The 135,132-nt window shown below is 35.4% G+C and overlaps 23 protein-coding genes across 23 annotated transcripts; 16 read left to right on the forward strand and 7 right to left on the reverse strand.

Moving 5' to 3' along the window:
* Positions 1 to 8: 8 nt before the first annotated feature.
* On the reverse strand, positions 9 to 1,749 carry BKA55DRAFT_744743 (general substrate transporter; the record flags this gene model as incomplete). Its single annotated transcript, XM_046201610.1, has 5 exons — positions 1,467 to 1,749; positions 1,080 to 1,405; positions 498 to 958; positions 70 to 442; positions 9 to 22 (listed from the first exon to the last, which is right to left on the reverse strand). Exons 1-5 carry the CDS (start codon positions 1,571 to 1,573, stop codon positions 9 to 11), a joined length of 1,281 nt encoding a protein of 426 aa, XP_046040823.1. The 5' UTR covers positions 1,574 to 1,749.
* Positions 1,750 to 6,463: 4,714 nt separating this feature from the next.
* Positions 6,464 to 7,085, reverse strand: BKA55DRAFT_600414 (endochitinase 42; the record flags this gene model as incomplete). Its single annotated transcript, XM_046196523.1, has 2 exons — positions 6,464 to 6,826; positions 7,065 to 7,085. 2 exons carry the CDS (start codon positions 7,083 to 7,085, stop codon positions 6,464 to 6,466), a joined length of 384 nt encoding a protein of 127 aa, XP_046040824.1.
* Positions 7,086 to 8,477: 1,392 nt separating this feature from the next.
* BKA55DRAFT_657962 (uncharacterized protein) lies at positions 8,478 to 9,392 on the forward strand. The gene is made up of 2 exons (XM_046197500.1): positions 8,478 to 8,856; positions 8,907 to 9,392. Exons 1-2 carry the CDS (start codon positions 8,574 to 8,576, stop codon positions 9,086 to 9,088), a joined length of 465 nt encoding a protein of 154 aa, XP_046040825.1. The 5' UTR covers positions 8,478 to 8,573; the 3' UTR covers positions 9,089 to 9,392.
* An 8,189-nt stretch (positions 9,393 to 17,581) lies between these two features.
* BKA55DRAFT_531027 (putative lipase/esterase) lies at positions 17,582 to 18,773 on the forward strand (the record flags this gene model as incomplete). Its single annotated transcript, XM_046189191.1, has 4 exons — positions 17,582 to 17,855; positions 17,933 to 18,361; positions 18,432 to 18,616; positions 18,666 to 18,773. 4 exons carry the CDS (start codon positions 17,582 to 17,584, stop codon positions 18,771 to 18,773), a joined length of 996 nt encoding a protein of 331 aa, XP_046040826.1.
* Positions 18,774 to 28,243: 9,470 nt separating this feature from the next.
* Positions 28,244 to 28,405, reverse strand: BKA55DRAFT_531044 (uncharacterized protein; the record flags this gene model as incomplete). The annotated part of the gene is made up of 1 exon (XM_046189194.1): positions 28,244 to 28,405. A coding segment is annotated over one exon (162 nt), but the record flags the coding sequence as incomplete, so codon positions are not given.
* Positions 28,406 to 38,252: 9,847 nt separating this feature from the next.
* Positions 38,253 to 39,016, forward strand: BKA55DRAFT_657966 (LITAF-like zinc ribbon domain-containing protein; the record flags this gene model as incomplete). Its single annotated transcript, XM_046197501.1, has 3 exons — positions 38,253 to 38,752; positions 38,809 to 38,902; positions 38,954 to 39,016. Exons 1-3 carry the CDS (start codon positions 38,559 to 38,561, stop codon positions 39,014 to 39,016), a joined length of 351 nt encoding a protein of 116 aa, XP_046040828.1. The 5' UTR covers positions 38,253 to 38,558.
* A 5,053-nt stretch (positions 39,017 to 44,069) lies between these two features.
* On the forward strand, positions 44,070 to 44,782 carry BKA55DRAFT_531041 (FAD dependent oxidoreductase; the record flags this gene model as incomplete). The annotated part of the gene is made up of 2 exons (XM_046189193.1): positions 44,070 to 44,453; positions 44,477 to 44,782. Coding segments are annotated over 2 exons (690 nt in total), but the record flags the coding sequence as incomplete, so codon positions are not given.
* An 874-nt stretch (positions 44,783 to 45,656) lies between these two features.
* Positions 45,657 to 45,930, forward strand: BKA55DRAFT_698699 (uncharacterized protein; the record flags this gene model as incomplete). The annotated part of the gene is made up of 2 exons (XM_046200541.1): positions 45,657 to 45,719; positions 45,778 to 45,930. The coding sequence occupies 2 exons, from the start codon at positions 45,657 to 45,659 to the stop codon at positions 45,928 to 45,930; spliced, it is 216 nt and encodes a 71-aa protein (XP_046040830.1).
* Positions 45,931 to 46,658: 728 nt separating this feature from the next.
* BKA55DRAFT_531030 (carboxylesterase family protein) lies at positions 46,659 to 48,502 on the forward strand (the record flags this gene model as incomplete). The annotated part of the gene is made up of 5 exons (XM_046189192.1): positions 46,659 to 47,056; positions 47,108 to 47,296; positions 47,344 to 47,424; positions 47,485 to 47,606; positions 47,679 to 48,502. The coding sequence occupies 5 exons, from the start codon at positions 46,659 to 46,661 to the stop codon at positions 48,500 to 48,502; spliced, it is 1,614 nt and encodes a 537-aa protein (XP_046040831.1).
* Positions 48,503 to 50,286: 1,784 nt separating this feature from the next.
* On the reverse strand, positions 50,287 to 51,409 carry BKA55DRAFT_531054 (uncharacterized protein; the record flags this gene model as incomplete). The annotated part of the gene is made up of 3 exons (XM_046189196.1): positions 50,287 to 50,845; positions 50,905 to 51,138; positions 51,198 to 51,409. The coding sequence occupies 3 exons, from the start codon at positions 51,407 to 51,409 to the stop codon at positions 50,287 to 50,289; spliced, it is 1,005 nt and encodes a 334-aa protein (XP_046040832.1).
* Positions 51,410 to 54,059: 2,650 nt separating this feature from the next.
* BKA55DRAFT_600420 (uncharacterized protein) lies at positions 54,060 to 55,406 on the forward strand (the record flags this gene model as incomplete). The annotated part of the gene is made up of 6 exons (XM_046196524.1): positions 54,060 to 54,135; positions 54,202 to 54,519; positions 54,565 to 54,734; positions 54,785 to 55,084; positions 55,136 to 55,276; positions 55,338 to 55,406. 6 exons carry the CDS (start codon positions 54,060 to 54,062, stop codon positions 55,404 to 55,406), a joined length of 1,074 nt encoding a protein of 357 aa, XP_046040833.1.
* A 327-nt stretch (positions 55,407 to 55,733) lies between these two features.
* BKA55DRAFT_587371 (Alpha/Beta hydrolase protein) lies at positions 55,734 to 57,176 on the forward strand. Its single transcript, XM_046194650.1, has one exon. The coding sequence runs from the start codon at positions 55,850 to 55,852 to the stop codon at positions 56,837 to 56,839; it is 990 nt and encodes a 329-aa protein (XP_046040834.1). The 5' UTR covers positions 55,734 to 55,849; the 3' UTR covers positions 56,840 to 57,176.
* Positions 57,177 to 59,540: 2,364 nt separating this feature from the next.
* On the forward strand, positions 59,541 to 61,400 carry BKA55DRAFT_587372 (fungal-specific transcription factor domain-containing protein). Its single transcript, XM_046194651.1, has one exon. The coding sequence runs from the start codon at positions 59,625 to 59,627 to the stop codon at positions 61,134 to 61,136; it is 1,512 nt and encodes a 503-aa protein (XP_046040835.1). The 5' UTR covers positions 59,541 to 59,624; the 3' UTR covers positions 61,137 to 61,400.
* Positions 61,401 to 71,922: 10,522 nt separating this feature from the next.
* BKA55DRAFT_722999 (uncharacterized protein) lies at positions 71,923 to 73,132 on the reverse strand (the record flags this gene model as incomplete). Its single annotated transcript, XM_046201041.1, has 6 exons — positions 71,923 to 72,031; positions 72,080 to 72,404; positions 72,455 to 72,461; positions 72,498 to 72,674; positions 72,728 to 72,953; positions 73,086 to 73,132. 6 exons carry the CDS (start codon positions 73,130 to 73,132, stop codon positions 71,923 to 71,925), a joined length of 891 nt encoding a protein of 296 aa, XP_046040836.1.
* A 732-nt stretch (positions 73,133 to 73,864) lies between these two features.
* BKA55DRAFT_531059 (dimeric dihydrodiol dehydrogenase) lies at positions 73,865 to 74,947 on the forward strand (the record flags this gene model as incomplete). Its single annotated transcript, XM_046189197.1, has 1 exon — positions 73,865 to 74,947. One exon carries the CDS (start codon positions 73,865 to 73,867, stop codon positions 74,945 to 74,947), a length of 1,083 nt encoding a protein of 360 aa, XP_046040837.1.
* A 470-nt stretch (positions 74,948 to 75,417) lies between these two features.
* BKA55DRAFT_681930 (uncharacterized protein) lies at positions 75,418 to 76,581 on the reverse strand. The gene is made up of 2 exons (XM_046198280.1): positions 76,483 to 76,581; positions 75,418 to 76,425 (listed from the first exon to the last, which is right to left on the reverse strand). The coding sequence occupies exon 2, from the start codon at positions 76,377 to 76,379 to the stop codon at positions 75,426 to 75,428; it is 954 nt and encodes a 317-aa protein (XP_046040838.1). The 5' UTR covers positions 76,380 to 76,425; positions 76,483 to 76,581; the 3' UTR covers positions 75,418 to 75,425.
* A 563-nt stretch (positions 76,582 to 77,144) lies between these two features.
* BKA55DRAFT_629226 (major facilitator superfamily domain-containing protein) lies at positions 77,145 to 78,916 on the forward strand. The gene is made up of 2 exons (XM_046196919.1): positions 77,145 to 78,337; positions 78,414 to 78,916. The coding sequence occupies exons 1-2, from the start codon at positions 77,235 to 77,237 to the stop codon at positions 78,703 to 78,705; spliced, it is 1,395 nt and encodes a 464-aa protein (XP_046040839.1). The 5' UTR covers positions 77,145 to 77,234; the 3' UTR covers positions 78,706 to 78,916.
* Positions 78,917 to 79,636: 720 nt separating this feature from the next.
* On the forward strand, positions 79,637 to 81,944 carry BKA55DRAFT_657984 (uncharacterized protein; the record flags this gene model as incomplete). Its single annotated transcript, XM_046197502.1, has 2 exons — positions 79,637 to 80,788; positions 80,850 to 81,944. The coding sequence occupies 2 exons, from the start codon at positions 79,637 to 79,639 to the stop codon at positions 81,942 to 81,944; spliced, it is 2,247 nt and encodes a 748-aa protein (XP_046040840.1).
* A 587-nt stretch (positions 81,945 to 82,531) lies between these two features.
* BKA55DRAFT_531061 (xylose isomerase-like protein) lies at positions 82,532 to 83,392 on the forward strand (the record flags this gene model as incomplete). Its single annotated transcript, XM_046189198.1, has 1 exon — positions 82,532 to 83,392. One exon carries the CDS (start codon positions 82,532 to 82,534, stop codon positions 83,390 to 83,392), a length of 861 nt encoding a protein of 286 aa, XP_046040841.1.
* A 1,769-nt stretch (positions 83,393 to 85,161) lies between these two features.
* Positions 85,162 to 85,977, reverse strand: BKA55DRAFT_291672 (uncharacterized protein). Its single transcript, XM_046185544.1, has 2 exons — positions 85,765 to 85,977; positions 85,162 to 85,710 (listed from the first exon to the last, which is right to left on the reverse strand). Exon 2 carries the CDS (start codon positions 85,706 to 85,708, stop codon positions 85,247 to 85,249), a length of 462 nt encoding a protein of 153 aa, XP_046040842.1. The 5' UTR covers positions 85,709 to 85,710; positions 85,765 to 85,977; the 3' UTR covers positions 85,162 to 85,246.
* Positions 85,978 to 88,050: 2,073 nt separating this feature from the next.
* Positions 88,051 to 89,350, forward strand: BKA55DRAFT_531050 (peptidase S8/S53 domain-containing protein; the record flags this gene model as incomplete). The annotated part of the gene is made up of 2 exons (XM_046189195.1): positions 88,051 to 88,347; positions 88,403 to 89,350. 2 exons carry the CDS (start codon positions 88,051 to 88,053, stop codon positions 89,348 to 89,350), a joined length of 1,245 nt encoding a protein of 414 aa, XP_046040843.1.
* A 35,856-nt stretch (positions 89,351 to 125,206) lies between these two features.
* Positions 125,207 to 130,655, forward strand: BKA55DRAFT_531015 (uncharacterized protein; the record flags this gene model as incomplete). Its single annotated transcript, XM_046189190.1, has 3 exons — positions 125,207 to 125,690; positions 125,809 to 129,511; positions 129,575 to 130,655. 3 exons carry the CDS (start codon positions 125,207 to 125,209, stop codon positions 130,653 to 130,655), a joined length of 5,268 nt encoding a protein of 1,755 aa, XP_046040844.1.
* Positions 130,656 to 130,903: 248 nt separating this feature from the next.
* BKA55DRAFT_698717 (uncharacterized protein) lies at positions 130,904 to 132,713 on the forward strand (the record flags this gene model as incomplete). The annotated part of the gene is made up of 2 exons (XM_046200542.1): positions 130,904 to 131,807; positions 131,866 to 132,713. The coding sequence occupies 2 exons, from the start codon at positions 130,904 to 130,906 to the stop codon at positions 132,711 to 132,713; spliced, it is 1,752 nt and encodes a 583-aa protein (XP_046040845.1).
* Positions 132,714 to 135,132: the final 2,419 nt, after the last annotated feature.

Below are 135,132 nucleotides of genomic sequence, written 5' to 3' on the forward strand. Positions count from 1 at the left end.
TCCGTGTATTATGGCGAAACAACTTACCAATAGCCCAGTTGAAGAGCCAGTTGGTCGCAGTGGTCATACTGAGAGACTTGGCACGGGTCTTGAGGGGGAAGATCTCGCCAGTGACGACCCAGGCCAGGGGACCCCAGGTAGACGCGAAGAAGAAGATATAGATACACACAAAAGCAACGGCAGCCTTTTGTCCGGCAAGACTCTTGACAAAGATGGTGCCGTCCCTGTTCTGGCCGGTGGAGAAGGTGCCCGTCATGGCCACGATGAATTGTGAGACACACATGCCGATGGCACCCCAGAATAGAAGAGGCCTCCGACCCCATTTGTCGATAGCGTACATTCCGGGAACAGTAGAAGCAACGTTGATTGCAGACGTGATCATGGAAATGGTGAAGCCGCTGGAAATACCCGAGTTTTGGAAGTACTTGGTTCCATAGTAGAACTGGAAGGTTGTTAGTCAATTCTAAAGCCGACAAAGGTTTATGAGGAAAAATTACAATGAAATTGATGCCGGTCAACTGCTGCAAAGCCTGAAGTGCACAGCCTGTGAACTGGCGCTTCAGAATAGGTGGTTTGAAGCAATCAAGATAGGAAGCCGTTCCGAGGCTCGTTTCGTAGTCGTGGTTTGCTTTAACCTCAGCAAGCTCGGCGTGGATTGCAGGATGATCGGGAGTAAGCCGGCGGATTCTAGCAAGAGCACGGGCAGCCTTCTCGGGTTTGTTCTTCTTGACAAGGAATCGAGGAGTCTCGGGGAGGATGAGCATGCCGCCGAAGAGGACGAGGGAGTAGGCGAATTGGACGGCGACGGGGATTCGGTAAGAACCAGTGTTGTTACGCTTGCCTGTAGCATTGTTTACAATGGCTGCGAGTAAAAGACCAATTGTAATGGCCCATTGGTATGCTCCGACGATGGCACCTCGAATCCACTTAGGTGCTGTCTCGGACTGGTAGAGGGGGACTAGGCAGCGTTAGGCTTAGACTCTCAAATGTCAATGATGATTAAAGAGAATAAATCGACTCAGTTGGGCTCTTTCTCGATTTATCGGGTTGGGTCGTTGTGCGGTAGGTGGAAGACTTACTGATAGCGGAGATCTGACCAACGCCCAAACCAGCAAAGAATCGGCCAGCCATGAACATAGGAATAGCAGTAGCAGCAGTCTGGAGAGCCACACCGAGGTTGAAAACCCAAGTGGCTATCATCAAACCTGGGCGACGACCGATGTGGTCTGTCATGAATGGGGACGACAGGGCGCCAAAGAAGGTGCCGGCAGAGAGAATGGAAACAATGGCTGATTCTTGCGATGTTGTGATATTAGGATTGCCTTTGGCGTCTGTGTAGCCAGTGCTGAAGAGACGCTGCCAGTAGGGCATGGCAAGAATACCGGCGATGGTACCGGTATCATAACTAAGGATGACGACGATTAGTTACACCTTTCTGCTGATGAGCTTGGAAGTAAGGGACATACCCATAGAGGATACCACCAAAGGCAACAAACATGCCAATGGCGATGGCAGGCCATGCTTTGCCTGCCTCCTCGGGCTTGGGAAGGGATGCCCTTCGAAAAGCATTCATCGTGATGATCAACGTCCCCAGATAAGAGTCAAACTTGTGTATGAACAAGAAAGAGAAAGCAAAGCCCAGCAATGTTTTCTGTGTGAGATGACCTGGTAACAAGCTCCGTTGCAAACGCGGGAGATTGTCTCTTTTTAAACACAAACACAGTCGATCAAACTAGTAAGCGAAGCTGTATGCAAACGGTCTGCACACAATAAACTCACCTCGCGCATCAAGCTGGCTAACATGAGGAGTGCACGGTTCCCAGCTATCCAAGGAACTACACGGCTTGGCCGAGTAAAGCCTAGAGGGGGGCTTTAGATGCGGAGCAGCACACCATGACCTTACAATGGCGAGCTGGTGATGAGCTACTGCAGTAATGGCAAGCTAGTCAGTGGGAAAAGCTGGGGTCGCCACTAATTTCTGGGGATTGAGCTTGGGGGACATGGTGGGGGGGGGAGGCCATGTGATTGGCCATGGGGGGAACAGAGATCGCCGGCAGGGTTGTATTTCTCGGGGCAACTCAACTCAACTCATCCATGTCGTCACAGCGGAGTTGACGAGGTCTGCCATCACACGCCTCGCCGCATATTGCCCGAGGGTGGTGCTGGACTAGAGCAATGGGTGGCTTTCTTTTTCGTTTGCTGATTTTTGTGAATGACATTGGAGAGAGCTGAGAGGTGGAGAGGGAATAGAGTGTGTACAAGCTTAAAGGACGCTTGCGTATGCTTTTGGCCGCTGGTCATGCTAAACTATCTGATGTCTTCCTGCAACACATGTTCAATATTACGTCAAGCATTCTGCAGACGACTTAGGCTTCTCCAGAAGACTCCATTTCCCCAAGTCTTGCTGTTCTCGTGCCCTGACATAAAATCATGATCCACAAGCGATATTTGGAGAGACGTCATTAATTGCCGGGATTAAAGTGGATCCTCTCCGAGCCAAGACCCGGGCCAGGCCGGCTCGGCGACGCAGGTGCCGAACTGTGCATTACTTTTTTTTGGCAAGTCTGTTTTCAAGTAACTCTACTCGCGATGCGATGAACATCTTTGCCACAACGACAAGCGCGAGATATTCAGCAGCACCAAAGAAGCATACTTTTGATCTCAAGAGTGATACTAACATTTCATGATAGTTTTTGCTCTCTTGTCTTTTTACAGGGCAAAGAGTCAGCAGGTGACAGTTCCCTAGTGGCACTCCAGGGGCGTTTCATTATAGCGCGCGCGAAAAGGCCATGAATGAGTCGGCCCTTTTGTGGGGGTGTTGCTTAATGATGACGGGTTCAATCAACATCCTAGCTCCAGCGGAAGAGAATCTCAAGATCCTGAGATATTATCATAAGTTTAGATAAATTAGATTATTTTATTTTATAAATCACTGTATAAATATTATAATATTATATAAGTTTTCCTTAGGTATGGGCGTTTTGCGTCTAATGTAAAATAGAAGGCAGGTAAAATTTGCCAATATCTTAATTTTCTTCATCCATGCACACGCTATGTTGGTAAATGGGCGCCTCGCCAACGTCTTCACGCAATGCGGCGTTATAAGGCTAGGTAGATGGCGTGACAGCTGCAGTTGAAGATGGAAAACCTTATCCATGGACCTAACCTTAACTTTGTGGTGTCGATGGTTCAACCACCTACGTAGGAAGCAGAGGGATGGTGTCGTAGATATACAGGCATGGTCGACAGCAAGCAGCTCAACTTTGATGATGTTATATACTATAAAAGCACCCGAAGCTCACAAAATCTATATTTTATGGAATGTCTACATATTAGCATACTCATCATCATGATCGTGGTACAGCAGTTTTGCTCCAACTCGACTGGTCAGCGGCTGATTCTCAGACAAACCAGTCAAATCCACCACATGATCGAGGCCCTTGCCCCCCGATTCCTCTGATGCTAACTCCATGGGGCCATCAAATCCCCCGCATCTTGGGGAGACCATTCTGTCGGTTGATGACCCTCAGTTTCCCCCAAACTTAAATCCCCACCCCCACCTCCAAATCCCCCAGTTGTCGGACCGGCAACCGCCGTTTAGCATAAAACACAGGTGGCGTACCGAAGCGGAGATATAGCCAATTGAAATGCGGTAAATGAGAAGTACCTAGCTGCACACCAAAGGTGGCTCGTGATAGAAGTACCCACAATCTCGGCTGTTACAAATCGATACACCACACACCACACTGCTCAGAGCAGTAGTGAGATTGATGCTTCCGTTTTCCCGTGATGTTACCACTTATTGATGCCAATTTCTTCCTTTTTTGGCGTTTCCTTCTGACTTGATGACCTTGACAAGCAAAGCTTTCCGAGTATTTCTTCCTATCTATGAATTTGTCAGCTTCAAAGGCGGTCCATTCGTCCCCAGTGAGTAGCCTTTGCCGTGAACTATTATCGTGATATTCCTTAAAGATCTCGTCAATAAGAAGGTATCGCCACTCTCTCTGACTTTGTATTGATCTCCATTTTGGCCGGCCGTGAAGCTGTAAGAAATACCTGTTAAGAAGGGTAACATCAAGAAGGAAGGACCAAGCTAATGAGTGCCAAGAGCCACGCCGGAAACGATGCTTATACCCAAGATAGGACCTAAGTTGGTCACTCCATCTACTCCATTCATCTCGTCGTTATAGAAAGCAGCCGCATAAGGAGTTAGGACCTTCTTCTCCTGCTCGTCACCAAAAAAACGCTGTATTGGCCGTGAAGAGGCTTGCTCGGTTGCCGGCATCTTCCTCTTCCTATCAACCATTCAGCTACGACTTTGCATGCTAGGTCGTAGAAAATGCTAGAGAAAAAAAAAACCACGCTATTGAACTATGGGGGGTAAGGTCGTAGAAAAAAGTGAGGGGGCAAGGTCAAAGACATTATAGTAAGTAAAATATATAAAAGTAGTATATATAGAAAGATAATAATAAAGTGAGTATTTTCCTACCATATAAATTGATTTTAAGCCAGATTGCAGTGTTGCGACGAATTTGAAGTTTGGTGAAATTTTTTTGATATGGTTGTAGAGATTGAGATTGTGTTATATGATTGGCTAGTCCGCACGGCCCGTGCATTTCGGTACATCGGATCAAGGTAGTGTCAGACATTACGTGTATTCGGTCCATTGATCCAGATTGGTATATTCATGTTGTGTTCTGTTTAATTCTGCCCCTTAGAGGTTTTACCATTTCGGTTGTAATCTTAAAATATCCCTGCTTGCACGTGAGACCCCAGCACCTGTTCAACACAATATTACAGTGGGTGTTGCTGACTAAGTGTACGGGCCTGTAACTGTACCGCCTAGATGGTGCCGTTTCCTGAGGCCGTGAAGATCATGCCTACCCTGCGACATTTTGACTGTGACTATTGAAATGGAAATGGGAAGAGCTACCCAAATTATACACAGTTATGAAAGCCGGAGAATGTTCAAGGGCTTTGCCACCGAGCGATCGTCCAACACCCACGACTTCCAACAATGATACAGTCTTCTGTTGGGATATGGGTATGCTTGCGGATGTAGGCCATAGTTAGTGCTTCGTTTTTGACCTTTTCTTCCCCCCACGGCCCGTATGATTTCCCGGGTAATGGAAAACGGATGATGACGCGTTGGTCGGAATGTCCACGCTTCACCTTGAGGCTAATATTAAACGAGCCCGCAAGCAGGCCGTCAAATTCACAAACTCCGTCCCAGCTTAGGCGCCTGTCAACAAAGGACACGACATCGTCGCTAGCATCGAGAAGTTTTCGAGCAAATAAGAGGGCCGCAGTCTCGGCATCTTTCTTCAAAATTTCGTCAAAGCATATCAAGAAGTAATAAGTTAATACTAAACTAAATGTAATATAGCTAGTATGGTACTAATGAGCTTTATTATTGAGCAGAATCTGAATAATCTTCTCGTGGCGATGTAATGATGCTAGCTGTAGGGCTGTTGCGCGCCTTCCTCTTTGTGCATCAGCATCGGCGCCTTCATCAAGAAGAAATTTGACAATATATATATGCCCTCCTGATGATGCTAGGCAAAGGACTATGTTTAATTTCGATTGAATTGTGCATTCGGACTTTATATCATGGGAAGTACACTGCCACTTGTGAGCACTGATGGCTTTCCTGACCGTGTTTAACCTTCCTTTCCTTACAGCCCAAAGTAGGGCAGCTAGGCTGTCGCTTTTCGCATCGCGGTAATATAAGATGTCGTCAATGATAGGGTGAATTTGCTTGCTAGTGCGAAGCAAAGTTACAAGTACTTTTAGGTCGAGGAAAGTAGCAATTATAAAGTAAAGTTCTGGCGGTAAGGCGCGAAGTAGCATAACAAGTCATTTGTAGACCCTGAGACTTAGAAGTGACAATGTATATGGCAGCAATAATCCACCCTCCTCTTCATTAGGTCAGGGTGGGACTGCCAAGTTGGAGGGATTGCAAATTGTATCGTTTGACAAGGTGGGGATAGAACAATTCTTTGCCCGAGGATCAACATTTTCCAAATGTGCCCAGAACATTAGTGGGGAAAGGTAAACAATGATTGATTTATAGGAGCTGCTTTTCGACAGGGCTTTATCTATGTATTCGATCGCTCGAATGCCCTCTAGATCATACCCTCTCTTCCATGCCGGAAGCAATGTTTCTGTATCTTGAATCAGGATAAATAAGTAAGTTTTCTGTCTGATCGAGATTTCCTAAAGATCTGAAGCTTATTCCTACCAGCAATTCTTATCCTCTCCTATCTCCTGATGCCTCCCAGAATATAGCCCTCCTAGGCCTCGCTGCTTCGAGTAGGACACCTTTTTCTGGATTGCTTCTGGAGTATTGTAAGAGCAGATGCCTCTGCCAGATGGATACTTGCGTAGTATACTTGCGCCTTCTCATCGTCTATGATCTCAGACCTTGTTTAGGTAAAGCTTTGTAGTCCCAGACCCCAGCCTCCTAGCTACCTAGCCCCTTGTTGGGAAGGCCTATGCCTGAGTGCGGTTCCCCTATGCCAGATGCACTGATGAAGGATCTTCCATACGCAGGCATGCCGAGGATGAGTTTGTGAGAAGGTACCCCGGCATCAAGGTAGGCTTTGACGGTATTATCAGTATTGAATGGAGTAGACTGGGGAAGATCTGTGTTTGCATAGAGGTTAGCGCTGTGACTAGCTATAGAACTCCAGGATCCGGCATAGTCGTAAGCCATAAGATTGATGTAATCGACTATACGACCAAGATCTGCGAGGCGTAGCTTGCTATAATGGCTCGAGCCTGCTGGAGCGGCGATGGTAAGCTGAAAGTGGTATCCTGGTACGTGCTTAGAAGCGTAGGCAAGGCGTAGTCAATAGGTATCTCATCCTTGATATCTACGCCTCGTAAACGCAGTCCGAAATGACCGAATACTCTATCCCGAGGATCTAAGCAGTGCCGAATACGAAAAAGTGATATCGCCGCTAGGTAATCGGCATCATGTAGCTATCCAGGCATAAGCATATCCATCAAGTGTTTTATATGAAGGGTCGCAGTGAATATTATTAAGCCGCTGTTAACCTCACTGGGAAAATCGAGGAAGCCATATGCACTACTATCGATAGGCCTCCGCGCAGACCAATAGCAAGAGTTCTTATAGTCTATCCAAGCTCTACAGGTTTTCCATACTGTCATTGCATCTATTAGACGGTTACCGCATTAAAATATAATATTTTTCACTAGTAGGAACTCCTACACTATCCAGACTCTTATCTACCAAGGCCTAGCGAAAAATCTAATAAGAAGGTCTTATAAAAATTTATCAATAGCATTAAGGCCTTAAACTGTTAGATAAGGTAAGAGAGATGGGTCGAAGTATATCGAGGTATTGTAAGCGGTTGCTTCTATATAATATAATCCTATTTTAGATGGGTCTAATGCGGTTAATAAGAAAGCAAGGATATATTCGGCATGTAAATAGATCTCTCCCATTAACATAACCTGAGAGGCGTATTTACGTAGATCTTATTATTTAATATATAAGGCATCAATCTAAAGTAGCTCATTAAATTAAGAGGCAAAGAGATAGTTAAGAACTTGATGAAGATTTCTAGTTGCTTGGATTATTTGACCCGATATATCGAGTGGCAGAGTATCATCCAAATGGCCCCAGACATATGATAAGGCGACAAAAGGCGGACAAGTTGGGTCGTTCAAAGAGACACGCCTGAAGGATATGCTCAGCGTTTCATCAGGCTATGATTAGTTAACTAGCTGAGGACTGGTAGATGAACAACGAGAAATCCTACCAAGCCACAATCCAAGCAAAGAAGTCGAATTCCGTCACCTTGCAGACTCATTATTGGAGAATTCGACCCCATCTGTCAGATATCGAGTAATGAAGAATGCAGCTCTAATTACGTGCATCCAGAAGCGCTAATTAAAACTTATTTCCCCTCAAAGACGAGATGGGGGGGATGATGACGGCATGGAAGTGGATCCTACTAGACTGCCAGGTTTGCCAGGGTCTTATGACATTTAATACGGCGTATCATTACCGGTATAACGTAAATTCCATGTTTACCATCGATGCTCCTGTTGTGCTTCTCAAGGGTTCTAATTAACACACTATAGCGGAGAAGACGGAACCAGACCTTTCGATCACGTAATCTTCGAGCGATGTGACGAGAAACAGGCCTACTGACCTCAATCTCTGTCTTTTTTTGATCCAACTCCACCCTAAATACCATTTAATTATGTACAACGTTACCATCGAGGATAATGCTCTCCCGCAGCTTCAAACCTCGACTCATGCGTTGATCAATTTGGCTACGACTAGTATATACGTGTATATCTTCTAATCCTATGCACTACAGTCAACAATCTGGTTGGACTGCTTATTCCGGTTTAGTCGCACAACGTCATGTTCAGTGTGCCGAAAGCCGAGCCTCATAAATAGCTCAAAGTAAGACCACTCTAGACTTTAACACCTATCGAATCCTGCTTTTTTTTTAATTGCTCATTCCCATCTTTCACTTCTTTAATCATACGCTGTTTTACATACCCATGCTCTTTCACCATGTATTAGGATCACAATGGCCTTCCGTATTCTCCTTATTCTTGCGACCTTTCCGCTCTTCTTAGCGGCTTCTTCTACTACCGCAGAAACTACCAGCGCAACTACCTCCACCGACCCTTCTGCCCTTCCTTCGGATATTTCTTCGCTGCCAGACTGCGGTATAAAGTGTCTCTCGACAGCCGGAAAGGAAATTGGCTGCGCCGGTACTGACCTAGAATGTATGTGCTCGCAAAGCGACGCGTTTGCAGACCATTTCGAGCAATGTCTGAAAAACGAGTGCACCATTAAAATATTCAAAAGTGAGTAAACAATAGATCTGCGAGGCGCCATCTGACGGTATTTGTACCAGACCTTTGGGACGTGCGCCAACAGATTTGCGATGCGGTGAAAGGTAGTTCTAATTCTGCTGCCTTGGCATCGGCTTCAGCTGTGATTGCGTCCGATACGTCCCAAGAGACGGGGAGCGGTTCCGAGCGTTTGACTCACGCGGGTATACTCGGTGCTATTGCCTGGGGAGCCCTGATTATGTAGAAACTTGGGTATCAAATGGAACTCAGAGAATTAGGCAAGTCAAAGGGCGGCAGTCTTTAATGGACTATTTATCAGCCTTGCTATGATACCTATAGCTTGCCCTTCCTACCATCCTCGCTCAACTTCAAAATCGTGCCAAGGTTCCCGCTCTCAATCGTCTCAAATAAACTCCCAAGTCCCTGCGCCTTATATTTCTCCTCTTCTCTATAAAAGAACTCCTCTGCCGTTTTAATTCTGCTAGGATAAATCTTATTTAAAAGCTTATAGTCCCTCTAAATAACTCTCTTATTTCTGCCTAAATACCTCTATATATTTTAGAAACTAGTAAAGTTCTATATAAGTATTATAATTACAGGGTTATTAGGGTTAGCATTATATCTAGCTAGTATAGATAACCTTACTAATATATACTTAAAGTCAGTTAATAAGGAAATATTAATAAACTAAGCAGGCTTTCTAGTAACCTTTTAAAACGCTTTAGCTAAATTATAATATATAATATAATTAATTACAACCTCTAGGTCTAATTTATTAGACCTTTCTAGGTAGTTAAAAAGCTATTAAGTATAGTACTTATAGTTATTAAGAGCAATATAAGGAATTGCTTTATTAATAAGAAGAATAACTTAGGTAATAACTCTATCTATAATTTAAGGCATTATAACTATCTATATAGATATAGCCATCTTAATATATAGGCCTATAGTAAAGAATATAATACCTATATTATAGCCCTTCCTCTGGCTTAATATCTACTTAGCTATTTAACCTTTACTATTATAATAGCTATAGCAGAACTTAGGATTATAATTACTCTTCTTATACCTATATTTTAAGTTTCTAAAGATAAAGAACTTAATCCTAGATTTAATTACTAATTTATATACCTAAACTATTTAATATATCTCTATCTTTTTACTAGTATTAAAACTATTAATATTAATAAAAGCGCCTTAATATTTAGTATAACCCTTTTGCAAATTATCTTTATTTATAAAAGAGCCTTTAATAAACTTAATATCGCCTAGCTTAGCTAACTGTTTTACTTGTTTAGAGTTGGGGTTACAGGTAAGCACTTATAGGCTGTAGGCTCTATCTTTGGTGAGGCCACGATAGACGGGGAGGCCTTGAGCTCCTGTAGCTCCGATAACAAAGATGCGGCGGGATATGATTAATTAATAAATTAAAAACTTATTTTAATATAGTTATGTTTAGGATTTGTGTCTTATAAAAGGGAAGACAAATTGTTAATCTATGCAGGAAATCTCGCCTATTGTAAATAGTGGCATGTATTGGCGTTTTATTATAATATTTCCTGACTAAGATTACAAAGTACGGATACTACTAGAGGTTTTATAATACATGTTCTGCCAAGATGCTCTTAATTATTATTCGTTCCAGTCTTGATTTGTGCGTTCTGATTAGTAATTAACAAATTATTGATTGCTAATCTTGAACTCGGTGCTTCCAGCACTAGCCCACCTATGTCTTAAAGCTCTTGACCTGCCAGACCTTCTCTTCATATTCCTGATTTGGAAATTTATTATGCAGTTGTTTTACAGTGGTGTAGCATGACATGTTTTGCAGATTAATTACTAGAGAACGCGTGGAAGGTAAGGTCTTGTTAAATAAAAGAGTTTAGTAATTAACTATTTAAGAGTAATTATATAATTAATTAATAGATAATCTGTCTAATTTGGATAATCTTCTTAATTTAAATTATATTAAAATTAAATGTAAAGTTAAAGGGCTTAGTGTAATACCTATATTTCTTAAATAGTCTTACCTAAACTATAATTAAGCCTAATTTATTATTATTATAATTAAGATGCAAAATCATTATATTTAAAGGCTTTGGATTATAAGGGTGTTATATATTATTTAAGTCAAAAGGCATATACCTTTAAACTATAAAGCTAAATGGCTTACTTTTATTTATTAAGCATTAAGGGTCACTTCCTTATTCTTAATCTTTAACTAGCAGAGATCCTCTTAATTACCATTCTCTTAAGGATAATTATAGTATGTAAAAAGATCCACAACAGTAGACCTATACTATTCAATGTGAGAACCTTACTTGGAATCCTAGTCCTATAGTCCAAAATTAATTGTTGTATAATTGATTTAATTTACCCCGCTTTATGGGGGGTAGACTTGAATTTCGAACAATTGACTAGCGTTAGGGTAGACTTAACTTTGATAGGGGGTTGACTTGGATTTCTTATTGGTGCTTAGGTATACTTTTAGGCAAGATAATACTTTAATAGCAGCGCGTTAAGTTCTGGCTCCAATTTATCAGCATCTGTCTCGACAAATGTGAGATCTAGCCAGCAATTATTGTTAATTCTTTTTAGAACTGATTCATGAGGCTATGGCGCTTAAGCCTATAACAGAGCTCGGTCCTTCTAACCCTATCTTAGCTGCGTGGCAGAATTACTAGCAATTCTATTTAAATTCCTATATTAAAAAAAAACACGCTAATAAATAAATATATAACTTTCTTACCTTATATATCTTTTATAATATGCCTTCTTTACCTTATTACTTAACTTTAAATTATATTTTAATTATAATAAAACCTTAAAGTATATTAGCTTAAATAGTTTAATCCTAACCCAACTTTAGCCTTAACCCTAAAAAGTTTATATAAATGCAAATAAATATAATTTATATCCTTAGACTTGTTATGGTAATTAGTAAAGTTATTATTGTCAGACATTACGTGTATTCGGTTCATTGACGTGAATTGGTGTATTCATGTTGTGTTCTGTTGAAATCTACCCCTTAGAGGTTTTACCATTTCGGCTGTAATCTTAAAGTATCCCTGCTTGCACGTGAGGCCCCAGCACCTGTTCAACACACCCCCCCAGACTGGCCATCGTGGCTCAGTCTGTGCAGTCCGTATTCCTATTGTCAGGTTGGCCATCCATCCGATCCCTTATTCGGCTCTTCCTCCATCGAGATGTTCCTCTGTTCTGACAAAGTCCTCCGCAGTGAGTTCCTTGGTCCTTCTCTCTTGAATCCTGTCCTTGATATCCACTAGGCCAACCTGTGTGACGAACTTCTGGAACTGCTGAGCGGGTAATGCCTTCATGAGGCCGTCTGCAATCATCTTGGTGGTGGGAGTATGCCGGACTGAGATCCGGTTAGCGAGTGCTTCCTGGCGTAGCCAGTGGTTATGGATGTCGACGTGTCGAAGTTTGGTCTGCAGGAGCGCCACGTCGGAATTAATAAGCCGAATGGTTTGCGCGTTATCGCACTGAATGATGATGCTTCTGTTGTCAAGGGTCACGCCGAGCTCGGTGATTAATCTGGAGATGAACATGGACTCCTTCGCAGCCTGCGCAAGTGCCAGCAACTCCGCCTCTGTTGTAGAGGTAGTCACGGTGTCCTGCTTGTTGGCGCGCCATCCAATAGTCCCTCCAAATAGCTTCATCACGTAGGCTTGCGAGCTCTTCCGATCGATTGTGTTGTCGGCAAAGGAAGCGTCACTGTACACATCAAAAGTGTCTGTTCCGCCGAGTTGTAGTGCGTGTGCCCTGGTGTTTTGCAGATACCGCAATAGGTGGTCCAAGGCCTCATGGTGATCGTCGCTCGGGTTCATATTGAATCGACAAAGTCGAGAAACAGCAAAGGCAATATCGGGTCGAGTGATTACTGCCAGGTAGAGCACTGATCCGGTCTTGTGTTGATACTGCTGTATTGACGCTGTTGATGCGCGCTCTTCGTTCGGAAGAAGTTCTTTCGTGGTTATTGGAGTGAGGGAAGGCTTTCCCCCTTGAATCCTAAAATGACTAGTGATCTTATCCACGAATGACGATTGCGACAGCCAAATCAGACGTTGGTTTCGGTCGCGAATAATCTCAATTCCAAGAAACCACTGTAGCGTATCTCCTCCAGAGAGTTGGTACTTTTCTCGAAGCTTGCCTATCATCCATTCGACCGATCTTTGATTGGTCTTCTCGTAGGCAACAATGAGGTCGTCCACATAGAAGAATATCAATATTCCTCCTTTCGAGAGACAGCATGGCTCGTGAGGTACAGACTTGAACCCAATGTTCGTAAGGGTGGTGGTTAGTTCCTTTTGCCAAAGTAATGGTGACTGGCGCAAGCCGTATAGTGCTTTCTGAAGCTTGAGAATCAGGCCAGGCTTTCGGTAGCCTCCGGGCATCCGCATGTAGACGTCCTGCTTCAGTTCAGCATTGACAAAGGCGTTGACGACATTATACTGGAGAAGTTCTAAATTAAAGTGAGCAGCTATAGCCATGAGTGTTCGGAAAGATCTGCCGGCAAGTGTGGATGCATAGGTATCCTCGTGTGTCGACTTTGCCTGTTGATCGCCTCGTACAACGAGCCGGGCCTTGCACTTGGTGAACCATCCGTGCTTGTCGAACTTGTACACATAAACCCACATGCAGTCCAGGAGTTCCTTGCCTGCTGCTTCTTCTCTCTGAACCTCACGCCAGGAGCGCATTTCTTTATGGCTTTCAAGATGAGTCTTTTCTGCCTCGCGGAATAGGTCACCTAGTGGATGGTTCTTGAGGTCTTTATGCCTTTTTGGCAATATTGGCATGTCTCGCCGGTGTATTCGGCGTTGGCCGTCACCTAAATCTGTCAGCTTTGCAGATTGTGTTTTGCGATTGGGAGAATCCATCAGCTTAGTAGATTCCCCCCGACTTCCCGTAGACTGAGGTTCTCCGCTATCAGGGTGGCAGCTGGCCGAGCTCGCCTGCTTCTCAAGCTTCCGCTTACTCACCACCTTGCCATTCCAGGTCCCTTTCACAGATGCGAGTCGTCCGGCATTAAATGCGGCCTCCCAGTAACTGCTCGGAGTTGAAATGACACGAGGGGCTCCATTTGCGCCGTCTCGTCCCAGGGAAGTGCCAGCGCTAGGTGGGACATGCACCATCTTGGCAGCTCGTAACTGAGGGGGGTTTTCCCCCTCCTTCCTCACGGGAGGTTCTCTGATAGTAGCGACCAGAAGGGCAGCAGGCCGTAGAGGGCAAGTCTCCGGGGTCAGGTAGGGAGTGAATCGAGCGGTCGTGTAGGGGTGATCAGTCCCGTCAGGCTCTTCTCGATTGCGATCTCCTACGACTAGTGTCCTGCCAGTCTCACCCTGCGTAATCGTGGGATCACGTTCAAACCCTCTATGTGGATAACTTGCAGCCTCCCGCTCAAACGCTAGTCCTTCAGGCAAGGCGCTTAATTCCTCGTCTTCTTCTTGGGTAGAAGCATCCAGATTGATGCTAGATCCCTGTGGGACCTCAGCATCAGTGAGATGCTGAATAAGTTCTTCCTCGTTTAGTTCTTTTAAATCATCCTTGAGGTGTTGGACATCCCCAGAGAACGTCTCCTTCTCGTTGAAGATCACGTCTCTAGTGGAGATGACCTTTTTGGTTAACGGATTCCAGACTCTGTAGATGTTTGTCGAGTTATACCCGACCAGGTATCCTATCCACCCTCGGGGATTGAGTCGTTGTCGCCGATTCTTCTTTTTCAAAGCATCGGTCGTCATCGCGAAGGCTTTACAGCCATACACGCGTAGGTGTGTTTGATCGGGCTTACGCTCCGTGACAACCACGCCGTCCCTAAAGGCAAAGTAAGTGTAGAAATGCTCATATGGCGTCTTCCAATTGTAGATATACTTGGGTGTCCTATTGTATAGGTATACGGCAGCACGCCAGATCTCAACCCAAAGGAACGAAGGCAGCTTTGCTCCGATTCTCATCGCGCGAGCTTTCTCCTTGATCACACCCCCCGAGCGCTCTGCGCCGCCATTTTGACTTTGGGCATATGGCGCGGAGGGCTCTAGGCGCATCCCGTTTTTGATACTGAGGAAGTCACTTACCTGGTGACTATCCGGGATCTCGTTATCACACTCGATGACTTCGGGTCTATACTGGAGTTGTCGCTCTAGTGTTCTGAGTAGATGCTCAAGTGCACCGATAAGCGTTGGTGCAGTTCGATCGGGAAGATAATAGTCCCAGATATAGCCAGAGTAACGGTCGGTGACCAGCATAGCTGAAGTGTAGCCTGGATCCCCACTCATGTCGTGGAAATCAATAGCGAGTCGGATTCCAGCCTTCTCGGGTGGAACTCGTCTTTGTCGACGGACTTGGCGCTTCACCTTCGCCATTCCACAAGCATCACACTCAACCGTGGAGATCCCTCTGATCTTCACCCCCCGAGATTGGCCCACGAGGTGCTTGAGTGCTTCAGGCCCTGGGTGTCCAAGTCGAAGGTGCCAAAAGGTTTCGTCTCCACTGCGAGGAGGGCGTTTAGTCCACGAATCATACTGTTTCCGTTTGGCTAGGAATGCCGCTGCCGTTGTTGATTTGTCGATGTGCTCCAGTACGTACTGGTCGAAATGATCCGTCAATGTGCAGAGGATTGAATCATCTTTCCTGCGGATTTGGTTGTTGTTCCCTTTGGTATCCCAATAGTAGCCCCTTTTCCGCAACTGGCGGTATGACACAATATTGCATGCAAAGTTTATGCAATGAGCTACATCTCGCAATCTGAGAAGAGAGGGTCCTTGAGGTCCTTGAACGCGAATATCCACGTTCCCGTACCTATGAATGGCCACTGGTGACTCCCCTGCGTAGACGAAGTCTCCAGACGGTGCCGGTCGGTAGTTGAGGAACCTGCATACTTCATTAAAGATATGGATTGTCGATCCAGAGTCAAGGATGGCAGAATGTCTGAGAGGGTAGGGGGCACAGTTGAAGGCTGCGATAAAGTTGTGCATCACTAGGTAGGTTGCCTTGACGTGTGCCATACCCCGCCCGAGTCACTCGTCCTGAGTGGTTCTGTCTCTACTTTTGGACAATCGTTTGACTTCCTCCACCAAACCAGTATCGTTCTTGAGACGGTCATTTATTAATCGTTGTATCGCTTGGTTAGGCTCCCATCCTTCGGCTTTCTGGGCTGGGAATAAGTACCAGCAGCCTTTCCAGTCATGGAAACCTAAACATCCTCGACAAGTAGGGCCATCCGGGTTCGGATTGACGGTCGTCTCTGCTCGTTTTCGTTTTGTTGATACTCCTCTTCCGCCGCCTCGTGCTCTACGCCCACGGCCTTGGCCTCGCGTATCTCGATGTGCATAGGATGTTTCGTCCGTCGCCCAATCAGAGGCGTCTCCTTGGACTTCAATAGTGTCATTATCGCGGTCTGTGATTGCAGGTCTGTCGTTCCTGGATGCAGCGCCGTATGTGGCCGCGAATGCGCCTCTCTTGATTCCTGACGGCCTTCCGCTAGCGTTGGCCATTTTGGCTTCGTATCGAATGTCGGCAGCGACCTCTCGATAGTTGAGGGAATTATTGAGGATTTGAGGGCGTCGGTGTTGTCGGAAAGTAGATGCCCAGCTGGGGAGGACGTGATACATTGCTCGGTTCAGGTCTTCCGCCCAGCATTGCGCGTCGAGGGCATCAGGGACTTTCTTGCTGATCGCTTCGGCCATGGTCGTCTCCCACTCCGTGACCCACTCGTTGAGTTTGTTGATCTTCGGGGCTGTATGTACGGCTTTGTGGTACTTGTCGCGCGCTTCGGGTCGAAGGCGTTCGTTGTATACCACTCCAGATCTTCGTAGCTCCTGATACCACTTGTCCAATCGGTCTCCCGTGACGCAGGATGTTTTCTGATACGTGGCCGAGACCGTCTTGAGGACAAACTCGACCAGCTTCTGCTCCTGTTTCTTCGTCTCTCTATACGCCGTTTCTTTCAGAGAGTAGATCCTGATATCATGCTCGTATTCCGCTCTTCCTTCAGACGTCAACTCTCCGATTCGCCGGGGCGGTACGTAATCTGAGCCGGGCGTCATTGTGCCACTATCGGGATCGTCTGGATCTGCTTGTCTGGGGTAGTCTCGGATTTCTGGAAGTTCTGGTCGCTGAGGCCATCGGATACGATCGGTCGGATCAATATACTGCCACAGGTCGTAGGCGTGCGCCAGTTTCTTGAATTCGTTGGACCAGGAGTCCCAATCCTCCGGAGACGCGTAGCTAATGGTCCTCTCGGCGTGTTTGGCCGACATGGTGATAGAATGAACCGAAGGTCGTATGCATTTGGGTGCGCGGGTCGCTGAGATGCAATTGAGACTCTTAATTGTCAGACATTACGTGTATTCGGTTCATTGACGTGAATTGGTGTATTCATGTTGTGTTCTGTTGAAATCTACCCCTTAGAGGTTTTACCATTTCGGCTGTAATCTTAAAGTATCCCTGCTTGCACGTGAGGCCCCAGCACCTGTTCAACAATTATAGGATTAGTGCTAATTGTAAAGCCTTAGTTCTCATTGTCCTATGTCAGATCGTCTATGGTTAGATAAATATGTTGGGTACACGTGACGTAGTCGCAAGGGTCCATTAACACGAGGAATACGATATGGTGCTGCCTACAGACTGCCGAGCATATTCCTGCAAATAAATATCTCATCTGTTTCGACTGCTTCCTGTAATTACAAACATTAGTGCAACCCAAGCAAAGACTGTCAAGATGCATCCCCTTCATCCTGAGTGGACCGCATTTGTTACACAGAACCCGAACATCACCCATGACGACGACCAACGCAATGGAGATTTTCTTTCCTCTGTAGATGGCCATAAACTTGCCACTCAGGTACTGACGACCGACACCACTATTCCATGTCGAGATGATTACCAGATACCTGTTCGAATCTATATGGCAAAGGAGACTCAACCTTCACGCGGCGTCGTCATTTTCTTTCACTCCGGCGCCTTTAGGCACGGCTCTCTTGAGACAGAAGACGGTACGTGACCAAGCTACAAAAATCCAGGTTGGTGGATTGTTAAGTGCAAAAATAGCTAATGATGGAACGGTCTGCAGTCTCATGCCGGTACATGGCCCTGGGTGGTCCCATCACGGTAATCAGCGTCGAGTATCGACTCTGCCCGGCATATCCGTACCCTATCCCGATCAACGATGGGTGGGATGCGTTCCAGTATATTGTCACTGCACTTCCCAGCCTAGTGCCGAGGCATACCGAGACAGTGAATTTAGTCATCAGCGGAACTTCCTCAGGCGGGCAGCTTGCAGCAATCGTCTCGCAACGAGCCCGGGACTGGTTCAAAGCGGTGGAAAATGCAGCCATCCCTGTAAAGATAACGTTGAGCGGAGTCTTGCTCAGGGCCCCAGTGACTGTTCGTGGAACAAATGCAGCATTCATACCTCCCCGGTTCAGAGACATGCATCATTCGTGGTCTGTAGACTTCGAGACACCCGGCCTCGATAGGCCTGATATGGAGCAAAGCCATGGTACGTTTTCTTCTTCTTCCGTATTTGTCCGTTGCATTTCCATGTAGGCGTTAACCCTGACTTCGTCCAGATGTACTTGGAGTACCACCCGAGGACAGAAGCCGCCCTGACGCCTACCCGCTATGGGGCGATTTCAATGGTTTACCAAGGACATATATCCAGATCTGTGATGTAGATATTCTGCGTGATGACGCGGTGTGCTACTCGCGCGGCTTACAAGAGGTTGGAGTGGACGTACACGAGTCACTTTACAAGGTGAGCGGACGGTTCTCAGCTTGTAGAAGTTTCTAACAAAAAGAACAAGGGCCTTCCGCATATTTTCTGGATATATGGTCACCATCTGGATGTTTCCAAGAAGGCGCAAGAAGACTGCGTGCAGGGGTTGAAATGGCTCCTAGGACTCAGTGGATGACAACACAATTTGACAGTTGGATGCCATTTAAGAATTATATCCCTACTGTGTTGAACGATGCGTTTCAAAGACTTTTTTGTTTTTTTAACTGATCAAGTTTGTCCGTGTTATTATCTCCTGAGCGCGCGTAAGGCTCCAAAACCCCTTGAACAGGTCCTGGGGTGTCACGTGCAAGCACGGATACTTCAACATTATGCACCGACATAGTCGAACGTTTAAAGGGCAGAAAACCAAACTGTGCACAACCTTCCCAGCTTTATGCGCCCCTACAATAACCGTCACCTATTTTACCTAATACCCCTCTAGACGTCTTTTTTATTTATTTATTATTAGGGTTAGGATAGGGTTAGTATTAACTATCTAAGCTATCTTTGCCTTAGTATTTTTCTCTAATTAAGATCTAGCTTATAAGATAGAAAAGTAAAGATTTTCTAAAATATAAGGAAATAAGAGATAAGTATAAAGAAAAAAAAAAAGGCAAATAAGAGATATATTATAACCCTTGCGGTTATATTATATATGCCTTATAAAAAATCTCTACTTTACTTACTAATTATATTAAGACTAAAGAATTCCTTTTTAATTCCTTATCTTTAATTAACTATAATAAGATTAAAATATTAAAATATTAGTTTAAGATTAAAAAAATAATATCTTAATCCTTATAAGAAAGTACTATTAAATACCTTATAATTAGTAATATATAAAATATACTTATTTATACTTTTATAAATTTAAGCTTACTAGTTATTAATATAACTTCTTTATATTAATTAAGCCTAATATATATTAAATTTATTATTAAGAAATATTATGCTTTAATAATACTTAATATATACCTTATATTATTTATTAATAATAAACTTAATATAACTTAGTTTAATATATTTAAACTTAACTATTATATATTAATAGCTTTTATTTAAATTATATTATATAATACTAAGTAATATAAATATAATATCTATTAATATTAACCCTATCTAGTAATAAAATGTAATTACTAACCCTTAGAGATAGCAAGTTATAACCCCTATATACCTTATACCTATTTTACTAACTAATAAGGGGGACAGCATACTGCAATATCTAAGATAGAAGCGGGGTAATTGCGGGGTTTTGTAGAAGAAATATATTAAGTTTTATATAAGTTTAGTTACCTGAAGTTAAAGACCTGAAGTTGTGACTAAATTTGGCATTAGTAGTAAAAAGAGAATTAAATAAGTTATAAGACAGATTACGTAACTAAATGAGCAAATTAGCTATAATATTAATGCACTATTAATATAAACAGGGGTTAGGTATATAATATAATATAGTATTAAAAGGTATTAAAATTAATATTAAGGTTATATAAATTAAAATTATAAAACTAAAGAAGTAAGTAAAATAACTTTTAAATTATATTAAGGAAATTAATAAGGAAATAAAAAAGAATTAAAGGCTTTATTAAGAGTATATTAAGTATATAAGTTTATTTATTATAATTAATAAAGATTTTAGAAAAATCCTTAAATTATATTAGCCTAACTTATATAATAAAGGTTTTAATAAACTCTAAGGATTCCTAATTAGCTTATAAAGTTATTACTTATATTACCTTATATAATTTATTATAAATATATTAAAAATATAATATATAATAAGAGTTCTTATAAATAGGGCTCTATAATAGTTTAAACTTATTTTATAAGATTATAATATTAAGCTATATTATAAATAAAAGGAAATAAACTAGTATGTTTATAATAAATATAAGATTTTAAGAAAGAATTATAATATACTTTTAGTATAATAAATAAGAAATAAATAGTAAAAATAAAGATTTAATAACTTAAATAAAAAGGATTTATAGCTATATATTATATTAAATACTACTATTAAGTATTTAAACTTAATTAAAATAAAGAAGCTTATATAATATAAATTTACCTAGGATTAAAGGATAAAATTAAAGATAAAAAAGAAATAATAATATATCTTATAAAATAAAAATAAAACTAATAATATTAAGAATAACTTAATAAGATAATAATAATTAATAAAAACCTTATAATATAACTAAAGTTAAGTATTATAATTATAACTAGTTTAAATATATTATTAATAAATATCCTTAATTAAGAAAGCTTAAAAACCTTAATTTAAGTAAGTAAATACTAAAAGTAATTTATAAATAACACCCTTAAACTGCTATATAAACCTAAATCCTAAGAATAATATAAAGCCTATATAATATGATAGCCTTATATAAAGGCATTATATTAAAATATAGCTAATACCTATATCTAAATAGTTTAATTTAAAAACTATATAAGGAGTTTTTAAAAAAAGAAGATATAAGGGTAAGAAATATACCTTAAATTCTAATATTATATAAGATAAAGGTAAATAAATATTAAAAAAAATAATGAAAAAAAGAAAGAAACTATATTTATTATTATAAAAGAAAAAAAAAAAAAAAATAAAGAAAATAAAATAAACAAAGATACTTAATATAATAAAAAAAGAAAAAAAAGGCCTTTTTAATATAAGGAAATAACTTAATATATTTAAAGTAATTAATATTATTTTAACTTAAATAACTATTTAAAAAAAGAAAGAAGTAATTAAAAAGAAATATAAAGTAAAAGATAGAATTTATATATATTATTAATAATATTCTTAAAGTATAAAATACAAAAGAAAAGTAACTTAAAATACTATATAATATTTTTATAAAAAAGATAAATAAATTAAAACTAAGTAAAAATAACCTTATAAACTACTATTTAATAAATATAATAATAAAATATCCCTTATTTATATTAATAATATACTAATATTATACCTAATTTACTTATTTAATTATATAATCTATTTTATTACTTATTTAATTCTCTTTTTATTACTAATATTAAATTTAATTATAACTTTAGGTCTTTAACTTTAGGTAATTAAACTTATATAAAACTTAATATATTTCTTTTATTTTCTTATAAAACCCTATAAGTACCCTGCTTTTATTTTAGATATTATATTACTAGCTATTAATTAGCTTTATAGCCTTTATTAACTTTACTAACTATTTCTTTATATTATTAAGTTAATATTTATATAAGTTTTTAATTAAAGCCCTTAATTTAAGGATTTTAATAAATCTCTTAATATTTATTTTTATAAGCTATTTTATTATAAAAAATTACTTTAACCTTTATAATAATTTAATTTCCTTTTTAAAATAGCCTTTAAAGATTATTAACTCTTTATAATAATAATATATAAATAAGAGGACCTTATAACTTAAAGTAACTTACTTAATAAAGATAATATTATTCTTTTTATTTTAAGTCTTTTTAATCTTTATTAATATAATATAAAGCTTATTTTTATATTTATAATCTTTAAAAGCTATTATAAAATAAAAGATTAGGTTAGGTATTTTAATATAAAAGGCCTTATTAAGTAATTATAGGCTTTTTTAAATAGTAGGTATTATAATAATATAACTATAATGCTATTAGTAGTTATAGTTAGAAGTTTAGTTAAATAATTTATTATATAATAGATAATTAAAGCGTGGTATATAATAGAGGTTAATAAAAGACCTTTTAGGTAGGTTATAAGAAGAAGGTTAGGGCTAGCTAATAAGTAAATAAGGCTTTTTAGCTAGTATATATATAGCTAGGTTTAGGCTATAATTAAAGTAGTTAATTATAGTAATTTAACTTAATAAAGCTTTATTAGTTATAAAGATAATAAATATTTAAATTATATTAAATTTTAAAAATACTTAAATATACCTTTTAAGGCTAACTTAAAAACTTATAAAAAAAATTAAAAATAAAAAATAAAAAAATAAAAAAATAAAAAAATAAAAAAATAAAAAAATAAAAAAATAAAAAAATAAAAAATAAAAAAATAAAAAAATAAAAAAATAAAAAATAAAAAAATAAAAAAATAAAAAATAAAAAAATAAAAAAATAAAAAAATAAAAAATAAAAAAATAAAAAAATAAAAAAATAAAAAAATATTAATTTTAAAATATAATATTTATAAAGTAAAATATAAAAATAAAAGGTATTATCTTAAAAAGACTTTTATTTAATTAAATACCTAAAAGTAAAAGATATAATATAAAGTGCTTTAAAAATAATTTAAAAAATAAAGAAATATACCTTTACTTAATTATATAAGGATTACTTACTTTAATAAAGGTTTAAAAAGTTATATTCTTTAATATATTTTTTATTATTTTTTTAAGTTTATAAGTTAGCTTTAAAAGGTATATTTAAGTATTTCTAAAGTTTAATATAATTTAAATATTTATTACCCTTATAGCTAATAAAGCTATATTAAGTTAAATTATTATAATTAGCTACTTTAATTATAGCTTAAACCTAGCTATATATATATTAGTTAAAAAGCTTTATTTACTTATTAGCTAGCCTTAACCTTCTTTTTATAACTTACTTAAAAGGATATTATATTTTAATTATTTATTATATAATAAGTTATTTAATTTAACTTTTTATTTTAATTATAATTATTAATAGTATTATAGCTATATTATTATAATATTTATTTAAAAAAGCTTATTATTACTTATTAAGGCCTTTTATATTAAAATACCTAATTTAATTCTTTATTTTATAATAGCTTTTAAAGATTATAAATATAAAAATAAGCTTTATATTATAATAATAAAAATTAAAAAAACTAAAAATAAAAAAAATATTATTATTTTATTAAATAAACTACTTTAAGTTATAAATTCTTTTTATTTATATATTATTATTATAAAAAGCTAATAATGTCTAAAAGTTATTTTAAAAAAGAAATTAAGCTATTTTAAAAGCTAAAGTAATCCTTTATAATAAGAAGGCTTATAAAGGCAAGTAATAAAGGATTTATTAAAGACCTTAAATTAAAGGCTATTAAAAACCTATATAGATATTAGCTTAATAATATAAAGAAATAGTTAATATAATTAATAAAGGTTATAAAGCTAATTAATAGCTAGTAAAGATAAGGGGGATAATATATTATAATATTTCTCTTATATATATTAATAATATACTAATATTATAGCTAATTTACTTTTTTAGTTATATAGCCTATCTTATAACTTATTTCATTCTCTTTTTACTACTAATGCCAAATTTATAACTTTAGGTCTTTAACTTTAAGTAACCTAAACTTATATAAAACTTAATATATTTTTTCTTTATAAAACCTTATAATTACCCTACTTATATCTTAAATATTATAATATAATATCCCCTATCTTTACTAAGTATTAATTAGCTTTATAGCCTTTATTAGCTTTATTAACTATTTCTTTATATTATTAAGCTATTATTTATAAAGGTTCTTAACTAGAGTCCTTAATTTAAGGTCCTTAATAAATCCCTTATTACTTACCTTTATAGGCCTTCTTATTATAAAGGATTATTCTAGCTTTTATAATAGCTTAATCTCCTCCTTAAGGTAGCCTTTAAAGATTATTAGCTTTTTATAATAAAATATATAATAAGAAGACCTTATAGCCTAAAGTAACTTACTTAATAAAGGTAATATTATCTTCCTTATTTTAAGTCTTTTTAATCTTTATTATTATAATATAGAGCTTATCCTTATATTTATAATTTTTAAGAGCTATTATAAAATAAGGAATTAAGTTAGGCATTTTAGTATAAAAGGCCTTATTAGGTAGCTGCAGGCTTTTTAGAGCATCGTGACGGTGTAGCTGTAATGCTGTTAGCAGTTACAGTTAGAAGAAGGAAAGTCAGGTCAGATGACTTACTGCGTGATAGATAATTGAAGCGTAGTATCCTTTTAGGTAGGTTATAGGAAAAAGGTCAGGGCTAGCTAATAAGCAGGGCTTTTTAGCTGGCATATATATAGCTAGGATTAGGCTATAATTAAGGCAGCTAATTATAATAATTTAACTTAATAAAGCTTTATTAGCTATAAGGGTAATAAATATTTAAATAATATTAAACTTTAAAAATACTTAGATATATCTTTTAAGGCTAATTTATAAACTTTAAAAAAAAGAATTATTATAATATTTAAGATAAAAGTAAGGTAATTATAATATTTAAGAAAATAAAAAAAATATATTAAGTTTTATATAAATTTAATTACTTAAAGTTAAAAATATTAAGTTTTAAATTTAATATTAATATTAAAAAGAAACTTAAATAAATATAAAATAAATTATATAATTAAGTAAGTAAATTAGCTATATTATAAATATATTATTAATATAAATAAGAAATAATATTTACTATTTTTTTTTTTTAAGTTTATAAATTAGCCTTAAATAATATATTTAAATATCTTTAAAGTTTAATATAATTTAAATATTTATTACCCTTATAGCTAATAAAGCTTTATTATATTATATTATTATAATTAGCTGCCTTAATTATAGCCTAATCCTAGCTATATATATGCCAGCTAAAAAGCCCTACTTATTAGCTAGCCCTAACCTTCTTCCTATAACCTACCTAAAAGGATACCACGCTTCAATTATCCATCACGCTTCAGTAAGTTATCTAACCCGACCCGACTTTCCCTCTTTTAACTGCAACTGCTAATAGCATTACTGCTGCCCTATCACGCTGCCTACTATCTAAAGAAGCCTATAAGCACCTAGGCCTAATAAGCCTTATTTAACTAAAGGCTATAATATAATCCTTAAAATTAAAAAAGCTCTTAAATAAAATAAAGGCAAAGGTAATATATTATATATAATAATTATAAATATTAAAAAGGCTTAATTTAATATTAATTATATTATTTATATAATTTATTTATAAAAACCTTCTAATTAATAAAGACTTCTTTAAATATAAAAAGTAAAAGATTAAGGATTTAAAATAAAAGTTATATAAAGAGATATATTTAAGTAAGAAGGAAAGGGGGTTCTTTAAGGCCCTTAACCTAGGCAGCTTATATAATAAGTAGCTTAAGGATATCTATTAGCAGGCCAAGGAGGTACTAGAGAAGACCAAGAACTTATAACAGGCTGGTTATGGTCTTGGACCACGAGAGCGCGATGCGATATCTGGGATAAAAGCGGGGTAATTGCAGGGTTTAGAGGAAAAATATATTAAGTTTTATATAAGTTTAAGTACTTAAAGTTAAATACTTAAAGTTATAAATTTAATATTAGTAGTAAAAAGAGAATTAAATAAGTTATAAGATAAATTATATAATTAAATAAGTAAATTAGCTATAATATTAATATATTATTAATATAAATAAAGGAAAATTATATATTATAATTATAATATTTAAAAATATAAAACCTTATTAATTTATAAAACTATATATATATTTTAATATAATTAAGTCTTTTTATATTTTATTTACTTTATATATATTATTAAAAGAAAAAAGGTAAATATATAATAATTTATAAAAGTTATAAGTTATAGTTATAACTAGGCTTTAATATTACTTATTATTATTTACTTAAATTTTTATAACTTATTACTTTTAAATAATTTTAAAAAGTTATTAAAAATATTTAATAAAAATAAAATATATAATAAAAAGGCTTATTATTTACTTTATAATATTAATACTTATAATATTATAATATAACTTATTTTACTATAACTAGTATTATCTTTATTAAACTAAGCCTTTTTAATATTTATAGCTATTATATATAATATATTAGCCTTACCCTTATTTTACCTAAGAGCTTTTTTAATCTTAAGAATTATATTATAGCCTTTAGTTAGATAAGGCTTATTAGGCCTAGGTGCTTGCAGGCTTCTTTAGATAGCAGGTATTATAATAAGGCAGCTATAATGCTGTTAGCAGTTGTGGCCAGAAGAGGGAAAGTCGGGTTAGATAACTTACTATATAATAGATAATTAAAGCGTGGTATCCTTTAAAGTAGGTTAAAGAAAGAAGGTTAGGGCTAGCTAATAGGTAGGTAAGGCTTTTTAGCAAGCATATATATAGCTAGGTTTAGGCTATAATTAAGGCAATTAATTATAATAATTTAACTTAATAACGCTATATTAGTTATAGGGATAATAAATATTTAAATTATATTAGACTTTAAAGATATTTAAATATATTTTTTAAAGTTAACTTAAATACTTAAAAAAAATATATAATATAATAAATTATTAATAATTAAATCTTAGTTATATTAAATATAAAGTATAAATAAATTATTAAATATTAAAGCCTAGTTTTATTTTATTATTATATATTAGGCTTATAAAAATAATATTATTAAATAGCTTAATATAAGTTAATACCCCTTTAGAATTTATACTTATTATTACTAATATAATACCTATCTTTATCTTACTAAGGCCTATATACTAATTAAAGTCTTACTAAAGAGGCTAAAAGTAACTTATCTTAAGAGGACTAGCAGTTTTATATTTACTCTTATAGCCTTTCTCTTACTTGCAAAGAGGGATATCTAGTTATAGGCTAATATTTAAGGCATCTTAATATCTATCTATCTTTAGAAATGCAAGTCCTGTGCTAAAGGTTATATTTACTGGCTGATGTAGTGGTTTAGGAAGTCTAATTTATAACTATAATTATTAAAGCTTAGTCTATATAATGCCTATTAAATGTAAGGGCGCCCCTGAGATTATTATTAAGTTTAAGTAAGATATAAACCTAGTTTAAGATAAATAAGAGGCTTTTGTATTAAATATTAGATATATAATTAGAAGATATAGCCCTATTATATAAATATATTTAATTAATTTTAGCTATTATTAATTTGTAATTTAAGAAAACCCTTTACTTAGAAGTATTATATAAGTAAGCCTTATATAATTAAAGTAGTAAGAGTTATAATAAAAGCAGCTAACCTGGGCTATAGAGAGTTAGAATTATTATTATTATTAATATTATTAGTGCTAGATTTAGAACTATTTCTTTTACTTAAACCTAATCTGCTTTCCTGGCTTAATATAAAGACCTTACCTGTTTTATTAAAACTAAACTATAATTAACCTTTAGAGTCCTATACTAGACTAATAGGGTAAAAGCAGTTATTTAAATACTTTAAGAGATCTTTATTATAAATAATAGGTATAGTAGTATTTGTATTTTATAAAGAAGATATAAGGCGGCTATTTTAGAAATCTATATATAAGACTTTATAGCTAACTAGTAGATTATAATTCCTTAAGGGTTTTAAATATAAATTAAGTTAGGAGTTAAGGCAAGGGGATCTTATAGCTTTTATAAAAAGATATATAGGCTCTTATGCTATTCTTATTAAACTTTAGGTTTAAAGGCATAGTATAGGCTTAGAATGCTAGTATTAAAGTAATATATTTTAATTTATATTTTACATTAATAAGGGCAGTAATATAATTACTATTAGCCTAATAATTAGCTAGAAATTAATTGCCTATTTTAAGGTTGCTAAGACTAAGGAAGTTATTTATAAACTAGAGTATATAGTAAAGAGGGTAGTTATAGTTATTACCCTAATTATTAGAGCTATTAAGATAGCTATAGAAGTTTATCTCCTTGCCTAGGTTATCTTTATAGATATCTTTATTATTATAATATAGATTATTAGCTAAATTCTTAATATTAAAAATGCTACCTGTCTTTAGATACTTTACTATACTAATAGAATTATATAGATCTTAATTAATAATTATACTATTAAGGTAATTATAAGGTTTTTTATTAGAATTACTATTAAAAGATAAGATATTAAAGGTATAAATCTAAAAGCGGCTAGAGTTATAATTCTTAGCCCTTGTATTATTGTTCTTATTGCTATTATAAGATATAAGCAGTATATTAAGATATTTCTATAAGATAAGTAGGGTTTATAAGGTATAACCTCTATTAGTTATATTAGAGACTAGAGTTTAGATAGAAAAGTTACTAAGGGTAATTTTAAATAGGTTATAGGGCTATGCAAAGACCTTATTAAATAAAGAAGTATAAAGTATATATCTATCTTTAGAGGGGGCAATGCTATAGTTTAGCTAATATAATATATTACTTAGTTAATAGTTAAGAGATAAAAGATCTAGGATATAAGTAGCTGATATTATCCTTCTTTAGTAAAGTACTCTTTTTTCTAACTTATAAGTAGGTTTTTCCTTTATTATTAAGTTTAAAATAGATTATACTATTTCTAAAACTTATAATAATAAAAGTACCCTTATTATTAAATAAAATACCTTAAGGTTATTTAAGCTTATTAGTAATAATATTATAATTTTAATTATCTTTAGTAATAAGTATTAAATAAGATGTTTTAAGAGTCTTAAAGTTGTATTATTAGGCTAAAGTAATATTAATAAGGAGTATTATAGTAATAAGGAGGAGGATAAATATTATTATAAAATGCAGGGTATAAATAATATTGGGATTAAAAGGTGGATTAGACTAGGGCTAATAGATATAATTAAACTATAAAGATATTAATAAGACTATATATACCCTGTGTATATGTATTAAAAAGTAAGTAAAGCCATAAAGTATAAATAAGAATTTAATAGGATAATAAAGGAAATAGTTAAAATAAATAACTAAAGTTAGAAGCAGTTATTAATAACCTTAGCTAAGAAAGTTATATAACTTTATTATCTAATAAGATAGAAGATAGGGGGCTTAGAAATTTTAGGCTAAAGTAAGCCAATCCTGGCAAATACTACTAACTAACTTACCTTAAATCCCCTTTATAAAGTTATTAAGGGAAGCTAATAATAGTCCCCTCTAAAAGGCATTATCTAGGGATATAGCTATAAAAATGAATATTATAATATTAATGCTAAAAAGACTGCCTATTTAGCTTATTTATAATATAAATACTAATTTAGCAGATTCTTAATTTAATATATATAATTATACTAAAAACCCTTAGTATATATATATTATAAACAGTCTAGAAGTGTAGTATACTATCTAGAATATAAGTTAATATTTATAGCTATAAGTATATAAATGTATTACTTGTAGCTTAAAGATACTTCCTTAAAGTGTTTAAATAAATAAAGGCTAGGGGGCAGAACTAGGCTATTTAAGACTACTATATTATAGAGAAAGTTAAATCTCCCTCTGCCCTCTACTACGCTCAAGATACTATGCCGAGAAAATCATAAGGATAAGCATCTATAGCCTTAACTATACCTGCTTTTATACTTGCGGCTTTTAGGAATGTTTAGGCAATCTATTATAGTAGTAAGTAATTAAAACTAAGAGGGGGGCTATAAACCCTATAATCCTAAGTTTGAGGAAGAATAAGATTATAATCTTCTTAGAACTTTTAAAAAGATTAGGGCCTATAAATCTGTGCTTTATATATTAGCTTATTAAGATCTGCTTATTAAGTTCTAGTTCCTAAATGCCTTAGAATTAAAGAGTTTATAAAGCCTTGCAAATAAGGGGAGGCTAATAGATACTTTATTAATAAAATAAATTAAGTAATACTATTAGGTTTAAGCTAGGCGTTTTGAATCTGCTAACTAGTTAATTTTTATAAATTAATTTAATAGGTTTCTAGTTAGTTAATATAATACTTTAAGGTAATTCTAAACCTTAATAGCTATCTTTACTATTTAACCCTTAGTTTTAAATAACTTAAATTACTAGCCTAAGTAGCTATAAATAAAATAATATAAAAGTTTATTTTAACTTTTAGATAAAGTAAAACTATCCTCTATTAGGAAGTAGGAAAAAAAGTCTCTTTTCTAATTCCCTATAATACTTATTCTAATACTATAATAGCCAGATTCTAGGCAGGTTATTAATAAGTAGCCCGATTAGGCAATAAATCTAGCAGGCACTAAGTAGCTATAGCTAATACTAATATTCCTAAGTTCTAATGTATATAATATCTTATATATAATACTTGCAAGTTATATATGCATTATATATAATATCCTAGTATAGCATTAATAAGTAATACTTATTGTTGCTTAGAAGTTTAATAATAACTAATAATAGGTATAATATAATAATAAAATAGAAATATAAATAAGGCCAGTAATATTATATCTTATAAATAAATACAATAATTAGGTAGGTATAGGAAAAGTGGTAATTACTATTAGTTAAATCTTTAATTATATAAACTAATATAGGGTTCTTAGGATTTAAAAATATAGTATTAAAGCCTACTTACTTTGCCTCTTTTAATATCTATTTTACTATATAGCTTATATTCTTTTATTTTAATTATATTTCTAGCTATTACCTATTTCTAGTTAATTTAGATTTTAATAAAGCTAAGGACTTAGGCAGATATAGTAGCTTATAATAAGAAGCTTAAAGGTAGGAACTACAAGCTGTCCTTCGAGTTAGGTAGTAGCAATATGCTAGTAATTAAAGACTTTGCTTTATTATCTAACTATAAGCCTAGTATCTTAGTAAGCCTCTGCTACTTTAAGGCTTATATAAATAAGGCTCTTAAGGTTAAGTTTAAGGCTATTATAAAAAAAATAAAAGAGGATAAAGAGCCTATATTATAATATAAAGAGCTTAATATAGCCTTGATTTAGGCCTCTAGTATTATAAGCATTAGCTGCTTTGCTATTAGGTTCCTAGGTTAGGAGTTTAGCCTAAGTTTAAAGCAGAGTCTGCTTATTTATATCTTTACTTTTATCCTTAATAGCTTAATATCCTTATAGTATACTACCTTTAATATAGTAACTGGCCTATATTAGGTTTCTGTTTCTTGTTATAGCTTTAGCTAGTATCTTAATAAAATTATTATATTTCTTAATAATATTAAATAGCTAGGTTAGGCGTTTATTATTACTATTAGTAATAGCCTAGCCCTTATTACTATTATAAATAGCTATATAATCTCTTATTAATAGTATTATTATTATTATCTTAGTTTTACTTGCTATTAGCTTTTTAGGTCTTAAATATATCTTAATTTATAAGTACTATACCTAGTATATTTACTTTATTATATTTATAATTATCTTTAGTATAGTAAAACTATATACAGATAATAAGCCCTTGTTTATATTAACAATATATTAATATTATAGCTAATTTACTTATTTAATTATATAATTTATCTTATAACTTATTTAATCCTCTTTTTACTAATAATACTAAATTTAATTATAACTTTAAGTCTTTAACTTTAAGTAATTAAACTTATATAAAACTTAATATATTTTTCCTTTAAACCTTATAATTACCTTACTTTTATCTTAAATATTATATTATAAGTTTTTAGTTTTCTTTAATACCTCCTTAACTAATTACTAAATATCCTTAAGTTACTTATTATATAAACTACTATTAAAGGCCTTAAATAACCCCTTTTCTTTTTTATTTAGCTATATCCCTTTATATAGCTTTCTTTTAAATTCTTAAGCTTTTATTTCTTATATTTAAAAAAGTCTTTATTAATTAAAAGGTTTTTATAAATTAACTATATAAATAACAAAATCTTATAATTAAAAAATATTATCTTAATATAGCTAATAATATCCTTATTAACTAGGCCTCTCTAATATCTATAGCTATTATATATAATATATTACCCTTGCCCTTATTTTACCTAAGAACTTCTTTAATCTTAAGGATTATATTATAGCCTTTAGTTAAATAAGGCTTATTAGGCCTAGGTGCCTGCAGGCTTCTTTAGATAGCAGGTATTATAACAGGGCAGCTATAATGCTGTTAGCAGTTGCGGCCAGAAGTCGGGTCAGGTTGGATGACTTACTGCGTAATGGATAATTGAAGTATGCCTTTTAGGTGGGTTATAGGAAGAAGGTTAGGGCTAGCTGATAGGTAGGTAAGGCTTTTTAGCAAGCATATATGCAGCTAGGTTTAAGCTATAATTAAGGCAGCTAACTATAATAATTTAACTTAATAAAGCTTTACTAGCTATAAGGGTAATAAATATTTAAACTATATTAGATTTTAGAGATGCTTAGATATACCTTTTAAGGCTAAGTTATAAACTTAAAAAAAATATATATATAAATAATAAGGCCCTTGCCTCTAGTTTAAGTATAAATTTTTTAAGTAATATCTTTTTTTTAATTATTATTATTTATACTAGCTTTATATTATAAGTAATTATAGCTTTAGATTATTATATATATTACTTAGTTAATATATTAAGGCTAAAAGCTTAGCTTTTAATTATAGCTAGTATTAATATCCCTATAGTAATTAGCATAACTATAAGAGCTATAATTACTAATATACCTAATAATATTAATACCTAAAAGACTATATATATAGACCTTTACTAGGATTTAGGCTTATTAGAAATATATTATATCCTTAAGGCTTTATTAAGTTACTTCTTATTTTATTATCTTTTAGTAGTATTAATACTAATATTATATCCCTCTACTTATTAGCTATTTTATTTTAATAAATAGCTACCTTATATATTAAAGTTCCTTAGTTTATTTAAATACTTAATAATTTTATAATTATTATAGTTCTAGCTATTATTAGTTATTAAAAACTTAATATATACCTGCTGGACTTTCTAAGTCTCTTAGGGTATTAATATACTAGCTATTTTATTATTCTTTTTAAGGAATATACTATCTTCTGCAAGTATAACTTTACTAACTATAATCTTAAGGGCTAGAATAGCTAGGAGAGACTGCTATATAGTATTGCTGCCTCTATTGCCCTTTTCTTAGGTATTATTACATAGTATATAAAAATAGTAAAGACCTAGTTTATTAAATTACTTAGTAAGTTAATTAAAATATATAGAGACAATATTATAAATAAGTTAACCTTTATAGTTACTGCTATTATATACCTAGTTACTTAGTATTTAAAACTAAAATATTTTAGTAAGTAGATTATAGTTATTACCTTAATAGGGATTAATATATATCCTCTCTGCTTAACTTGCTATTAATTTATATAAAGATATTAGTTTTAATAAGATGTTTCCCCTTAGATTACTATTATAATACTTAGTGCTAGAGATATTAGCCTTATTTAAAGTTAATAACCTAATCTTTATAATATAGTTAGTTATATAACTTATTTTACTAAGGCTAGCTAATTAAAGGTTGTGTTTAATTAGTAGTTTAGCCTTAACCTAATTATTAAAATGTAATAATTTATAATTATATAGTTTTATTCTCTCCTTATATAACTAACTTAGTTTTAATAAAGTATAATTAAAAGAAGATAATGTAAAAGTATAGCTAGGTATAAAGTAACTTTATATAAGCTATTTATTTTACTTCTATATTATAAATATAAATAGATATTTTATTATTATGTTAATTAAAGTTAATTTCCTTTATGTTATATAAAGGCATATTGCTTTTTAAATATTATTTTAAAAAAAACTCCTTAATTATAAATCTTATTAATATATTTAATTAAGTTAAATTTTAACTTAGAGATAAGTATATTTATAAGATATATAAAATTTATTAATATAGCTAAAGCTTAAATAGCTAGTAGCTAGATTTTATTTAAAAGTTTAATAAGCTTATTATTAAATAGGCTTACCTTAACTATATTATAATCCTAGGTATTAATAAGATAAGTGCCTAGATCTAGCTTTCTTATTAGTAACTAAAATCCTATATAAAGTAATAGTTATTGCCTATTATAAAAGAGTTTTAAGATAAACTCCTAGCAGATATAGGCATATAGAGAAAGATCCTTATAGCTACTGCTAATTAAGTATAAAATGCATATACTTTTAAGTTAAAAAATAAAATAAATAGTATTAGAAAGATAGAGCTATTTGGTAATAAGATCAGATATTAGGGCTGCGTTCGGCATTGTATACCCAATGTGAGTTTCGGTAACAAGTTGGCCTCTTTGTTAGAGGAGATGCCTCTATGAGTGCCATAGACAACAACTATTCGTCCTGGCAGAATAACTATTACCAACTTACTAGATAATATTTACTTTCTAATCGAAGGCTAAGACTATTTAGGTATATTTGCTAAAGAGAAGGCCTTATAGTTTAAAGAGTTTAATATACTAGTTACTAGCTAGATAGGCTACCTAATAGAGGATACTATTACTAATAGACTATTTAATATATAAATAGGTTATATCTTAGATTATAAAATCTTTAAAATTTGGATTTTAATTAACTTAAACTATAATAAGAAGATTAAGATATTTTACTAGTAGGGTATAAGTAAGTTTAAGTAAGTTGGTAGAATTTATAAAGGCTATGTTAAGCTTTAAAAGCGGTAGATAGAGATTTATAGACCTGGTAGAGAGATAGGTAATAGTAAAGGCTAAAATAATAGTAGGTAATTAGGGATAAAGGTAAATAATAGAAATAAGCCTAATATATTAAATTAAAATAATAAATTGCTTTTTTAGAGATTTTTTATTTAATTTAATAGTTTTAAAAAGTATAAATATTACTAAATAATTAGATATAAAAGAAAATAATAAAAGAAAATAATAAAAGTAAGTCTAATATAGCTTAATAGAAATAATAAAATATATATATAAATGTTTTATTTATTTATCTCTAATAATCTAATAATATAATAATTATCTTTAAGGTTTTATTTTAATTATATAATATTAATTAGTAATTAATAATAGTAATTTAAGAGATTAAATAAAGTTATATAATTTAAAATAAAATAATTAAATAAAGTTAATTAATTAAACAGCTTAATTAACTTATTAAAGATATATTAAATTTAAGAGAATTTATTCTTTAAGTTTTTATTTAATTATATAATATTAAATTAAAATAAATAATAAAAATTAAAGAAATAAATAATAGTAAAATATTAAAAAAGTTTTTTTTAATTAAATAGCTATATAATATATACTTTATTTTTAAATAAATCTTATTATAAAAAAAATAACTTTTTTATTATTTTAAAAAAAGGTAAATTATAAGATATAAAAAAAATAAATTAGCTAATTTACTATTATAATAAATAATAAGGTAGTAATTAAGTTCTTAATATAAAGATTAAAGTAAATAGCCTTAGGAAGATAAAAATTCCTTTTTAGGATTTAAGGATAGCTTTAAGAAGAGGAATAATAAGAAGTATAGTAAAAAGTAATATAATAAAGGCATAATAAGATATAAAGTAAGGCATAGGTATGCTTTATATTTAAGCTATTAATATTTATATTTTAATTATAAAAAGTAATAAATATTACTAGCTACTAAATATTTAGCTTAATAATTACTTAGCTAAGAAATATATAAGTATTACTATTTTAATAAAATATTAAAGCTTAATTAGCAAAATTGCCCTAGAATTCTCTTTATTTTTTAGCCTCTTATAAGTAATTATGCCAGGTATAAAACTAAAATTAAGGCCTAAAAGTAATAGGTTTACTAGTTAATATTATTAAGGAGAGAATAATATATTATATTTTAATTCTTGCCTTTTTATTTCGCTATTTCCCTTATTATATTTATGGCGTAAATATAAGAGTTAGAAATTGGGTTTTCTACAGGAAGCGGCATTAATAAATTACAGGAAGCGGCAGTGTTAAATTAAGATATCTTTATATTAAAATTAGCTAAAATAAATAGCAGTAAGAAAGAAAAGATGGGTATGGTTTCTAGGCGCTTTAGTAGAGGAAGCTTCTAGTTTATATAAGGATATCCTAGTTAAATCTTTACTAATAGCCTATAATACCTATGCCTAGGGTTTGGAGATTTATAGTAAATAGTAAGACTTATTATAATTCTTTCTTACTTTAAGTATTTTATAGCCTAATATAAAGATAATACTATTAATTAAAAAGCCTTATAATTACTATTTCTTTTACCTTATTAATATAAAAACTTAATTTCTTATAAGTATATTATATAAGTAAATAATTAGGTATATTATTAAAAAGAAATTATATTATAATTATATAGGCCTAGATTATATTAAACCTATTATATTATAATATGCTTTTATAGAGTTATAAAGGGCAATAAGCTAAAAATAGAAGTTATTCTACCAGATTCTCTCTATATTTCCTTTTATACAATAACTTCAGGGCGTGGCTAGCTAGTAACTATTAGGCTAGGCTCGGAGTAACCTATCTATATATAATAGTTATAGCGCAAAGCAGACCAGCCCTGTTATGTTTGCGGTGAGTTGGGGGGAGGTAGAATACCCTAGTATCTCATGAAATTTATTACGGCTAGCGCGGCCGTAGATAAAGTGAGTATTGCAGCTGGTCAGGCAAACTTACCAGTCACTATCCTTGCATGCGGCTGAGGATAGCCCTTGACTCGCATCATAGGGCTGACGCTATACAAGGGAGTACGCAAACTGGTTAATCCCGTAAATTGTACACTTATGCTTCTTATCTGGGTTCTCCTAAACACGCTCCTCTAAAAAGCGATAATAGTATCTAGTAGGTATTACTATCGTTTTGTATTAAGAGAAGAGAAATGGCGCAATAAATTATCTAGGAGGAAGGACTAGCTACTCAGAAGAGCAGGTATTCCTAAATATTTTTCTAAAATCTAACCTGCAATGCTAAATTCCATAAATTATTCTCCGCTTGTGGGCGGAGAGCGTAGCAAATGCTCCACCCTGTTGCTACACCATGCATACCCCTTGTCTTATATCCCCTGCCCGTGGGATGGACCGTCGATGGAAAACTTACCCTGGGTCACTGATCCCCATATCTATTAGGTAATATAATTAATACGAGCAGGGGGCAGCCACGACTTCTTAGGATAAGTTAGGCAAAAGGAAGCTATCTACCGCTAAAAACTATAAAGCTATAAAGCAAGTAACAAAGCATGCAGTGCCGATATGCCAATTATATAAGATGGTGATTTGTAATAATTAATTCTGGGAGGACTTTTCTTACTTTAAATTTATATATATAGGAAAGTGCTGCTAGTATGTATTACTTGTTTTATTAGCCCTATGCCCTTATCGTGACCCTAATGGAGGGTAAGAATGCATGGTTTAGCCCATGTAACTGCGAAATCCACTTGGGGTTTTGGGTCTGCAGCTGTCGCAATTAGGATTTATCACAACGCCGTGGCGGCTCTGGACCGTTCAAGGCCAATATATGGTGGGCACATAAGAAATTAGCGCTGAAACATGGGATATTTGTGTCGCGAGACCTGGTGACACAAGTGATAATGAAATTGGTCGAAAAGCAAATGTGATAGTACGTGCTTCTTTACATATGCTTCGGCGGCAACTGCTATAAGACCATTACTCGACTAAACCTGAAATGAGAAAGATGAGCTTAATTATGGCAAAGGAAGTTGCCATAATGCTGAGGTCCAAAGAATTGGTAAAAACTGGCAATGCGACAGGGATGCCCTGATGGATGTCCTCTTTGCGGCCAGCCTGATATGATCCCTCCTTACATTCCAGCTTCACAGCCTGAGTCCTTAATCACCTGTTACCTATTTTCTTGTTCCAATCAAAAGAGGTCAAATCAGCCTCGCCGTATTGAGGCTTTAAATCTCTCGAGTAAGCAGCCAGAGGCCGTTAGAAGTATAAAAACGAGGGCAGGAAACATCCTCTGTCAATGCATTCTCCTTTCACGGTCTTTATTTCTGGCCTCACTCCTTTTACTTTTTTACTACGATTAACAAACAACTCAATTACTTGCAAACACTATCAAAATAGAGAACAATATTAGTATATAATATACTCCTGTATGGTTTTACTTCCTTTGATAATTATACTAATCGAAACGGAATCTAGCCATAACATCTATACCTACCAGTCCAACAACCACCTTGCCTCGCTCCCCTAACATTAATAACTATTATTACCAACCCCCCAACCAACAAGCTCAATCTGGAGCTTTACCTCAGCCGCAGTTTTTCCCACACAATACGCAGAAGCCATGTCTCAGCAGCCAGGAGTTGTCACACCAGGCATGAACACCACCCAGGTATCCCAGACACCCCACGTAACCTCACAATACAAGACCGCATGTCCGATTGCGACTCTCGGTCGATCTCCCGCCCCGGTGGACTGCCCTAGCTGTGGGCAGCGTGCTTTGACCTCAACCAGCTTTTTAGTTGGCAACACCACGCAGTAAGTTAGGATCCTAAAAGAATGTTAGCTTAGTGCCTGTAGCTAATTATAATCAGCGGGTGGGCTGCTGCCATTTGCTGTCTGTTCTGTTTGGGATGTATTCCGTATCTCATGAACGACGCCAAGGATGTCGAGCACAAATGTGGACAGGTATTGATATCTCCTTGAACTCGATGTCAGTTTTTATCTAACGTAATACAGTGCGGCATTACACTCGCTACTTGGCACCGCAGCGGAACCACTGAGATTCGTTTCCATGGGTAGCCTATCTAAATGCTTGGTAATATACATTGAAGAAGAAGGAGTTACTAGAGTCTAAGGTGAAATTATTATAAATGTTTTATATTTATATTGTGTATCTATTTAACTATAGGCAAAGTATGTAATTGAATGCTTTTAATCCTATTGAGAATTCTTAATATGATACTATTTTCCTTAATTTATACCTTAAAACTATATAAAACTTGTACGCTTTCGTTTAATGTTATCTTATTGCTATTCCTATACAAGTTTACACTTAGTATCGAAGCTATTAAATTTTCGCAATTTTAGAACCTGAGAAGCGCGATCCCAAGCGAAGTTACCATGCCAGGAACCTCCCGATGGTGAAATGGCGTAGGCCCAAGGGCTTAGCTCCTAGTCTCAGCGGCAGACCTCACCAGCAAACTCTAGACTTTGAAGACAACTAGATGAGTCGTTAAAGAATGGTTCCTCGGACACAAGCCTTTAACCTTTGGCGTAGTTACTGATATTAAAGCCTTAGGCGTCCTAAGACATAGACGTTTCGAACTGCTGGACATTGTCTTAACAGTTGAGTACACCATGATCCAGATACAGGTCGTTTTCCTGTATATACCATTTCCAAAGCCCTACGAGTATAAGTTTATCCCTGAATTCCAGCAAGTCCAGTACGACGCCTGAGTTATTTGCAATCTCCTTTAGCCAGGCCAAACAGACTTCCTGTCGAGGGAGGCTTAAGAGGGGTTAATAGAAATTCACCGCCTTCAGCTCAATCATCTTCCGAATCATCTTCTGATGGCAACCCGTTGTCATCTTTGATTGAGGAGTCGGATACATCAAAAGATGAGAAGCCAACTCCATAATCGAATTTAATTCGCGAAGATGCCCTAGTTCGATGTCCCATGGTGCGCGATGAGTGTGGCATAGGATTGGATTTGAGGCCACTATTATCATTAACTCTTGATATTAGATCCTATGATACCCTGGATTGCTGCTCAGAATAGGTGCTTTGCCATGCCTGTGAAATTAGCAATCGAAGGATGCCAGGGTGTATGGCGAGATCGAAACCGGACCCCGTCACGATATTTGCTCTAATAAGACGGAGTCATCCGCTCCCGTCCTACCGTATATCAATTTACGCCAAGCCTTTTCATTTGTCTTGACACCTGGCTTCGATTGTGCGTTGCCTCATCATTTGGCACGATGACCTCAAATTGGAGGTTACAAGGGTTATTTACGAAGGAAAAGTATTATATTTAATATGATGTTGATTGCGACTCGCCTACACGTATGTGATGAGAAGAGGATGTAATGCATTCCGTCTTGTTAGAGTTTAAGAGAGGTTATGTATGTACATTGGCGTAGTTGCCGTACGTTCCGGGTCCCTTGGCGAGCAATTCTGCTCTAAAGAGTAAAGACACAGACAGGTCGGTCAGTATTAACTAATGAAAACAGAGGTAAAATGAAGCCTTCTGTGAAACTCAATCGCCAGCCGTGTATCATCTTAACTAATCACAAGCCGTCGTCAACAAGCAGATGGAAGATCCTAGGGCCTAAAAGTAAAACACTTCTACGTTCGTATTATGGTTTGGTCTACCTTAATAAAGTGGCACCTTGTTTATAATGTAAAATTAATTATAACTCTAGTTTAAATATATTAATTAAACTAGTTAATAAGTATATATTACTAGTATAAATAAGATATCTTATATTAATACACTCTTGAAGAGTAATAATAGCAATATATAATTAAGGATAAAGGCTAATAGTAAAGATAAATCTAATATTTCTTAATAGAAATAATAAATTACTTTTTAAAAGAATGTTTATTTAATTAAATAGTACTAAATAGTAATATATAATAATAATTAAAGGGATTAAATAATATTAAATAGTTATAAATACAGTAATATATAAGCTTAACTAACTTATTAATAATATATTAAAGTTAAAAGAATTTATATTATAGTGGGTTAGTAAAAGTCCTAATATATAGCTAAAATTGGCCTAATAATTTAAATTATATATATAAGTATTAGAATAAAATATAAGAAGGGTTTTATTAGCTTTATAATAATCTAAAATAGTTATATATTAATAAAAATTATAATACTTTTTATTAAATACTTTTTAAATATTTTTAATAAATTAATAAAACATTTACTAAAATTTAAAAATATAAAATTATTTTAATTCTCTTAAAGAATATTAATATATTAGTCTTTTAATAAATTTTATCTTAATATATAAAGGTTAAGCCTTTAAATTATATAATTTATAATTTCTTTATTTTATAATATTCTTATATTATATTAATATTTTAATTTATATATATAAGAAAAAGCTTAAAATCTTTAAATTTTAAGAAATTATAACTTTTTATATCTTTTTTAAACCTTAATATATAATTTTATAAAATATATAATTAATTATTTTTTAATAATTATAGCTATATATCTATTATATTATAATAAACCCCCTGTTTATATTAATAATATACTAATATTATAGCTAATTTGCTTATTTAGTTATATAATCTATCTCGTAACTTATTTAATCCTCTTTTCGCCGCCGACGCTAAATTCACAACTTCAGGTCTTTAACTTCAGGTAACTAAACTTACACAAAACTTAATACATTTTTTCTATTTTCCTAAACCCTGCGACTACCCCACTTCTATCTCAGACGTCGCGGTACGCCGTCCCCCTCGTCTTCACCAGCCGTCGATCAGCTTCATAGCCTTCGTTAGCTCTACCGACTGTTTCTTTATATTATCAAGCCAATATCTATACGGGTTCTTAACCGGAGTCCCCAGTCTAAGGTCCTTGATAAATCCCTCATTACTTACCTCTATAGGCCTTCCTGCTATGAGGGATCGCTCTAGCTTCTGCAGCAGCTTGATCTCCTCCTTAAGGTAGCCTTTAGAGATCGTCAGCTCTTTGCAATGACGACATATAAGCAAGAGGACCTCGCAGCCCAAAGCAGCTCGCCTGATAAGGGTGATGTCATCCTAAAGGCCTTATCGGGTGGCTGCAGGCTTCTTCGGATAGCAGGCATCGTGACGATGCAGCTGTGATGCTGTTAGCGGTTGCGGTCAGAAGTCGGGTCGGATGACTTACTGCGGAAGCGTGATGGGTGATTGAAGCGTGGTATGCAGCAGAGGTCGATGAAAGACCTTTCAGATAGGTTGTAGGAAGAAGGTTAGGGCCAGCTGATGAGCAGGTAAGGCTTTTCAGCTGGCATATATGCAGCTAGGTTTAGGCTGCAATTGAGGCAGCTAACTATGATAATTTGACTTAATGAAGCTTTGCTAGCTATAGGGGTAATAAATATTTAAATTATATTAGATTTTAAAAATACTTAAATATACCTTTTAAGGCTAATTTATAAATTTAAAAAAAAGAAAAATTATATATTATATTAATTAGTATTATATTAAGGTTTATTATATTAGGTATTAATTTATATAATATACCTAAGTCTTTGTATTATTAAGATAAATATATTTTTTAATTACTTTTATTAGTAATAAATATAACTAAAAGACTAATACTTATTATATTAAATAGAAATTAAGTTTTTTATACTTAGTTAATTAAAAAGAAACCTCTTATTTATTAATAAAGTTTATAGTAAGTTATAAGAAGGTTATTATTATAATTCTAGCAGTTATATTATATATACCTTATATTTTCCTTCTAATTACAGACAGTCACTATATACTAAGGGATCCTATAAGTAATCGCCAAGACCCGGTCACCAGGACCTAACCAGAAATACCAGTAATTCCCAGGAATTACTAGTAACCCTAAGAATTACTTAATAACTGCCTGCCTAGGTAGTAATTATATTTAAGTATATAGAAATATATTTATTAGTACCTTTATAGAACCTAGCATACTAGCTATTAATAAAGTATCTTTATATTAATAAGCCTAATATATATTACTTTATTATTAAGAGATATAATACCTTGCAACCGCTTAGCATCACGCCCTACGCAACCTGTAAACATTAACCTAGTATGGACTACTTTACTGTTTGGAAACCCTAACTATTACAGTTATAGATATCTAGCTAAGTGAATTAATTAACTAAATATAATAAGCTAAAGCGCTAATCTTAGATATATCCCCAGGTGCCCTATTACTGGTTTAAATGCTGTAAGTACTTGCTAGTCATTCTGCACTACTAGTATTACTACTAATAGAGTAGTAAGGATATATATTATAACTATTATATACTGCAGGGTAATCCTAATTCCTAAAGTAAGGCATAATATATAGCTTATTATAAAACTAGCTCTTACTATATATAGGCAGTCTTTATTAAATATTTGCTAAATTAATACCTAGATTCTACCTTAGATTTATTTGGCAGGTTATTAATAAGAGAGCTAAGAGATCTTACCCCTTAATAATAAATAAGATTCTATTAAAAATAAAGATATTTTAGAAGATATATCTTTATTCCTCCTCTTCTAGCTAGTTTTGTGGTTTTAGTAGTAATAAGCTATTTAATAATAATCCTCTCTTACTTTTATATACTTTAGATTTAATAAATAATCTTATATATTTAACTAATTTTATTAAAGTTTTAATAATAGGCTAGGCTTTTTCTAAGTTACTATTTCTAATTTAAATATTTAATAAAAGTATTATTAAAATTAAGGTATATAATATACTTTTATAAATATAATTACAATAAGTGCTTATAAGTTCTTTATTCTTAGACCCTTTATTATACCTATTATTATGCTTATTAATAGTTTTAATATCTTGCTATTAATAAAAGTAGTATTTAGTAGTTTATTATTAATCTTAATATAGTATAATAAGGCTATTATTATTACCTTAAGTATAATTATTATTTATTACTTAATATCTTTCTAAATATATTTATAAAACCCTCTAATAATTATTATTAAGATTTATAGCTAGATACTATTAAAATATACCTTAAGTAGTTTATTTAAATAGTCCTAGATATTATTAATTCTGTAAGATAAGGCTTAATAAGTTTATTACTAGGTAATATCTTTATTATTAAATTAATATTACTTTTTTCCGCAAAAGATAGAGGGGTGATCAAGGCCAAACAAGTCGTCATGACTACAAATGCCTATACTGCCGCTCTTCTTCCCGAGTATGAGGGCAAGATCGTCCCGTACCGAGCGATTTGCAGCCGAATTACGGCCCCCGGAAGGCCGCCATTACTAAATAACTCCTATACCTTGCGCTTCAATGACTGGGATTTTGACTATCTGGTCCCAAGGCCAGATGGAAGCATCATCGTTGGGGTTGCCCGCCAGGCATATATCAGGCATCTGGAAGACTGGTATGGAAATACTAATGATAGGGAATTAATTGAGAGAGCACGATATTACTTTAATGGATATATGCAAAGGCATTTTCACGGCTGGGAAAACAGTGGCGCTCGTGTTGATGATATCTGGACGGGAGTGAGCTTTTTCCCTTATGATAGCCTCTGCCACCTACCTGGCTAACCACATTTACAGTAATGGGTTATTCTTCTGACCGTATTCCCCGTGTTGGCCCCATTCCTGGCCGTCCCGGAATGTTTATTATGGGTGGGTTTACAGGTCATGGCATGCCCCAAGTATTTCTCTGCGCAAAGGGACTGGCCGACATCGTGCTTCACAACGCAAGATTTGAGGCAACGGGTATTCTAAGAATATTTGAAGAGTCAAAGACACGCCTACAAGATAAGAGGGATCGGATTCTGCAAATGTACAAGGAACCGCTGGAAAGGTTTGAATCCAGACTCTGAAAAGACTGAAGACAGTACATTTGCCAGCTGTGGGAGAGAAGAAGATTAGTTCCTAGAAATCTAAGAGCTTAGCTGCGAAACACATCTGTAATAGAATCAATTTCAAAATGGATATAAACTGAGATTCAACTAGTTGCTTTGTGAACACTTATGAGTTGTTTCAAGGCGCTTGTTATCGCTGTTGATAGAAAATCCGAACTCAAGCCTTAGAAACATCTGCATGGAGAAACAAGTAGACTACTGATTTATTAGTCAGCTCCGAGAATTAGCAGAGGATCTCGTCAAGTCCCTCGAGAATCCAGAACGGCGGTTTTTATCCCTGCTGATATCACGAACTGGAAACAGATGGTTTCGTTATTTGAGAAGACAATTGTCAAATTCGGCAAGTTGGACATGGTCGTCGCCAATGCCGGCATCATGGAGAGTATAAAGGTACTAGACATAGAGCTGGATGAAGATGGTCTTCCAGTGGAATCAAATGAGACTCTCAGGGTCTTTGACGTCAATCTCAAGGGAGCAATGAGCAACGAATAGTAAGTCTCACGATAGATGTGCTTAGGGCAACTTAAGTTGACCATTTCCAGCCTTGAGGCTAGGCCTTCACTACCTGAGCAGAAATCCCCTGACCGATAATGCCTCCCGAGGCTCTATCATGTTGGTAACTTCGACCTCGGGCTATTTTGGTACCACAGGAAATGCTGCCTATATCGCCTCGAAGCACGGAGTAGTTGGTTTGCTGAGAGGCTCTCAGCAGAGAGCAACAGAGAAGCAGATCAGGGTTAACTCAATCGCCCCTTGCTTCACTCCAACGTTCATAACTGCAGGTCTGTGTGATGGTATCGAACAGGCCGGGATAGAGTCTAACACGCCAGAAATGGTTGGAGAAGCCATTCCTTTCGCGGCCGTGGATGAGACGAGACGTGGAACGTCTTGCTTGGTACGCCATAACCCCCGAGATAATACAAAGGGAAAGCTTTACTAACGCTGATTATTAGGTTGCGGGCAAGTATATTCGCGAACTGGAGCACACGCGCAATTCGCTTATGGGCGAGTGGCTTAGAGAGGATTTGTTTGAAAAGTTAGGGTTTCTAGGACGATATTTGACTAGCATAGGAGGATTCCGCCTTCCTCCTTCGCCACCGTCGTAACAATGTATTGAAGAAGTAATCAAGATGGGTTACTGTTGCTAAGATTCGCGATTGTCATGTATGAATGAGATATGTTCCTGTCAGAACTTGTGAATCCCTCAAGCTATCAATCCCACAAGGCCCGAAGCGCAGCCAGATTGCCTTGCTTAGAGACTGGCGCTTGAACACGAGAGGTGGCATAACATGCTGACTGAGCAGAATGCTCAGAAAAATACATGCATGCTTCTCTATAAACTTCAAACTAATTGTGTAGCAAGACTATGATACTCTATCTCTTGCCCATACCCACCACGTCGGTGAATCCCAAATGTAGGCAGCTGGCTGATCCTTCTGCTGGTTAGCTCTTCATTCTGAGCCGCCAAACCAACATCCTTACGAAATACCCTGGTCCGGGGAATTTTGCTACCTCCGAAGGCGTTATGTGCTGTGGCACTTAAAGGGACAGTGGCTGAGGAAGCGGCATTTGGGGTTGGTTGTGGGGGGTGGCCTGTCATAGGTGACCCACGTTAGGGCATATGTAGACTTGCTACGACGAATTACATAGACCCTAAAGGCAAACAAGGTTTGATGAATAAGTTGTTTTTTACTTACCTAATTTAGACAGGATACGAGACTTGTAGCCACGTGAGATTCCATGTTTCTCATCGTCAATATAATTGTGAAGTATAAATCCATCAGAGGCCTACTCCAAAAAGGCGAGAAGAAATAACTTCAAATGCAAAATCATCATGTCTCTTAAATCCATTACCTCAGTTCTTGGCGCGATACTGTGTGCTCGACTAGTGAGCAGCGCGGCTGTGACATCCAGCAAAGCTCCCGTCGTTAACACTCTCAACGGCTCTTATGTCGGACTTCACAACTCAGTATATAATCAAGACATTTTTCTTGGAGTCCCTTATGCGCAGCCACCTGTTGGAGACCTGCGCTTTGCCACTCCTCGTAGTTTGAAAACTACTTGGTCGGGACTTCGAAACGCAACCGAATATGGCTACTCTTGTGTCGGTTACGGCGAGGACAGCGAAATTTCGGCAAAGAACCGTACAAGCGAGAATTGTTTGTTTCTCAACATAGCTCGCCCAGCAGGCATCGGGTCGACGCCCCTGCCAGTTGCAGTTTTTATTCATGGGTAAGTCTGATTGTTTTAATGGATTGATTCCTACAAGCTAATTGGAAATAGCGGTGGTTGGTCATACGGAAGCGGTGCACAAGGATATTATAATGTATCTTCCCTCGTTGAGCGTTCCATACAGATTCAACAACTGATTATTGCTATTACAATTAATTATCGGCTGGCGGGCTGGGGCTGGCTCTATTCAGATGAGATAGTTAAAGAAGGCTCGACAAATGCTGGACTGAGGGATCAAAGGTCAGTATCTAAATGCAGCATGTTGTGCCTCGATTAACAGGCAACAGGCTGGCTTTACATTGGGTAAGGGAGAACATCGCAGCATTTGGCGGTGATCCCTCCAAGATAACTATCTTTGGGGAAAGCGCGTAAGCACTTATCCCGAGTGTCTCGTGCTTACGCCTTGTTGATCAACTTACAATCTCCAGGGGGTCTTATTCGGTCTCTTCTCACTTATTCGCGTACAATGGCCGTGACGATGGACTGTTCCACGCAGCAATAGGACAGTCAGCATCGGTAGCAGGAATAGGCCCATGGGAGCCGAGTATTGGTAAGAACCATGATTTGATGATGACACAACTGTCACACTAACTCACATAAGAAAGGGCATCCCTCGCTAGAGCAAATATTACTAAAACCATATGTCCTGAGGCCACCGACAAGCTTGCATGTCTGCGGAAGGCTGATTTTGAGACCTTGAATAACACAATCAATGCAACACTAAGTCTCCCATTTGCAGCAATCATATATGGTCCAGTGGTTGATGGGGATATTGTTGCTAGACCCCGTTTAGAGCAATTGCGAGATGGCAGTTTTGTTAAGGTTCCTTTGCTCCTTGGCACTAACAACGACGAAGCAGGATACTACACACCTCTGGGGATTAATACGGAACACGAACTTCACGAAGTTCTCGTGACTGAGACCGTGGGCCTGAACTTCACCCAAGCTACGGAAATCATGTCACGATACAAGTATTCGGATCCAGACCTAGCGTCCCCAGAAGTCTTGAACGCCGAACTCAATACCACGGTGGGAATTATGTATAAGCGCGCAAATACAATCTTGACTGATGTGGTGTTCAAAGCACCAACTCATTACGGGGCTCAACTATGGCAGAAGCATAGTAGCAATATCTACGTTTATAATGCCAATACCACTCTTAGTGTCGGCCCCAACTACTTTGGATCGGCTCATGGTTTTGATCTGGCATATATGTTCTACAATGTTAATGGAACAGGTTGGGAGGGAGGCGAAACCCTTTTTCTAGGTGGTAATCCGTTCGCTGGCAGGCCACAATCTTACCTTGACCTCGCAGCAGTGATGAGCGGTTTGTGGGTGGGATGTATGAACACTGGTATCCCCTCCTATAGCAAGCGTGAGTCATTACCTTTTCACATAACCTATTTTACTTCATCCCTTGCCAGAATTACTCTAATACTCGATTAGAGCCTGTGCCAGCATGGCCTGTACATAAGGGGCAAGATCCTTCGATCATGATTTTTGATGCCCAGCCTGGTTACTTGAACACGAGAATTGGAAAGGAATCACGTACTTCGCAGCTAGATTTTGTAGCCTCCTAGTTATACTAGTTTAAGCAATTACTTACAGCACGACTTAACAACAGATAGGAGTACGCTTAACATATCAATCTAGTAAGACATTTTCCCAAATATCTTAAATCCATTTAGCATATTATACTAACAAACGTGATAAGCCAGTTGCTTAAGAGAGAAACTACGACTAAAACGCTTGAAACATCTAATTGAGTTAAGGTACTTATCATGCTCTTTAATATCGTAGTGAATACTTGGAATATTCTCGTATTATAACTAAACCTGTCGTATATTACATAACTTTTCCGTAAAATATATAAACCTTCTCTAAATGATACGGAGGCGGCTCTTAAGGATTTTTGTCACGTCTATCGTTAGGTGTCACTGATGTAACTGCTGAGCTGTTGGGTAGTGAGCCGTCGTGCTCCCCATTAACATCGGAATCCCCTCAGTCGGTTGCTGTTCCTAATTTCCTCTTCACTCTAGAGCTAAAGGGGGTTAGTGGATTCTACTCGCGGTAGTAGATAGGGGTACCTCGCTTCTGGGCTCAAATAGACAAGTAATTAGTGGCGCTTAAACTTGAAAACCAGTTTGGTGGAATACCAAATGACAACGTAAGTAAAACTTACTCAGAAATTTTTTAGGTGTGATACTTCCCTGTTTATGCCACTGGATCATCACATACTCTAATGAAAACTCCTCGAAAGGAAATATAGGTTTACCTGACACCACTGACGATATCTTTATGATGTCTCACAAGGAGAGGTTAAGACAAACGGCGCTGGAAGCATCATGGCAGGATTAAGTACTTGAAGATAAATATTCCTAGCTTACTCCCATCCCCTGAGTCATGATACGCCTCTGACACAGTCACGCCAGGGTGTTAAACCGTGACGTAAGAACACCTCCCTCTCCTCCACCCACAACGCGCACTTTTATCTCAATCTTGGCTATAAATTGTCCATAGCTATCTCCTCTCACGACACAATGCTATCATTATCATTTGTTTTCACTGTTAAGCTGCTTTCAGAATTTGACAATCCTTGACTCAGTTAATCTTTGGCGTCACGAAAATCGCTCTTATGGGTAGGGGAGCTGTCGGCTTGGCCTTCGCTAAGTAACTTTCGCAGTTGACAGATCAAATCGTGATGCTTACTTGACCGATTAAGCCTGGCCTCCAAGACCTTAAGTTAGAAGTTAGGCTTACGTACTATTCCGTTTACAGCCTCCTTCGACAACTCAACGATAGCGATGCGGTTATCTCGACACTAAGTGGACCGAATGATTTCTACATCTCATCTCATAGCAACATCCTGGAGTCTTGCAAACAGTCTTCGCGATGTAAATACTCTAATCCATCCGAATGGAATATTAACATCGAGGATTCCCCTGACCAGCCTATACTTAACTCTGCAACGCATAAGGTGGTACGAAACAAACTAAGGCCCCGGTCAGACGTAAAGTGGACGATGATTGCGTATGCCTGGTAATACTTGAAGAGTAGTAAGCTGAGAAGTCTCGAAATGCCTATAATTCTACCCCTAACCCTAGCAGATACGGGTAGTTTCTCGACTGCAATAGCGTCGTCAAGGCCGTTGAAACTGGCAAAAGCCCATGTCTGGAGATTCTTGGCCAAGTTCCCCGCTAGCTATGTTAGAATAGATGGCAATACATGTTTCAGAGCATCTTTCTTAGGTACTCCATCACATGATCGGGCAGGGCTCTGTAGCTCTCCAATCTTCCTCCTATGACAAGATCCTCTAAAGTTGCTTTCTTGTAGTCCTTAACTTCCCATAAATCATCGGGAAGCATCTTCATCATTTCTCCCGTTCCCCAGATCTTGCGGCAATAGGACGGGACAGCGAGATTACTCTCCTTGCTGAGACAATCCTCGATCGTTCGGTTAATTTCCTCTAAGCTTCGTGTCGCAATAGAGGGCTCTTTGCCGTTCTTCTCTTTCATGATCGCAGCAATTTCCATGCCTGTTGGTGCAAGCTCCGACAAAGTGAAGGTCCGGTTCTGTATAGTGTGAATAGGTCTGGTGGTAAATATGTCGACGTACGCAGCTGCTACGTAGTCCTTGGTGCTACAAGGAATTAGTTTAATTATACTAAAGGAATTCTCTAGATGAGAAGGAGTCTTTGGGTAAAATGCTACGCACCACATAGTAACTCTCTCCCTAACGGAGTTGCCAGTGTGGACCAGTATGTTGTTCTGCAAATCAATACCCACCGCCCTAACATTTGTGAAAGTCAGTTACGGATAAACATCGTGAGTGGTATTTTGATGACTGACGGCGTGCTCAAGGTGAATTCAGCAAAGTTTCCTACGTGGATAACAGAGGTTGGAATTCCAGCATCCTTAGAAGCCTTTTCGACTCTCGCTTTTGCCTTCATACAGGGCATGCGCATTCCCTGCTCACAATATCGCAGACAGAAGTCCGAAGGAGAGAAAAGCTGGACATTGGTCCTAGGGATGGCTTTCACAAAGCCATACTGTCTGTCGGTACCCTCGTCTCCAACAAAAGAACTGGGAAGTCCATTAGCATAGATTCGAAAAGGTACAGATGTTCAGTGGGTCTGACTGACATCACAATGTCTATGTCTTGCAAGGCGCCAACCAAAGCGTCTTCGTCAAGAACGTCGACTTCAATCTTTCTCACGTGATCAGGGAGATTGGAAGTATCCGAACTAGGGCGATGCAAAACAGTAATTGGCGCTCCCGAGGCAATTAGAGCAGGAACAACTCGAGAGCCAACGAATCCACGGTGACCATAGACAGCAATACGGTTGAAAGCCATGATTGGAAAGACAAGAAATGCTTGGCAAAGATTGTTCAATCGGTGTAGAAAGCTGTTGGGATAGGGCCGGTTTGAAAACTTGTGTCAAGACTAGAATTTCGAGCTCTGAAATATGATCTTATATAACTCCCGACAAAAAACCTGCGGGTTTCAAAGAAATGAGAGTAAGTCACCATCCCACATTGTAAAATGATTATCGTACACTATAATTTCGAGCCCGCTTCGCAAAGGCCCGCTTCCACCGCAACGCGGACCCCGGCCGCAGCTCACAGATCCGACAAGACCGACAGGTTTTTTGTAGTGCCTGTTACTCTCTTGCTCACGAGACTAACTTACTATGTTATTGGAGAAGACCTAGCTAGAGGTTACGTAAACCAGATCGAGCTTACAAAGCATTACATTTATTCCCGGGTTATCCATATGACGACCTGACTCAGAGAACCTTCAGCTCCGAAAAAGACCAACAAGTAGGTTTGCAATCTGGCCCAAGGAGGAAAATGGCTTGTAAGTCTAGATTTGGTGGAGTCGCTTTACGTAATAGGGATCGTCGCTTCACAAGGGCACTGGAAAATATCCACGGAAAAAAAGTTTCCTATCTGGGCCATTTCGCGAGGTTGTGGGGCCAATGATGGGCTTAGGGTGTGGGGCTTTGTGGGAAAAACTGGGCCGTTAAGATCTCATCTAGAGCAAACATTACCTCCTGTCACTTATAGGCACTAGTACGCATCCTTGTTAAACAGCACAGAGCCCCTATTTGTCTAATAAGATACAATCTGATGGAATCCGGACACTTCTAAACCCAAGCCTTGGAAAAAAGCCTGTTTGTTGCTGTTATTGGTGACTTTATGTAGTAAAGAGGGACAGAGTGTGTATGATTTGGCCGCATCGCGTCACATGTCGCTGCGGTCTTATACATAATCGAGTTAGACCGTTGGGTCAGAGAGGGCCCTGCCCGCGCCCCCATGTAGGGACGCAAAGTGTCTGTATATTGCAGTGGTTCTCTATACATAGGGAAGGTGTTTTCATCTCATGGTACTTGTCGAATGCGCCGTACGTGAGGGAAAGGACATTTCGATCGACAGTTTCATGTTCCCTAATAGGCCCTAGCAGTAACCTCGAAGCCAAGAATGTAAGGTCAGGGAAAGCGTGTAGTGAGAAAGAAAATACACCATTCGCGATGGTCTTATTAGTGCACTTGAAAACCGAAGCAATCAAATACACGTTATTTACATGTATTCTACAGAGCTTACATTATCTACTATTGACCATGTTGCCAAATTTAGAATCGCCGAAAGCCCAGAGCAATAACCGATGCAGTTCAGTTGAGCGTATAGCGCTCCATCTCGGTTCAGAAGCATTAAGGGTACCACATGGTGGTAGTAGCTCGTCGCAGCTGAGGTTGGTTTTGACGACTTGGACCATGCAATTCGTTACGAGCCGGCCATGATAAGCCATAAAATACCCTGCTGAAGGAAATTAAAGACTCTAGGGAACCTTCCATTGAGCATAAATCGCGCAGAAGGAGCCTGGCAAAACCAATCAACCACTCTACTGGGATAGCACCATAATAGTTACTGCATGCTGGTAAAAGTCTATATTCGGCAAATGCATGCTAGATAGACCATCGATCCAGTTTCGTGTCCCTGCTACTTTCAAGTATACCTGCATTCACGATACTACTAAAATACATAACATTCCCACAGCAAAATAAGTCGCACGTCGGTTCTAAAATGGAGATCCACCATGAACACACCCCGGTTATTTGAAACAGGGATTATAAGCTGTCTAGGGTGCGTATTACACCATACGGCAACCCTCGGGCCCTCCGTCATACGAATAACAAACCTCGACAACATTTGATCAAGGTTCAGTAATGCATTGTAATAATAGGGACCTTGAAACATCCGGATTTCACCGACTAACTTGATTTGTCATGATGTAATTCGATTGCGAAAAAGTCTCTTTCCTAATCGAGTGCGTATCCGAGGGCACCAAAGTAGAGTATGCCCAGTATTACTCAATTCTCAACATAAACTTTTTGATGTGCTACCACCGCCCCATAAAACTGGGTACGTGTTGCAGCTACGCCAATCCTACAAGTTAGCCATTAACAGTTATCGATTGGGTGAAATATCCCGATTCGTAGGCGGCAAAAGTCCTTCACTTGTTATAGCTACGAGTTGCCAGAGTAAGAAATATATAGCATGTAATAAAAAGCTAGGTGCTCTGCTTGGGCTAACTAGTAACCTTCTCTCTGGAGTAAGTACATTTCGTCAGAATGTACCGATTATTAGATCCCCTATATCAAATCAGGATAACTGAAATATGGACGTATCTCATCCATGAGCAAGCAACCAGAGGTTGGGAATCAGGTCTTGTACAGTATCGAACCGCAATTATACACGTTTAATCCCGGCTACCTACGGACCAGCTAGTTAGGGATTATGCTTGATGTGTATAGGGCGTGCCCAACTTCATTTCATGTACCCGCCTGAGATGCACAAGGATGATTGTTCTTCCGCAGGTGCACAGTAATTAGCCAAATGGTTGGAACTTGACACTGGATGGCTGCGTCTCTAATTTGTCTGGTGACAACAGATTACACTGCTTAATTGCCCGACTATGCTGTGGGATTGACCAACCCGACAGTATGCCTATAAAGAAACGCAAACATTCCACACCCCCCGAGCCCGAACTGCGCCGATCACGGTTGTCGAACAAATCGCGTAAGACTGTCTACGTCGAGAACACAGACAGTGATGACGATAGCGCCCAGGAGCCGTCCTCGGCAGTACGCGATGCGCCAAGAACTCGTCGGAATCGTAACAGGCCAGAAGACTCAGAAGACTCATACCTAGACGACTCCGAAGAAGACGACGACGGGGATAATAAATCAGAGCACCTTGAGGACACGGCAGAGCCGGATGAAGCTCAAACCGACGAGTTCTGTAATGATGCGGACGAAGACGCACCCCCAGTAGTGACAATTATCCCTCTGGAGAAGATGCGTGACGACGGCGGCATTGCATACGTCGACTTTAAGATCAACCCGAACAGCCTTCTATTTTTGAAGGACCTCAAAGTCAATAACAATCGAGGTTGGCTGAAAGGTAATCGCGACGCCGACCATATTGATGATCGCTAACGCACAGAAGCTCATGATGGGGAGTTTCGACGCGCATACAAGGACTGGGAAACATTTGTCGAGCGAACTACTTCTTCGATTATGTCCATCGACGACACCATCCCGGAGTTACCGGCTAAGGACGTCATGTTTCGTATCTACAGAGACTTGCGCTTCAGTCCCGATGGGAAACCATATAAGGTAAGAAGCACGGTGTCCTGGTTCCAGAGTACATGATTGATGGTTACTAGGCGCACTTCTCGGCGGCTTGGTCTCGAACGGGGCGCAAGGGGACATATGCCCACTACTACATCCATTGCGAACCAGGCATGTCCTTCGTCGCTGGCGGGATATTCGCACCTAATGCAGAACAACTCCGAAGACTTCGAGCGAGCATAGACGAGCGGCCGAGGCGATGGCGCAGAGTTCTGGACGATGACAGCCTGAAGCTGACCTTCTTGCCGCAAGCCAGAAAGGAAGCCACGGAAGAAGCAGCTTTGAAGGCCTTTGCTCTCGAAAACAAGGAAACGGCCCTCAAGTCGAGACCCAAGGTGTGCAATGCACATCACAGAAGATTCGGTCGAGGCTAACCGTCTTACTAGGGATTCATTATAGACCATCGAGACATCGAGCTTCTAAAGCTCAGAAAGTTCACTCTTTCTAGAAAGATTCCGGACAATATTCTATGCGCAGAAGACACCCAGGAAAGGATCGTCGAGATTTTGCAGCCTTTGGTCGCATTCGTAAGCCCATTTTGCTTCTGGAGAAGGCGAGAAGAACTCTTTGATTTGCTGACTTGTACAGATTAGCTTTCTCAATAGCGTGGTGATGCCAGACCACAATGCCAGTAGTAGCTCGGAGGATGATGGCTAATTTAAAGTAGCTTAGCCCACCGTGATATCCTATAATAAGCCTCTAATTGTATTTTAACCAGGTAGATTGTTCCTGTTGTAGATCATAATGACCTTCCCTCCTGTAGATATCGTGAATTGAAGGGGGGTGGGGGGTGTCTTTTACCCTCTGGCTTGATTTACAGTACTACGTACCGCGAGTGGCGTTAGTTAAAAAAACAATGGCCATGTCCACTTCGTACGAGCACGGAGCATGGTACTAAACTTTGTAACCAGCCCTCTTTATATGCACTCGGTTATTCCTAGTCCCGTCCCACGCTGTACAATACAATCACAAATGCCTGCTACCTGTGCATTGGCTGGAACTCGCATTGACCGCCCAGCCAGCCACATGTATAAATCCAGCGAGCTTCCCAGATTCCTAAAGCCGGTACAGCCCAACCAACCACTGATTTACCAAACACCATGGCGCCCCAATTCAACCCCAATGATTACTCCCGCTTTGTCAACTTTGACATCTTCGAGACTGTCTACAAAGTTGTCCGGGGCCACGAGATTGCCTGCCACGTCCTCGTCCCAAAGGCGTTAGTAGAACAAGCTCGAGATACACCGACCAGCCCCAGGCCTATAATACTCCGAATCCATGGCGGCGGCTTCATTTCTGGCTCCAGTCTGTTCCCAGATTTCTTCTCGCCCTGGCATCTTCAGTTTGCGTCGCGTCACGAAGCCGTAATAGTGAGCTGCGACTATAGACTGGCACCTGAGGCCACAATGGATGAAATCATTGCCGACATCGATGACTTCCTGACCTGGACCCGCACTAAGCTCCCGGAATTCATCAGCGGCAAAGCGAAGATTCAAGTCGATACCACCCGCATCCTGGCGGCTGGAGACAGCGCAGGCGGTTACCTCAGCCTCATTACCGGCCTGAATCATGCCTCTGAGGTTCGAGCTGTAACAGCAGCCTACCCTTTGGTTGACGCCAAAAGCCGCCACTTCACTGAGGCGTATGAAAAGCCAATGTTTGGGTTCCCCCAAATGCCAGCTAGCCTAATAGATGAGCACAAGGCCAATCTGAAGAATGGGGAATTTTCTTCTATAATCTCGGCTGACCCCCGGGTCCAACGTGCCGCGTTGATGTTCAGCTATATCCAGAACGGCAAGTTTGAAGAGCTCATTCCCCTCAACCGAAGAGATCTTTCCATTCTAGACAAAATGGAAGATGGTGCCAGATTTCCTCGAGGCGGTGTGTTTGTCTGGCACGGCAAAGAAGATAGCGTTGTGCCGGTGGAAGGCAGCGTCAAGCTAGCTGACAAGATCAAGGAGCTGGACCCAGATCTTGCCTTTACGCTTGCTGTATGTGAGGGTGATCATGGTTTCGACGCAACCTTGTCGATTGATGAGCAATGGTTTTCTGAAGGGCTGAAGCCTTTGGTCTCTGCTTGGCTGGAGTAGGCTTCGACATCGAATTCTCCTCAATCGAGAGTATCACAGTATACTGATCCAATTGATGAGATACCAGATAAAAAGATCACCCACTTAGGCCAAGAGACTTGTGTTGATAAAATGTACGATATAAAATCTATACTAAGCCTACTGTCTGTAAACGCGGCAAGAAGGGGCAACTAGCCGTTGGGATAAGCTGTGAAGTCGGTGAGTTTATACAGCAGAATTTTAAAGCTAAGGGCCTGATCGGTGAGCCTCTGAATAATCACAAAAGGCCGCACAGTGACCTCGGCCGCAAGTTATTGTCAGACATTACGTGGATTCGGACCATTGATGCAGAATTGTGTATTCATCTTGTGCTCGAGGCCCTCACCAACGGAGTCTATAAAATCATCATTCGGGTCTCTAGGCTCAGGCGTGAAAGGAAGTGGTTTACCACCCGTCAAGCCACGATAATTTGCTGGGAGACCAAGTCCATCGAGCAGCCGCTGACGAGGACTGTCTTGGACTGGAACTGTAATACCAATGCTGGAAAGCGCTGAGAGACCGAGCAGCACAGACTGGCGCATCTTGGTAAAGTGTCAGAGCTTGCGGAGAAATGTTGCTCGATTGCAATGAGTAACTGGGGATACAGTTATACTTTTTGCCTTGAGCTCGAGTGACTGTGCATGAGGTTAATGTCCCCCCTTTCGCTAAACGTGAGGTATGTTTAACAAAGGTGCTGCAAACCCTGGCAAACTCTCAAATTACATGTCGAGGGATATGAGGAACGCGGCACCGGAGTTACGTGTGTTGCAATGCCAAGAAGGCGATCCCCCCTCCATTGAGGTGCATCCCCCCTCTAGGCCGATTGGTCCGCCACTCGTTACTCCTGGCTCCCTGTGAGTGGATTAGGTTCATTCTATCACGATGGCGACGAAACACGCTGAAAAGGTTGTTATCTACGCATCTCCAGAGGATTAGGATTCCCAGTCTAATAAGTTTAAGAAACTAGTATATATCTATAACCTGTAGTAATATATTAATCTAAATAACTGTATCTAATAGCCTTACTAATTAGAATTTCTAGAAATTTAGAATTATTATAAATAAGTAGATTTAAATAATCCTAAGAGTAATATAATAATACCTAGCTTAGATTATATATTAGCTTAATAAATTAGAGAACTCTTGCCTAAAGGAAGAGTAGATTACCCCTATAGCTAGTAGAGCTTTATTAAGTTAAATTAATATAATTAGCTGCCTTAATTATAGCTTAAACCTAGCTACATATATGCCAGCTAAAAAGCCTTACCTGCTTATTAGCTGGCCTTAACCTTCTTTCTATAACCTACCTAAAAGGCTAAGATAATACCACGCTTTAATTATCTATTACGCAGTAAGTTACCTAACCCGAATACCTTCTAACTATAACTGCTAATAGCATTATAGCTATATTATTATAATATATAATATTTAAAAAGCTTATAACTACTTAATAATGCTTTTTATATTAAAATACCTAACCTAATCTCTTAATTTATAATAGCTTTTAAAAATTATAAATATAAAAATAAGCTTTATATTATAATAATAAAAATTAAAAAGACTTAAAATAAAAAGAAAAAATATTATTTTTATTAAGTAAGTTATTTTAAGTTATAAGGTCTTTTTATTTATATATTATTATTATAAAAAGCTAATAATTTTTAAAGGCTATTTTAAAAAAGAAATTAAGTTATTATAAAAGCTAAAATAATCCCTTATAATAAAAAAGCTTATAAAGGTAAGTAATAAAGGATTTATTAAAGACTTTAAATTAAGGATTTTAATTAAAAAGCTTATATAAATAATAGCTTAATAATATAAAGAAATAGTTAATAATGCTAATAAAGGCTATAAAGCTAATTAAAAGCTAGTAAAGACTAAGATAGTTATAATCTTAAATTATAAAGGTATAATTAAGATAAGGGACTAACTTAATATATAAAATTACTAGGTATTTTATTTAAGTAATTATAGAAATAGTATTTAAAAAGTATATTTAAGGCTTATTTTCCTCTCTTATAAGGTAGTTACTAAATTTAGGCCTTTTTAGCTTTTAGACTTATTAATTTATAAAATACCTTAGATTTATAATTCTTTAAAGCTTATAAATCCTCTAAGTAAATATCTTTATAATATAAGATTACTTAAAAGAGTCCTAATTATTAAGTTTATTAAGAAGGTAAGTTTTTATATTTATAATTAATAATATCCTAATTAAGGGTTATTTATTTAGATAGTAGTTTATTTTATTAATTAGTAATTTATTTCTTATAATTATAACTATCTTTTTAGAAGTCTAGCTTTAAGACTCTTAATTATTAAACTATTAATTAATTAATTAAACTATCTATCTAAGGCCTTTCTAATGCAGCCTAGCTAATTTCTAAAAGAAGGGTATAATATCATATTACTCTTCCATTTTGGGAAAAGCAGCTCCTTTAGCCAAAATGCCCTGCTAATTGGCACCCGGCGGTTTGACAAGAAAGGCCCCAGACAGACCAATCAATCAATCAACGGTTCAACAAGATACATGAGGAGAGATCCAGCCTGATGCCAAGTTCACACTAACTCTCAAATAGGCAAAGGCCGTTATTCCCTGTCCAACCAGAAATTGATTGGACGTGCGGGGCAGTCGAAGTCACACGCCACCATTATGACAGCGTCATCATTTAGAAGCGAAAATTCTCGCTCTCCAAACGCATCAGGTCATATCAAACCCTCCTCTTTCCAGCTAAGCCCTGCATGCCCGCTCCCTTTACCTGACGTCATGAGCACATCAAGTAGGCGTTCTTACAAGGTCCGGTTCGCAAGCGGCAGCAAGTACCAAAAGGTCATCGAAGCTCAAGATCCTTCGCCAGCCGCTCACTCGTTGTCTTCGTTAACCGTCTCCGCCACGTCTTTTCCCCGCAATGACTTGAAAACTCAGCACACTAAGAGCCGCTATGGGTGCCTGGAATGCCGAGTCAGGCGTGTCAAATGTGATGAGACCTTTCCGGTGTGTCTCCGGTGCCAACGTCGTGGCTCTGTTTGTATGGCCAGTAACCGCCCAGCGCAATGGCAGATTGAGGTGCCCTGGTTATCCAATAAGACAGTTTTCGACTCATGGCCCAGTGATAGTCTTCCTAACAAGAGGTTGGTTCAACACTGGGTCGAGCAGGCCAGCCAGATGCTGTGTATTGAGCGCAATAATAACCCACTAGCCCTGCCCCTTCTGCCATATTTGGCCTCAAGTCCCTCGCTTCTACATGCAATACAAAGCATCAGCGCCGGTCACGAGGTCTTTTTCAGCAGAAAAGCTCTCGCTGTCTGTCTCCAAGAGCGTGGCCATGCTATAAGGTTCCTTCGCGAGGGCCTGCAGAATTCTGGAACCATATCACCCCTTTCTGTACTTACCGTCTTCCTTCTTGGAGTATCCTCCTCGTGGATCGAGCCCCAGCCCGCCTCGTGGGGCAAAGAACACCTAGACGGCGCACGCACACTCATGAAGTTCATCCTTGTCGATAAAAAGGCTCGACAAGATTCCATCACTCAGCTCTTATCCGGTTGGTACCTCTGGTGGGACATGACATGCGCGTTTCTTGATGACACGGGTGACTCTCCCGACCAATCTGACTTGCAAAATATACTCTTCCTTGAGCAGCATCATCGCTCTTTCCATCCAATAGTAGGCTTCTCCTTCGAGCTCTATGCCATAGTAGCCGATATTGGTCGGTACTGCAAGCGGGTTTATGAGCAAGGCCTGGTAGATTCCACTTTTGATGATAAGGAAGCCGAGCAGCGACTGCTGGCATGGTCGTCGAACCGCGGGGAGAAGCATATCCAGAACCTCAGCAATGCCTATCGGAACCATGGGCTGCTGATGCTATATCAAACGCGCTGCCAAACACGTCTTCGATTCCAAGATCTTGGGCCACTTTCATCATCAATCGCTCATGGCGAGCCTGACTCTGATAAGAGGCAAGAGGAATCTCCATCTAACATCCTATCTCTTGCTTTAGAAGCAATAGAAAACCTGCTGGAGATCCCGCTCACTGAGCCTTGCGCCAACTTTCAATCTCTGCCTCTCCTCAGCGCTGCAGCCGAGCTCACCTCTCATGACGATGGTTGGAGGAGTAAAGTCATCTCGCAATTTAAGATGCTCTACTCCATGAATCGGGTCCCAGTCCAGATTTGGTCTATCCAACTACTGCAAGAAATCTGGTCCTTGAAAGATAGTGGTGTGGGCGTGTCTTGGTTGGAACTAAGTCTCGCAAAAGGTTGGAAGCTGTGCTTTTCCTAACTCATTTCCCTTCTGCACAGACAGGTCTATTACGCCCATAGGGCCCTAAGAACTAAAAATATATACATTTTACTAGCTCTCGACTTGGTCTCGCCAAGCCTACTATTTGCGAGGACTTACTATCAGGGCATGCGTCGAGCAAGTGCTACTTTACGGCGCCGAGGCTTGGTATAAGGGCGTAACCAGCCTCGATAGAGTCAGCCCACTAAAGGCCTACTAGCGAGTAACCAGTATCTTATATAGAGAATAAATAAAGCTTTAAACCAGTCTATCTCTTTGAGTGCTATAGACCTCCAGGGGTGTAGAACCAATCAAAATAATCAGAACGAAAGGTACTTCTAACCACACCTAATTTGGCGCGTGATAGAAGTCCCAGCAGGTCTTATTGTTACAAATCGCTACATTGCATTCTTTGCAGCCGTACCGGGTCTGCCGCACCCTGCCTTCGTGATGACTTTTCCATAGATTCCCTGTTATTGACTGTAGGGGGGTGCCTTTGCCGAGCTTCCTTTTCTTTAATGGCCGGGGCTGCCCCTGCTTAAACCCCTTGCAAGCTAGGCAATCCGATTTAACGCCTCTCCAGACGTGGTTGATATCTCTTTGTATGTGTTTTTGGTGTGTATCTATATCGTTGATGTCCTCTTCCTTCCCTGTGCGACCTCTCTTTCTGGCCGAGCTTTCAGCGGCGTATGTGTTAAAAATGGCATTGTAGATGCATTCCTTCCACTTCTCGAGGGTTTTATAGGGCACCTACCTAGGGGATGTCGTCTTGAGCTGTAAAATGAAGCTATTCGCAAGGGCAACATCAAGAAGGAAGGACCAAAGGAGTGCTTGCTAAGGGCCGCGGCGGAAGCGATGCTCATAGCTTGTGTATGACCTTAACTGATCACCTCGGTCAATATGATTCATTTCATCTTTATAAGAAGCAGCTACCGTAGGGATCGCGATAATCATTGAAGAATTCGTTCCAAAATAGCGCTGTATGTCTTCCTCTTTCTTACGGGATCCTTTCTTAGCCGGCTTCTTCCTCTGTCGCTGTGTGCACTCTTCGTCAGCCCCTGTGTGCACAGTTGAGAGAAAGAGCACATAACTGCTATCTTGCCAACCGATTTGTGTAATCTAAGAAAGACAGATTAGTAAGGGAAATACATATAAATCCCGTCTGATGACCGTACCTTGCTGTCCCCTGTAGGGATAGCTCGTGCCTGATTGTACTGAAGGGAAGGGCCGCTGCCTGCTTTATCCCTCTCTTTGGCATCCTTTAGCTCCTTTGTGATGCCGAAGTTAGGGCGCGCCGTGCCTGTGGCACCGTAGCCGGTCTCGCGAAGGGCACGGAAGAGATTCGGTGAGGAAAAGAGGTTATCTGTGAAGACGTGATATGTCGCTTTTTGGCAGCATTTTACATAGGTGAACAACGACGCTTTGTGTATTGCTGAGAGCCACATATTCCTTTGGCTTCCTCTTCTTTCCCTGTGACTGCGAGCTCAGCATCTTGGTAATTACAGCGGTATATGGTGATGCCTTTACGTGCCAAAGCCAGCGCAAAAAGAAGTCATGTTGCGCAATAACCTATACTTTGAACCCTACCGGCGTTGGCTTTCCCTTGATGAGTGTTGTCTCCTTTGATCTGCCTGTGAAAGGAACTATATACTTATCTATAGTAATATTAATCCCTGGAGTATAAAATTTAGCAAATACCTTCTATATGTAGTCAGACCACGGTTTAGCCGCTTGGAATACCTTAGGAAGGTCCTCTTCGTTGCTAAGGTTGAGTATTATGTAGTTAAATGTGCGAAAATAGCGTGAGATTAGCTGGAACTGATAAAATGGCATAAACATAATAGTCAAGTGTAGTTAGGCCTGAATACCTAGGGAAGGGGTCTTCCAATGGCTTGCAATTATATTTTCCCTATAAATTCCTAGGTAAATTAGCACACCAAGCTATATAGAGACTTATAAGGAAGAGAGACCCTCCTAGTTATTAATTCTAGAATATTTAGAAATATAGGTATTTTAACTATTAATAACGCCATTTTCTAGTAGATAAAAGATCTAGCTTTTAGTATAATTAATCTATAAGTATATAAGGGAAATAGGTATAAAATACTAGAAAAGCTTAAGTAGTATTAGAGGGAGGATATTAATATAAAAATTATAATATTTTATATTAAAAGGTGTAAAGTTATAGCTAGTTCCCTTTTTAGCTAGAAAAATAGGCACTTTAATAGGGTTATTAGCTATATATTATAAATATATATAAAAACTACAACTATTAATTTTAATATATATCTCATCTTAGGTTACTAAGGAATTTACTATTTTATTTAAGACTAATTTAGGTTAATTTATATAGTATTTTAATAAACATGCATTATCTAATAAACTTCTTATACCCTGCATATACTTTTATAATAATTAACAAGAGTAGGGCAAGGTACAAAGTAGAGGTCTATAGTACTTAAAGAAATCAGAGATATTCTTCGTGTCAGGAAGATAACACCTATTGCCATTATCTACTATCTCTTTAAGTAGCACAAGACTCCGGCGGGGCCACAACAAGGGTGTAAGACCTATTAAAATGAGCGCTACTTAAAGTACATTTGCACGCACCTAAATTTGCATGTAATAGAAGTACTAGCAGTTAGCCGAGTTATAAATAGCTACCTGATATACTTTACAGCTATATATAGTTTATACCCTTTATTTATTTCTTAATATTAGCTATAAATAACCTCCTTTTTCCTTTCTTTTTTTAAAGGGTTAAATCTGCCCTTACTAGCAGCCTTTATAAGCTAGGTAGTTAGAATATATACCTTTATAAATATAATTAATATCTCTTTATAAGTAAATTTATTATACTTTAATATCTTTAGTATTTTCCTTCTTTCTTATATAATATCTCTTTCTTATATAACTCTTAATCTTATATCTATTAAAAATAACATTATAAATATATTCTTTTTAAGCTTTAAGTATATTATAAGGCTTTTAATAAGGCTATTATATTTTCTTTTATAAAATAAAGCTATTTATAAATATAAATTTAAAGAGGAAAGATTAAAATAATATATATTAAGAATTATAATAAAATTAATATTAATATATTATATATAATTTTATTTAAGTATTATAATTAATATAATTTATTTTATTATTATATTAAGTAGTAGTAATAGAAATAGGGATTATCTTAAAGCTAATATTATTAAAGACTTACTATAAGCATTATGCCTCTGCCTTTAAGCCTTTTTTAGTAAGTAATATTCTCCTTTTTAATATATACTTATAAGTATTATAACCCACGTGGCTACGTCACGTGGCCCCTACAATTTCCTCTAATTATAAAAGGATTACTTCTTCTAGTATTAATCCTCTTCTATTAAATTACTTAAATTATAATGCTTTAAGATTAAATTATTAAGGATTACTAATAATTTATAAAATTTTAACCTTTAGATTATTATTATTCTTTATTAAGCTATAAGACTACCGTTAGTATATAAACTATATTTATTTATATTTTTATAAAACTTAACTTATTAGCTATTAATAAAGCCTTTTTATATTAATAAGCCTAATATACCTTACTTAATTATTAAAAAATATAATATTTTATAATACTTAGTATTATACCTTATATAATTTATAAATATAAACTTAATATAAATTAATTTACTTATTTAAAAAACCCAACTATTATATATTAATAGCTCTTATTTAAATTATATTATATAATACTGAGTAATACTAATATAATAATGCCTATTACTTTAAGCTAGTCTTTTAACTTAAGATATACCTAGCACTACTTATAATAAGAAATACCCCTTAACCTGGCAGATATTCTTATAAAAACTAATAATAAAAATAAAAAAGAAATTACCCCTATATACCTAAGTACTTATAAAGGAAAAGTTATAAAACTTAAATATAAGTATAAATAACTTAACTAGTAATATAATAACCTCTTAAAAAATAAAAAAAATAATTCTAATATAGCTAAAAATAAAATTAAAAACCTAAAAAAAAAGTAGCTAACCTTGCTAAGATTATAAAGGCACTTAGGAAGGAAGCTAAAAATAGTTAAAAACTTTATAAGGAGTATATTAAATATATTATAGCCCTTATAATAATTAGAAAAGACCTTAAAGAAATCCTTTAATCTTATAAACTTAACTTATTTAATAGTAATATTAATAAACTCTAAGGATTCTTAACTAATCTCTAAAGTTACTAAATATAGTATTTAATTTAATTTATAATTAATAAGCTAAGAGTCTAATATAATATAGAATTTCTTAAAGATAAAGTATTATAACTAATAAAACTTAGTATTTAAGAGTATATTAATAAATTATATAAAAAGTAATAAGAAATAATAAAGTATATTTAGAAGAAATATAAAAACTTTAAATTAAAACTTAAAAATACCTTTAAAATAATAAATAAAAAATATATTATAAAAATAAAAATATAATACCTTAAATAATAAGGATTTACTATAAATTATCTAGCTAAATACTACTATTAAGTAGCTAAATTAAACTAGGGCAAAAAAGCTTATATAATATAGGTATATTTAAAACTAAAGTTAAAAGTTAAGGATATAATAGTAAATATTAAACCTAAACTAAAGAACTTAAATAAACTAGTAAATATTATTATAGAAATTAATAATTAGTAATATAAATAATATTAAAAAAAGCAAGTAAAAAAATATAAAGAATTATATAATCCTTAGTAAAATACTAATAAGTAATAAAATACTAATTAAGGAAGAAAAAGGTATATAAATATATAATATAAGATTAAATTAAGACTTATAATACTAAAAGTAATATAGAAAGATAATAATAAAAGACTATATAATATATTTAATATTAAATATTATAATTATAACTAGTTTAAATATATTATTAATAAATACCCTTAGCCTAAGAAACTTAAAGATCCTAATGAAGGTAAGTAAATATTAGGAATAACTAATAAATAAAAACCTTAAATAGCTATATAAACCTAAATACTAAGAATAATATAAAGCCTATATAATATAATAGCCCTATATAAGGAAATAATACTAAAATATAACTAATACTTATACCTAAATAGCTTAATTTAAAAATTATAAGAAAAGTTTCTAGTAAAAGAAGATATAAAAGTAAGAAATATACCTCAAATCCTAATATTATATAAAATAAAGGTAAGTAAATACTAAAAAGAATGGCAAAAAAACTTAATAAACTAATAATAAGAAAAGGAAAAGGATTATACTTATTCTCTTAAGAGAAAAAAAAAAAATTAAAAGAATTAAATTAAAATACTTAATATAATAAGAAAAGAAAAGGGAGGTCCTTTTAATATAAGAAGATAACTTAAAGTATTTAAAATAGTTAATACTATCCTAATTTAAATAACTATTTAAGAAAAAGAAGAAATACTAAAAAAGGAATATAAGACAGGAGATAAGGTTTATATATATTATTATTAATATTCCTAAAGTATAAGATATAGAGGAGGAGTAGCTTAAAATACTGCCTAATACCTTTATAAAGAAGATAAATAAATTAAAAATAATTAAAAATAACCTTATAAACTACTATTTAATAAATATAATAATAAAATATATACCTTAATAGAGGATAAATATCTATAAGGAGCTAGGGAATATAATAATATTAAAAAGCTTAAGAGCTTATATATTTAGGCCTATTATATAATAAATACTATAAACCTATATTATAAAGAGCTAAAATTTAATTTTAAAAATATTATAGAAATATTTCTAACTTACCTAAAATATAATAAATTATTATAGTTATTATATAAATATTACTAGTATAAAATATATAAATAAGATAAGAAAGATAATAATTATTTTCCTATTATAATTTCTAATATATCTAATAATAACCCTTATTAAAAAACAGAAATAAAAGGGTATTTAATATATTATTAATATAAAAACTTTAAAGTAATAAAACTATAATTTTATATATTATATTATTATAAGATTTAGAAAAATAAAAACCTTTATTAAGGGATTAAGTAAATAATATAAGGAATTATAAAAATAAAAGTAGAATTTAAAAACCTAGCCTTAAAAGGACTTAAGGATATAAAAATAAGAATTAAACTTACTAACCTTAGAAAATATAACTATAAAGAAAAGGATAAATTTATATAAAATATATATAAGTAACTAAAGAAATACCTATAAAATAAAGAAGGTAATAATATTATAATTTAAGATAAGGAAAATATATTATTTAGATAAAAAACCCTACTAAATAAATAAAATATAAAACTAAAAGAATATTTTTAATAGAAATTATATAATAAAGAATTTATAAATAACTTTATAGAGGATAAAGAATATATTAAAGATTACTATATAGGAGTTAACTATAATAATAAAAAATATAAATTACTTTAATAAATAAGTTTAAGAAAAGTACTATACCTTTTATAATAATAAAGCTATAAAAGAGTAATAAATAAGGATAAAAAAGGCTTAAATTAATAAGTACTTTAAGAGCTATATAAGATAATAAACTAGACTGCTTAGTACTATAAGCTTAAATTAAGGGAAAATAGCTAAATATATAAATTAATAGTAAAGTAAAGAAAAACTTTATTAACTTAAGAATAGTTATAAAGCTAGGAATACTATAAAGGAGGAAATAGCTATTATATTAACTTATTTATATAAAAAGGTAATACTTTAATTATAATAATAATATAATAAATTAAGAAATTAATTACCTTAAGGTCTTTATTAAAGGAAGAAATTAAGGAATAAGTTTTAATATTATGCCTTTAGGAAAGGAAATAGATATCTTACTTAAAATAAATTAGCTTAAATAATAAAACCAATATATTAACTAAAAGACTAGTTAAGTTATATTCCCTAGTAACCCTAATAATAATAGTAAAATAATTATAATAAGTAATACGAAATCTTAATTTATAACTAAAAGGATAAATATAAACTAGTATAAAGTAAAGACTATATTACCTTTAAAAGGAATATAATATAAATATAAGATAGGCTAAAGATAAAAATTAGAAATCCTAAGTATTTTTAAATAATAAGACTTATAAAAAGATAAACCTTTAATAATAAGCCAGGATTAATTAAAAAACATCTTAAAGGAATATTAAATTTATAATAAACTATTTAAAAAAGAATTAAAAATAGAAATCTTTAAATATAATAAATAAAACTATAAGATTAACCTTATAAATAAGAAGTTACTATTTTAAAAGCTATACTTATTTAATTAAAAAAAATTATAAATTTAATAAAAATACCTTAATAAAATATTAAAGAAAGGGTATATTAGAGAATTAAGTTTATTAATAATATTAATAATATTTTTTATATTAAAGAAAAATAAAAAAAATTAACTAGTTATAAACTATTAACTACTTAATATATATATTACTAAAGACTAAATCTTACTTTTACTTATTATAAAACTTAAACATTAATTATAAGGTAAAAAGATTTTTATAGCTTTAGACCTTAAAGGAGTATAAAACCTTATTTATATTAAGGAAGGAGATAAATAGAAAATAGTATTTAAAACTAGATTTAAATTATTTAAATACTTAATAATGCCTTTTAATCTTATTAATATATTTATAATATTTTAATAAATAATTAATAATATACTTTAATAATACTTTAATATCTTTATAATATATTACCTTAATAATATCTTAATCTTTTTAAATAATAAAGAAAAATATAAAAAATATATTTATATAATCTTAAAAATACTATAAGATATTAAACTATTAGTTAAATTAGAGAAAAATTATTATTAATATAAATAAGGGATAGCTTTATAATATAATAAGGTATATTTAATCTTAATATAAAATATATAAATATAAATAGCTTTATTTATATTTCTCTTTTTAATTTATCTTTTTCCTTAAGTTATTTAAATTATTTAAAATATAATAATATTATACTGTTCCTTTTAATTATATTTAATAAAGCCCCTTATAAGTATATATTAAATAAAAGGAAATTACTTATTAAAAAAAGTATAAAAGTAAAGTTATAATACTTATAATAAATCTTTAATAATAATAGCTTTAAAATAATTCCTATTTTTATTATTATTACTTAATATAATAATAAAATCCCCTATTTATATAAATAATATATTAATATTATAACTAATTTACTTATTTAATTATATAGCCTATTTTATAACTTATTTAATCCTCTTTATAGTATTAATATTAAATATCTTTAACTTTAAGTAATATAAACTTATATAAAACTTAATATATTGTTTTTTAAACCCTATAATTACCCTACTTCTATCTTAGATATTATATTATAAGTTTTTAATCTTTTCTAATACCTCCTTAGCCTATTACTAAATATTCTTAAACTACTTATTATATAAGCTACCTAGGTTAAGAACCTTAAGAAACCCCCTATCTCTCTTACTTAACTATATCTTTTTATATAACTTCCTTTTTAAATCCTTAAGCTTTTATTTTTTATATTTAATAAAGTTTTTATTAATTAAAAGGTTTTTATAAATAAAATATATAAGTATAAAGATTTTATAATTAAAAATTAATATTTTAATATAATTAATATTATCCTTATTAAATTAGGCTTATTAGGCCTAAGTGCTTATAGGCTTCTTTAAATAGCAGGTAATATAATAAGATAGCTATAATACTATTAGTAATTATAGCTAAAAGTTAGGTTAAATAACTTATTATAAAAGTAAAATAGATAATTAAAGTATGCCTTTAAAGTAGGTTAAAGGAAGAAGGTTAAGGCTAGCTAATAGGCAGGTAAGGCTTTTTAGCTAGTATATATATAGCTAGGTTTAGGCTATAATTAAGGTAATTAATTATAATAATTTAACTTAATAAAGCTTTACTAGCTATAGGGGTAATAAATATTTAAATTATATTAAATTCTAGAGATATTTAAATATACCTTTTAAGGCTAACTTATAAATTTAAAAATAAAAAATATTAATAATAAAATAAAAAATATTAATTATAATAATTAAATATAATCTTTTATAATATATTAATTTTAATTTTAATATAGGTTTTAATAAGTATTACTTTAAATCTTTTTTTTAAAGTTATATTTATAAATAAATTTATTATATAAAAGAAAAATATAATAACTTTATTAAAAGCTTTATAAGATGGTTTGAGCTTAAAAGAAATATATTTCTAATATTATTTTTAATAAATATATTATTAAAAGTTATATTAAAAGAAAAACTATTTAAGAAAAGAGGAAGATATTAATAATTTAAAAGCCTAGTAAAATTACCTCTAAAGAGATATTAATTATATCTATAGAGGTTAAAAAAGCCCTTCCCTATGCCTAGCTTATAAGGGCTTGCAGTAAGGGCAGCCTTAACTTAAAAAGAGGAAGGAAAAAGGAGGCTATTTATAGCTTATATTAGGAAATATATAAGGTCTATAGACTAGATATAGATATAAAGTATATAATATAGTAATCTATAATAATACTAACTGTTAGTACTTCTATTATATGCTAATTTAGGTATAGGTAGAAGTACTAGCTATTACGGTTATTTTAATTAGCCCCCACCCCTGTCGTGACCTGGTGGTAGTCTTATGCCGCTCAAAGAGATAGGCCTTACTTTAGGGCTTAGATAACCTGTAGTTTCTGACTATTTCGGAATGCACTTCCGTTTGCGTTTGTGACATGTGATGCACGCCCGCGAGACCGGCTTCCTCTTGTCAATCGCAACCCTGGGATGAAAGCGAGTTGTGGAACTCATTGATTCTATCCGTTGGTCTGGGGATTAGTGTGATGATGGGTTTGATATACAGACTGGAAAAGTGATCGAAGCATCGACGAAGAGAAGTCAACGCCTCGACTGGTTGATGAGGCGATTGTCCTTGCTATCGCAGGAGCTGATACGACGGCGTCGGCGCTGGCAGCTCTCACATATCATATCCTAAGTGACCGGACTATCTTTATTTGACTTAGAAAAGAGCTAGAGTCTGCAATACCTAGCGTAAACTGACCTCTAGACCTTAAAAAGCTTAATGCCTTGCCCTTCTTAAATGCACTAATTAAGGAGGCACTTAGTCTATATCTAAATATAACTTATTACTAGGATTATATAGCTTTAGATAATGATCTTATTCTCTAGTACCTAGGTAGGCATTAATATATTATTTTAGCTGCGATAGTTATAAGTATAGTAGGGCCTATTATTTACTAGCACCTTATATAATTTAAAAACCGTAAAATCTTTTATCCTAGTTACTATTTAAATAATCTAAAGCTATTTAAATGTGACCTTACTTTTTTAAAAGGGACATGCCAGTGCCTTGGCATGAACCTCTTATACTAAGAGTTGCAGACGTTTATAGCTGGTGTTTTCCGCAAATATGGACTCTTCGACGAGACTTTAACAGAGCAAAACGGTCCGACTTTGGAGCTGTATTATGCAAATATGGATGATGTTAAAATGCACGCTGACTATGTCACACCCGGGCTACGCCCTGGTAGTCAAGGTGTCAGGATCAGAATGAGGCATACTTAGGACAAAGGAAGGGGAGAAGTGAAAGTCGGACTTTCACGCCCGGAGGAAACAGCAAATGCAGACCTCTCTTGACAAAGCTATGCGAGGGGATAAAAGATTATAACGTGCTCGCTTATTGTATATACTTTCTCTGTTTAATATGCTACATGCCGTTAATATGCTTCGAGAGCTAAATTTAATATATGGAATAGTTCTTATTGTCTGCGCTACTCTAATTTTGTCTCGAATGCCTCAGCCGCATAAGATTGCCAGTTTTCTTCGGTCTTAACCGGCGTCCAACCCAACTCGAAGACTCGAACGGCTACCGTACTAGATCTATTATACGTGAGCGTAGCGAACCAGGGTGAAAAGAGTCGTACCTACGAAGATGCATGTACACGCTCCGCCTTGACTTCGTCGCCATTGTAAAGCTTTGCAGCGATCTCGGTGAGACTAACGCCAACTGACCCTGGAGACTTGAAGTGACCAAGAGCGTGCCCAGCTTTGGCAAGTCGTCGAGCTACTTCCAGCCATGAATGGCATCCGGTGTTCGCGAAGAAATAGCCCCTCCTGCCTGCAGGTAGGGAAGGATTGATGATGGCATTGATCAACACGACTTTGAACAGGGCAGCCAAGTCAGTGACATGAACATGCCCGAGGGTGGAAGTACCCGGGGGATGTACTCCAGCTGGCTGGATTGAACGGCGTTCTGGATGAGCTCAGGTATCTGATGTGACACCCGGTGAAAAACACCAGTACCTGCTCCCTATATCAGCGGTGGCATAATGATATACGTCCTTACGCCGAACTTGTCGCCAGTCTGAACAACTGTTACGTCTGCTGTACGCTGACCATAAGGCTCAGATACCTCGCGCTCTACCTCATACTCATAAATCCCCTCTTCGTTGTCGGAAAATGTTCTAAGCTCTCCCTGTCGATCTAACACATCGCCAATAGCTAAGTTAGACGTCCCTGAAAGCTTGATTCGTAAGTTCAACCCAGGATGCGTCACCAGTTGAGACTTGAGCTTACGTGGATATAAAAGACTTCAGCATCCGAAGTCTCTTGACGTTGAGCCAACCCTTCAATGAATGCTCTGGAAGAGGACGCGTGAAACCCTGTGGCACCATTAAGAACAATGTCATGCTGTCGTGCCAGATCAATAAGGCCCGTAGTATCGTCAAGTCCTCCTGCAAGCACGACAGCTTTGATTCCTTTCTCCTTTAGGAGCTGGGCTTGCTTTCTTTTCGAACAACTGCTGTGATGGACAAGTCATAAACAGCTGCTTCCGAAGGTTCTATAAGGTTGTTGAGTATGGTGCCTCCCCTAGCTGTAAGTTAATTATCCTACGTCTTAAGATCAAGGTCATCCGATTTTGTAGCCAACATACAAATAACCAGTTGCCCCAAGGAACAGTAAGGATTGTGGAGAATTCATGACAGCGTTGAGGTTGGTACGGGCAATCTTTCAAAGAAACCTAAGCAGCGAAGGTTTATATTATCTCGCGAATTGATAGAACAAGCAGCCAGAATCAAGAATATTGGTCGGTGAAGTGGCCTGTAAATCAAGCTCTGGCGCTGGTAAATGATCGCATTGGCAAGATTTGGTTTATAATCAGGGGTTCGCTTATGAGGAGTTGTAGCTGAGTGATTCGGAATGTAGATTCCGGACGCTTAACGTGGGTCATCTCAAAACCGGCCACCTCTCAAATCCTGAAACCGGGCTGCATTGATGTATGAGCATAGGCGGTCATGCGTACAGTTTTGAGCACTTTATTCTTAATCCTTTTCCTCTTATACAACAGTTTTAGAAACTTATTCTTCTCAGGAGCGTACTGTGCCATCTCAATGCCGGAAAAATAACAACTAGCCCGGTATTATTTATACCCGGCACAATCAAGGCCTGAATTTGTTCCTAATCTACATCCGAAGGTGTTTGAGCCATTCACTGGCCACTACTTTATGCGGGTATGAGTTCTACCATCCCGCAATTTCCGCATTCAAGTCCATCCTTTACCTTACCCTCAACTGTTGTATCGGTGGTACGAATCCCTATAGCCATTTTTATAACCTTGCTCCGACACTCTCAATCTTTAAGCCCAATGGTAGATGCCTACAGGTTCATTTGCGAAGCAGAGCAATTGCACTACAGCCATACGACCCTTCGAAAATGTTAGATATACCAGTTTGCCGATGGGGCATAGTTGCGACTGGCTTTATTTCAGCTTGGTTCGTCGCAGATTTGGTTGTCCAACGTGATGACGCCAAAGTCCACCACATCATTCAAGCTATTGGATCATCTTCAGCTCAAAAGGGCCGCGATTTTGCAAAGAAGCATTGTCCTCACCAAAAGCCCACCATTTACTCTTCCTATCAAGAGGTCTACGCCGATCCGGATGTGGATTGCGTCTATATCGGAACACCTCACTCATTCCATAAACAGAATTGTCTGGATGCAATTGCTGCCGACAAGAACATCCTCTGCGAGAAGCCTTTCACAATAAATGCAAAGGAGGCTAAGGAGGTTTTCGGGGCTGCCAAAGAAAAAGGCGTCTACGTAGCTGAGGCTATGTGGCTCCGACATCGCCCGTTGGTCACGGAGCTCCGTAAGACTCTATTTAAGGAGCAGGCGATTGGAGAAATCTCTTGCTTGTCTGCACAATATGCCCTCCCTGTTGACATAGCCAGTCTACCCTCCACCTCAAGATACAGGGACTTGGCTTTGGGAGCTGGATCGCTCTTGGATGTAGGGATTTATCCACTTACTTGGGCACTCCTCTCTCTCGATGCTGCTGTCCCGGAGAACCCGGAAGAACCCAATATCGTGGCTACGCAAACCCATTCTCTCGGTATTGAGGTCACCACAAGCGCCATCTTGCATTACCCATCTACTGGACGACATGCCAATATATCAAGCACATTCACGGCGACCCCAACGACCGACTTCGTGTGCCGTATCCAAGGCTCAAAAGGCTACATCGACGTTACTGGAAAAGACGCCTCTCATCCGGTAGCGTTTACTGTCTTTCAAGAAACTGGTCCTGGCCAGTTCGACGCGAAGGAGCATGAGCATAATCATCCGAGCCAGGGCTTTACCTTTGAGGCAGATAATACAGCATTGGACATTTTGGCACATCGCAAGGAAAGTGCCATCATGCCTTGGCGGAAAACAGTCCGAGTTATGGAAATCATGGATGAAATCAGGAAGCAGGGTGGGACTCGTTATCCTCAAGATGAAAATGAACAGATATAAGAGGCTGAGCGGAACAGCGGTTTCCATGTATCGTGTTTGGCTTAATTGGGACCTTTCTTTATTACCCCTCCTGCGATCTGACCTCCGCAAGACGATATGGTATTTTGCGCCTAGCCCTTAAGATCATGCCGTCCTTATCTATAATGGTGAAGTTTTCTACGATCAAAGCACTTGCCACACTTACCAACAAGACTGTGACACGGTGACACCTTGCAAGCCGTCGCGTGGCCGCACTTTAGTATCGAAGCCCCAATTATAAGGTGAATCCATCATAGAGATACTGCCAGAAACCCCAGTTTTAGCGCTGCTGCTAAGTCTTCAGTGACAATGCCCATCCAACATGGCAAGGAGTGCCCTAAGAGAACGTGTTCAAATGGTGGTTTCTGTGAGATAAATAGATTGATATCAGATAATTGCTAATCTTTGATCAGGCGGCTATCACAGTAATCTACATGTTGCTGATTGAGGACCCAAACGCTCAAGGCAATTGGATGAGGTTGAATTCATGAGCGCCTTGCAGATACTCATGGTCATTACCGGTCCACTCAATACAAGGGACAAGGCGACCCCAGTTGAAGTTGTCCTTCAACTGTTCCGGCAGAAGAATCGTCTGATTGGAGCGATACCAGTTGGAGAAGACGATGGAGACAAGCATAACACGGGGGTCCTCTGTCTTGTTTGGCATACCAGCGTGCCAGATCCGAATGTCACGGATGATCACTGAACCTTTTGGTAGAGTAGCCCGGATGGGAGGTCGGACTTTACGTCTCTCCTCGATCAAATCATCGGTGAAATCCACCGAAACACCCAACGCTTTCGCTCTCGCAGCACGCTTCTGTGCGGCGATGTCTGGATCCGGACCATCATCTCCAGTTCCGTTGATGCTGAGGTAACCCAGCTTCGCATCGTTGTGCGTACCCAGCCAGAACTCGGTAGAACCATTCTGAGGTGAGACATCAACAAGGTTGACGTTGACGCAGTAAGCGTGGGGAGCCCGCGGGTAGTCGTAAACATCGATGTGAACAGGCTGACGGGCCTCGGCCTTGAAGGCTGTATTGGCGCTGTAGAATCGGACCTTGGGGTCCCTTCCCAGGGCAGACTCTAGAATATGGGCGGCCCAAGGGTTGGCAATCACATCTTCAAACAGGTAGCCCTTGTCCGTAGGGGGCTCTTGTTGGATGTTGTTGGATCCCGGGTTGAAGTTGACATGGGTTGTCTTGCATGCCCTGAGCTTCTTAGCGTCAGAGAGCACCCGTTCGTTCAACTTGTCCAGGTGAGCCGGATCGATGGCATTTTCTATCGCAACGAGCCCATCCTCGTTTAATGCTTCAAGAGCCTTTTGTAGATTGTGAGACTTCACAGTCTTAGAGACCAGTTCATCATCGCTCAGGCGGATGATGGTTGGGGCGTTGGGTCTCTCCTGAAGGCTCATGTTGTCTCTTTTTTTCGTGTTCAATTATCTATATGGAAGGCAAAGACTGGCTTTGTTAGGACGGCGGGGCTTGCCACCAGAAGCTTTGATGCAATGTACTCACTAGGTGTTGAATTGAGGCTTGAGTTGTGGTGTCGTATCGTATCGTATCGCATCAACCAGCGTTAGGTCGCGTCTAATCTATTAGTCTTATACGTAGGCCTCATGGCCGGTAGATGCTATCATCGTGTTGGGTCGCGGGTCAACGAATACCCAATAGGGTAAGTGGAAGCGGGCCGGAGGATCCGACCCGGGTCTGATGACAGACCAAGCGTCTCCGGAATGGAGTTTTACCGGATCGCTGATAACCCTTAAAGAGCTGATTCGTTAGAGTGACCGGTCCCCTACCGATAGCTTGGGGCCGTTCGCTCGATTAATGAATGCCCCGGAACACTGTGACATTTGCCATTTCGCTAGCTTCGCCAGTGCCAACTAGTAGTGTCTAGATCAGAGTTACCTGGGCCAAAGTACTAGTCCAGTGTAGGGCAAATGACAGCCCCTTGAATTAAGCTCCGCACTCTGGTGAGACGTTTTAATCAATGGCTTTATCAGGTCTTCGAAGCATAACTGACTCATAGAGCGTCGCATTCCCAACCTCAGACTTCCCCTTGTCCTACAGTCTTACACCGTTTTCTCATCTGTCTCCACTGGATTTCTTATTTATTTTGACGAAACTAGATCCCATTGCATCATAATAACGACATGTCTGACAGGTCAGACCTCAAGGACGGTAAGGGTCTCAAAGTCCAAGACCCTGACCCATCCAGGAGGGAGGACTTCGAGGTCGGAGAAACACGTGTGTCGGGAAGCCCATGGATGTATAAGTCCTTCAAGTTGGGCTTTTTTAAGATCCCTTGCTACGCGTCTGCCGGGTTTCAGGTCACATTTGTGGCTTTTGCAAGCTTCCTTTGTCCGGGCATGTTCAGTGCCATCAACGGCCTGGGAGGAGGCGGAATGGTCAACGCCCACGACATCAACAATGCCAACACCATCCTAAACTCCGTCTTCGCGGTGGTTGGATTCTTTGCTGGAAGCGTCGTCAACAGGATCGGCCTTCGTATGACCCTGGCTCTGGGCGGATTTGGATATCCTGTGTTTGTGGCTTCTCTGCTAGTGTACAATCACACACAGAATGTCGGCTTTCTCATGTTCGCTAGTGCCCTGCTCGGCTTCACTGCCGCTTTGTTCTGGACGGCCCAGGGAGCAGTCATGATATCATACCCTGCCGAGGAGGACAAGGGCCATGCTATATCCTTGTTCTGGGCCATCTTCAGTATGGGAGCTGTCCTCGGAGGTCTAATCCCCTTGGGTCAGAACATACACTCCAGCAGCGGGTCGGTCAACGATGGTACCTACATTGGCTTCATTGTACTGACTACCTGTGGTTTCGTCCTGGCTGAGTTCCTTTGCAACCCAAAGTTTGTCGTAAGGAAAGATGGCTCACGAGTCATTGCGATGAAGAACCCGACGTGGAAATCCGAGATTACCGGTCTCTGGCAGACACTGAAGACTGATTGGTATACTGTCTTGCTTTTCCCCATGTTCTTAGTCTCGAACTGGTTCTACACCTACCACTTTCAAGGCGTCAATCTCCCAATGTTCAACATTCGCACTCGCGCACTCAACAACGTCTTGTACTTTTCGGCACAGATCATCGGCGCCTGGATCTTTGGATTTCTTTTGGACATAAAGATGTTCCGCCGTCCTACACGTGCGAGAGTTGTGGGCAACCTCCTCTTCGTGCTCACAATGGGCATCTGGGCTGGGGGATACGAGTTCCAAAAGACCTATACGCGAGAGAAGATGGAAGAATACCCGGAGCTGAAGCTTGATTGGAGCGACTCCGGCTATATCGGTCCCATGTTCTTGTACATTTTCTATGGGATGTACGACTCCGCTTGTCAGGGGTACTGCTACTGGTAAGTCACATTGGTCCATTGTTCGAGCAGGCTACCTCGCTTCAGCGGTTTTTGACGTGGTGCTAACGGTGTATAGGATGATGGGCGCCATGACGAACAACAGCCGCAAGCTTGCCAACTTTACTGGATTTTATAAGGGCATGCAGCCAACAGGTGCAGCTATTGCACCGCAACTGGATGTGAAGAGGGTGTCCTACATGGGCCAGCTATATACGTGCTGGGGGCTTTTGGCCTTCTCTCTGATCCTGGCATCACCCGTCATCTGGATCAAGGTCACGGAGCACTCTGATCTCGAGAAGGATCTTAGGTTCTCAGATGAGACTATGGAGGAGGTTGTCGCGGAGCCTCTGGAAGCCGTGAACCATTGATCATACCAATCTCTGGAGAGCCCAAAGGTGGCCAGCATGAATCTGGGCGAACTATTGGTATGCATGGCAGTGAGAATCTGGTTAAGGGCTGTTTTCAGTTTAGCCGATGCAACTCTGACTTTTGTTTAATTTTTGATGTGGTGGATTTTGTCATCTGTAGAGAAGCAAATAGCTCTTGTAGTTATTAGAAGGAAGCAAAAAACCTTTCGGGGTATATTACATGTATTCTCTCCTAACATCCGATATGGAAAGCGATGTTGTGTAGTTACAAGTATGATGTATGAAGTAAGTGGAAATCGTGTTAGGATAAAACGTCAACTCATTGTACGGACTCGGAACACCGGCCAGGTTAGATATAGCACATATCCGAGAGGATGGCAAGATAATTTACAGACGCCGCACTGCACTATTCCACCTCCTGACAGCCCGCAGGGTTCTTGTCACTTTCGTTCGTGCCTTGGGCACAACGGAATATTAATTCTAACTCTGATCCGTTGTCTGGATAGCCTCAAAGCCGTAGGTTAGTGTGCCCGGTTTTGCGCTTCCCGACCTTGTACTGTAGCGGGGTAATCTAGCTTCCGGAGTTCATCTATAGTGCGGATAACGTCCATCCGTTCATAACCCAGTAAAACCAAAGGAATTACCGATCACGACCTTATCCGTCTACCTTCCACTATGTTTTTTACTCCCCCTCAGTGGCTGGATTCATCGTCAAGATATGGTACCGACCCAGCTATGGCGGTTGATCCAAAACAGTAAGTAAGCCCGCCAATGTGTCCTAGAACTCTGTTACCCACCAAAAACATAGCTTCGACGGGTACACAAGATATCATTTATAAATTGATCCAATGAGCCCCGATCCTCTTGAAACCATCATCATAGAGCATATTGTTCTTTCGATTCACTAGAAAATTCCGTCTTGAACTGCACCATGAACTACACAACCGTCACTCTCCCTACACCAGGCTACCCCTCGGAGATCACCGGCTATGTTGAACCGTGGATCGCGTCTCCTGGGGACCAGATAGCTGTCAAGGTCTCATCAACCGAGAAAGATCTTCACTACAGCGTTGTGCGCCTGATATACGGTCCTCAAGGCCAAGACTTCGACGGTATGATCCAGGAGACAGTTCAGGACATCCCTGATGGCATCCTTGCTGGACGATATCAGGTGGCTAACCCAGGCTCGTATGCCGTCGTTGCCATGCGGGACTACGGAATCAGCCAAGATGGGGTAAATGTCACTGTTCATTTCCAGGCTCATCTTGTGGAAGAAGCCACCCATGTCCAGACCATCATATCGACGCTAGACGTTCCGTCGAGTCGCGGGTTCGCCGCTGTTCTAACAAAGCAAGGCTATGCTGAGCTCTGGATTGGAACCGGATCATGTATCCAAGCAGTACCCACGGGCTTCAAGCCGGCACTGAAAGAATGGGTAGCACTAAATTTCACCATACAATCTAACCAAGTAAACTTCGAGTTGACTCCCATTGCCTCTTTCTCCGAGAAAACCGGAACTGCCGTGGCAGGGAATACAGTCCTGCCAAGTGAAGCAAAGATCCAAGAAGATTGTGTGTTTACAATCGCGGCCAGTTATGCGGAGAAGGCCGACAAATCATGCGAAAAACCAGTTAACTTCTTCAACGGCCGGATAAGCGGCCCCGAGCTTCGATCAGCAACAACAACATCGGAGACATCTGTCCTCGCCAAGTGGAATTTTGCACTGCAAATGGATGGAGCTACCATTGTCGATGTTTCCGGAAACGGGGCTGATGGGCGTCTGGTCAATGCCCCGACCAGGGCAGTCGCTGGACACGACTGGGACGGGACAGAATCCGATTGGACCAAGACTGATCGTGGATACAACGCTATACATTTCCACGAAGATGACCTGGATGACGCAGCATGGGAAACAGACCTGAACATGGTATTGCCTCGGACATTGAGGTCCGGCGCCTACGCCGTCGTTGTTCGCGCAACAGGGCTTGCCTTGCGCGACTCGATTCCCTTCTTCGTGCGTCCCACCGAATCAACAGCTTCATCATTGGGAGCCAAGGTAGCATATGTTCTCTCTACCTTCACGGTAAGTTCTCAACTAGTCTCGTCGTAATAATGCCATGGCTAACTAAATTTGCCCACTACAGTATCTAGCATATGCTAACGAGCATGTATACGATAGAGAGCATCTGATGAGTGGTGCCGACTACAAGTGGAACGTGAGAAGGGATGATCATGCCGCTAAGACCGAGCGAAGGCTGGATCTTGGCCTTTCTTGTTACGACGTGCATAACGATCGATCGGGAGTCATACATTCATCTGCCAAAAGACCTATCCTCAATCTACGGCCCGACTATTTGAGCTGGAATTTCCATCGTCCCCGTGGCCTTAGTGCTGACCTTATTGGTTTGGAGTTCCTAGAGCGGAGCGGCATCCCATATGATGTGGTGACGGACCATGATTTGCACGTTAGAGGAAAGGAAGCCTTTCAGCCGTACCAAACTGTCGTCACATCATCTCATCCCGAGTATCATACTGTCGAATCCCTCTTCGCCTACATAGACTTCGTCAAGGCGGGCGGCAATCTCATGTACCTGGGTGGAAATGGGTTTTATTGGAGCTGTGCCACTGGGTCTGGAAACTTGCATCGTGTTGAGATTCGACGAGGCGACCAGGGATGCAGGTCCTTCACCTTGCCCGGGAGTGACCGTGTTTTCAGCATAAATGGTCAGCTCGGATTACTATGGCGGTCGCGTGGCCTAGCAGCTAACAAGATAGTCGGCGTTGGTTGTTGCGCCGTCGGGCAGGGTCCTGGAGTCCCTTACAAGCGAACAGAGGCAAGCCGAGACGAGAACTTGGCTTGGATGTTCAAAGGTATTGCTGAAGATGAACTGCTTGGGACGGAGGGTTTTGGTGGCGGTGCTAGTGGCGATGAAATTGACAAGTGCAACTTCTACCTTGGCAGTCCCCCCAACACTATTGTCGTAGCGACGACTGTGGGACATCCCGACGAGTTTGGCCTCTTCCCGGAGGATGCTGACTTTCCCATGACCAAAACCGTTGGTACGCAGACAAATGAGATAAGATCGGACATGACATACTACGAGGCAGGAGGTGGTGGTACTGTTTTCAGTGTCGGGAGCATCAATTGGTTATGTTCTCTTGGTTGGGATCACTTCCAGAATAATGTAGCCAAACTTGCGGACAACGTCTTGAGGGAATTTATACGCACACACAAATAGTTTAGTAGGAAGATCAATGGACGGATCAGGTATCTAAAGACTGACTATAATAGACTACAAAATCCCTTGTCCGGTATTAGATACTGTCTCGTGGCAGCGAATTTGACAGGCATTTGCATTTACAGGGTCTGGAAAGGCCATCCAAGCTACAGTGGTGCCTGTGTCCGTCCATCTCGGCATACAAGTAAACACAGACTGAGAGCTATTGCATTTGAAACTGGTGATGAGAGCCCGCATCTCACTGCTTTACTCCGATGGGCCAGGCCTATTCAGGTATCAAGTATCGCACATCGGATGTGGGTGGATAATTAGCCTTCCGTCAGGTAGGTCTCCGAGGTGTGTTCATGGGACGGACGATGATCCGATTTGCTCACATGGAGGGAAGATTCGGCCCACCCTAAAACAGGTCAAATAATTTACTTGCTGCATTGGGCATCTCCTCAACTTTCGCTTCCTCACTGTGATCAAGAACCATACAAATACAGGCATACCTAGGCAACGTTAACTCCCCAATCAGGAGGCAATCCCATCTCTCTTCTCCCTCATACTCTGCATTCCTATTCTCTGAACTATTCCACCCCATCACCATGCATCTTGCAGCCCATACTTGGATGCGTAATGAGCCTCTCGAAACCAGCCTTGCACGGCTTCAGAAGCTCGGATACCAAGGTGTGGAGCTACCAGGCGAGCCCGAGCAGTATCCGATTCAAGAGACGCGACGTTTGTTAGAGCAATATGGCATCAAATGTTGGGGCACTGTGACCATGCAGCGAGGCAGGAGGAATCTGATCGCTGCAGACAGTCAGCAGCGACTTGAGACTATCGAATATATGAAAGCTGTTGTGGAACTATCGGCTGGCCTTGGGGGACAGATTGTCACCGTTGTGCCTGGACATTGCGAAACTACCTCCTCTCAATCGAAGCCGGAAGACGAGTGGAAATGGGCTGTTGAGGGCCTACGTGAGGTTGCATCGTTTGCTAAGGCACGAGGCGTGAGAGTCGGGTTAGAGGCACTTAATCGGTTTGAAACATTCTTCCTCAACCGGGTTGAGCAATCTCTTGCCCTAGCTGACGAGGTTGGGTATGATGTTGGCATCATATTTGATTCATTCCACATGGCAATCGAGGAGCCAGATCTCCTCACGGCAATACGCGCCTGTCACTCTCGTATAGTTGACTTTCATGTCGCTGATAACAATCGATTAGCCGCCGGCGATGGGTCCTTCCACTGGAAGAGTATCATGCAGGCTTTGGTAGAAGCTGGGTACGATGGGGGTCTGACCGTGGAATGTTTCCCTCCGGTTGACCGAACGCCAGTTGGAGACTTTGGTTCGAGGCAGCTCGGAAACGAAGATGATCCTAACTCGGGCTTGCTTTCAGACAGCTACTATACCGAGTTGCTGAGACGCTCGGCAAAGGCATTAGCACCATACGTACGAACCAACTAGAATGAACATTCTACAGTCTTCAACTCTATCACCACTCGCTCCATCATACAGTAGACTTCAGTAGCCTTCATGACTGATAAATAGGAGAATATTCGGGATAACCCATAGGAGGAATACATGCCCGCAAGGATCCCTTTTTGGTCGGTAACAGCTTTAGACACGGTGCACAACCGCCGCCACTTGCCATGACGTATTTATGTGTCCATATTTATGTGCATACAGTAACTAGCCCCGTTCCCCGCCTCCTCCACTGGCAAAGATAGGCCTTGTTGATGCCGCCTATCTGTCCAAGTGCCCAGGCTACTAAATTCCGTTATCTGCTAGAGTCTTGGCACTAGGTCGTTATCCTGACTCGGATACCCCCGCTTGGTGCGCTGCTGTCGTGATTAACACATATCAATCGCCGGCTAATTCCATAAGCGACTATGAGACGCTAAAACGCCATGCCTATCATATCCTGGATCCTGTGCGCGAGCTGAGGTCCCTACGGTGGCATGTTATGCTTAGTGTCCGTTTCTACACACCGAGTCAGTCAGCTTCTGTGTCATTATTGAGTTGCCGCAAGCGCTCGACTGGCCCTAGCTACGCTTCATAGATATGAAAATATGGTTACACGATTCAAGTTTGTTCCTCAAACAGCCAAATTGGCTGATGGACGCCGTCGCAAACGCTTCCGAACCGCCTGCAATCATTGCAGGGCCAGAAAAGTAAGTTTGGAGGTACTGTACTGCGCCCTGAGCGTGCGTATTTTCCTCCTGCGGAACGGACTTGGGCAGTGTAAAGGGCCCCACTTAGTATGGATACACCATCTACTGGGACTGTATACACCTGCACGGCTGTAGAAAGCCGCTTATAAGCGGTCACCGTAAAGCTGACTTGGAGTGTCTGGAAGGTGACCGCTTTAGGACTAGCGCTTATGCTTGGGTCTACTTTTGAGATATATCTCTTCTACGGCTAAAAGTGGGCTTATGTGCCAATTTTATAGCCTAAAGCTGATATATTATCTAAGAGGTAGATGCTTGTACCTAAAAGCCCCTACCATACGTGTAAGAAAGAGAATGTTGTCGCGAAGAGGAAGATGTCTATGCACTACACTATAAGATCGTGATTTAACAAGTCTTTTTTAAAGTATTATAGTATAACTATAATACTATTAGTAATTACAGATAGAAAGTATTTAGGTTAGATAACTTACTATATAATAGATAATTAAAGCATAGTATCCTTTTAGGTAGGTTATAGGAAGAAGGTTAAGGCTAGCTAAGAAGTAGGGCTTTTTAGCTAGTATATATATAGCTAGGTTTAGGCTATAATTAAGGTAGCTAATTATAATAATTTAACTTAATAAAGCTTTGCTAGTTATAAGGATAATAAATATTTAAATTATATTAAATTTTAAAGATACTTAGATATAGCTTTTAAGGCTAATTTATAAACTTAAAAAAAAGTTTTTAACTTATATTAATAATAAAAATTATAATTAATTTACCTTTTGTATTAATTAATTAAATTATAATATTTTATTCTTAGTTTTTAAGATATATTAATTAATTTTAATCTTTCTTATCTTTTTAAACCTATAATAACTATTCTAGCTATAATAATACCTATTATAAATCTAATCTTATTAAAGTTCTATATATTATTTAATTAAATATTATACTTTATAATTATATTATATATAAGCCTAAACTAGCTATAGATAATAGTTAGATCTTTATATTTAGCATATTAATAGTTATATTTCCGAAATAAATACATCTTAAGCTCTGGTTATCATTTAATGAAGTTATAAGCCTAGCGCTTGCCGAAAGGTGACGCGTCGGGTCACCTAGCAGGGAATTGGCCATTTCTTCAACAAAACGCAGTCGCGAGGGAAATCAAGGGGAGCAAGGCCACGATCTCCTTGCCTATATTGCTGAAACTGAGCGATAGTTTGTCACAATCAGATTGCTCACAAATGTTCAGCCCTCCTCTCACCTTGGCAGTTGGGGGCAAGAATTGAAGGGACACGGCCAATACCTGAAAGAACAGAGCCGGGAAATAGATGAGATCGATGGGGACTCGTTGGCTAGACTTAGTGTAAGCTGGTGCTACTGTCGCGTGGAGCCACAAGGAATAGAGCTTTTCGAAGTAATATTGCTCTAGAGCGTAAAATTTCCAATTGGCCTCATCAAAATAATTTCTGATCAGTTGCTGGCAAATGTGGTGCGTAGGAAGCTGTTCAATCAACCTTTCATAGGCAGGATCGCTTCGCACGGTGGTAAGATCTCTGTTATCGAGCTCAACAAGCACTTCACGGCCGGAGCCATCCATGGCTTCGACTCATACATTAGCATCAGGTCTTTCTATTGTGGGAGGTTGAGCGCTACCTGACGCAGATTGACAAAGGCATTCACATTCTCCTGTCCCGAATACCCAACTCGCTCTGGGAAAATCGTTGGCGCAGCGTTTAGCAGCAGATCAAGTTGAGGAGCAGGGGCCGTTACTTGTGGAGCAGAATCGTGGAAATCTCGAAGAATCGGGCTGCGTCGGCTGTTATCCAGAGCAGTAATCAATCAGTACATGTTTGCGGACACGGCAAATCAAACGACCACTCAAGCAAGGGCGGTCAAGTCAGTTTCTAGGGTGACTTACTGGGCTTTGTTTTATTATAGGAGCACCTTTCTGGGACACCGCGATTGAGACAAAAGTTGCATGGCAATGCGCGGTCACATTTCTGTTTCCTACAATGGCATTCCGAGCACGCTGTCACAACGCGCTTTCGCCGGAGGCCAAAATCGTGCCTCCATTGCTCAAACGCACAGTAACGTATGAAGCGCGCGTCAATTTCTCATAGCCCGCCCTGTATCTGTAGTTAACAACTGCGATATCATCAGGACTCCGCCCTGCGCAGGTCTAGAGTCTAATCGGCCCGAGTATATCAAGAATCTCCACTTCCATCGGCCGAAGGACGTCATAAACAACTGCAAAGTCCGACGGGCTAACCGTTTTTCACACCCCCGAGCCCCTACATTTTTACGTTTCACGTTTTACGTATGGATAGTACAAAGCTAAACCCGCAGTCCACCGGTTAACCAAATGCCGAGAGACCATCACATTTGCCTGCCATCAAAAGTCAGCACCGCCTTGGTTTCGAGATTTTCGACCATGAGCCCATGACTCAAGCGAATCTACCTAGTTGGTGGCCCAGCCTGTCATAACTTGTTGCATGCTGTCAAATGGGTTTAGCATCATGCTCTTAGACGTATTTTCCGGGAACATCATGCCCCACCACGATTACGCAGGGACCATAAACCCAACAGCTGCCATCCCACCTGCTACAAATGCGGGTATCATGTACATAAAGCTAGCGAAATTCGGTTTTCAAGACGAAAAGCCCGGTTCAATTCCTTTGATTCTTCCTTAGGGAGACCTATTTTCTCTTCTGTCTAGCCATTCAGCTCATCGCTTAGCTCAAATGCTACTTAATCGGAAGAACATCCTGCTTCAATTACCAATAAATGGCGTTCTGCTATTTGGAGCTCTACTAAGAATAAATTATTTATATCCTTCTTTCTAGCCGGCCTTAGCTTTCCTTAATGGCTTTTTTAATACCTCTACAGATAAATAGCAAAACCCTCTAAGTACAAGACTAAGCTCTGCTTCTTTGTTATTAACTAGCTTAAGAAAGCCCTAATAAATCAGCCAGCTGACTTGTTAGGCTATATAACCTGACCAGGCTGACAGACTCATAGTCTTCGTACCTATAACCCATCATATGCCAGTATGTTGTCTTGGTGCACTTTCCAAGGTCCTGTAAACCTTATTGCCTGGGTGTAGATTATAATGAGGAGGCATAAATCTCGCCTAGGGCCTAGATTGTAAGCCTACTCAAGAGCTAGGAACTATATGACCTGCCTAGCCTGCTTTAAACCTTTTTTAAAATATGTATACCTCCACCGTCAACGCATATGAGCGTCAGTGGCAGGATGGCGGTGAATAGGAATTAAGGTTTAAGGTATGCACAGAGGGAGGCCTAAGCGGCTGAGAGAGTGGGGGTTACTTCAAGGTTGACCACATATGCAGGAACGTTAATGTAATCCCTAAGTTTAAGTGGCGCTAAGTTAGCGTGCATGTGACAGCCCAAGTTCAATGCGTGGAATGTCCTTCCTATGTATTTGTTGTCGAGACTTATTTTCACAGCACTTACTTCGGAACGGGGCTTATTGATCTCCGTTTTTAAACGGTGTTTAGCTATGACAAGCCACTGAGGGCGCTGGCGAAACCGACCTGACCTTTGAACTATGTCCGTTCTAAGAAACAGAACGGTTGTGGATCTCCGTTTCCGGTTGTTAAGGCTGGAACTTAGAGGCCGTTTGAAGAACTTAGAAGCCGTTCGAAGTGTGAACCCTTCATTTTCGCCATGTGATCCTCACTCGATTAGTCGGGGCCGAGCTACCACCTGCAGAAGTTCTTGCCATTCAGCCCAATAGTATACCAAAATATTAGGACTGCTGGATAGTGAGCTTATGATAATAGAGAATGAGGAAAAGTATAAGAAGGTTGTTATAGACCTCTTTGTCCCTCTGTTACCAACAACACATTTTACAATAAAGATCTATTCCTTATCTTAAAGAACTTTTACTTTTATTATACTCTAAGCAACCATCATAACTATGAAGTTTACCACAGCTCTTTTCGGTCTTACTGGACTTGTTGGTTTAGCCCTTAGCCAGGCGATCATTAAGAACAGTGGAGTCGACTCTGCAGCTGTTATTCCGGACAGCTACATCATCATGTACAAGCCCAATATGAAGTCTGGCAGCAAACAGAAGCACGAACAGACCATCACTTCCAAGGCCAAGAGTAAGGGCAAAGAGGGTGTTATTGAGAATATCAACCTTGGTGGTTTCCAAGGCTACATTGCTGAGATTCCAGCCTCAGAGCTTAAAGATGTTATTAACTCTGATCTAGTAAGCGCTTCTAACCTTGAGTTCTACTGAGATAGATACTAACTCTAGTGAATAGGTCGCTTATATTGAGAAGGATACTGTGGTTAACATCACTGCCGCTGCTGCCTTTCCCTTTGGCCCCCTAACCAAGCGCGCATACACCAACCAGCAACGAGCCCCTTGGGGTCTCGCTCGCATCTCACATGCACCTAATCCCCCCGGCTTCGACTCAAGCTACTACTATGACACCACTGCCGGCGCCGGCACGAATGTATATATAATCGACACAGGCATTCGAATCACCCACAAGGAGTTCTCAGATGGCCGCGCCACCTGGGGCGCCAACTTTGTCAGCGGCTCTCCCAATACGGACGAATATGGCCATGGCACTCACGTTGCCGGCACTATAGGCGGCAAAACCTACGGCGTGGCCAAGGCCTGTCAAATGCTTGCAGTTAAGGTGCTCGATAAGACCGGCTCTGGCACTATGGCTGGTGTAATCCAAGGCCTGCAGTGGACTGTCAAAAACGCCAAGGCCCGAGGTGTCGCCAAAAAGGCTGTCATTAATATGTCCCTCGGGGGCTACTATACTGCCGCCGTCAATGATGCCGTTAAGGCCGCTACTGATGCTGGTCTCACCGTTGTTGTCGCTGCTGGCAATTCAAATGACGATGCCTCATACTACTCACCCGCTTCTGCTCCATCCGCTATTACTGTCGGTGCTGTTGAAGGTTCTAACTACCGCACTGCATGGTCTAATTATGGCTCCTTAGTTGATATCTTTGCCCCTGGTAGTGGTGTTCTCAGTTCGTGGCACCTTAGCGACTCCGGCAGCAGGTACCTTTCTGGCACGAGCATGGCCGCGCCCCATGTTGCTGGTCTTGCTGCATATTTTATCTCGAAGGAGGGTATCCGAGGTTCTGCTGCTGTCACTCAACGTATCCTCAGCGCTGCTATTCCCAATGTTGTGTCTGACCCCAATGGCAGTAATAACCGCCTTGCCTATAATGCGGGTGGTGCATAGTCTATAGGCAACATACTCAAGAATAGGGTTCCATATAGCAGCGTCAAGCGAGGGCTGCGGCGAGATAATAGTTCAATAAAGCTGTTTGGCAACACAATAGTTGTGCAAGTGCGAACGAGAACTTCAATAACGTGCTTTGTATGGAAGTATCCCTGGCAAGAACGATCCAGAGATTATAGATTCATGTTGACCCTACTAAAGCGTACTGGCCGTCTTCGACCTGATCTTTTCATGCACCAATTGGCTTTGCCATTCGTGCCGACAGCAGGAAGACCACGTCGAGTTCAAATGATGGGTCAATGTTTCCGCACTGCTTCTCAATACCAAGCAGCACCTTCAAGATCGGAGGGCCGAAGAAATGGAGCAATATACAGCCGCGCAAGATTAGTTCGCCAGGCAGGATATCCCTATATAAATCGAAGCAGCTAAAAGAATAGTCAGGTTGCAGCTGGCATGGCCGACCACGGGAATCCAAATAAGCTTAAATGAGTCTGAGGTGATTAAAAAGTATCCGGAGTTTACTCCATTAGCCGAATTCACTCGAAAGATAATGGCTATCGCAGGTGGGGATTTACAAGCAATGCTAATTCCCAGCACGTCGCTGGCCTTGTCTACGCTGAGTTAGGCACCGCCTTCACCTCAATGGCCAATGCCATTCCTAATCTTTTTGCCAAGCTACCAGCAAGGCTCCTCCTAGAGATGCGGATGCAAGGATGGGCTTACGAGGACGACCATGTACCCTGGCCAGCACATGACAGCGAACAAGACCTGGACGTTGAGCAAGCCTACAAACTGGCCAAAAGTCAGCACTTGGTAACAGGCCTGGCGTCACCGTATTCCAAAAACAGATATCATAACAACTATAAGTACAAGTTTAAACATCAACGCTGCTGGTCTTGTCTATCTAGACTGTATACATTGTTATCGAACATCATTGCAGGCTTCTCGGCAATTATCTATATTAATATTCTGTTATGAAAAACAAAGTTTTATATAATATTACCCCCTCTACTTTATACTACCTATAGCCAGCTGCCCTACTCTTCTATTCCTAATTGTTGTGTACCCCCAATTGTCGCGTACCCCTGTTCACTTCTTAACTGCATGTCTATATCCGGTTTATTCCCCGGTCTCATAGGGAAATACTGACGGTCTACCTAGGGAAGGGCAGGTTAATAAGCAATTTAAGGCTTAGTTTGTGTTTACATTATAGGCAAGGGTAGTTCTGCTCTAGCTTAGAATTTATACTGCCTAATTGACTTTATAATTAAAATAATTCTATAATTAATTTAGATTAGACTTTATAGCTTATAGCTTTAGTATAATAAGTATAGTTATTATAATAAGTTAATAAGGTAGTAGTAGTATAAAAGTTATATAAATTTAATATATTATTTAATATAGCCTAATCCTAGCCTATATGCCCTTGCCATCTTTTCCTTATATATCTTTAGTTTTTTATAAAATAACTATTTTAATAAGTATTAAGATAGTATCCCCTTTTACCTTATTATATTACTAGGTCTGCTATATTAATTATAATATATACCCTAAAAGCAATTTTATTAATATAAACCTTACTTTATTATAACTATAATAATAAAAACTATTCTTAACTCTTAAAGTAATAAAGGATACCTTATATAAGTGTAGAGAATAGTCTGCTATATAACTACTATAATAGTATAATAGTTAGGGTTTTTAATTGGTAAACTAGTCTATATTAGTAATATAAGTAGGGACATGTAATAGTTGTAATTTCTAAGGGATAAATTAGTCTATACTAGGTTTATATTAGCAGATACTATAAGGTATAATACTAAGCAGTATAAAGTATTATATTTCTTAATAACTAAGTAATATAAGTTAGGCTTATTAATCACCTTTGTTCCCCGAAGTCCTGGGGGTAGGGTTAGGCTTAGGTTATAGCCCAAGGATAGGTTAAAAGGTAGGCCAATAAAGCCAAAATAAATAGCTTTAGACATTTGCATAAAGTAAATAGAACTAGAAGTTTTTAACCCTAAGGTATAAATTAATATCTATAAAGTTAAATCTCTAAGTAAATATATTATATTATTTATAAAATAATAATAAAGTAAAAACAAGCTATATATATTATAGTATTACTATTAGCGATTATATATATTATTATTAATGTTAGTATCCTCTATAAGGAAATAATTAGAATAGCAAGAGTTAGTACTATTTATATACTTTTATTAGGCAGGTAGGGGAAGCAGACTTATTTATAAATTTTTAAATAATAAGGAGGTACCCTTGTTAAAGCCAGTCTAGGTTCAGCCTACCCTATATACTATTAGTAATATTATATTTTATATATTTATTATATATATAAGATAAAGAGATATATATATAAATAAATATATATAGCTAACTTTTATAATAAAATATTTATATTTACTTAAAGTAAAGTATATAAAAGAATAATAGGGTTTGGGAGATAAAGTAATATAAAATATATAATTATATCTTTTTAATATAGTAAACCTAATTACTAAACTAAATAAAAAATAAATATATTATTAGCATAGATCTTAATATATTAGGGATAATAGATAATAAGGGTAACTTAATTAGGATTATGTATTTATTTCTAGCTATTTTAAGTTAAGTCTGGTTTTTATTTTATTTCTAAGTTTATAATATAGCCTAAAAGACCTTCTAATCCTAGCTAACCTAGCTTTGGCTCTTAATTATAACTAGCTTATATATTTACCTCTCTATATCTAATTATATTTATTACTAAAATAAGGCCTTGCCTTCCTTTATATCCTATCTGATAAGATATACTAGTTTATTTTAATAGGATATTAAGTTTTAAGTTAGGTAAGATCTATTTTTAAGCTATTTCTAAATAGTAAAGCAATTACTAAAAAACTCTATTAACTATTTAACTATAATAGATATATTTATAATAGTCTAATGCATTTTTATATTGCTATTATTAGGCAGTCTACCTCTATAAAGCACTAGTATAATCTCCTCTATATTAGTAAATAAGAAGAGCTCCTTTAAATACTTCTAGGTTTATCTTACTATAATATCTTTATTAGGTTAAATATAGCTAGGATCTATATTATTCTCTCTATTATTAATGCTATTATAAAGATAAAATATGTTATTATTATTATTGTTTTTTAAGTTATAGCTATTATATAGGTCTATCTTAATAATAAGATATTAAACTAGTAAGGTAATAGGTTATATTATATTAAAATTATATTAATTATATTAAAACTTATGTAGCTAATATAATCTTATCTAAAACTAATTCTTACTGTAATATACCTTATAAGCCTCCTTTATAATCTGGCCTTAAAGTATTTTATAAACTGCTATAAACTCCTTTATAAAGAATATTATATTATTATTATTACCTAGCCTTCCTATTATAAATAATGCTATAAAGGTTAATATAAAGTATTTAAAGTTATTTAGGTTAAAACTTAAGGTTAAAGGCTAATTATAAAAGAAAGAGGGAAAGGGAGAAGGAAAATAATAAAACCTTCTTACTATATTAATATATAGTTAGCTTGCTAATAATACTTAATTTATATAAGGTAGTATACTTATATCTTAGCCTGGTTTAGTAAGGATATTAAATAACTACTGCCCCCTAGTTTAATTGCAGTCCCTATAATAGATAATAATCCCTATAAAGTATTTAACTAATATTATAATCCTTTCCCCCCTAATTCTAAGTAAGATTTAAATAGCTTCTTTTATATTTAAAATATATATATATTATTTAAAACTACTAAGATTATTAGAACTTTAGTTTTTATATATTTTTAAATTAAATTATCTATATAAATAGGAATTCTGCTAAAAAGAAGATAGCTTTATTATTACCTATTATCTATCCTACTTATAAAGGGCCAGTAACTAGAATAAGATAGTATTATTATTATTAATAGTTACTAAGGCTAAATATCTAAGTAAGAGGGAAAAAGTAAATAATAAGGTAGATAAGTATAATAAGAGAGAAGGAAAGAAGATATACTTTAAAAACAAGGACTTTATATAGGAGTAAGTATAAAAGCATTAAATCCTAATAGCTTATATACCCACTAATGCTCTAACTTCTATATAAAGCTTAAGAAAGAATAAGCACTTAGATATAAAGTATATAAGAACCCTCTATACTATTTTCATATAAGGCAGGCTAAACTAAAAGGCAAAAGAGAATTATTTACTAGTTTTTTGTAATTAAGCTAATATATTAAGGATAATAAAGCATCTCTAATAATAAGGTTAGTTAATTAACCTTAATATTCCTAAAGAATTACCCTTCTTTAATAAATATCTATTAGTTAATTAAGGGAGCCTGGTAGAGGTTATAGCTAGCTAATATTATATTAAGGCTCTTAAGGCATATATATAAGAGATAGGTGCTAATAAGGAGGAGCTATAATAGACCTGCAAATTCTATAATAAAGGTAAGTTTTATTAATTAATTACCTAGACTTAGGATATTAAAGCCTTTTTCTAATAGGGATAGACTCTCTTTACCTTATATTTTAATATAGCTAATTATAAATAGATACTTTACTATTAAACTTAAATCTTAAGCTTTAGGTAAATTAATAGGATTTAGCCTTAGCTAATAGCTATAGCTAGGTATGGATATAAGTAGCTAAAGTATTAAGCTAAGACCCTAACTTATTCTATAAGAAAGCTGCCTAGGTTAAGGACTAGATAATTAATATCCTATAATTAGATAGTAATAAACACTTCCTTACTTATTATATAGCTATAATTTAAAGGAATAAGAGATAGAAGGAGATAGCTACGTGCTAGTATAATATATCTATTAGTAGGGCTACTTTTAAAATCTTAGTATAAGACTAGATAATTAGTTATAAGATTACTAATATAAGTAAAGTTAAGCTAGAAGTATTAGGTATTATTAAATAATAAAAATTATATATATAATACTAGTTTATAATATTTAGTAGTATATTATAAATACTATTTTAACTCCCTAGTAATACTATTAATAAGGTAGAGCTAGCAGACTAGAAGAAGATATTAGAATTCCTTAGTTTAACTTATATTAATAATTAAGTCTAGGCACTTTTCTACTTATTATTATTATTATTATTATTAACTGTAGCTTAAAATACTAGATATTAACCTAGCTTTTTTATTATAATTAATAATATAAAATATTAAAAAATCTATAAAAGAATTCTTATAACCTTTTAGCTATAATTTACTAATATCTACTATTTTATAAACCTAAGCAAGGATAATAAGAAAGTACTATTTTAGGTTATAAGCTATATAGTAGCTTAGTTAGATATAGACCCTATAATAACCTCTTATTAATATAATAATAATAAGCCGCTAATATATACTAGTATAGCAGCAAAGCTAGATTACTACTTAGATTAAAATATTTATAATATAAAAAAGAGACTTAGTATCCTTATATAAGAACTAAATTATTATAACTTAATATCTAAGGCAGCCTTTATACTCTTATAATATAAAGTCCTTAATTTTATTTTATAATATATAACTAACTTTAAGAGCCTAGTAGTTAAGTTATAATTAAAATAAATACCTAAATAAGTTAATAGTACTTAATATATAAAGCGCTTCTTATATAAGACCTAGAGCAGAGTATTAGTAATAGTTTAGTAATAGGTTAGGTATAACTTTTTTTTAAAATAAATAAAGTAACCTTATAATAGCTACCCTATTTATAATAATTAAGCTTAGGGTGCTAATATAAAATCTTTTTATTTTACTTATTATCTAGTTTTAATTAAATTACTAAGAGACTATATTAAAGGTAACCTAAACCTTATAGCTAATTCTGCTTTTATTATAAAAAAGCTTAGAAATAATGCCTTTAAAGCTATATTAAATTAGTAGCTTACCTAATAGCAAGGTTAACTTTATCTTAATATAGCAGGCAGCTATTAGTATTATAAAAAAGCAAAGACTAGCAGCCTAGTAATAGTAACTAATATAAGAATTATTCCTAATTTATATAAGAAGTAAGAGGTTTAAGTATAGGGAAAAGTAAAGAAACTAAGTTATAATAGTAATTTTATTAATATCTCTAACTCTAGTCTTAACCCTTTTAAATTTAACCCTAACCTATCCTAGCTATAAGGCAGATATAAGTCTAAATCTAATAGAAAACATATATAAAATAAACCACACTAATAAAGATAAAGACCTAAATCCATTGCCCCTAATAGATATAAGTTACTATTACTAAAAGTTAGAAAAAATAGCTTTTAAGGTAATATATTAATTTATAGTTATAAGGATATATTATATTTTAGCTTTAAGCTATAAAAACCAAGTATTATAATATTATAATTAGCTTAAAACTTAGTTAATTATATTTAGTATTATTAATAATAAGGAGTAATTAGTAAATTATTTACTTTAAGTTAGTTTATATATTTTAATATACCTAGGTATAAGTATAGGAGTATAATAGAAATATACGTAAAAATAATAGTTAAGTTAAAGTATTTTATAAGGATAATTAAGTTATAATAATAAGTATAATTATAAATTATATTAGTATTATTATAATCTATTAGTTTATAGTAATTATTAACTTATAGTTATATATATAACTAAGTTAAAATTAAGATTTAAGTTATAATAAATATAAAAGTAAGTATATTAATAAATATAAATAATAATTAATAATTATTAAAATAAAGTAATTAATAATTAATTTATTAGTATTTAATAGTTATAAGCTAATAATATTAATTATAAATAATATAAGGCTATTTATAAAACTACTTAAGTTTTTATTTATTATTTATAAAGTATATTAATATATATATATTAAGAAGAAAGTAAAGTAGTTTTTAAATAGGTATTATAAGTTAATTTTAATAAAAAAAAAGCAAGATTATAATAATAATTTAATATAACCTTAATATTATCTAAAAGTAAAGTAATTTAATAATATAATTATTATTACTATTAATAATTAACCTTATATTATATATCTATTTACTAAGTTAAAAGCTTAGATATAATAAGAAAGGGTATTTATATATAATTAGTATAATATAAGATATATAAGAATATTACTAAGATAAGTATAAATAAACTAATCCCTATAAGAGGGGGAGGAGTGCCTAAAAGCAGGCTATAAAGGTATAATAGGTATTATAATATATTAAGGTTTAGTATTAATAGTTATTTAGTAATAAGCTAGGTAGTAGTTAGTTTAAGGTTAGGTTTAGTAAATAAGCTAGCTAAATAGTGCTTAAGGAGGTAGCTATTATTAACTAAATAAATTAAGTAATAAAGTAGTAATAGTGCTAATTTAAAATAGAGAATAAGGAAAACATTAAAGTAGCTAATATAAAGATAAATACTAATATATAGTTAAAGAATATTAGGTAGGTAATATATTTAAAAGGATTTAACTTAAAAGCTATATTATAGTTAATTAATTTAATAAGTAAGTATAAGTATATATTATAATTAATATAAAATAGTTTAATATAGGTAATAAGCTAAGCCTATATTATAGCTATATTAATATAGATTAGTAGCTAGGTAGTATTTAAGGTATAATAAAAAGAAATAAATAAAAAGCTAAAGTAGTTATTTAATAATTAAGTAAAAAATAATATATAAGCATATTATATAGCTATATAGATTAAGTTAATATATTATATATATTATATAAAGGCTATAATAAATAAAAATAGGCCTAGATATTAATTATTAAAGTAGTAAAGTAAGTTACTTAATAAATTAAGTAAAATTATTAAAGTATATATTAATAATCTAAATATATAGCTATTAAAAGAGGATTAAGTAAATAGGTTAATATTATAAACTATACTAATATTATTAAATTACTATTTAGTAATTAGATAGATATATTATATTATATACTAATATATTCTGCTATTATTAAGATTGCCTATATTATAGTTATATATTAATTATATATAAAGAGATAGGCTAAAGTAGCCTAATTAAAGCAGGTTAAGATAGATAAGTAATAGTAAGAGGATAGGTTATTAGATAAGAGAGAAGCCTAGGAGGAGATAAAGAAGGAAGCTATAAGTATATTTTATATTATATATAAGAAGGTATAGCAATTTATAATAGTTATATTTAATAATACTAAGGCTAAGCTAATATTAATAAATTAGATTTATAAAATATATATATATAGTATATAAATTTAATTTAATATACTAGCCAGGGGGATAATTAATTAAGTTAAGGACTATATTAAGTATTATTAGGCGTAATTCTAAATAAGTAAGTTAATAGAGATATTATATTTATTAAAGGATAAAGTATAAGGGTTATTAATAATATTAGCTATAATAAATAATATTAGCTAATTATTATAAATCTTATAATTATTATTTAAAAATAATTATAATAAAGATAAAGTAAGGTATTTATTTTTAAAAAATAACTATAATTATATATAGTTAAAAGCTAATAAGAATTAAAGTATATAATAAATTACTAATTATATAGGCTATTAAAAGATTTAATTTAATTATAAATAAGAGGATAAAAAGTTATTTTAAGCTAGAGTAATATAGTTATATAAGTAAATAGTAAAGGAGTTAATAAAAAGGATGTTTTTATTAATATATATAATATTTAACTAGCTAGTATAAGCTATAGAAATTTTAAGTATTTAATATAAAAATATAATAAAAAGTAATATATATAATATATTTATATATAATAGTTTAATATATTTTATTATATTATATTATAAGTTATTTTAGGCTATAACGCAGGCTAAGGTTATTTATTAATATTTATTATATAAAGTAAGTAAGTTATTAATATAGTATTTATAATTAATATTATTATTTTAATAGTAAGTATAAGGTAATATAAAAGATGCCAGTATATGCGGCTTGTATTTATAGCTAGATAAGGTAGTCTATAAGGTTAAGATTAATAAGATAAAGCAGAGAGAGAGAAGGCAGGTAGATATAAAGACTAGGAGTAAGGGAAATAGATTTAATAGTAGTAATAGTAGTTATAATAATAATAATAATAATAATAATAATAATAATAATAATAATAATAATAATAATAATAATAATAATAATAATAATAATAATAATAATAATAATAATAATAATAATAATAATAATAATAATAATAATAATATAGACTTTAATATTAAATTTAAAAGTTAGGTAAAGGAGTATAATTAAATATTAAATTATATCTATTAAATTATTTAATAGTATAGTTAATAATTATTAGGTATTATATTAAATATTAGTTTATAAAGGTAAATTGCTATAGCTATAGTATATTAGTATTTAAATAAGGTATTTAAGGCATTAATAGTAAATAAAAATAAAAATAATACTATAAAGGATAGCCTAGTTAATTTATAAGTAAGTTATAAAATATACATAGCTAATATAATATATATATAAGAAATGCAATAAGGGTTATTTAATATAGTAATTCTATATAATAAGTTTTAATTAATTAGCTATTAGTAATATTAGTTATTAGAGTTTTAGGATAGTAATAAGTTTATTAATAAGGCTAGTAATAGTATATAATAGTAAAAGTAAGAGTAAGAGCTATTTAAAATAAAGTAAGAGTATAACTAGTTATAATATTTTAAATAAATATAATAAGTTAATATTACTAGCTAATTAAGATAGATATTAGGTTTAGATATAGTATTTTATAGCTAATAAGTAGTAGTAATCTAGGCTATTATATAAGGCAAGAGTTTAATTATATAAATTATAAGTATAAGAGAGGGCAAGAATATATTATTTATATTATTAGTATATTATTTTTATAATAGTAAAAGGGTAATTATTATAATTATATTATTAATATTATTATAACATAATTTATATTAATATTAAATTAAGTATTAAATTAAGATATATATTTAAAATAGTTATAATAAGTACTAAATTACCTTTATTATTTTTATAATACTTAAATTAGCTATAATAAAGGGGTTTAAGAAGTTAATAAACTAATTATAATTATATAAAGTATTAAATTATATAATAGTAAATAAGTACTATACTATTTTAAATAGTACTAGCTATTTTTAGCTATAGTTATTAAAGTTAGGCTAGGTATTAAGTAAATAAGGTGTTTAGAAGGTGTTTTTAATAGCTATATTACTGCTAGATAAAGTCAGGCGATTTTTTAAGATAATAGGATTATTAGCTAGCTATATAAGGTTATTCCGATTATAAATAATAAGGCTAAATATTAGGTATAGGGTAGTTAAGGTATAGCTACTATTAAAACGCAGAGATTAATATAGGTAGTAATAGTAAAAAAGGAAGGGAGGGAATAGTAATAATAATTAAATTAAGGAAGATAAGAAGGCAGAGGATAACTATATTATTAAGATTATATATAAGTAATTAGATAAAAATAACTAAGAATTATTAAGAAATAATTAAATAATAATTATTTAATAAGTTAGGTTATTTTACTTAAATTTTAAACTTAAATAAATTAAACTTAGGCTAAGTTGCTATTTAGCTTAAAATAACCCTAACCCTATACTTAGGGTTAGCTAGTATAAGCTTAGGGTTAATATAATATAAAAGAAAGAAAATTATAATTAATAAAAAAAAAATATTACTTTTCTTTTTACTTTTTATAATTAAGATTAAAGAGGTAATATTAAATAATAATAGAAGACATTATATAACTTAATTAGGATTATTAAATACTTATTTGCTGGCTATATTAAGTAGCTATTTAGCTTAGTAATAGTATTAAGTTATATTTTTAATAGTAATATTAGCTTAAGAGATAAGTACTTAAGGATATTATAAATTATTATAATAAATTAAAACTAGCTAACTTAAAGTATATTATAATACTAAAAGATAATAGCCTACTAATTAAAAAGTTAATTATTTTAGGTAGGTATAGCTATTATATATATTAATATCTTACTATTATATATAATAATATTATTTATTATTAAAGAAAGGCAATATATAATATTATAAAAGAATTATAAATTAAGGTATAGTTATAGATATAAATAGGAGGAAGTTATATATATTACTAAATTATTTAAAATAATAGTAATAAAAATAGCTTATTAAATATAGCTAATAAAGTTAATACTAGAAATTAAAGTATTATAAATAAGGTTAATACTATAAGTCTGGCTTAACTAAAAGAAAAAGATGTTATATAATTATAAAAAGATAACTTAAAGGAAGATATTACTTATAATTTACTATAAGTTAAGAGGCTAGGCTAGGTATAGCACTTTAGCTCTTAGGACTTAATTAGTATTTATAATATAGCCTAATAGCTATAAGTAAGGGCTGTAATAAGTAAGTAGGCTAGGAAGTATAAAGATAAGGAAGTAGCTTATAAATAAATATTACTAGGCTAGCTTAAATAGAGCTTTAATTATAAGGTAAAAGATTATTACTAATAACTTAATAGTATGTTAATAGAGATCTTATAATAGCTTAGTAATATTATATTAATAACCCTAAGTAGTATGCTATTTAGCTATAAGGGCAAAGAGGAATTAATAAGTTAGTATAAGTCTATTAGTTATTATTCTTTAAGCTTTTACTAAAAGGTATATTATATTAGGTATAAAGAAGTACTTAAATGCTAGGCTGTTTGCTTTATAAATAAGTAATAGAGCTTATTATAGGATATAGTAAAAGAGCTTAAGAGGGATAGGGTTTTAAGTAATTATAATAGTAGATTTTCTAATAGCAGAAAGAAATAAGTTAAGGATAAAAATAAAAATAAAAATAAAAATAGAGATAAAGATAAATATTAAGATAATAATAATAGTAATAAAGATAAGTAAGGAAATAAAAGTATAACTAGCCTATTATAAGATATACTAGATTAAGTTATATTTTAGTTTATTATAGCTTTAATTAAAACTTATATTAATAGAAATATATATATAAATTTGCTATTATACTTTTATATAGCGCTTAGTATTAAGTAATGCCTAATAGGCTATGTTGAGTTATATTTATATATTAATTTGCTAGCTATTATAATATAATAGGCCTAGCTATTTTTTTTAAAAGCTATATTTAAGAATTAGCTATTATATTATAATAAGGTTAAAATTAAGGCTATATTTGCATTTTAAGAGTAATATATATTATAGATATATATAGGTATATATATTATTATAAGTATAATTATTAAATAAATAATATATAGGAAAGGGTATTAGTAAAAAATAGGGAGGCAGCTATTAATATAGTAGTTTAATAATAAAGAGGGATTATTTTATATAGGTAAGTATATTAGTATTAAGGATTTTATATATATATTATATAATAAGGTAACTAAGGCAAAAAAGCTATTAGATAAGCTATTTAAGGAGGTATAATAGCTAGTTAATAAGAAAATTAATATAAGGCAAATTATTAATAATATAATATATAATTATATTTATTATTATAACTTAGCTATCTTTATAAATTACTTTAGCTTAATTACTATTTTTTATTTATATTTCTATTACTCTCTCTTACTTATACCTAGGTATATTAAAATATATAAACTAATTTAAGGTAAATAATTTATTAATTACTATTTACTTTTAATAATATTAAATTATTATAACTTAATAAGAAAAAGCACTTATATTATATATACTCCTATAAAAATTAATTAATAATATATTAACTTATATTATATTAAAAATAGTTAACTATAAGCTAGCTTGCAGACTTATAATAGACTTATAATCTAGCTTATAACCTATTATAAGCCTTAATACTTAAACTATAAGCTAGCTAGTAAATATATATACTTTTTAAGTATTAAATAAAACTTAGCTTACTAGCTATTAATAAGACTTCTTTACCTTAATAAGCCTAACCTGCCTTATTAATTATTAAGAAATATAATACTTTATTATCACTTAATATAATACCTTATAACTTTATAAATATAAAACCTAATATAAATTAATTTACTTATTTAAAAACCCTAATTATTATATATTACTAGCTTCTATTTAAAATATATTATATTAATAATTAAGTAATATTATATTATTAAGATATCTAGTAATACTAGCCTAGCACCTCTTTATATTAAAATACTACTTAGTATTATTAAGCTAATAGCTAAAGTGTAATAGCTTTATAATACTATTTATACTTTGCAGGCTTAAATATCTCATTATAACTATTAATAAAAGCAGTAATAAACAGGACTTAGAAAAGGCACTTAAGCCCCTTAAGCTAAAACCTTTTAGAGGCTAAGCTATAGATATAATCCTATTCCTAACTTAAATAAAGGCTTACTTCTGCCTTTATTAAAATAAGCTAAATATGCCTATAAAGAAGGTCTTATATATTATAAGCTTAATTTAAAGAGAAGTAAAAGATTAGTTTAAACTTATTTTAAAAGACTTTTTTAAGAATAAAAAAATATATAAGATTAAAATACTTAAAATATCTTTAGAAATTAAAATAATTTTAAATAAACCCTTAAAGATAATTTTAAAGTAGTTAATAAAGATTAATAAGCTATAATAAAGTTACTTATACTTAAGTAATATAAGTCTTATATTACTTACTTTATTAAATTCTAATAATATATATTTAAAACTAAATATAATAATACAGCTTTAATAGAAATCTATTATAAAGGATTAAAAGAAAAAGTTAAAGATAAATTATACCTAGCTAATAGGCTTAAAGACCTAACTATATATATTATTATTATAATTAAAATTAATAAATAATAATATAAATATAAAAGAAAAAAAGTAAACTATAAATAAGATAATAACTTTAATTTATATTACTTTAATTAATAATATAATAATAATAACTAAAGTAACTCTTAAAACTAAAGATAGTAATAAGGGAATTACTAAAATAATACCTTATATAAAATATAATTAAGACCTATAATACTTAAAGGAACCTAATTAGGTAACTATAATAGCTAATAGTAAGATATATTTAAGGTTAAGTATTATAATTATAATAAAAATAGATATATTATATATAACTATTTAAAACTATAAAGGCCTAAGAATCTAAATTAAGGTAAGTGAATCCTTAGATTAACTTAGGCATAGGACTTATAGATAGTTATATATATTTAGATTTTAGGAATATATAAAGAAGGCTATAATATTACTAGCCTAAAATCTATAAATAAACTATAAAAAAAACCCCTTACCTAGATAGTTTAATTAGGGAATTATAAGATTTATTTCGTATATATAAAGAAGCTAATATAGAAAATCTATTAGTAAGAGATAATAATATTAAAAATTAAATTTAAAGGAAAAAGAATACTTATAAAAAAGTAAATAATTTAAAATATCTTATTAAGTTAATATAATATAATAAAAATAAAAAATAAAAGCTTTATAATAACTTAAATTATAAGGAGTAATAAAATAATTAATAAAGGAAACTTTAAAAAATTAAAAAGTTAGGAAAGCTATAAATCTTAAGAGTCTTTAATAAAGGAAAAATAATTAATTAATAAAATAAATTAACCCTTATAAGGAATACTAAGAAAAGATATATCTAGAAGTATAAAATACTTAACTTTATAATAAGAAAATTATAAAAAAAGGAGGAAGCCTTAAGAAAAGAATAAGAAGTAAGAGATAGGTTATATATTTACTATTATTAATATTCCTAAAGCATAAAACATAAAGGAGGAGTAGTATAAGTAACTATATAATACCTCTATAAGGAAGATAAATAACTTAAAAATAAGTAGAAATAACTATATAAACTACTATATAATAAAAAGAGAATAAAAATATATTTCTTATTAGAAGATAAATATATATAAGGAGCTAAGGAATATAAAAATATTAAAGAACTTAAAGAAATATATATTAAAGCTTATTATTAATAAGATATTATAAACCTATTATATTAAGAGCTATAATTTAATAAAGATAATATTATAAGGATATTACTAATAAACCCTAATTATAAGGATATTTTATAAGTATTATATAAATATTATTAGTATAAGTATTACTATTAAAGTAAAGAAGATAATAACTATTTCCTTATAATAATACTTAATATACTTAATAATAACCTATATTATAAATAGGATATATATAGATACCTAGTATATTACTAATATAATAACTTTAAAGTAGCTATATTATAATTTAGCTTAGTATATTATAAATAAATTTATAAAATAAAAACACTATTACAATATTACGACCCGCGCAGTTACATCACATATACCCCACATTTTCCAACCAACCAACAACAGGCTTACGCATACCTAAGTAAACCCAAGAGGCTTACTCCTCCTAATATAAGACTTATCCTATAATTCACCTAAGATATCATAAGCCTCTCGCCTAGGCTTACTTATACTATAATAATACCTTTAGTATATAGACTACATTTATTAGCACTTTTATAGAACTTAGCTTACTAGCTATTAATAAGACTTCTTTATATTAATAAGCCTAATATATATTACTTAATTATTAAAAGATATAATACTTTATACTACTTAGCATCACGCCTTATATTATCTGCTAACATAAACCTAGAACAGACTAGTTTATCCCTTAAAAACCATAACTATTATACATTAATAGCTCTTATTTAGGCCATACCGCATAACGCTAAGCAATACTAATATAATAGCACCTATTACTTTAAGCCAGTCTTCCAACTCGGGGCATACCTAGCACCTACTGCAGCAAGAGACTCCCCCTAACCTAGAGGACATTCTTATAGAAACTAATAATAAAGAAGAAGAAGAGATCACTCCTGCTTATCTAAGTACTTACAAAGGGGAAGTTATAAAACTTAAATATAAGCTTAGGAGATTTAGCTAATAATATAATAATCTTTTAGAGAATGCAAAAAATAACTCTAACGTAGCTAAGAGCAAGATTAAAACCTTAAAAGCTAAGATAGCCTAACTTATTAAACTTACTAAAGGACTTAAGGAAGAAGCTAAGAAAAATAAGAAAATATATTAAGAATACATCAAACATACCGCGGCACTTACAGCTATTAGAAAAGACCCCAGAGAAATCCTTAAACTATAACAGCCTAACCTATATAATAGAGATGCCGACAAACTCTAAAGATTCCTTACCAGCCTATGTAGCTACTATTTATACTACCTAACCTAGTTTACTATAAATAAACTTAAGGTATAACACGCAATAGGATTCCTTAAGGATAAAGCACTCTAATAGTTTAAACCTATTATATATAACTATATTAATAATCCTTATAAAAAACAAAAAGATATAACTAACTATATCTATAATAACTATAAAGACTTTAAAAAAGAGATATAATATATACTTGGGATATAAGATAAAAAGCAATCTGCAGAACTAAAGATTAGATAACTTAAATAGAAGGGATCTGCAGCCTCCTACCTCGCTAAATATCACTATTAGGCATCCAGACTTAACTAGAATAAGGAAGTATATATAGCTTAGGTATACTTAGGACTAAAGTCTGAAATTAAGGATGCTATAGTTAACATCAGACCTAAGCCTACTAACCTAAACGACCTTACTGCTATTATAGTCAAAATCGATAACTAGCAATACAAGCAAAGACGCAAGAAGCAAGCCAAATAAAGCAGTAAAACATATAACCTACAGTAAAACAACAACTACAAACAAAATAACGCCAATCAGGGGCGCAAAAGATATAACAATACTTCTTATAAAACCAAAGCAGGACCTATGGTTCTTAGAGCTACCTAGCAAGGAAACAGAAAGCCCTAAGATATATCTAAAGTCAAATACTATAACTGCAACCAGTTCAGATACATAGCACACATCTGCCCGGAACTAAAGAAACTAAGAAAACCAAATTAAAGTAAGCAAGCCCTAAAACTAACTTAAATACAGGACCCCTAGATGGCTATATATACTAAGATACTTAGAATAACTCGAAGCAGATATAATATAGTTCTACACTAAGAATTAACCTTTATAAAACTACTATTAGAAACCTATAAAGGATAAGAAAAGAAGGAACTTATGGAAGAAGAAATAGAGCAATAGAGACTCTAAAGGAACAAAATTAATAATAACTATTACTACTAAAAGATAGAGGACCTAAAGTAAAAGGAATACTTCTAATAGAAATAAAGAGAAAGATAACAGAATAAAAAGGATAATAAAAAACATAAAGAAGCAAAAGTCTTAGGAGTATTTAATAAAGGAAAAGCAATTATCCCTAAAACAGAAAAATAGCTAAATACTTTATAATTAATTAATAATATCCCTACCAGGACAATTACATAACAAGACAGAACGACTCTCACGGTAGATACCGAAAAAGGATACATTATAAAATACAAAATGCCAAGATTTACTAAGAATAAACTCCAAAGAACAGAGGAAGCCCTCCGCAAAGAACTAAAAAACCAGACAGCCCTTTAAAAGAAAGAAAAACAAGTATAGATCGAAAGGGAAGCAAGTAATAAAATATATAAGTACTACTACTAATATATAAGAAGCATAAGACACTAAGGTAAAATAGCAAGACAAATAGCCAGATATCTCTGTAAGGAAGATAAGAAACTCAAATAAGAATGGCAACAAACTCACACCCCCTTATTCAATGAAAACAGAAATAAGTACTATAATTCACCACGCAAAAGGTATATCCAAGGAGCAAAAGAACATATAAACATTAACAAGCTAGAAGCCATAATCATACGAGCCTACCACATAAGCGATGCTATAAACCCCCTACATAAAGAACCTAGGTTTAACCTAAAGGATAATATTAGGACATTTCCTACTAATAATCAACATAAGGAAATTTCTTAGGCATCTTGCAGGTATTACTAGTGCAAGGCCTATAAGGGAGAAAAATCAGATAACAATTGTTTTCCTATAGCCATCCCCAGAAACCTAAACTCGAACCCATATATATGCAAAGAACTAGCAGGATATATTATATACTCTTAGTATAATAACCTAGGAGTAGCAGAACTACGATTTAATATAACGCTATTCTAGGAGATCAATCAAAACTAATAACAAGAATGCAGCTTCTATATGAGAGATATCTCTACAAAATATTACTCCTTAACCAACGAAAACAGACAGTTTATGCAAGAACTAGGAAAAAGAGAAGAAATAGCCCAACTAATCCAGCAAATCAAGGAATAAGAAACATCCACTATGGACGAAACAACTACTACAGGTGAAGGAGAAGCAACACCTAGCCAGGTCACAGAGGAACCAGACTAGGCAGGAATGGCCGACTCACAATGGCCACAAGACAACAAAAAAGAAAACAAGAACCTCAGAACAATTATAGAATTCTTTCAACAACCACGCCTAAGTAGAGGAAAGCCTACCAACATACAAAAAGAAGTGTGGAGGCCATATAACAGATACAAATAGGAACTTATAAAAGAACATCAGGAGCTAAGCTAAGCAGATTATATTGAAGGATATATAGACCTAGAAAAATGCCACTAAAGCTACCTTAATAACATTAGAGCACTATATAACAGGCAAATAACAGAATTAGAAAAACACAAAGCACGCCTAAAAACGCCTGAAGAACAACACACAGAACTAGAAAAATACCTCCAGCAGCAACTGCACAACAAAGAATTTGCCAACAACTACACGGATGGAGAAGGCTGTTGCAACAGCGACTACGAACGAACTCACCGAAACGCATCGGGAAAAGTTATACGCCGTCTGTAACAAAGCCACGGACATGCGAAGAGCCAGGACCAGACAAACTAGAACCACGAAGAGCTCTAGGAGTCATGAACCAAGATAACTCAAACCGCCTAGTACTAAAAGTCCGGATTAAGGGAAAGGAGCTAAACGCATGGATAGATTGCAGAGCAGAAAGTAATTATATTAGACCTAAAGTAGTAATAAACTTAAAGCTACTATAGAAAAGGAAAAAAGAACTATACCCCTTAATAAACGCAGAAGGGCAACTTTTCGATTATAACAACGGCTAGATAAATCAAGAGATTGATCACCTCAAGGTCTTCATCAACAGAAAGAATCGAGGAGTGGATTTCGATATTATACCTCTAGATAAGGTCGATATCCTCCTAGGAATGCCATAGTTAAGACGCTATAACCCCAATATTGACTGGCTAACTGGCCAAGTTGCTCTCCAAAGCAACGTTAATAGCAATAAAGAAACTAATTATAAGGATAATGAGAGATCTTAAACTTCGACTAACGAGGACAGCGAAGTATAGCATAAAAGAAACATTTCACCACCCCCAAAGGGGACATAATATAAGTACATAAAAGGCAAAAAGAACCAAAATAAACAAATACTAAGTCTCCTTAAACAACAACTACATAACTTAGATAAATAACTGCAAGAATAAAAAAAGGTTAAAGCAGAATAACAGCAAGAACGACTTAAGAACATCCCTAAAAAATACTAAGTCTATAAGAAACTATTTAAGGAAGAACTTGATATAAAGGTACTGCAGTATAGCCGCTAGGACTACGAAATTTAGCTTAAAACAGACAACCTATTATTCTAAAAGATTTATAACCTTAATAGAAAAGAGCTTGAGACTCTAAGAGAATACCTAAAAACAGAATTAGCTAAGAGAAATATTAAGATATCTACATTATTAGCAGGATTTCTAGTAATGTTTATACCTAAGAAAAACAGAAAACTATAACTTATTATAGATTACTGAAGATTAAACGCCCTTACTATTAAGGATCAAACCCCGCTTCTACTTATTACAGAACTTAAAGACCGCCTATAAGGAAAACAGATCTTTACTACTCTTAACCTTAAAGGAGCCTACAATCTAATCTGCATTAAGGAAGGAGATAAATAAAAGACAGCATTCAGAACCAAGTTTAGACTCTTCAAGTACCTAGTAATGCCATTCAGACTTACCAACGCACCTATAACATTTCAGCAGATAATTAATAATATACTTTAATAATACCTTAATATCTTTATAGTATACTACTTAGATAATATCCTAATCTTCTTAGATAATAAAGGAAAACATAAGGAATATATCTATAAAGTCTTATAAGTACTACAGGATGCCAACCTATTAGTTAAACTAGAGAAAAGTCACTTCCATATAAAAGAAATAAACTTCCTAAAATATACCATTTCCCTAAGACAAATTAGAATAAATCGAAAGAAAATTACAGCAATATGCAATTAGAAACAACCCACTAATATCAAAGAAGTATAAAGCTTCTTAAGTTTTACTAACTACTACTAATAATTTATAAAAGACTTTAGCAAAATAGCAAATCCACTTACCAAACTAATAAAGAAAGGCAAGACCTTTATATTTAGCATAAAGGCAAAAGAAGCATTCACAAAACTACAAGATACAATCCTTAGCAAGCCAGTCTTAATTATATTTAATCCTACTAAGGAAATAAAACTAAAAACAGATATATCGGATTTTGCACTTAGAGGACAAATCAGATAAAGAGACAAGGAAGGACGCCTCCACCTAATTGCCTTCTACTTACATAAACTATATAGAGCAGAGCTTAATTACCCTATCTACAATAAGGAATTTCTAGCAATTATTAATTACTTTAAAGAATTCAGATACTACCTTATAGGAAGCATACACTAAGTCAAAGTCTACACCAATTACCAGAATATTTCGCATTTCGCCATAACTCAAGAGCTAAACAGATAATAACTACGCTATGCTAAATACTTATATAAGTTTAACTTCATAATCATTCACTGCAAAGGATTAGAAAATAGATACGCAGATGCCATTAGCAGAAGACTAGACTACAATACTAGTATAATAAAAACCAACAAATAGATCCTAAAAAAGAATAAAAAGGGAAAATATAAGTTTACCTAATAAACCAAAGCACTAAGATAGATATAAAAGGCAATAGCAAAAACAATCCTAAAACATAAAGTATATAACTTCCTTTGCAAATTCCATTTATACCTATTATATAGATATTAAGGAGTTATAAAGACCTTAAAACGATTGCAATAATAAGGATACTAAATCTAAAGAAAAGAAGTAGAAAGAATAATTAAATAATATAACCTCTATATAAAGATAAGGTCATAAAGACATAAATTATATAGATAACTGCAATTACTAGAAGTAGCAAAACGACCTTAGAGTTTAATTATAATAAACTTCATAATTAAGTTACCCTTATTAGAAGAACCCTTAACCGGAATCTTCTATAATAATATTATAGTTATTATAGACTGACTTATAAAGTTCTTATACTACTTGCCCTATAGAGAAATAACAGATACAGAACAAATATTATATATCTTCTATAATAGAATAGTTAAAACATATAGACTACCTATAAAAATCCTATTAAATAGAGGATTAACTTTTATATTAAAGTTTTAATAAGCACTTATATTATATTTAGGACTAAACTACTAACTATTAACAGCCTTTAGACCCTAAATAGATAAATAGACTAAATAAATAAATTAGGTACTAAAGCAGTACTTATAGTATTATATTAACTATAAATAAGATAATTAGGTTAAGAAACTACTATATGCCTAATTAGCCTACAACACTGCATATAACAAAAGCACGAAGCTTATACTATTTAACGCCAACTTTAGATTTATGCCAAATACATACTATAATGCACAAGAACCCAAATCAATCAACCTAGCAGCCATTATTAAAAGCAAAGACCTTAAGACACTCTATAACGAAATAAAAACAAAGCTTAAATATATTAGAAAATGGATAAAACAGTACTATAATCCTAAAAGGTTAAAGGGACTAACCTTCTTAAAGGGAGATATAGTTTACCTATCTATAAAAAACATTAAAACAGACCGACTAAGTTATAAACTAGACTACAAGTATATTAGACTATTTAAAGTTATAAAGAAAAAATCAGAAAATAACTACAAACTAAATCTACCCCTAATAGTATAATACTATCTAGTATATTATATCGCAATACTTAAATTAGCAGTAGACACAATATATATCAGAACTAGCAATAAACCATAAGTAATTATAGGACTAGAAGTCTATAAAGCAAAAGCAATTAAGAAAACATAACTAAAAAACAGAAAATGCAAATATTTAGTTAAATAGAAAAACTACCTAAAAAACGAAAATATATAAGAACTAACTAAACATCTCGCTAATACCTAGCAACTCCTAAAGAACTTCTACCAATATTAGCAGAGAAATTAAGGAAATTAAAATCAAGAATATCAGAATGAACCAAAGACTGGATATCCTTAACTAACACCTGTTCCTAAGCGGAATTAGCCCTTTTAGCTTCCTCTAACTTATCTAGAGAATCAAGACTACAACAGGTCATTTTAACACCATAAGATACCAATTCCTTCTTCCTCTTGCAATAAGACTCTAACTGCAATAAAGACTTATCAAGCTCCTGCTAAGCGCGATAAAGCGCCTCCCGACAAGACAATAGCAATTCCTTAGCAGTAGCCTCCTGCTCTTTAAGGCGTTTGGCCTTATTTATAATATAAGTAACTAAGGAAATTAGTATAAAAATCCCTTATAAGAAATAAAAACTTATAAGAATTTAAAGGCATACTAGTTATGTTATAAGGATAACTAAGAGAAATACATAAACCACACTTCTTTTTCCTAGCAATTATTTTATAAGCCACTCTATGCTTGCTATAGCGAGAGCATGGCATAATTTTAAAACTAAACTATATAATACCTTTAGCAGCTTTATAATGCTTTTTAGTAAAAGTAAGAGGGATAGGATTAAGAGAATCTACTTTTTGTTTAGCAGAATGCCCTAATATAATAAAGGTTATAGGTTTAAGTTAGACTTACTAAAACGCGTTATTAGACAAAAACCAGGTTATACAGGCCTTAAGGATAAGACCCAACAGAGGGGAGAAATCGTGTTATAACCCGCGCGGTTACATTATATATACCCTATATTTTCTAACTAACTAATAACAGGCTTATGTATACCTAAGTAAACCTAAGAGGCTTACTCCTCCTAATATAAGACTTATCCTGTAATTTACCTAAGATATTATAAGCCTCTTGCCTAGGCTTACTTATACTATAGTAATACCTTTAGTATATAAACTATATTTATTAGCACTTTTATAGAACTTAGCTTACTAGCTATTAATAAGACTTCTTTATATTAATAAGCCTAATATGCATTACTTAATTATTAAGAGATGTAATACTTTGTACTGCTTAGCATTACGCCCTACGTTATCTGCTAATATAAACCTAGAACGGACTAGTTTATCCCTTGGAAACCACAACCGTTATATACAAGGTATTAAATACTTTTAATAGATAATTAAAAAAGTAAAAAAAGAATTTAATATAATAACTAAAGGGAAGTATTAACTAGTTAACTTATAATATATTTATAATATCTTAATATAAGAAAAATAGCTTAAAAAAGTTACTAAATAATACTAAAAATAAAAAATAAAATACTAAAAATAAATTAGTAATAGATAGTATAATTACCTAATAAAAGAACTATTAATTAATAATATAAGTTTAAATACTACTAAAGAATTATAAGGTTAATAAGAAGCTAATAGGCTTTACCTATATAATAACCTTATAAATCTCTAATAACTTAATAAAATTATAATTATAAAAGATATAAATAATAATAAATTATTACTAAAAAAAGAATATATCTTTAAACCTATTAACCTTAGGAAAGGATTTAATTAAGTCTTAATTAATAATAAATAATTTAAATAGAGAATAATACTAAATAAATAAGATATAAAACTAAAAGAATACTTTTAATAAATACTATATAATAAAGAACTTAGTAATAACTATATAAATAGAAAGGGATACTATAAAGATAACTATAAATAAATTTACTAAGATATATTAAGAAAAGCAATATACTATCTATAATAAAGTAATAAATAAGTATAAAGTAAGGATAAGAATAACTTAGCCTATTAAATGCTTTAGGGTTATATAGAGACTTAATACTAAAATGCCTAATATTAAAAGTCTAAATTAAGGGAAAATGGCTAGATATATAAATTAATTATAAAGCTAAATAAAACTTTATTAACTTAGAAATAGTTATATAGCTAAAACTATTATAAAAAAAGAAATAAGACCTTTACCTGCTGCTTAATATAAAAGGATAATACTTTAATTATAATAATAAAATTATAAACTAAAAGCTTAATTACCTTAAAGTTTTTATTTAAGGAAAAAATTAAAAAATAGATTTTAATATCTTACCTTTAAATAAAGAAGTAAATATACTCCTTAATATAAACTAGCTATAAATAAAAAACCTATATATTAACTAAAAGACTAGCTAGGTTACTTTCCCTAATAACCCTAAAAGTAATAATATATTAATTATAATAAATAATAAGAGATCTTAAACGCTAATTAAAGAGAATAATATAGGTATATATAAAGTAAAGAAATTACTACCTTTAATAGGAGTATAATATAAATATATAAAAGGTAAGAAATAATAAAACTATTATACCTTAGGTCTTCTTAAATACTAACTATATAACTTAAATAAATACTTAAAATATTAAAAATAACTTAAGAAAAGAAAATAATAAAATAGACTTAAAAATATCCTAAAAGAATATTATATTTATAAAAGACTATTTAAAAAAGAACTTAAAATAAAGATACTATAATATAGCTATTAAGATTATAAAATATAACTTAAAATAAATAACTTACTATTTTAGAAAATTTATAACCTTAATAAAAAAGAGTTAATAACCTTAAAGAAATACTTAAAAATAAAACTAATAAAAGAAAATATTAAGATATTTACCTTATTAATAAGATTCTTAATAATATTTATTCTTAAAAAAAATAAGAAACTATAACTTATTATAAATTATAGAAGATTAAATACCTTTATAACTAAGGATAGGACCTTACTATTACTTATTATAAAACTTAAAGACTGCCTATAAGGTAAATAGATTTTTATTACTTTAGACCTTAAAGGAGTATATAACTTAATTTATATTAAAAAAGGAAATAAATAGAAAATAATATTTAAAATTAAGTTTAGACTTTTTAAATATTTAATAATACTATTTAGACTTATTAATATACTTATAATATTTTAATAAATAATTAATAATATATTTTAATAATACTTAAATATTTTTATAATATACTATTTAAATAATATTTTAATCTTTTTAAATAATAAAGAAAAGTATAAAGAATATATTTATAAGGTTTTAAAAACATTATAAAATATAAATTTAATAATTAAATTAAAAAAGAGTTACTTTTATATAAAAGAAGTAAACTTCTTAAGATATATTATTATACCTAGTAAAATTAAAATAAAATAAAATAAAATCTTAATAATAGTAAATTAGCTAATACCTAAAATAATTAAAAAGGTATAAAGCTTTTTAAGATATACTAACTATTACTAATAATTTATTAAAGACTTTAATAAAATTATAAAACTACTTATAAAGCTTATAAAAAAGGATAAAAACTTTATATAAGAAATAAAAATATAAGAAGTGTTTAAATAACTATAATAAGCTATTCTTAGCAAACCTATACTAGTTATATTTAACCTTAATAAGGAAATAAAACTAAAAGCTAATTTATTAAACTTTATATTAAAAGGATAAATTAAATAATATAATAATTAAGGTAAATTATACCTAATTGCATTTTACTTATATAAACTATATAAAGCAGAACTTAACTATCTTATTTATAATAAAGAATTCTTAGTAATTATTAACTACTTTAAGGAGTTTAAATATTACTTTATAAGAAGTATATATTAAATTAAAGTTTATACTAACTATTAAAATATCTTATACTTTATAATAATATAAGAACTTAATTAATAATAGCTATATTATATTAAATACTTATATAAATTTAATTTTATAATTCTTTATTATAAGGGGTTAGATAATAAATAAGCTAATACTATTAATTAATAACTAGATTATAATATTAATATAATATAAGTTAGAAAATAGCTTTTAAAGAAAAATAATAAAGGAAAATATTAATTTACCTAATAAGCAAAAACTCTAAGACTTATAAATAATAATAAACCTATAAACTAGGAAGAATGGCTAGGAAAAATATAAAATACTATTATAAGATATAATATTTAAGACCTTATTAAAAGCAGGGCAAAGATACCTACCTATAATAATAAAGTATAGGCACTTAAATAATTTAAAAAAGAATTAATATAAAATATATATTAATATCCCCTATATAACTATTAAAGTAATATAAAAATCTTAAAATGTATTTAAATATATTATAATTAAAAAGGAATTAAAAGAATAGTAAAAAAAGATATTAAATAATATAATTTATATATAAAAACTAAAGTATAAAAATATAAGCCATATAGGCTATTATAACTACTAGAAATAGTAAAAAGATTATAAAGTTTAATTATAATAGATTTTATAATTAAATTACCTTTATTAAAAAAACCTTTAATTAAAATCTTTTATAATAGTATCTTAATTATAATAAATTAATTTATTAAATTCTCTTATTATATACCTTATAAAGAAGATATAAATATAAAATAACTTACCTATATCTTTTATAATAAGATAGTTAGAGAATATAAGTTACTATATAAAATCCTAATAAATAAAGGAACTATATTTATAAGCAAGTTCTAGCAAGTACTTATAGTATATATAAGACTAAATTACTAATTATTAATAGTATTTAAATTATAAATAAATAAATAAACTAAATAAATAAACTAAGTATTAAAATAATACTTATAATACTATATTAACTATAAATAAAATAATTAAGTAAAAAAGTTATTAAGTGCCTAACTTACTTATAATATAATATATAATAAAGGTATAAAATTAATACCTTTAATAATAAACTTTAAATTTACTTTAGACCTATATTATATAATATAAGAACTAAAAGTAGTTAACCTAGCTGCTATAATTAAGAGTAAAGACTTAAAAGCTTTATATAAGTAATTAAAGAAAAAATTAGAATTTATTAAGAAATAAATAAAAAAATATTATAATATAAAAAGGATTAAAAGACTAACTTTCTTAAAGGGAGATATAGTTTACTTAGCTATAAAAAACATTATAATAAAGTAATTAAGTTATAAATTAGATTATAAGTATATTAGGCTATATAAAATAAAAATAAAAATCTTAGAAAATAATTATAAACTAGACTTATTACTAAAAGTTAGACTTTATTTAATTTTCTATATTATATTACTTAAATTAATAGCTAATATAATATAAGTTAAGATTAGTAATATATTAAAAGAGATTAAAGGACTAGAAGTTTATAAAGTAAAAGTAATTAGAAATATAAGGAAAATTAATAAGTAAATAAAATACCTTATAAAATAAAAAGACTACTTAGAAAATAAAAATATATAGGAATTATTTAAATACCTTATTAATGCCTAATAACTCCTAAAGAAGTTTTACTAGTATTTATAAAAAAAATCATACCTTAATTAATAATATTAGCAGCCCTAGCTAATTAAGCCTTAGCTATAATAAAGGATTTAGCATTTTTAAGAGCCTTTAACTTATTAAGAGACTTAATATTATAATACAATATCTTAAACCCCTGCTTATTTAACTATCTCTTTTAATAATAAAGGCATATTAGGCATATAAAATACTTATTTACTTATTATTATAACTGCAATAACTTATTTTTAATAACCTCTTTTTTATACTTAAGATATTACTTCTTAGTAATAAAATAATTAGCTAAAAGTAATTAAATTAGTAAGGAAAAATATAAATAGAAAATTATAAACTTACCTTTAAGAATTAAAATAGCCTTACTATTATACTTATAACTATAATAAGTATATTATATATAATTTAAGTAACCTTCCTTTACCTAATACTTTAAGTAGTATGGCTTATAGTAGCTATATAATATAATAAGAAAACTAGTATTTTTAATTAAAATAGCTTATATATAGTAGTTATAAGTAGCCTTAGATTCTGGCATATTATTAGTAAGATATATAAAAATATTATAAGTCTAAGTTAATATATACTAGGATTATATAAAAAGAAAAGTAAATATATATGTTTTAAGAATAAGATTAAAAGAAGGAAAGGAGATTATATTATAACTTAATAAGAAAAAGCACTTATATTATATATACCTTTATAAAAAGTAACTAATAATGAATTAACCTATACTATATTAAGAATAATTAATTATAAGCCTTAATGCTTAAACTATAAGCTAGCTAATATATGTATATACTCTTTAAGTATTAAATAAAACTTAGCTTACTAGCTATTAATAAGACTTCTTTATTTTAATAAGCCTAACCTGCCTTATTAATTATTAAGAGATATAATACTTTACTATTACTTAGTATAACGCCTTATAACTTTATAAATATAAAACCTAATATAAACTAGTCTATTTATTTAAAAACCCTAATTATTATATAAATATAATAAACTAAATTTTAAATTAATTATAATATTATAATATTAACTTCTTATAGCTTAAAGTTAAAATAAAATATATTTTAATAATTATTAATTAATATATTACCTTAAATATTATTTTTTCTAACTTTTAATAATAATAACCTAAATCCATTAAGGGCAATAGATTTAGGTCCTTATTTTTATTAGTATAGCTTTATTTTATATATGTTTTTTATTAGATTTAGACCTGTATCTGCCTTGCAGCTAGGATAGGGCCTATAGCGCCTAAAAGAGCCTTCTTAAAAGGGACAATAAGGACCTTGCAGGAGGCCCTAACTGCCCTTCAAGACCTTCCAAAGCAGCATGCCCTGCTCCTTCTTAGGGGGAGTATTCAGCTTCTTCTTAGGCACCTACAGAGGCAGCTAGACCTTATAGGCCTAGAAGACCTTTGGGAAGAAGCTGATAGCCTTATTAGGCAGGCTATTATAGCCTTAGTAGCTAGAAGCCCTAGTAACTGCCTTAAGGAGCCTAGCCCGGACCTTATAGCTCTTCCAGTCCGGGAGGGAGGCCTAGGAATCCCCCTACACAAGGAGCTAGCTGCACAGCTACATCAGGCAGCCAAGGAAGCCTCTGAACCTATCCTAAACTGTATCAGAAAGCACCCTCCTATAAATACAGGCCCTAGGCTAGGGAAAATAGCTAAGGAGGTGCTAATAGAAGCTAATAAGGCTAGGCTACAGGGCTTCCTTTAGGACCTACCTACTAGTTATAAGCAAGCTAGGCTAGAAAATACTAGCTATCTAGGCCGTAAGTAGCTTGGAGTCTTGCCTACTAAGAAAGACCTATCTTTTGCAGACTTTGAGATTACTAAAGCCTTAAAAAGCAGGCTTTTTTACTCTATTAAGCCCCCTAGCTTGCCCTGTAGCTCCTGTGGGGCTATAGCAGCCTTAGGCCATGAAGATACCTGTAAAGGTGCTAGTAGAAGGTGGATTGCAAGGTATAATAAGATTGGGTTAGGGTTAGGATAGGGTTATATTAGGCTATGGAAAGCTATCTTGCTCAAGTGCTATTTATATAAGGATTTATAAAGATTATAAAAAAGAGATAAATAAAAGAGATAAAAAGGAGATTAGAAAGATAATAAGAAAAAGAGATATAAATATAAGAAGGATAGATAGGAATATAAGTAAGATATAAATAGGAAAGAGATATAAATAGGAAAGAGATATAAATAGGAAAGAGATAGAGATAGGAAAGGGATAGAGATAGGAAAGATATAAAGATTAGAAAGAGATAGAGATAGAAGAGAGATAGAGGTAAAGGAAAAATAGGGAAAAGAGATAGATTAAAACAGAAGATAGGTTGGCATCTAGGAGTGCGTTCTCCTAGGTAGATCTCGAGCTATAGAGGCAGCTGAGATAGCCCTAGTCTTAGTCAAGGTAAGGCCGATAGTTGAGTCTAGCTGTGAGGCTGCAAAGGGACCTAAGAGCTCTTGGAGCTTCTTATAGGTCTGTGAGGTCTCCTGATCCATAAGGCCGCCTGCTGAGAAGATAAGAGGGTGGAAGAAGGCTCCAAGAGACTGATATTTCCGCCTTTTCTCACTAGCAGCTTCCTTCAAGGTGCTATAGGGGTCCTCCTTTGCAGAGTCCTTGGAGATAGCTACGATTTGGATATCATAGAAGTAGCGGCTATTTCCAATAGTGACTGCAAAGTCAGCCCGGAGGGAGGAGTCTTGCTAGACTAGGGGTTCGATCTCGACCTTAAGGTCAGGCCGGCTGCCTAGGGCTTTTACAAAGGCCCTATTAACAGCATTATGCCTTGCAATCCACCTTCTGCTAGCTCCCTTGCAAGTATCCTCATGACCTAGGCTAGCTATAGCACCACAGGCACTACAAGGCAGGTCTAGAGGCTTAATAGGATAGAAAAGTCTGCTTCTAAGGGCTTCAGTGGTCTCAGAGTCTGTAAAAGAGTGGGGTTTCTGTGTAGGTAAGACTCTAAGCCACTTGCGGCCTAGATAGCTAGCATTCTCTAGCCTGGCTTGCTTATAGGATATAGGGAGGTCTTGGAGGAAGGTTTCTAGCTTAGCCTCGTTTAACTCTTTAAAAACCTCTTTAGCTGATTTCCCTTGGTCTTGACTGGGGTTTTGGGCTTCTGAGGTAGATAGAGAGGGGTAAGAAGTAAAAAAGCTAGTAATACCCTTAAGGATCTTCTTAGCTGTTTCCTTAGCTGCCTGATATAGGCCTTGGGCTAATTCCTTATGCAAAGGAAGCCCAAGACCTCCTTCCCTTACAGGAAGGGATAAGAGATAGGGATCAGGCTCTTTAGGACGCTCGGCTGGGCTCCTAGCTACTAAGGTCATAATAGCTTCCTTAATAAGGATATTAGCTCTTTCCCATAGGTCAGATAGACCTTCTGGGTTAAGTTGCCGAAGGAGGTGCTGTAGAAGGAGGTGGATACTGCCTCGTAGGAGAAGGAGGGAGTGTTGCTTAGGCAGGTCTTAAAGAGCAGCTATAGCCTGCTGTAAGGTTTCTAGCTTTTCTTCTAGAAATGCCCTTCTGCCTTCTAGGGGACCTATATAAGTACCCAAGGTCTTGAGACCATGGTCTTTAAGGTCCTTGATAGCTATTTCCTTGCTTTTAGCTAGGTTAAGCTTATAAGGTGATTTCTCTAGTACCTCTCTAGCTATATCTAGAGATCCTTGGTCTTTAGATAGGATATAAAGGTTATCTAGATAAGCTACTAGGGTTGCCCCTGGGAGCTTTCTAGCTAATTCCTCTAGAGTAGGTCTAAAAGAGAGGGAAAAAAGAAGTGGTCCTATTGGGTCTCCTTGCCTAACCCCTTTAGAAGAGGCTATAGTTAAACCATCTAGAAGGACTAGTAGTGAGGGGTTATTATAAGCCCAGGTTGCAGCCCTATAGAAGGTAGGGGCAAAGGAGGCCACTGAGGACGCTATAGAGGGTCTAGCCCCGCTGTTGAAGGCGTTGTGGAGGTCAACTGAGGTGATATATTGGAAATCAGCCTTATTTGGGCCAGCTATAGCTTCCTCAAGAAGGAAGATAGCTGGTTCTACTCCTCCTGGGCTGCTAACGCCTAGCTGGAAGGGCAATAGCATAGAGGAGCTAAAGGAGGTCTTTAAGATAGCTTTCATAGCTACCTTATAGATAAGATCTCCTATAGCAATAGGTCTAATACCTCCATCTGGCTTCTCTAGGCCGATAAGGCGGCTTGCACATAGTAGGTCTGCCCCTGGGGCTGTTCCTTGCCTTATCATATCAGCTAGTAGCCTTAGGAAGGCTATAACTAGGGAATCTGCCTTAGATACTAGGTTTAGAAGTGGCCTAGTCCAGCCACTAAGGCCGGGGGCTTTTTCTTTTCCTATAGTAGCTATAGAGGCAAGGATAGCTTCCTCTGTAATAGGTTGGCCAGGTCTTGGGCGAGTCTTTCTTAAAAAGGGGTCTTTTGAGCCTATTGGGTGTTTTTCGAGTAAAATAGCCCTGTTTTCAGCTGTATCAGCAGCTATAGGGGTAGGGTCTATAAGAGCTCGAGAAGCCCGTCCTAGGAAGCCTCTTTCTAGCATCTTAGCTGCCCTCTTAGCTGGGCTAGGGGCTGTTTTCCTTCCTTGAGAAGGGGAAAAAGAAGTACTTTAAGCTAGGCTTTGTAGGAGGCTTTCTAGGGTCTCTAGGGAAGGGATATTAGAAGGATAGGCTCGGAAATAGGTAGATAAATCTCCTTTCTGGATTCCAAGACCTAAGATTCTAGGGAGGATAAGAAAGTATAAGAGGTTTTTCTCAGTAAGTCTCTTTATAAAGGCCTCAGCAGCCTTCTGAGCAGCTATCTTAAAAATAGCTGCCTGTCTAGCTTGTAGCTTTTTCTCCACTATAGGGATTTTTGCATAGGCTAGAAGCTTCTGTATAGATCCCTTAGCTAAGATTGGTGCTATAGCCTCTTGGTGTTGCTGCTGAAGGTCTGGGGGAGAGGAAGAGGGAGTCTCTAGGTCTAATAAGATATCTGCAAATCCTTGAGATATAGATCTGTAAGAGGACTTGGAAGAAGATCTTGAAGAAGACCTTGAGGAGGCCCTTTGAGATGACCTTGAAGAAGACCTAGCTGTAGCCTGAGGAATAGGTCTAGCTGGGGTCTGGGGGATAGATCCGGCTTGGGTCTGTGAGATATGTGATATAGACCTAGCTAGAGACTGAATAGAATCCTCTTCTATAGGACTAGAAGGGGGAATACTAGCCTGAAAAGCAGTCTCTTGCCTAGGTCTTCCTCTTTCAGCTATAGGGAAGATAGGGATTTCAGGAAGGTCTGGGGAAAATAACCTGGATTGGTCTTCTGGAAAGAGGCTGCTTTGGGGTGGGCTAAGAGACTGAGAGCTTAGGAGAGGGTAAGGGCTAGGGCTGGAAGGCTGCTGCCTCTGCCTCTGTAAAGGTCTTGCTGTCTCTAGGGAAGGGGTTTTAGCTGGCCTTTTCCTTCTAGCAGCTAGCTCTTTAGCTAAGGCTATTATAGATGGATGAGGCTGATATTGGGCCCTAGTGGCTGGATAGGTCCTTATCCTAGGAAGAGTAGAGATATTTGAAGTCCCTTTTATTCCATGGATTTTAGCACTATGAGCCTTAATGCCCTGGGCTCCTTGGCAAGCTGTTGAGCAGTGTGGGCACCTAGCTAGATTCAGAGGTTGTAGCTGCTGATCTGTATAGGCTTCGGTAGGGTGTTTTTTGCAGATATGCTCTAGAATATCCTTATAGCTACCGTCACAGGTAGGGCAGCTATAGGAGGCCATTATAAGGATAAAGAGGGGAAGATTAGCTGTAAAATACAGGAATAACTGATCTTATAGCTTAAAAGATAGGCTTTCTAGGCAAGATAAGAGAGGTAAAATATAAAAAGGAAATCTACTCTTTAAAGAAGGAGCAGAAAATCAGGCTTAAAAGAGATAAAAGAGATAGCTAGAAGCTATATAAAAGAGATAGCTAGAAGCTATATAAAGAGATAGCTAGAAGCTATATAAAGAGATAACTAAAAGCTATAAAAAGAAATAGCTAGAAGTTATATAAAGAGATAGTTAGAAGTTATATAAGAAAGAAAAAATAATATAAAATAAAGAGATATATATAAGAAAAATAAGATAAAAGAAAATTAAAAAAGAATTAATTTAAAATTAAAATTAAAAAGATTTAAATTTTATTTTAATTTTATTATTTATATATACTTAAACCTTAACCTTATATTAAACCTTAACCTTAAGCCTGACCTTGAGCCTGACCTTGAGCCTGACCTTGAGCCTGACCTTAAGCCTGACCTTAAGCCTGACCCTAACCCAACCCTAAGTCTGACCCAAAGTCTGACCCTAACCCAACCCTAAGTCTAACCTAAAGTTTAACCTTAAGTCTAATTTTAAGTATAATTTATTAAGTTATATATTAATATTTAAAAGAATATAAGTAAAAAAGAAAATAATAAATTTATATTATATTTAAATATTAAATTATAAATTAAAAAAAGAATTATTATATATTAGAAAATAAGAAAAATAAATAAATATAAATATAAATATATTAATTTTAAAAGAAAAAATAAAAGTTATTATAAATAAAAGAATATTAATAAATAAAATAAATAAATAAGTAAGAAAATATATTATATAAATAAAAAAGAGTTATTTTATATTAAGTATATAATTAAATAAAATACTTATAAATATAAAATAAATATTACTTATTATAATATTATAAGGTTTATTTATTTTTATTTTTAAAAGAATTTTAATTTACTTAAGTTATATAAAAAGGTTTACTTATATATTAAATTATTTATATCTTAATTATATAAACTTTTTAAAAAACATAATAAAAGGAATTATATTAAAAGTTATATATAAGCTATAGAGATTTTAATTAATTTTTTATAAAATAAAATAAAAATAAAATATTATACTTATTTATTATATTTATATAATATATATATTATAAAAAGAAATAATTAAAAAAAAGAATAAAATAATATAATAAAAAAAGTTAAGAAGGAAATATATAAAATAAAAAAGAAAAGTAAATAAATAAAATAAGAAGAAGAAAAAATAAAAAGAGATATAAAATAAGAAGAAAAATAAGTAAAAATAAAAGAGATATAAGATAATAAGAGAAGATAAAAAGAAGTAAAAAGATAAAAAAATAAAATAAGATAAAAATAAGATATTAAATAAAATAAATTATATAAAGAAATATAAGTTAAAAGTAAAAAAAGAAATATTATAATTAATAAATAAGTTAATAAAATAAAGAAGTTAATAAGGTTAAGTTAAATATTAAAAGATATTTATTAAAAGGTTATTTAAAGTCTAAGTTAAGGTAAAAATAATTAAAGTTAAGATATTATAGATTTAATAAGTTTATTTATATAAAAAAAAGAAGTATTAATATTAAAAATATATATATTATAATATTAAATAAAATATAAAAAAATAAATTTATTTTAAGTTTTAAATTATATTATTAAAAATAAGTAAATAATATAAAATATATTATTTTTAATTATATTATATTATATTATAAATATAAAACTAATATTTAATTACTAAGAATATAATCTTAAAAATATAAAATTAAGTTAAAGTAAAACTTTAGGTTAGACTTAGGGTTGGGTTGGGGTTGGGTTGGGGTTGGGTTGGGGTGAGAGTTAGGGTGAGACTTCATATGGGGATATGGAGGTTAGGGTTGATGCGTGAGTTCAGAGAACAAAAACTTCTCAAAATGGGCCAAAAGCCAAGTATATGATAGAGCGAGACAAGCTTATTTTGATGAAACTAGACCCCGATTTTTCTCAAGTCTGTGGAATAAGTTATGATGATTCAGAATATTTAGTCGATTGATTCTAGTCAAGTTGGTTGATGACAAAGAATTTCTTGGCTCACGATAAATTCAAATAGGTATAGCGACGACCCACTTTGAAAGTCTTGGCTCACGATTAATTCAATCTGGTTTAGCGCGAAAACCTGGTGACACAATTTCGCGACCTTTCCTGATCAGTTGAAACCTATTACCCTAAAATCCAAGGCGACGAGGGGGAGAGCTACCATTCAATTGGCCTGGTAGCTTCATTGAGTCCTCAAGCCTTGACGAAATAGGGAGTCATATGCTAGTGCAAAATATCGTACAAAGACTTACAGTGCGTAGCTCTCTTTGCGATAATTCTAAAAAGAAATGTCTCGAGGTTGTTTGTAAGGCCGGGCCTTATTGGGCGCCAGCACCTTGGAAGGATGCCGCGCTCTTGTTCATTGTTTTTGCTTTTTTTAACGCGATTATGTAAACTACGAGCCCAGCCAGAAGACGCGTCTCGCAGATCTTAATGTTATGGAACCCATTTCCGTTGCCATCAGAGATCAAGCAAGATAATGTCTCAACCAGCCCCTAGACGTCGTGGTCGACCCAGGAAGACAGAATCTGAAGAAGCGCGGGTCGCTCGGGAGCGTGCTCTGCAGCGCGTACGATCACAACGATACTACGAACGAAAACATCAGCAAGCCGTGCAGCCCTCTCTCCCGCCCGCCGAACTGCACCAAACAGAATTCGTGCATTACCACCATACGTTGTCTCGGCAGTCACCAGCTGCATCGTCAACGGACCCGAGTACCGGCTTCCACCTGGAGTCGCAACTCCACATTCCCATACCAGATGAAGATCCACTGCCGGTCGAGTCTACTTTGATCGATCACGAACCAAGCGGCGTAGAGGTGGATTCAGCTGAAGGACCGTGTGATCTACCATCTGTGGAGGATGATGATCCACATACGGGTAATGCAACGCCCCAGTCTCGCCAAGTTATAGAAGAACAAACGACTCATTTCAGCCTGGGCACGCAATCTATCCCTCATTCAGGTAAGTCTCTTCATCTCACTCCCGTGCGAGATGCCTGTCAAGAATGGTTTCGCCTCAAATCCCTTGAAGCACCATCTCGAGTCCTGGCTACAACCCGCATAACTGACCCTGATTATAGCTTCTCTTCACCATATTGATGACGTCGCCGATGGCCATGATGTTGAGGATAGATCCTATGGCATCCCCGAATTTACCAATCACCGCCCTCAAAATCCGCCGCCTTCAGAGAACCCAATCCCGAGGCTCGAGAAACATCTTGCTCAGGAGTGGATGATGCATCCAAGCTGTTCAAGAGAAGAACATGATGCAGACCACGGGAAGTTAATCGAGACTGCTTGCCACCGTTCTTGTGACTCACTAGAAGATGTTATCGCTCGGCTCGATGGATTGATGAATGATGATCATAGCCATGACCCCCTACCGCATGTCACTGAACCCACTTCTGATATTCTCGATCATGCTTCTTCGGCGGACGATCCTTGCAGTAATAACCTGCCTCACAATTCTAATTCACAAGAGCACACAAGCTCGCGTCAACGTGATTACAGGGCAGCTTGCCAAATCGCTCTTGAAGGATCTCTATGCGGTGGCGTACCACCGAGTCTTTGCTTGGAAGCCAAACATCGCCTTGCACAGCCTTTTACAGATAACTTCATCCGAAAAACGTACGACGTCGACAGCATATGTAGTTTCCCCTCGTCCTTGGCTGTCGCCAGGTTGGGTATTCAGTGGTACCCGCAACCACATGTTATCTTCAACCTCACGGATGACGTTCACATCAGCCTCGACATCCCTACCGAAGGCTTTCATCGCAACAATCTTCAGCCGCGAGGGAGTTGCCAGCAACGACGTCTATTACATCATATCCCAAACTATTGCTTTGGACGGGTTCAGGGCTTGATAGATACATTCATCTGGGTGTTCTTCCCTGCTTTGTGCCATCGCCACATACATGATAACTCCTATAAGCGGACTTCAATTCCCAAGGAGCAATACACATTATGGTATGATAAGGTCCTATTGCCAGCGGTTGTAGCAGCAGTTCAAGATCCAAGCATACTCCAGTACATTCCCCCAAGCCGCCGAGTCGCTCAATCTACGTCACGCGCTCGACAGGAGGGTATCTCCACTGAGTGTCTTACAGGTGCAAATGCGAGTATGGATGTGCTTGGTCAAGGCACAAGGAGCAACGCACTCTCATACTCACTTCAACACAGACACCTTGGGGCGATATGGCAGGAAATTCAATCGCGAATAATAGCATTTCCACAATTCGCTGGCGTAAGACTATACATGGGGGCGAAGAACCTGAAGCTTGCATACATGCACTTGGATATCGCTCAGACCCTCAGTGATTTTGACAATCAATGGAATGCCGCTGTTGACAAGAAATTCCTCGATCCAGACTGTACATTTATCGACATTGGTCGTCAATATACCCCTCAAATTGGGTCTGCTGCTGAGTCTAATGTCCTTATTTGGCGCCGCTGCTGTCTGAGACGACTATGGCGGCAGCGACAAGCATGGAGTCGTCAGTACAACACGGCGAAGCCTGACGAACATAACCACTCACAGTCTTTTGAGCCACGTCAATGTGGCGTCTCAACCCTTCGTCAAGCTGAGTACCCGTTCGTCACCACGCGCGACGCGGCCGACATGACAATCACACCCACCCACAATAGCCGTGAGGCTCGTGAAGGTCTCCTCTATAGCCAGTTTTATAACCTCGTCAAGATTCCTTTTGATGCCGCCAAACAGTACCCGTTTCAGAACCCCCAGCTCGAAAAGATGGCTCTGGATCCTTCCTACCTCGCTGATTGTGAAAAGTCTACCCGTGGAAGTCATGCAAATCAAGCTTCTCTCAAGCTCGCTTATCGATTAAGCAAACTTCGGGTTCGAGCTGCCTTGATTCCAAATGGTGAAGACGAGATCCCAGTTCCGTTCGCATATGGCGTTCGAGCTGAGGATCGCCTCTCTTGGGCGCTTCTACAACGTATACTCCCTCACTTGGCCCCCTCGCAGACAGCCGTCTCGGCTGTCCATGAAGAGGTTACGCCCGACCTGGAGCCACCTTTTTTCGCCATACAGTCAAGAACCATGGCACGCTTCCTACATAGCCATATCAATAGGTATTGTTTCCTCTTCGAGCACATCAAGTCTCAGACTGGACCCAGTTACTCATTACCAGAGACTGCTGTTATGGCAATGGCGCTCCGTAGCCTCCGTTTCAGCATGTCTGGTATCATCGCAAAGGAACCATTGTTGTGGAGAGATCGATGGAGACAGGGCCGCAGTACTACACCACAAAACGATCAGCAGCAGGGTGACGAAGTAGAGCTAGAAGGTCTAGGCTTGTACAAATCTTCAAGGGACTATGGGCTAGGCTGGTGGCTCCCAGGTAAATTTGATTGGGATAAATGGCGCTTCAAAAATGATGTTGGCGATCGAATTATTGCGAACCACCATATCATACAACGCGATTATGGTCGTCAATGGAGGGTTATTCAGGACATTCGTGATGTCCATGCACGCATGTGGCAGGCCTATAAGTGGGCTCAGCATTACTCAGTTCGAGAACGGCCAGTCAATCGGGGCATCTGGCTTGAGTACCTGTACAGTACTGTGATCGAGCTCTTCCAATGCGACGTCTGGTCCGAAGCCGTCAAGAGCCTCGACTGGACGACAGGTTCTGACCTCAACGAGAAGGCGGCCACTGAATTCTCTAAATCTGACCCCCCAGATTATTGCTACGATGTTCTACAAGACTTGTTCCACGATCGACGCCGGAGTATCAGTCACACTCGACCATATCTTCTGACGGGTAACAAGGTTCGTTCACTGGATATCTGGGACCTTGTATGTGACCTCTTGGGATTTGATCTCCATGAAGGACGACTTGAACCACGAAAATACCATAAAATCACTCCTTATCGTATTGCTGTGCGGCGCAGTTTTGAGGTCATAAGTGAAGTCCTAGGGTGCGCAGAAGCGTCTCGTTGGTTCATGAAGCTTGGTCGGCTCCTTTTACTGACACATTGGATACTGCCTTGGCCATCCACTACAAATATCATTTCTACCACAAAGGAGAGCCGCAAGAAAGGCCTTAAACGGAGACTGATCTGGGTCTCTATTGTTTACGCCACTCCCGATCTATTACGTCTGTACAGCTGTCGTTCTACCGTACCTATTTGTCCTATGGAGGACAGGGAACGCCAGATCACAATAAGAGACAAGCTCTGTGAAACCATGATCACAACATCAGCCAGGCGCTTCGGAACGTCTGGATGGACACCCGAGTCCGACCCGTTGGACAGACGTTTTCACTGGACCCCTGATGATCTTCTTCAATGTACCGCTACTACACTTTTTGTTGATGCTTTCAACATTGGTCGAGCTGTTGAGCCCTGTAGCAATGGGAAGATCTACCCCCTTGCTGAACGGGGCCGACCACCGATATTGAGGCTAGTGAAACGTATACGTAATAGCACACTTGAGGAGTTAGATCAGTTATTTAGCGAACTCATCAGGATCGTACAGACCGAGTCCATGGACAAACAAGCTGGGAACAGCTCTATGCCGTTAGGTTGCACGATCCCCTGCTTAAGTCAGTCTTCCACTGGCTCTAACAACCGGATGACACGGCATGGATTCAGCCATCAGAAGTCTGCCCTTAACTGTGACCAAACAGCAGACGAGGACACAATAGAATCTAAATCTGTCGAGAGGGAGAGCGAGAGCGTAAAGAGCAATACAAGTGATAGCGACTCTGCCGATTCAAGCGGGTCATGGAAACCTCCCATACGTCTAAAGCGCGCGCTTAGGTCTCGAAAATAACATCATGCCTCACGTAATATTGATAACGTACTCAAGCTTACCGCGCGGAGATCCCAAAAAATTCGCCTCCACAATGTCCCCAACTACTGCCTTGGACGTGTCATTGGCCTTGCGGATACGTTCATCTGGGCCTTCTTCCCTGCCCTTTTCTCCGGCAAGCTCTCCGATCCTTACAGCCAGACCTGTATTCCCAAAAAGAACTTCGTGCACTGGTACGAGGAGGTGATGCTGCCCGCCATACAAGCTGTTGTCGATGACAATAACATACTCCAGTATATCCCAAAGACACATGCCATCGCGTCTTCGGACTGCAGTGCGCCCCGGGAAGCGTTAGTAGCTCTGGCGGTGGCGGAGGAAGATGAGGCCGATATGGAAGAAGAACTGGATGGGTTTACCGGAGCGAAAAGACGAGACGGTCCGGCCGCACAGCCGGGGTCACGACGCAAGCACTTCTACGTCACGCTTCAGTCCCGCTACCTCGCAGCTTTATGGGAGGAGATACATTCCAGGGCTGCTCTCTGGCCTGAATATGCAGGGTTGCGACTCTACATGGCTGCTAAGAACACCAAACTGACATGGATGCGGCCCACGTTCGAGTCGGCACTCGCGGAGTGGCAGCACCACTGGAATTCTGCGGTTGACGAGGCGTACATTGATCCGGATGTCACTTACATTGACATCGGCCGCCAGATGACGCCGGCCGATACAGGACCACATGGACGCGTACTTATCTGGCGCCGTTGCTGCATGGATAGGCTCTGGCGTCGCCGGCTACAGTGGAGCCGGATCCAAAATCGGCTGTATCATCGTGAGGAAGACGCTTGCAAGGACGAATCGGGCAAACGTCAGGCTCCGCCAATCCGCAGGACGACCTATCCGTTTGTCACTCTTCGCGATGCGAGAGACATGACCATCACTCCTAGTTCATCAAGCTGGGAGCTTCGAAACGGTCTCGTGTATAGCCAGTTCTACAACCTCATCAAAGTTCCCTTCGATGCAGCTAAGCAGTACCCGTTCCAGAACCGCCACACCGAGAGCATGGCGCTAGACCCATCGTATCTCAGAGATCAACGTAACTCCACACGAGGGCACATGCCCACCAGTCCCGAGTACAATGTGCCTACCGTCTGAGCAAGCTCCGTATTCATCGCAACGTTCCTGCTGTCGACCAGGATGATGATGATGATGATGAGATACATCATGAAGAATCAACACATCACCCATTCACATATGGTATACGTGCAGAAGACAGGGTATCATTGGCCCTTCTACGGCGTATCACTGGTATGTTCTCATCTAGCCCCGCGCAGGATGGGTCAGGCGATGATGAAGAAGATAAAGAGAGGGACCATCCATTCTTCTCCGTTTCTTCTCAAACGATGGCCCGTTTCCTCCGTGCTAGCGTCAATCGATATTGTTTCCTATTTGAGTATGTAAAATCGCAGACCGGCTTGAAATATTCACTTCCCGAGACTGTTGTTATGGCAGCAGCGCTTCGTGGACTTCGGTTCAGCTACGATTGTTCCCTCATCGCGAAAGAATCGGTACTCTGGGGAGATAGATGGACGTCGACGCAGCGCGTGAGAGTTGAGGGTGGGGAAGCGCGGATCGTCAAGGTAGAGCGAGAAGGGCTAGGTCTGAACAAGACGTCTAAGTCGCACGGATTTGGCTGGTGGCTACCAGGGAAGTTTGACTGGAATACCTGGCGGTTCGCTTCCGATGTTGGCGATCGACTCGCCGTAGGTAACGACCTCCTACGCCAGGATTACAAGCGTCAATGGAGAGTCCTCAAGGATATTCGAGACGTTCACGTTCGCATGTGGCAAGCCCAGAGTTGGCTAGGGCGATATCGAGTGCAGGACGACGCGGCGGCAAAGAGACTGTGGCTCGAATACCTGCACTCCACAGTCATCGAGCTCTTTCAGCGGGATGTCTGGCGTGTGGCCTTGAAGAGTATTAGCTGGAAGACGGGCTCTGATGTGACGGACGAGGCGTCGATGAGCTATCCAGTGTCTAGTCCACCAAGCTTATGCTACGATGGGCTATCGAACCTGTTTCACGACCGTCAACGTGATGTGAGCCACACGAGACCGCACCTTGTCGCCGGAAACAAAATACGGTCGACAAGCATGAAGGATCTCTTTGATGACCTATTCTCGCCGAGCTCTACTGGCACGGCTATGAAGCGTCGGAGAGGGTGGGCTTCGCTGCCCTACCGTATCGCAACTCGTCGAAGCATCGAGCTCGTGGAGATGGGTCTTGGGCGGCGGCCGCAACACAGTGGTACGCACAGCTGAGGCGGATTGTGCTATTGACGCATTGGATTCTGCCCTGGCCTCAGACACAGAGCTTCTAACGACGACAAAGGAAAGCCGGGCTACCAATCTCAAACGCCGGCTTACCTGGGCCTCGATTATCCATAATACCCCATTGGATAAGTCCACAAGGCACCACGAACCAGCTATGCCAACGCGAAAAGTCAACGACGTAGATCGCCACGTCTCTGTGCAAGATAATCTATCGCAGCTATTATCAGAGGTATGCAAGCGTCGTTTCGGCATCACTGGGTGGGTGAATAGCTCAGATAATGCAAAGCCGTGCTACCACTGGTCTGCCGGGGATTTAGTCAGGAGCACGCGTGACTGTATTGACATTGATGCACTTCAACTTGGCCGTGCGGTTGAGGCGTACAACAGGGGTTGTATCTTTCCCGTCGTAGAGAGAGGCCATCCGCCCCAACTACGGATGGTTACACGCATCCGGGATAAGACTCTAGATGAACTCAGTCGATTGTTCGAGGAACTGTTAGAGGCAGGCGATGTCGACCCCAGCTCTCCAGTTGCGAGCATCACACCCGAAATCGGACAATCTCGCATGTTTTCGCGTTCCGCGACACGACAAGCCGAGCAAGACGCTGCAAGAGATCTGGCAGCACAGTCACGAGGATGTCGTTATCTGCAGCTACTAGCTAGGAAATATCCACGAACAGCGGATGAGCGGGAAAGGCTCCGGAGATATTTCCGACGGCGTGGCCGTGTACGAGCTGGCAAGGCTGTTGCCAATACGGATTCGATCCATTCAGGCGACACGAGTTTAACCGCGCAGACAGATGAAACGGATGGGTCGTGGAGGCCACAAAAACGTTTGAGAAAGGCAGTCAGAGATCAGATGACAGCCAAGCTAGAGTAATGTAGTAATCACTGTGAAGATCAGTCAAGACGGGCAGAGGCTTCTCCATAATAGATAGTGCAATAGCTACCTTTCATCCTTATGGCGAAGATAACACTAGTTTGAGGTGCACTGTCGAACCAGACGGGGGTGGGCGGCGTGAACGTATGCAGAGCGTACATGATGGGGTGAGAACTATGATGTACTCTCTTGCGCAATTTTAAGGCTACCTTTGTAGCGCACACGTGCATAAGTTATGATCGCAGCAGGCGACGGATAAAAAAAGCAAGTTGTTAGGTCCCAAAGCCTGGACAAGGTTTGTTGCCCAGCTAGAATAAGCCGTCGAGGTTTAACGGGAAATTAGGCAGTTTTGGCCGGCACCATACTTGGACCGATGTTTCAAAACCGACATCATACTCGACCCAAAAATTCTGTAAAATAATACACACCAAGTGAAGGAAAGAACTCCGACGCAATACTAAATACTAGATAGCCTAAGTCGAATATGTACTTTACGGTGGTTGAAGAGTAAAATACGTAGCGGCCACGGAATGGGTTGTTTGGTACAGGGTAGTTCGTTGAGTGTTGAAAAAATGAATTACCAGTAATAATATTCGGAAAAACCACGTCGCGACTCCAGCATCATCACCACCACTCCAACATGTATTTCTTCACGTAAGATGGGCGAAAAGTTATGTATTTGTGTTAAACAGTACAAGTCGAACGAAAACATACTTCAATATATTTCCCCAGAGTATTTCATGCCACGACGAGTCCCTTCTTCCTCGAGCCGGCTCAGCAATATATTTTTTGCGCCGGGAGTGGATGCATCTTCCTTTAAGATAAAAGGCACAGCGATTTCCTCAATAAGGTCACAAAACTTATGGATATCGTCCTTCTTAATGTCCCGTTTTGAACGGCAGACGAGAAGAATGCTTCGTTGCAGTCACAATTACGGCAACTAGGATGATGACCAAGGCCGGGGGGGGGGGGGGCAGGGGTAGCTGCAAGGGTTGGCTGGGCGGGTTCAAAAGGGAAGCAGTCCCCCAAATTTTGGAGCGGACCATTTCTCCACTTTCAACTACAGCCAAACTCAGAACAGGAAGAGCAGCGGCCATATTATGAATATGGGGATATACAGCAGCGAAGCGAGAAGGGTTGACGATCAGGTTGACAGATTCAATCAATTGGGTTTAAGTTTATTATTAACATATGCCTTTTCTCTTTTTCTCTCTCTTTTCTTTTTTTCTCTCGTTTTTCTTCTTCTTCTTCTTCCTCTTCTCCGGCTCTTTCACTCCGTTGAGATTAGCCACAGTCGACCCTCCCCAATCTATGTCTCTCAAGTCGGGGCTGTAGAGACAATTGTACTACCGTGATGGTTTAGGCAATTGATCTTAGGATTAAGGGAGCAGACGGGTAGCCCAAGGGGATATTAGTGACGTCTGCGGTTTTTCTTGGCTGGTCGCCTTGCCCATATATGCAGTGCATATTGAGCTCGGAGGGTTCCTATCCGAGGCGATTCATAAATGGATTCATGATCAACTGGTTGTCTGTTCCCTATTAGACTGGAAAGAGATTTTTGCAGTCACGGCTTGGTGTTCTAATAGGGAAACCTAGGCTCTCGCTGCTGTAGGATGAGCAGGGCGGCCAAGCGGCTGATTAATCTCGTCTCAGTTGCCGGTATGGGATATGAGATGAGATAGGTAGGGGCTTGGATTTGAAGGGAAGGGGAACATCTGGGGTATCGCTTTGATGTTTTACCCGTAGCCCTAAGTCTAAAGCACAAGCACAGGTTTTGGATTGGATTGGATTGGATTGGATTGATCGAGAAAGGTAAGAGGCCAGCTGTTGGGGTTAAGGGGGGAAGGCAGACTTTTCGCTCTCCGAAGGGAGAGTCTTGAGAGTAGTTTTGTAGTTGTTGTCGGTGAGGACTCCAGTGCCTGGTAGTAGTAGGGAAGCCACTGACGGGTGACGCGGAGGGTTATCTGGGTTAGTTAGTCAGGGTTTCACAAGGGGGGTCAGGGTTGAAGGTTGAGGGTCTGCACAGTGCGATACAGTGTATTTTCGCACGGCCCTGAATAGGGCGTAGACTAGGTATAAGTATAGTGCAAAACAGAAAAGACAAAAAGGACTTTTTAAGACTTTGGGCGGGTGGGTGTACCGCTGTACGCGCGCGAGCGCGTGTTTAGCACTCGGCAGAGGCGCGGTAGCGCAAGAAAGAGAAAGAGAAAGTTGTGAAGAAACGACGGCAGTATCTAGGGATACACAGTGCATACAGTGCTAATCATCAGCGGCCGGCACTGTGTCGGGTTAGGGTTAGGGTTAGGGTTAGGGTTAGGGTTAGGGTTAGGGTTAGGGTTAGGGTTAGGGTTTAGGGTTAGGGTTAGGGTTAGGGTTAGGGTTAGGGTTAGGGTTAGGGTTAGGGTTAGGTTTAGGTTAG

The sequence above is a fragment of the Fusarium redolens genome (genome assembly GCF_020744475.1).
Source record: "Fusarium redolens strain MPI-CAGE-AT-0023 chromosome Unknown BKA55scaffold_42, whole genome shotgun sequence".
NCBI classification, from domain to species: Eukaryota; Fungi; Ascomycota; class Sordariomycetes; order Hypocreales; family Nectriaceae; genus Fusarium; species Fusarium redolens.

Excerpts from the sequence above, each read along its gene's own strand:
- BKA55DRAFT_629226 (XM_046196919.1), top strand. The coding sequence starts at position 77,235 with ATGTATAAGTCCTTCAAGTTGGGCTTTTTTAAGATCCCTTGCTACGCG. Across the intron at positions 78,338-78,413 it reads TGTCAGGGGTACTGCTACTG|GATGATGGGCGCCATGACGA; the intron begins GTAAGTCACATT and ends AACGGTGTATAG.
- BKA55DRAFT_657962 (XM_046197500.1), top strand. The coding sequence starts at position 8,574 with ATGGCCTTCCGTATTCTCCTTATTCTTGCGACCTTTCCGCTCTTCTTA. Across the intron at positions 8,857-8,906 it reads CACCATTAAAATATTCAAAA|ACCTTTGGGACGTGCGCCAA; the intron begins GTGAGTAAACAA and ends TATTTGTACCAG.
- BKA55DRAFT_587372 (XM_046194651.1), top strand. The coding sequence starts at position 59,625 with ATGAGCACATCAAGTAGGCGTTCTTACAAGGTCCGGTTCGCAAGCGGC.
- BKA55DRAFT_291672 (XM_046185544.1), bottom strand. The coding sequence starts at position 85,708 with ATGGATGGCTCCGGCCGTGAAGTGCTTGTTGAGCTCGATAACAGAGAT.
- BKA55DRAFT_587371 (XM_046194650.1), top strand. The coding sequence starts at position 55,850 with ATGGCGCCCCAATTCAACCCCAATGATTACTCCCGCTTTGTCAACTTT.
- BKA55DRAFT_681930 (XM_046198280.1), bottom strand. The coding sequence starts at position 76,379 with ATGAGCCTTCAGGAGAGACCCAACGCCCCAACCATCATCCGCCTGAGC.